At 42.7% G+C, this 144,179-nt stretch overlaps 2 protein-coding genes across 6 annotated transcripts in view; both read left to right on the top strand.

Annotated features, from left to right (window-relative positions):
* DGKB (diacylglycerol kinase beta) overlaps positions 1–4,232 on the top strand; it is a 366,542-nt gene extending 362,310 nt beyond the window's left edge. For both annotated transcript variants that reach the window (XM_072154389.1, XM_072154390.1), the window contains exon 25: positions 3,764–4,232. In XM_072154389.1, coding sequence (XP_072010490.1) covers positions 3,764–3,871 — 108 coding nt within the window. In that variant the 3' untranslated portion in view covers positions 3,872–4,232. The remainder of the gene's footprint in view (positions 1–3,763) is intronic.
* Positions 4,233–57,187: 52,955 nt separating this feature from the next.
* ETV1 (ETS variant transcription factor 1) lies at positions 57,188–110,737 on the top strand. 4 transcript variants are annotated; one of them, XM_072154385.1, is made up of 13 exons: positions 57,188–57,347; positions 57,819–57,940; positions 59,714–59,801; positions 60,188–60,235; positions 70,316–70,369; positions 88,936–89,065; positions 91,112–91,300; positions 93,538–93,785; positions 102,157–102,225; positions 102,333–102,401; positions 104,803–104,972; positions 106,123–106,224; positions 107,542–110,737. In XM_072154385.1, the coding sequence occupies exons 2-13, from the start codon at positions 57,896–57,898 to the stop codon at positions 107,761–107,763; spliced, it is 1,434 nt and encodes a 477-aa protein (XP_072010486.1). In that variant the 5' UTR covers positions 57,188–57,347; positions 57,819–57,895; the 3' UTR covers positions 107,764–110,737. The 4 variants fall into 4 exon arrangements, with proteins under 4 accessions (XP_072010486.1, XP_072010487.1, XP_072010488.1 ...); XM_072154386.1 differs by lacking the exon at positions 57,188–57,347 and adding an exon at positions 57,654–57,735; XM_072154387.1 differs by lacking the exons at positions 57,188–57,347; positions 57,819–57,940; positions 59,714–59,801; positions 60,188–60,235 and adding an exon at positions 60,379–60,763.
* Positions 110,738–144,179: the final 33,442 nt, after the last annotated feature.

Genomic DNA, 144,179 nt, shown 5'->3' with positions numbered 1-144,179 from the left:
ATCCAGTATGACGCATGGCTGCACCTACCTTAGTCCTTGCCCATTGGTTACCTACTGGTAACCTTTGAACCAGCTCCCAGCCAATCACCTGCTTCCGTGGCCTATTTAAGGTATATTCCCTCACAGGAAGGTGCCTGAGCAATAGGTTCCTAGTTTGATATTGTGATAGTGTTTCACTGTGCTGTGCTGCCTACCTTGATCTTGGTCTTTCTTTTCTTTGCTTATTCTTTCTTTGGTGTCTCTCTCCTCACCTCGCTCTGCTGTGTGAGGTCCAGAATTCTAAAAAGTTGGACTCCACAGATAGGAGAAGCCCCAAGGCTGTGTAAAGGTAGAACCACTGGAGAACCCTGTAATAGGGAAGAACTGTAAACTTAAAGAGAACCTGTCCAGGAAGATTTGGGACACTAAACCACCCACAGGTCATTATAGACTGGTGGTTTAGTGTCCCAAATCGCCCTGCATGAGTCTTCTCCATGGGCGCAAAAGTAACCCAAACATTAATACTCACCTCCATCCTCATATTGTGCATAGCCCATTGGCAGGGTCAGGCTCTTACCGATTGAGGTTGTGGCTCACTCACTTCAATTGTTTCAATAAAAAATAGGTTTGTTCTTAAGTTGAATTTGTATGTAAGTCGAAACTGTATATTTTATAATTGTAGATCCAGACAAAAAATTAGCAAAATTGTTTGCTGTAATTGGACCAAGGATTATCCATAAAGCTTCATTACAGACGCCTTACAGCTGATCATTGCAGCCCGGGACTATAGTAACATCCAGAGAGGTCACCAGAGGGTAGAGAGGTCCGTCTGTAACTAGGGGTCGTCTGTAAATCGGGTGTCCATAAGTAGGGGACTGTCTGTATTCTACATAATCCCTCCCGTTACAAGATCACGGGTGACGTTACCGATAAAAGAGCATCCAGGCTTCGAGTGATCAAATAAGGAACCAGATGAGAGGAGGAGGTTACTCAAGGGTGACCAAACTTTTTTCGGAGTCTAAATTGATTCAGTTCTGTGGATTATAACTCGGCTGCAATTTCAGGACATTTTTTTTTTTTTATCAAATATCTCGTCAAGAAAAATTGCCGATTCCCCAAAAATTTTTTAAAAATTCAATTTTCGCTCCTAATGGCTCTCGTGTGCGTGACATACCTTATTATTTAGTACATTTAATATATGGCACGGGGGGGGGGGGAAGATATTCATTCCACATTGCAAATGTCAGCTATGTACTTTGTAAGAAATATTTTTAGCGGCTCGTAATAGACCGGTGTTTCTGACCAGGGAAATGCGTTTTGTGTGGGGGGGCCGCGGCGCCGATGACAACTGATATTTAATGGATGATGAATCCTTAGTATTAGTCGTGGGGTCTTAAAGAAAAATGTCTCCCAAGACTTGAGTGAAACTTTCGGCATCGCCAGCCCCCAAGGCAACGCGTAACCTTTTTATTACGTAATTAGGGACATCGATTATCTTACAACAATGTATCTTAAAGTCACAAGGAAAATGCCACTTTGATAATCACTTTCAATTAGCTTTAAGCCAAGCGGGCGCCGCGAAAATGTCTTCCTTCTTTAATTTTGAATTAGGAAACGTCGTCGACATAATCTTTCCACCATGTGTATCATTTAAGGTAGTTTATGCTAAAATAAATCAAAAATAGTATCATTGTCCCCGGTGGATGGCGCAGTTATACAAGAGTGATATCATTAGCGGCTCATTAGCAGATTAGACAACGAGTTCATCTTTGGTGGCTTTTTCCCGTTGGCTGACCTTTCTCCGTCTTTATGGGTGTCTGTTAGATCTATGGTGGAGCAAAGGGAAGTGTAAGGTGCTACGAGATGGACAAAAAAATGAGAAGTCGCGAGGAGACAACTATTAACGTTTTAGTACTTCTGGTTCTTTTGTGAAACTCCTTTCTTCGGTCTATTTGGTTTTAATTTGGGTAAATTAGGCAATTTTCAAAATTAAAAAAAATACTGGATTTTATTTTATGGCTCTTGGTAACATATCGTTCTCGCCTGGTACTCAAATGTGGATCCAGGACCAAAAGAGTTCACATGATCTTCTTCATCATGAAGAGATAGGAATACATACACATATATATAAAAAATTTTAATTGTCAATGAATTTTTGAATGGGTCTCAGATCGGGTGTCAACTCACGCCCATGGGTATCCAAGGCAGTAATATAGTTTGCTTAGCCACAAGCTCAAATGAGGGTATATGAGGTCTTCAAGGGTTTGTTCACTGTTAGTAAATACTTGATATTGTTTGTGTAATGAATGTTAAATAACTTTTATATACTCAAGTATAAGCCCACCTCAGTATAAGCCGAGGCCTCTAATTTTACCTCAAATAACTGGGAAAACTTATTGACTCGAGCATAAGACTAGGGTGAGAAATGTATTGGTCACAGCCTCCCCCAGTAAAAAAAATGCCCTGCAGCAGCCCCCCTAGTAATGAAATTCCCTGCAGCATCCCCCCTGTAATGAAATGCCCTGCAGCAGCCCCCCTAGTAATGAAATGCCCTGCATCTGCCCCCCCTAGTAATGAAATGCCCAACAACAGCCCCCCTAGTAATGAAATGCCCTGCATCTGGCCCCCTAGTAATGAAATGCCCAACAGCAGCCCCCTAGTAATGAAATGCCCTGCAGCAGCCCCCTAGTAATGAAATGCCCTGCTGCAGCCCCCCTAGTAATGAAATGCCCTGCAGCAGCTCCCTAGTAATGAAATCCCCTACAGAAGCCCCCTAGTAATGAAATACCCTGCAGCAACCCCCCTAGTAATGAAATGCCCTGCATCTGCCCCCTAGTAATGAAATGCCCCGCAGCAGCCCCCCTAGTAATGGAATGCCCTGCAGCATCCTCCTGTAATGAAATGCCCTGCAGCAGCCCCCCTAGTAATGAAATGCCCTGCAGCAGCCCCCCAGTAATTAAATGCCTATTGCAGTCCCCCAATAATGAAATGCCAGATGCAGCCCCCTAATGAATTTCCCTGCAGCCCCTCTATGAATGAAATACCCTGTTCCCCCCTATAATTGAAATGCTCTGAAGTCCCCCTATTAATGAAATGCCCTGCAGCCCCCCTAAAGACATGCCCTTTAGCCCTCCACTATAGTCGGAATGTACCATTAAAGAATCATGGTTAAGGAGTGGACCTGGTCAACTTCTTTTCAGATTTGGGTACTGAACCAGAAACCTCACCCCCACTGGTAACACCCTTGATCGGTGCTGGCACCCTTTAAATGCCTCTGGCAAATAGAGTAAATGTCACCTCACCAATCGCAGGGGGTGGGAGGAACGCCGGGAGGGGGTCAAGTATAAGCCGACCCAAGTATAAGCCGAGACCCCTAATTTTACCACAAAACCTGGTAAAACCTATTTTTTATTTACTCGAGTATAAGCCGAGTTTGGGTTTTCAGCACATTTTTTTGTGCTGAGAAACTAGGCTTATACTCAAGTATATATGGTACTACAAAAATTTCTCAAAATCACGAGCAAACAAGCAGAGAGTTCTGCCTATACTGACGGGTGCACTCATCACTAATTGGGTCTCCAAAATGAGAAATTCATCAGTAAAACGTTTATTGAAATCATCTTGAGGCTACATTTAGAATAAGATCCCCTGGGGGAAGGGACTTCTATGAATCTCTTCATTTTTTTTTGGATTAATTTTTACTGTGTTTGGTTGGAAATCTATAAATTGTTAAAAAAAACCTTCTATAATAATGATTTTTTTTATACATTTTGTTTCTATTTAGATCAAAATTACCCACAAGAACCAAGCTCCAATGCTGATGGGACCGCCCCCGAGGAACAGCATCTTCACATCCTTCATCAAAGGGACAATGAGCAGGAACAAAGAGTGAACAATGTTGCATTTCTACATTCATTGGACACATTGGCCTCTTAACCTTTATTGCTAGGCTTAATAGTCGTCATTGGAATAATGGGCTTGCTTTTTTCTATTTTTTTTTTTTTTATTTTAACGTTAAATTATCGTTTTAATTTATTGTGCAGGTTTTTTTTCATGTCTGGCATGTGCAGTCAGTATTTATTTCTCTTGAGCAGCATTACGTCCCGTAATGTTTGCATGCACCTGAGTTACTATTATGCATCTGAATGCTGAGACCTCTTGTTTCCACGTTGCATCCTCAACAGGGAGAAGTAAAGATTATCCAATATTTTCGGGGGGAAATACTTCACTTTAGTATAGAATTAACATGAATTTGTACATATAGCTATGATAATTATTTTAATTTTTTTTTTAAATTATGATATTGTATTATTTACCAAGGGACGACCCAGTCTTCGAAAATTTGTTCCTTGTAGAGTAACCATCGTTTCAGATTATTTTTGATTTTCTGTATGTGTACGGAGTGTTGTGAACATTTTTCCAATATACTTCACTTCAATTCTTCAATTCTGCTTAGTTTGTAAAGAAACAGACAACAATGTTCCCCTTGGTGACAGTGTAACATCTCTGTTGCTATGATAAATCTGTCTACAGGATTGAAGACGGTTTTCTCTCTCCTCTCCTGTTGGTTACACAGCTATCTTCCTCGCTGTAGTATGCTATGAACAAGATTTTCATGATGTTTATGAAGTTCAAGAAGTTCATGATGTAAGTGAGGGGGTTAATCTTCCCTTCTCAGAGCTGTTTAACCAAACACAGAGAGATTAGATGTGAGCTGATGCAGCCTGCATAGACACACACTATAAAGCCTGGAATACGCATCTCTATGGTAGGGAGTAACTTGATTTTTTTTTTTTACAAACGAAGCCTAATTTGTTAATGAAGCATATTAGAAAATTGTTCACCACATGCCCCCATACACAATATAAAAAAAATTGTCTCAATTGATGGTTACAGTTTAAGGGTCCATCAACATTATATGGATGAGAGAATATAGGTCAGAGATGGAGACCTACATCTCACTTGGATTTTATTATATTATATACAAATTTGGATTTAGATGATTGCAATCAATCATCAAAGCTATGATATGAGTATAGAGCTAAGACTATAGACTGGGATAACCCTTTACAATTGATGTATAGTGAATGCAACAAATTATTTATTTTTAGGTGTCATATAAAGCTCAAAACCTGTGCTGCTATTGGACCCCACGTCCTCCCCCTATGATGTGCGCTTAGCAAAAAATACTGAATATAATGTTGCTTTAAAATAAAAAATCTACCTTGTAGCAGGACTTAAAGGGGAGTCGACATCTCCCAAATTACTGCACAAGTTCATACATCATTGTGTAGGGCACATTATAAGCTTGTGAAACTTGACTTTTCTATTTCCACGTTGTTTGTTTTTTTTTTTTTAGAAAATTCCATTTTTTATCTTTTGCAAATTAGGGGAGGAGCCAATCCTACTGGTGCAATTTTTCAATCTATACTCCTAATAAACACCAAGTACCTCCTTTTTACACAATGAGTGACATATCCCATAGAAAGAAGGGTAGAAACATTTGCAAAACAGGCATAAATGGCCCCACCCCTGGGGCACCGATCTGTTCAGTGACCAATCACTGGTAGTAATAATAATAATCATTCCCTTATTTGTATACCGCCTGCAGATTATGCAACGCTGCAAAGAGTTTGTCAAATCAGTCCCAATCTAATCAACCTACCAATATGTTTTGGAGTGTAGGAGGAAACCGGAGTCCCCGGAGAAAACCCACGCAAACACAGAGAGAACATACAAACTCTTTGCAGATGTTGACCTGGATGGGGCTTGAACCCAGGACCCCAGCACTGCATGGCTGTAGTGCTAACCACTGAGCCACCGTGCTGCAAGGCTGTAGTGGTAACCACTGAGCCACCGCGCTGCTAGGCTGTAGTGCTAACTACTGAACCACCGTGCTGCCCATAGATAGTAGTGTTATGTCCGGAAAGTTTATATAGCGCCCAATAAGATAAAATTCTTATTTAATAGTAAACTCCATTATTATCTACCCAATTTATAGTTTTATAACAGTTAAAGGTCATTTATTAAAAGTAAAATTTCAAACCTATTCCATAGACCTGGAAGTAAATGATAAAATTTGGGATATCTGCTGCTGCCACTAGAGGGAGCATAGGAGTTTGCTGCAGACTATGGTGTGATAGATTTTTATGCATATACAGTCTGCAGTCAGCTCCAGAGCTCCCTCTAGAGGCAGCTACTAGAAGACTTTATTTTTCTGTTTATGTCTTCATTGTAGATTCGAAAGCTCCATCCGCTCAAAGATATATTATGAAAGAATTAAGCACCTACTTTTACTAAAACAGTGGACCACCCCCTTTGATCCATCAGCTTTGTACTCGACTTATATATTTTTTTATTTTTCTGAACATCTATTATCACGTTAGGCATAAATAATTTGTGTAAATCCATACTGCGGCACAAATAACCAATCCGATCTTCAGAAAACCACTCGCTTAATAAAACCGTTTCCCGCCAAAGATTTACTGACTAAGATGTTTGCCGTAATGGGTTAATGCATAATTAATCAAGGGCATCGAATGAAATTCACAGCTGAAAAAAAAAAAAATGAAATAAATAAATTCCAGCACTTTTGATTACCTTGGCGAGTGCTCAGATTAGACGCCCGACGCATTAAGTAAACCTAAATAAATAGACTTCTGTTGCCGGGGAAGATACTGCCCCCTTTTATATGGATATCGAGCATTAATCTAGAAAATCCCTAATATTGGTATTTAATGTCTCAAGAAACACAAAATCGAGAAAAAATATTTGCATCGATGGTCCTATAACGACTACAAATCACTTACATGGAAAATAGACCCAAGTCCAAGAAATTGTTGAGCGTAAACTTAAAGGTGACCTGTCGAGGGGATTTAGGACACTAAACAACCCCCAAGTGTTTAGGCAAAGGGGCTTAATGTTCCAAAATGGCCTATATGACCACGGTATGTGGCACTTGCCCCGTAGTCGAGGGAAGACAGAGTATTACACCCCCACTCCGGTGCAAAGACACCGGATCTATGACACATGAGCGGGGAAGCCAATATATACTCACCGGGCTTCAATAGAGCACATCACAGGCACTGGCAGCACCTGAATCTGGCTCTAGATGGTACCCGATAACACCAGAACTTGGCTCCAGATAGTACCCGATAACACCAGAACTTGGCTCCAGATAGTACCCGATAACACCAGAACTTGGCTCCAGATAGTACCCGATAACACCAGAACCTGGCTCCAGATAGTACCCGATAACACCAGAACCTGGCTCCAGATAGTACCCAAGCCTGGCTCAAGATATTAACCGATAACACCAGAACTTGGCTCCAGATAGTACCCGATAACACCCAAGCCTGGCTCCAGATATTAACCGATAACACCAGAACCTGGCTCCAGATAGTACCCGATAACACCAGAACCTGGCTCCAGATAGTACCCGATAACACCAGAACCTGGCTCCAGATAGTACCCGATAGCACCAGAACCTGGGTCAAGATAGTACCCGATAACATCAGAACCTGGTTCCAGATAGTACCCGATAACATCAGAACCTGGCTCCAGATAGTACTTGATAACACCAGAACCTGGCTCCTGATAGTACCCGATAACACCAGAACCTGGCTCCAGATAGTACCAGATAACACCAGAACACCAGATGGGGACACCACTAGATTTTCGTTGACCTTTTTCGAAGCTCTGGAGATGTCCGAAGCCAGTTTGTAGAATTTTAGCCTTTACTTTGTAACAAAGTCTTATTTTCCACCTCCATATGGTCCCAAAATCTGTCAATGCTTTGAATCTGAACACAAGGTACCAGCAGTCAGAGTCTACGAATCCCAATCTGAGATTCTAGAAGACGTGAGATATTATCTATTAATAAAGGGGAAGAAAAAATAAGTAGGACATTGCAATTTTAGTCCTAATAAACTCCCCCTATTATTCCAAACCTGAGAATGGATTCTGAATCTGACTCGATAAGTAAAAAAAAGTCTAAAAATAAATAGTTTGGATATAATGTATTCTACTTAGACCCATCTAATGTGATGGTGAGAACCTTTAGTAGAATAGATTATATGGTGGTTTATCTGTTTATAGCTGGGGGACTCTTAGGACCAGGGGTGCACCAGCCATGATGCGAGTTGAGCTTCTTGCCTCAGGCAGCAGGACCTGCAGTAAGATGGGGGTAGCATTAGAGGCACAGTCACCTGCTATAAAGCAGGACCTTGCACCAAAATATAGTGTCTCTTTATACCTGATGTCAGCATGTGTGTGAGACACTGCATGTAGGGCTCCAGGCCCCTCAGGCTCATTTGCATACAGCCCTTCATCCTGGTGGTAGATGCCCTTTAACCTGATATATTACTTCTTGATGGGAGGCAAAGAAAGCCAAATTAGGAACCCTCGGATAATACCAATGATGTACTGCTCCATACCTAGTACAGGGCTCAAAGTATGGAGTATGGAAAAACATTTGTAGAATGAGCATCCAAGAAACAAGCTCCGCCCCAGAGGATCTCCTTTTATTAAATATTCAAGTGATAAATTTCCAAACCATAATTTTTTTACATTTTCCCCAAAGTGACTCTCGATTTGCTGTTCTGTTGTTGATACATTTTTAAGTAAACCATTACCACCACAACAACATTAGATATAGAAACAATAGAATCAATGCCTTAAACAATGGAAACATCCATTAATGCAATTTCCACCAAACCTTCCCTCTTTCCAAACCAGAATCCATTATTGCAAATTTTAGAAACTTTAAAAAAAAACATTTTTGGAGGATTTCTCTCTCCCTCTCTACTTTTCAAGCAGTTCATGCAAAAGAAATATACAATATTCTATGGAAAAATCCCAAATCAGATATTCTGCCTTAATCCAAAGATCTACCCTCATTCAGCTTGATTAAAGATGTTTATGTAAGTTATGATTCTAGTTAATGAGATAGTGTAATTCCTGCCACTGGGTAAAATGAGACCGTGGAGTTGTTGAAGTCGTTTACTTTGCGGCCACACGTAACATTTTGCACTTTTTTGAATTTCTGTAAATGTTTACAAAGCACATAAGTTAAAGAAACACCTAAGACGAAACTGATACAATGGGGCAGATTTAGTTATCCGGTCCATTCGCGGTCCAGCGGCGCCTTCTCTGCGGTGGATTCGGGTCTTCCGGCGATTCACTAAGGCAGTTCCTCCGACGTCCACCAGGTGTCGCTGCTGCGCTGAAGTCCGCCGAGGCCTGCCGGAGATCCTGATCCTATACTTGGTGAAGGTAAGTGCTTGTCCCGCGACACTTTTTTTTTTTTAAATGTGGCGGTTTTTCCGAATCCGTCGGGTTTTCGTCGTCCAATCGCGTGCGCCAAAATCCCGGGGCAATTCAGAAAAAATCGGAAATATTCGGGTAACATGTCGGGAAAACGCGAATCGGGCCCTTATTAAATGACCCCCAATGTGTCAAGCTTGGGGTGGGGTGGAGCATGACACAAGAATTTTCTATGGTATTCTACATATCCAGGAGTCATGCCCCGCCTCTTCCTGTTTTGTGCTTTGCCTATACATTGTATCAGATTTCCCTGGAGTGTTCCTTTAAGACAAAGTCTTGAATCAAACAAGGTAAATTGAGTTTTACCTTCCTTTTGTTGTGTATTCTATACAATGTGCATTCCACCTATTGTAATAACTGAGTTTCTAACCTATATCTTAATATGTGTGTACGCAATGTTTGTTACGCGTCGTCGATCTTATTTTTTAATGATGCAACATATCGAGGCAGTCGTCTTTTGTCGGAATTGTACAATGTGGTTGATTTATAGAACAAAAAAAATTTACGGAAAAATGACCATCATGTAAACATGGCGATTAGTGAACTGAATTTCTTTGTGCAGGCGTGATATCGTGTCGGCTATGTATATACACTGGTGATTCATGGAAAGGGGTCTGCAAGATGGGTAAAGAGGTGGACATAAAACATGGACATTGTGCAAGTAAATAGAGGGGTGAAAGAGCCCCCAAAGGGTAAATGTTCAAACTTGTCTTCATATCTCTGGAGACTTCCACAAGACCTTTGGTGAAGTCCAAACCTGTGACCACCACAAGTCAACACTTTTGGCAGGAGAAGGTCTAAAGGGTTGGCCACCATGGTCACACGTGAGTGTCTAAGAATAGGCCAAAAACATTTATTCCTTGAGAATCCATTAAGATGAGTCTTCAAATTGATTAGATGTGTCCTTGTGATATGTTCACCACAAATGGTCTTCATTTTAGAACATCCTAATTCCCTCAACTGGTTTGTTATTAACGTTGATTAATCTTGTACTTTACTTGTATCTTATTACCATCTTTTCAAAGGTATTTCCCAAAGTAATGATATTGATGACAAATTCATCAATATTAGATCTGTGCGATCTTGATACTTAAACCCTCACTGATCATCTGATCTTGAAAGTCCAACTAGTCCTTCGTCTAGTGTCAAAACCAGGAACTTCACCTTAGAGTAGAAGAGCTCCACTGCTGGCCGCCGGGTATGGTGGCGCATAAATTCCCACCCCGGTGTCATCTGATCTGATCAGAGTGGTTGGACCCCCGTCAATGTGGTATGGATGACTTATCCTATGACTAGGGATGAGTGGACCCAGACCCTCAATGTTCAAACAACTTGAACAACTTTGAGTCGAATAACTTCAGACAGAAATTTGGCACTTGGGCTCACCCCCACCAATAACACCCATGAAGCCACCAGCAGTGTCATGGGGACTCACGATCATAAGGAAAATGGTGCATGTGCCGCCGGCATTTATATGCTTTACCAATAGTATTTAAAGGGTAACACTTACGATCGGTACCAGAATCTATCATGGGTGTTATCAGTGGGTGTGAGCACTCAGGTTCCTTAACCCGAACCAAACTTGCAGTTTCGGTTTAGGATGCACCCTGAGACCTAAATGTGTCCACTCATCCTGACCTATGACTAAATTATCATGGAAAGCCCATATAATATGTATATAAAAGCTCTACTATAGCAAAAAAGAATTCTGCTAAAAAGTAACCCATTGGTGTGGTAAGATTTAGGATATGGATGTGCTCGATGGCTCAAGCACCTGACAAAGGAAGCTCTCCTTTAGCTCCTCCCCTCTGACTACAATACCTTAGTTGACATTGCATAATGCACACCAATAACTAGAACCAAGTTAAAGGAGCACAAGGTAAACACAAATTAAGTTATAAAATCTATAGAAAAACAGAAATTTGGAAAAAAGTTCTAAAATGAAGACGAAAATCGCTAAAAGTGACATTGCTAATAATGAAAATGTACATGAATGTGTGGAGGATGGGATCTGCGGCTGCAGCATTTGAGCAGTGACCAAGTTTGTAGTAGGACTTTACTGAACTATTGATGAAGTCCTGTAGTCTACACCTTGGGTATGATGGGAGTTGTAGGTACAAAAGGCCAAAGGTTGAAGAAAACTGACATGGCAAGGTGACCAGAGATGAAGCTTCATGGGAGAGCCTCACCAATTGTTGGGATGTCCTAAAAGTGGGATCTTTGTATGTTATTTTTGCTTATTTTATTGTTACAAATGAAAAATAAATAAAATACCGCACTTTCAATGATCTTCGCGTCCTGCTTTATACATTGATAGATTTCTTAACAAAAAAGAGAAACTTGAAACACAAATACCAGCGGAGACAAGAAAATCAGATTCTTGTACATAGGGGACAGTATTGTAGTAGTTATATTCCTGTACATAGGGGGCAGTATTATGGTAGTTATATTCCTGTACATAGGAGGCAGTATTATAGTAGTTATATTCCTGTACATAGGGGGCAGTATTATAGTAGTTATATTCTTGTACATAGGGGGCAGTATTATAGTAGTTATATTCTTGTACATAGGGGGCAGTATTATAGTAGTTATATTCCTGTACATAGGGGGCAGTATTATAGTAGTTATATTCTTGTACATAGGGGGCAGTATTATAGTAGTTATATTCTTGTACATAGGGGGCAGTATTATAGTAGTTATATTCTTGTACATAGGGGGCAGTAATATAGTAGTTATATTCTTGTACATAGGGGGCAGTATTATAGTAGTTATATTCCTGTACATAGGGGGCAGTATTATACTAGTTATATTTTTGTACATAGGGGCAGTATTATAGCAGTTATATTCCTGTACATAGGGGCAGTAATTTAGTAGTTATATTCTTGTACATAGGGGGCAGTATTATAGTAGTTATATTCTTGTACATAGGGGGCAGTATTATAGTAGTTATATTCCTGTACATAGGGGGCAGTATTATAGTAGTTATATTCTTGTACATAGGGGGCAGTATTATAGTAGTTATATTCTTGTACATAGGGGGCAGTATTATAGTAGTTATATTCTTGTACATAGGGGCAGTATTATAGTAGTTATATTCTTGTACATAGGGGGCAGTAATATAGTAGTTATATTCTTGTACATAGGGGGCAGTATTATAGTAGTTATATTCCTGTACATAGGGGGCAGTATTATAGTAGTTATATTCCTGTACATAGGAGGCAGTATTATAGTAGTTATATTCTTGTACATAGGGGGGCAGTATTATAGTAGTTATATTTTTGTACATAGGGGGCAGTATAATAGTAGTTATATCTTTGTACATAGGGGCAGTATTATAGTAGTTATATTCCTGTACATAGGGTCAGTATTACAGTAGTTATATTCTTGTACATAGGGGGCAGTATTATAGTAGTTATATTCTTGTACATAGGGCCAGTATTATAGTAGTTATAATCCTGTACATAAGGGGCAGTATTATAGTAGTTATTGTCTTGTACATAGAAAGCAGTATTATAGTAGTTATATTCTTGTACATAGGGGGCAGTATTATAGTAGTTATATTCTTGTACATAGGGGGCAGTATTATAGTAGTTATATTCTTGTACATAGGGGCAGTATTATAGTAGTTATATTCTTGTACATAGGGGGCAGTATTATAGTAGTTATATTCCTGTACATAGGGGGCAGTATTATAGTAGTTATATTCTTGTACATAGAAAGCAGTATTATAGTAGTTATATTCTTGTACATAGGGGGCAGTATTATAGTAGTTATATTCCTGTACATAGGGGGCAGTATTATAGTAGTTATATTCTTGTACATAGGGGGCAGTATTATAGTAGTTATATTCTTGTACATAGGGGGCAGTATTATAGTAGTTATATTCTTGTACATAGGGGCAGTATTATAGTAGTTATATTCTTGTACATAGGGGGCAGTAATATAGTAGTTATATTCTTGTACATAGGGGGCAGTATTATAGTAGTTATATTCCTGTACATAGGGGGCAGTATTATAGTAGTTATATTCCTGTACATAGGAGGCAGTATTATAGTAGTTATATTCTTGTACATAGGGGGGCAGTATTATAGTAGTTATATTTTTGTACATAGGGGGCAGTATAATAGTAGTTATATCTTTGTACATAGGGGCAGTATTATAGTAGTTATATTCCTGTACATAGGGTCAGTATTATAGTAGTTATATTCCTGTACATAGGGGACAGTATTATATTAGTTATATTCTTATACATATGAGGCAGTATTATAGTAGTTATATTCTTGTACATAGGGGGCAGTATTATAGTAGTTATATTCCTGTACATAGGGGGCAGTATTATAGTAGTTATATTCCTGTACATAGGGGGCATTATTATAGTAGTTATATTCTTGTACATAGAGGGCAGTATTATAGTAGTTATATTCTTGTACATAGGAGGCAGTATTATAGTAGTTATATTCTTGTACATAGGGGGCAGTATTATAGTAGTTATATTCTTGTACATAGGGGCAGTATTATAGTAGTTATATTCTTGTACATAGAGGGCAGCATTATAGTAGTTATATTCTTGTACATAGGGGGCAGTATTATAGTAGTTATATTCCTGTACATAGGAGGCAGTATTGTAGTAGTTATATTCTTGTACATAAGGGGCAGTATTATAGTAGTTATATTCTTGTACATAGGGGGCAGTATTATAGTAGTTATATTCTTGTACATAGGGGGCAGTATTATAGTAGTTATATTCTTGTACATAGGGGCAGTATTATAGTAGTTATATTCTTGTACATAGGGGGCAGTATTATAGTAGTTATATTCCTGTACATAGGAGGCAGTATTATAGTAGTTATATTCTTGTACATAAGGGGCAGTATTATAGTAGTTATATTCTTGTACATAGGGGGCAGTATTATAGTAGTTATATTCTTGTACATAGGGGCAGTATTATAGTAGTTATATTCTTGTACATAGGGGGCAGTATTATAGTAGTTATATTCCTGTACATAGGAGGCAGTATTAAAGTAGTTATATTCTTGTACATATGGGGCAGTATTATAGTAGTTATATTCTTGTACATAGGGGGCAGTATTATAGTAGTTATATTCTTGTACATAGGGGGCAGTATTATAGTAGTTATATTCTTGTACATAGGGGCAGTATTATAGTAGTTATATTCTTGTACATAGGGGGCAGTATTATAGTAGTTATATTCTTGTACATAGGGGCAGTATTATAGTAGTTATATTCTTGTACATAGGGGGCAGTATTATAGTAGTTATATTCTTGTACATAGGGGCAGTATTATAGTAGTTATATTCTTGTACATAGGGGCAGTATTATAGTAGTTATATTCCTGTACATAGGGGGGAGTATTATAGTAGTTATATTCTTGTACATGGGGGGAAGTATTATAGTAGTTATATTCTTGTACATAGGGGGCAGTATTATAGTAGTTATATTCTTGTACATAGGGGGCAGTATTATATTAGTTATATTCTTGTACATAGGGGGCAGTATTATAGTAGTTATATTCTTGTACATAGGGGGCAGTATTATAGTAGTTATATTCTTGTACATAGGGGGCAGTATTATAGTAGTTATATTCTTGTACATAGGGGCAGTATTATAGTAGTTATATTCTTGTACATAGGGGGCAGTATTATAGTAGTTATATTCCTGTACATAGGAGGCAGTATTAAAGTAGTTATATTCTTGTACATATGGGGCAGTATTATAGTAGTTATATTCTTGTACATAGGGGGCAGTATTATAGTAGTTATATTCTTGTACATAGGGGGCAGTATTATAGTAGTTATATTCCTGTACATAGGAGGCAGTATTAAAGTAGTTATATTCTTGTACATATGGGGCAGTATTATAGTAGTTATATTCTTGTACATAGGGGGCAGTATTATAGTAGTTATATTCTTGTACATAGGGGGCAGTATTATAGTAGTTATATTCTTGTACATAGGGGCAGTATTATAGTAGTTATATTCTTGTACATAGGGGGCAGTATTATAGTAGTTATATTCTTGTACATAGGGGCAGTATTATAGTAGTTATATTCTTGTACATAGGGGGCAGTATTATAGTAGTTATATTCTTGTACATGGGGGGAAGTATTATAGTAGTTATATTCTTGTACATAGGGGGCAGTATTATAGTAGTTATATTCTTGTACATAGGGGGCAGTATTATATTAGTTATATTCTTGTACATAGGGGGCAGTATTATAGTAGTTATATTCTTGTACATAGGGGGCAGTATTATAGTAGTTATATTCTTGTACATAGGGGGCAGTATTATATTAGTTATATTCTTGTACATAGGGGGCAGTATTATAGTAGTTATATTCTTGTACATAGGGGGCAGTATTATAGTAGTTATATTCTTGTACATAGGGGGCAGTATTATAGTAGTTATATCCTTGTACATAGGGGGCAGTATTATAGTAGTTATATTCTTGTACATAGGAGGCAGTATTATAGTAGTTATATTCTTGTACATAGGGGGCAGTATTATAGTAGTTATATTCCTGTACATAGGAGGCAGTATTAAAGTAGTTATATTCTTGTACATATGGGGCAGTATTATAGTAGTTATATTCTTGTACATAGGGGGCAGTATTATAGTAGTTATATTCTTGTACATAGGGGGCAGTATTATAGTAGTTATATTCTTGTACATAGGGGCAGTATTATAGTAGTTATATTCTTGTACATAGGGGGCAGTATTATAGTAGTTATATTCTTGTACATAGGGGCAGTATTATAGTAGTTATATTCTTGTACATAGGGGGCAGTATTATAGTAGTTATATTCTTGTACATGGGGGGAAGTATTATAGTAGTTATATTCTTGTACATAGGGGGCAGTATTATAGTAGTTATATTCTTGTACATAGGGGGCAGTATTATAGTCGTTATATTCTTGTACATAGGGGGCAGTATTATAGTAGTTATATTCTTGTACATAGGGGGCAGTATTATAGTAGTTATATTCTTGTACATAGGGGGCAGTATTATATTAGTTATATTCTTGTACATAGGGGGCAGTATTATAGTAGTTATATTCTTGTACATAGGGGGCAGTATTATAGTAGTTATATTCTTGTACATAGGGGGCAGTATTATAGTAGTTATATCCTTGTACATAGGGGGCAGTATTATAGTAGTTATATTCTTGTACATAGGGGGCAGTATTATAGTAGTTATATTCCTGTACATAGGGGGCAGTATTATAGTAGTTATATCCCTGTACATAGGGGGCAGTATTATAGTAGTTATATTCTTGTACATAGGGGCAGTATTATAGTAGTTATATTATCCCCTGATGACCTCTGTATACTTTCTGATGGGTCCTGGAGCTGCTGGAGCCATGATCTGTGTTGCCTTTTTATGTAACATTTGCTAAAAAAAAAATCCCTCTCTCCTGTGTTTTGTCCTTGTGAGACACTTTAGAAAAGTCGTTTATTTTGCAGCCGTATCTTTTTATGTATGAATTTCAGGAAATGACTGCAGAAAAATGAAATAATGATGAGGATGTACATGAGGACAGGGGCTGTGCATCTCCATCATGTATATAATAGGAGGCATCAGACTATTTTTGTGCGGGTGAAATGCACATTAGTAAAAACATCCAACATAAAGACTTAAAGACCTTATTAAAGGGTAGGGGCCTCGTGCTGAACAGGGATCGCGCTGGGACTATGTGACATTAGGCCTTTAACAACTGAAAATCAAAATGTAGGAGTCACAATATCTGGCTATGTGTTTCCACTATATAGTGTCATGGAGGGGTCTGTGCTGGAGGGGCTTGGCCGCCGCTATCCTGCTCCCGCTACTGCTGTTCTCGCTTGTGTTCCTCTGTGTTCTGGTCACATGATTTGTGCCACCACCAACCGGTGGCTTCTTTGCATTGTCTGCTCGGTCCGAACATGTTCCCTGCCAATCAGTGCACACTCATGGTTATTAAAGGCAATTTCTACCAGTGGCAGGTACCTGATTCCTGTGTTTCTAGCAAAGTAGTGTGTTACTAACCTAAGTGTGACCTCTGACCTAACTGCAGTTTTGGTTTATGAGCAGCCCTGACCTAAAGCTTGTATACTAAAATCCTAATGGCTGTACAAATGCATTGCAAATACAGACCCCAGACCATGCCCCTAATTTAAAAAAGACCCCAGATAAGTCACCTACAATAATACCGACCCCAGACCAGACCCCTAAAATAATACAGACCCCAGACCAGACCCCTAAACTAATATAGACCCCAGATCAGTCACTTAAATTAATACAGACCTCAGACCAGACCCCTAAATTAATACAGATACCAGACCCCTAAACTAATACATACCTCAGACCAGTCAATTATATTAATACAGAAACCAGACCAGAATCCTAAACTAATACAGACCCAAGACCAGTCAATTAAATGAATACAGAAACCAGACCCCTTAACTAATACAGACCCCAGACCCCTAAAATAATACAGACCCCAGAACAGTCAATTAAATTAATACAGACCCCAGACCAGTCAATTAAATTAACACAGAAAACCAGACCCCTAAACTAATACAGACCCTACACCAGACCCCTAAACTAACACAGACCCCACACCAGACCCCTAAACTAATACAGACCCCACACCAGACCCCTAAACTAATAAAGAGCCCACACCAGACCCCTAAACTAATACAGACCCCAGACCAGACCCCTAAACTAATACAGACCCCAGACCAGACCCCTAAACTAATACAGAGCCCAGACCAGACCCCTAGACTAATACAGACCCCAGACCAGACCGCTAAACTAATACAGACCCCAGACCAGACCCCTAAACTAATACAGACCCCTGACCAGACCCTTAAACTAATACAGACCCCTGACCAGACCCATAAACTAATACAGACCCCAGACCAGACTCCTAAACTAATACAGAGCCCAGACCAGATCCCTAAACTAATACAGACCCCTGACCAGACCCCTAAACTAATACAGAGCCCAGACCAGATCCCTAAACTAATACAGAGCCCAGACCAGACCCCTTAACTAATACAGACCCCAGACCAGACCCCTAAACTAATACAGACCTCAGACCAGACCCCTAAATTAAGACAGACCCCAGACCAGACCCCTAATCTAATACAGATCCCAGACCAGACCCCTAAAGTAATACAGACCCCAGACTAGACCCTTAAACTAATACAGACCCCAGACCGGACCCCTAAACTAATACAGACCCCAGACCAGACTCCTAAACTAATACAGAGCCCAGACCAGACCCCTAAACTAATACAGACCCCAGACCAGACTCCTAAACTAATACAGACCCCAGACCAGACCCCTAAATTAAGACAGACCCCAGACCAGACCCCTAATCTAATACAGATCCCAGACCAGACCCCTAAAGTAATACAGACCCCAGACTAGACCCTTAAACTAATACAGACCCCAGACCGGACCCCTAAACTAATACAGACCCCAGACCAGACTCCTAAACTAATACAGAGCCCAGACCAGACCCCTAATCTAATACAGATCCCAGACCAGACCCCTAAAGTAATACAGACCCCAGACTAGACCCTTAAACTAATACATACCCCAGACCGGACCCCTAAACTAATACAGACCCCAGACCAGACTCCTAAACTAATACAGAGCCCAGACCAGACCCCTAATCTAATACAGATCCCAGACCAGACCCCTAAAGTAATACAGACCCCAGACTAGACCCTTTAACTAATACAGACCCCAGACCGGACCCCTAAACTAATACAGACCCCAGACCAGACCCCTAAACTAATACAGACCCCCAGACCGGACCCCTAAACTAATACAGAGCCCAGACCAGACTACTAAACTAATACAGGACCCCAGACCAGATCCCTAAACTAATACAGACCCCAGACCGGACCCCTAAACTAATACAGAGCCCAGACCAGACCCCTAATCTAATACAGATCCCAGACCAGACCCCTAAAGTAATACAGACCCCAGACTAGACCCTTTAACTAATACAGACCCCAGACCGGACCCCTAAACTAATACAGACCCCAGACCAGACCCCTAAACTAATACAGACCCCCAGACCGGACCCCTAAACTAATACAGAGCCCAGACCAGACTACTAAACTAATACAGGACCCCAGACCAGACCCCCTAAACTAATACAGACCCAGACAAGACACCTATGGTAATACAGACCCCAGGTCCCTAAACTAATACAGACCCCAGACCAGACCCCTAAACTAATACAGACCCCAGACTAGACCCCTAAACTAATACAGACCCCAGACCAGACCCTTAAACACCTACGTATCTCAGACTTCAGTGAATACAAAGTTCAGACACACAAATTTAAATATCTAGACCCCATTATGATATTCCTTAAGAAAAAATACACTTCCAGACCCATGAAAAATGTGCCCCTCAGACAACCTTTATAAATACAAAAATTAGATAGTAGGCGCCCAAAATAAATACAGACCCCAGTCCATAGCGCAAGAGAACCCTAATTACTACAGCACCAAGGAGACTTGTCAGCTCTCTACAGAGATTCCGACTATTTCCAGGAATCTCCCACATATTGCAGGAAAGTCCTCCCGAAACACATGAACTTCCAAACACCTGACCCCACTCCTCCTCCCGGAGATTCCTGCTCCCATCATCCTCACATATAGATCTGCAGGGTTTTCATAGAAAGGAGCGTCCTCCATTGTTCCTGCCTGCGGTTATTACAGATGTGACTTTCTCACAGAACAATAACCCACTGTGCCCCATCACGGAGGCATCACTCCCCCAACAAAGGTAACGCTCAACCTCTAATTTTCCTGCAATCTACATCCACATGGAACTGCACTTTATTTGCTCATAGGGAGAGAAGGTTGAAAGGAAAAAAAAAAGATAAAGAGGAAAAAAAATAAAGAATAATAAGGATGTTATTGTGTCAAATAATATAATAATCAACAGATGTAGATAGATAGATAGATAGATAGATATGAGATAGATAGATAGATAGATAGATAGATAGATAGATAGATAGGAGATAGATAGATAGATAGATAGATAGATAGATAGATACATTCTTCTTTGTACATCTAGAGGCTGGAGGTTCCTCCATTCTTCTTTGTACATGTAGAGGCTGGAGGTTCCCACATTCTTCTTTCTACATCTAGAGGCTGGAGGTTCCCCCATTCTTCTTTATACATCTAGAGGCTGGAGGTCCCCCCATTCTTCTCTGTACATCTAGAGGCTGGAGGTTCCCCCATTCTTCATGTACATCTAGAGGCTGAAGGTTCCTCCATTCTTCATTGTACATCTAGAAGCTGGAGGTTCCCCCATTCTTCTCTGTACATCTAGAGGCTGGAGGTTCCCCCCATTCTTCTTTGTACATCTAGAGGCTGGTGGTCCCCCCATTCTTCATGTACATCTAGAGGCTGAAGGTTCCTCCATTCTTCATTGTACATCTAGAGGCTGGAGGTTCCCCCATTCTTCTCTGTACATCTAGAGGCTGGAGGTTCCCCCATTCTTCTTTGTACATCTAGAGGCTGGAGGTTCCCCCATTCTTCTTTGTACATCTAGAGGCTGGAGGTTCCCCCATTCTTCTTTGTACATCTAGAGGCTGGAGGTTCCCCCATTCTTCTTTGTACATCTAGAGGCTGGAGGTTCCCCCATTCTTCTTTATACATCTAGAGGCTGGAGGTTCCTCCATTCTTCTTTGTACATCTAGAGGCTGGAGGTTCCCCCCATTCTTCTTTGTACATCTAGAGGCTGGAGGTTCCTCCCATTCTTCTTTGTACATCTAGAGGCTGGAGGTTCCCCCCATTCTTCTTTGTACATCTAGAGGCTGGAGGTTCCTCCATTCTTCTCTGTACATCTAGAGGCTGGAGGTTCCCCCCATTCTTCTCTGTACATCTAGAGGCTGGAGGTTCCCCCCATTCTTCTCTGTACATCTAGAGGCTGGAGGTTCCCCCATTCTTCTCTGTACATCTAGAGGCTGGAGGTTCCCCCCATTCTCCTTTGTACATCTAGAGGCTGGAGGTTCCCCCATTCTTCTTTGTACATCTAGAGGCTGGAGGTTTCTCCATTCTTCTTTGTACATCTAGAGGCTGGAGGTTCCCCCATTCTTCTTTGTACATCTAGAGGCTGGAGGTTCCCCCATTCTTCTTTGTACATCTAGAGGCTGGAGGTTCCCTCCATTCTTCTTTATACATCTAGAGGCTGGAGGTTCCCCCATTCTTCTTTGTACATCTAGAGGCTGGAAGTTCCCCCATTCTTCATTGTACATCTAGAGGCTGGAGGTTCCCCCATTCTTCTTTGTACATCTAGAGGCTGGAGGTTTCTCCATTCTTCTTTGCACATCTAGAGGCTGGAGGTTCCCCCATTCTTCTTTGTACATCTAGAGGCTGGATGTTTCCCCATTCTTCTTTGTACATCTAGAGGCTGGAAGTTCCCCCATTCTTCTTTGTACATCTAGAGGCTGGAAGTTCCCCCATTCTTCATTGTACATCTAGAGGCTGGAGGTTCCCCCCATTCTTCTTTGTACATCTAGAGGCTGGAGGTTCCCCCATTCTTCTTTGCACATCTAGAGGCTGGATGTTTCCCCATTCTTCTTTGTACATCTAGAGGCTGGAGGTTCCCCCATTCTTCTTTGTACATCTAGAGGCTGGAGGTTTCCCCATTCTTCTTTGTACATCTAGTGGCTGGAGGTTCCTCCATTCTTCTTTGTACATCTAGAGGCTGGAGGTTCCCCCATTCTTCTTTGTACATCTAGAGGCTGGAGGTTCCCCCATTCTTCTTTGTACATCTAGAGGCTGGAGGTTCCCCCATTCTTCTTTATACATCTAGAGGCTGGAGGTTCCTCCATTCTTCTTTGTACATCTAGAGGCTGGAGGTTCCCCCCATTCTTCTTTGTACATCTAGAGGCTGGAGGTTCCTCCCATTCTTCTTTGTACATCTAGAGGCTGGAGGTTCCCCCCATTCTTCTTTGTACATCTAGAGGCTGGAGGTTCCTCCATTCTTCTCTGTACATCTAGAGGCTGGAGGTTCCCCCCATTCTTCTCTGTACATCTAGAGGCTGGAGGTTCCCCCCATTCTTCTCTGTACATCTAGAGGCTGGAGGTTCCCCCATTCTTCTCTGTACATCTAGAGGCTGGAGGTTCCCCCCATTCTCCTTTGTACATCTAGAGGCTGGAGGTTCCCCCATTCTTCTTTGTACATCTAGAGGCTGGAGGTTTCTCCATTCTTCTTTGTACATCTAGAGGCTGGAGGTTCCCCCATTCTTCTTTGTACATCTAGAGGCTGGAGGTTCCCCCATTCTTCTTTGTACATCTAGAGGCTGGAGGTTCCCTCCATTCTTCTTTATACATCTAGAGGCTGGAGGTTCCCCCATTCTTCTTTGTACATCTAGAGGCTGGAAGTTCCCCCATTCTTCATTGTACATCTAGAGGCTGGAGGTTCCCCCATTCTTCTTTGTACATCTAGAGGCTGGAGGTTTCTCCATTCTTCTTTGCACATCTAGAGGCTGGAGGTTCCCCCATTCTTCTTTGTACATCTAGAGGCTGGATGTTTCCCCATTCTTCTTTGTACATCTAGAGGCTGGAAGTTCCCCCATTCTTCTTTGTACATCTAGAGGCTGGAAGTTCCCCCATTCTTCATTGTACATCTAGAGGCTGGAGGTTCCCCCCATTCTTCTTTGTACATCTAGAGGCTGGAGGTTCCCCCATTCTTCTTTGCACATCTAGAGGCTGGATGTTTCCCCATTCTTCTTTGTACATCTAGAGGCTGGAGGTTCCCCCATTCTTCTTTGTACATCTAGAGGCTGGAGGTTTCCCCATTCTTCTTTGTACATCTAGTGGCTGGAGGTTCCTCCATTCTTCTTTGTACATCTAGAGGCTGGAGGTTCCCCCATTCTTCTTTATACATCTAGAGGCTGGAGGTTCCCCCATTCTTCTTTATACATCTAGAGGCTGGAGGTTCCTCCATTCTTCTCTGTACATCTAGAGGCTGGAGGTTCCCCCATTCTTCATTGTACATCTAGAGGTTGTGTTTCTACCAGGATCTCCTCTAGGATTGTCCAACCATCTTTCCATCAGACCTGAGCAGCTTCCCAGTTCCTGCTGAAGCTTTGCCTCTCCCCTAAGTATAATGTGGTCCTGCAGGATTTAACGTGGAGGTGTGGTCAATGGGGTGTCCCATGTTGGTGTTGGCTGTATTAGTTTCGGTCTCTTCTGAGCAGAGCCCCTTCTCCATATTCTTGCTGTGTCCCTAGGAGGGACTATAAGCTGGAGGACACAGTTTATAGTTGTAGACAGAATCTCCCCCTGAGCTGTGGATCTCTGTGGCTCCCCCTAAGTGACCCTGGGCCTCCTGTCTGAGCTGTCAGTGGGCATGTCTTGGTAGGTTTGCAGTAATGCCATAATCCTTCCAGTTACAAATTATGGATTGTGCTTCAGGAGATGTTCGGAGCCTCCTAACCCTGCTGTGCACTGTGCCACAACTTTATCCCTGAACTATCTGCTCTGTGCCTTGGTTTTCATTCTGCTTTTTGCAGAATGCATTCTGCATCTCAGTTATACTGGGAATACATCACATCTAGATCTTCTCTATTTACTAATGAGGAGACGCCTAAAGGGAATTGGACACTGGATTATATTTAAGGGAGTACAGGGGTTTCCAGTTCTGTGCACCGGTCCATAAAAAGGAGGTCCTGGAGCTGGAAAGAGTTCACAAAAATGATAAGGGGTATGGAGGGTCTCAGTTATGAGGAAAGATTAAAACAACTAGATTTATTTAGTCTGGAAAAGAGACGACTACGAGGGGACATGATTAATTTATATAAATATATGACTGGTCCATACAAAAAATATGGTGGTAAGTTGTTTCAGATTAAATCAAATCAAAAGATGAGGGGGGCACTGTCTCCACCTGGAGAAAACAAGGTTTAATCACCAGACGCGATAGGGATTTTTTGTTACTTTGAGAACTGAGATCTGTGGAATAGCCGAGCTCAGGCGCTGGTCACAGCAGGGACAGCAGAGAGCTCAGGCGCTGGTCACAGCAGGGACAGCAGAGAGCTCAGGGGCTGGTCACAGCAAGGACAGCAGAGAGCTCAGGCGCTGGTCACAGCAAGGACAGCAGAGAGCTCAGGCGCTGGTCACAGCAGGGACAGCAGAGAGCTCAGGCGCTGGTCACAGCAAGGACAGCAGAGAGCTTGAAGAAGGGTCTAGATGCCTTTTTACACCAAAATAACATTGATGGTTATGTGATATAGAATTGTTTCCCCTAAATCCCTTCCTCATCCAATCCCTTCCCTTCCTTGGTTGAACTTGATGGACATGTGTCTTTTTTCAACCGTATAAACTATGAAACTATGACTATATACACCATACACAGGTCTGATCTCTGTTGTATTGAATATAACATTTCAAAAAGTTCCTATCATTATATCTACACTGCACATTGCTTGATACTTTGTTTTTCTCACATAAATATCAATAAAATGTATGTAAGTTTTTGATTGTAACATTTAACATTAGGCTTTTGCAGCCCATTCTATAGCACATAATAGAGCCCCCCCCCTCCTGGTGTAGGACGCTGAGGAGCAGATCCCGGTGTTACCCTGGACCCGTCATTAATGATGGCAGCGCGGCTTCTATTTGTCAGTCTGAGGTTTTCTATCTGACATCGATAACAGTAGGCACACAGGGTAATGTTGTTTCATAAAAGGTTCTAGAACGTGACCACATATTACATTTCCTGTCCTTGTGGTGGCTCTCGGCTTTCAATGGCTTCATCAATCCAAAGGGAGAGTCTCTTAAGATTTCAAATGAGCGTCATCTTCTGGAGACTGTGAGAAGAGATGCCAGGGAAGAGTGCGGAGACAGACCCATTACTCAGCGCTCGTCCTCTACCGCTCCTCCGCCTTCCACCTTGTGGTTTAGGATGGGAGAACAATAAAACGGCTCAGGTGAGATGTCTGCAGAGGTGTAATGCAGTAGTGGGTGGTAGCCCGGAGCCCAAGACTTCTTCTGGGCCCATGGCCACCCAAACCACCCAACCAATTTATACTGAGAAGGACGTGCACCCATGAAATCCTTGTACATCTGTTCCTGCTCTCAACACACATGTTCAAGAGCCATTTTCTGACCTTTGAAGGTCCCCCTAAAGTCCTGAAATCACAGATTGAAAGCAGCAGAAGGGACACATCCTCCATTCTCGAAGAAGCTCTAGTTCCATATGTAGGAATTGAATTTCGGACTTACAATGGCTATAATATTTATACAGCCCAGGACCCATGGGGGTCTTACTCCACCCCTGGCGTAATATGAGGCCCCCAGGCCCAAGTGTAATACAGCAAACCAGAGCTTCTATGCTATTTATTAACTGAATTCTTCTAATAGGGTTTTTCTCCCCTCTACCCTTTAGATAGGCCATCAAAGGTGTCAGACATCCATTGCTGATCCTCATACGATCCTCATCAGGCTTGGTCTAAGTCATTACTGGACTCCAGAAGTCCATCAGAAGACAACCCAACTATGAGACTACTAGGGTCTAATTCCAAGAGTTATGGAGAGTGAACCTTCAGAATCACCTGGTGTAGCCAAGGAACCTTCGTTGGATACTGTTCAGAGATATGTCACTGGGGGTCGACACTACCCATGGGTTTACTACTTTACTACACATTGGATGGAACCAAAAGTAGATGCCTCCATTCAATAGTGACGGTTCCAATATGCTACAGGTGCAGCGTCCATTGAAGATTGTAATCTGTGGGGCGAACGCTGAACTTTCGTCGGGCTTCCCGAATATTTCCTATTTGCTCCGAATTGCCCCGGGATTTTGGCGCACGTGATTGGATTGTGTTGCATCGGCGCCGGCTTTCACACAACAGAAATCGGGGGCGTGGCCGTCGGACAACCCGACAGATTCGGAAAAACCGCAGAATTTGAAAAAAAGAATTTGTGTCGCAAGATCAGCACTTACATGCACCAGGACAAAGAAGGTGAACTCCGGCAGATGGTGGATATCGGGTGCACGACCTTAGTGAATCCCGGCAGACCCGAATCCTCGTCGGACAATGCACCATGGGATCGTGACTGGTCCAGGTAAGTAAATACAGTGCTCCTGTATGCCCCTGTATGTAGAAAATCGGCTATCAAAAAATTCTGTGAAGAACACTTTAAGCGGAGGGTTTTTGAGCCCCTTAAAGAAGATAAGGCAAAGATTCAGGTCAAAGACTAAAGGATAACATACTGAGCATTGAGGGCCAAAACTTCATATTCATATTCACCATAAAGGGGACCTTTTCCCACCAAATAAAAGGTGGATATGGAGTTGAGTATGGGCTAGCATCTCACACTCCTTCTGTGTGACACAAGTCCTAAGGTGAACTCCCCAGTTCTTACTGCCCCCCCTCTGTGTTCGGCTATGGTTGGCGGTGGCATAGGGAATGAATGGAGAAGTCGGGTTCATGTTTGACCTGCTGCTCTATTCATTTGTCACATATTGGTAGTAATGACCCAAAAATAGACTATAAGACCTTCATGGTCTCCTACAGCAATTACCACAGATATTCCCAAGCCTGGTTCCTCCAAAACTTTTACCCAACAATGAGAGAACAATGACTACAGCTTGAATTATAGTAACCCCCCTGATCCATTCTCTGCATGGAGACCCTCACCCCCAGGACACTGCGGACCTTGTATACATAGTCACCTCCCTTTCCCACACTTTGCTTATTTAAGGCTGATTCTTATCAAAATGCTCCTGGCTCTTACCATTGTCTCCAATATCTTTCACATCTTTAAAAAGCCAAACAGTTCTCCCGGCTGACACATGGGGCACATCTGGGGGGTGGACAGTGACCCTCAGACTACTCAATTATTTGTCTAGTAGATTGTTTACTCTTAAATCACAGGACTATATACCATGAACCTGGCCGCATGTCCATCTTTATCAAGGGTTTTGGGAGTGAATGGGAGGCCTGGTGGCCGGTGATGGGGTAAGATTTGTAGAATAAGATGCACTCTCATACCCCCGATTTATTCCGGCATTGCGGCCAAGTGTTGAGGATCCTGTGATCGCGGTTCTGCCTACCCCTACGGTGTGACCAGTCATGGTCAGCAGTACAGGGTCCCATTCCCTCTAGTTGTGTTGATGAAGTATAGACCTGGTCAGGGGCCTATGGAGGGTTTGGGGATGAACGGAGCAGCCTGGACATGCGCAACCGGCTCTGCATGGCACCTTGGGAGCAAAGAAGGGTCAGATGGAGGTAACTCAAGCCCCGTTCTCGTAACCTGTGTAAGTCTCATCACTGAGACCCCCACCGATAAGCAAGTTAGGCAAGTTAGAGCCTAACTTGTTTCAAAGGAAAACCCCTTTAAGCCATATAAATCTAGAACGCCAGTGTCACAAGGTACTAAATTCCAGACCCCAGCTATGGAATCTCTGCCCCAGCCACGGTAAAGGGGTTGGATACAGTCCTAAAAGAGAGTATCACATGCAAGATTTCTGGACAGTCATAGGATTCAGGCTGAATAATTGAAAGTTTATTCCCACAAAGACAAGTTTCTTATATGTCCTCAGGATAACAAAATAACACATTCTCTACTTCACTGTTATTAACAAAAATGCAGCATTTCAACCTGTCTCTATCAATCCTGCTGGACACAGTTGCCCCTAGACACGACCCGGTAACTTCTGACTTAGGGTCAGGTGGCCACCATGTTGGATGAGATGATGTAGATGAGATTTCTGTCTGTAGCCACGCCCCCTGCATGGAGCTCAGAGACACTCACTGATCACTTCCTGCCAGCACATGGTGAGGAGAGAGGAGCTGCAAACAACAAGCTACAAGGAGATGAGTGATCTGGGGGAAGGGGGAGGCAGGCACATGTCTGTGAGATGTAGCAGAGCTCCCAGTGTAACAGTGTAATGGTCTATCAGCCTCTGTGTAATACTCTTATGCATCTCTGATCTGTCTCATCTCTCTCTATGGGGGTCATTTACTAAGGGCCTGATTCGCATTTTCCCGACGTGTTACCCGAATATTTCAGATTTGCGCCGATTTCCCCTGAATTGCCCCGGGATTTCGGCGCACGTGATCGGATTGTGGCGCATCGGCGCCGGCATGCACACGACGGAAATTTGGGGCGTGGCCGTAAAAAAACCCGACGGATTCGAAAATACCGCCACATTTAAAAAAAAAAAAGTGTCGCTCGGCACGTGCTTACCTTCACCCACGATGGCTCGGTGAACTTCAGTGCATTCCAATGCTATTCAGCGCAGCAGCGACACCTAGTGGACGTCGGAGGAACTGCCTTAGTGAATGCCGGACCTGAATCCACCGCAGAGAACGCGCCGTTGGATCGCGAATGGACCGGGTAAGTAAATCTGCCCCACAGTGTCTGCTTAGAGAGTCCCCGCCCACACCCTGGGATGTTGTACTGAGCAGCCTAGGTACTGATAGGAGCTAAAACAGCAATGAAACTGAGTAACATTGTAAAGTAAGGGGGTAAAATGTCTTTATTGTGTTACCATCACTAGGGGATTGAAATGTGAGAATTTTCTTTTGTGGGAAAACCCCTTTAAAGGTGTTTCCAGGAATCTGGAAAGCCCCTATGGTAAGACTTTCCCACGCTCCAGCGCCCATTTCCTGCATTGCTCCAGTGTTTCGGGTTTTCAGGTCTTCACCCATCAGTAAGTTCTGGGGGGGCTTTGGGAACAACTGGATCCGATTCAGTCAATAATTGGCCGTCTCGTAGAAGGGGACACCAAAAGAAGAGACAACCCCTTGTCCAAACACACTACCAATTGGATGAAGCAGATGCTGCTGTCCCAATAACTGGAAAGATATGGGAATTGGGAGCTAAACTGGAGTAAGTATTAATTATTTTCTTTTCCCACCCTGGTCCCCTAGAGGTATTCTAGATTCCTGGAAAACCCCTTTAAGGACTGCAATTTCCAAAATGGAAAGCGTAAAAAAGCGTACCTGTCAGTAGCAATGTTACCACATTCAAGGCTTTGGGGCTATGGGAGCACTTGCCTAGCATGTACACTGGCTCGCCATCTAATTGGGACATTTGAAGGGTCCTGATCTAAGGGTCTTGTTGACTGGGGGTCGTAATAATAAGACCTTCACCAATCAGAGACCGACGCTCTATCCCTTTCAAAAAAACACAACCTGTAAGGTCAACAAATTTACTCGCAGCCTATGAAATTATAATAATTTGACCAGAACTTTATTAGAAATGTCAATAAAGCCTAAACACATAGAAGTATTTGATTTCTGTCTGTGTAAATATCTGTCAGCTCATATTAGACTCTGCGGAAATTTTCCATTGGGGTCAGATTGCACAATTGATATAAAAAGAGGAGAGGAATATAATGGAGCGGCTGTGGTGCGCGGCGTGTTCCCGTGCCCGGATTTTACGAGCAGCTGTTGTACAATCTCTCAGACTGTTATGCAATCCCACGGCGAGGACTGGAATTAATGTCATTATGACTATTACATCAGGGTGCGGGGCCACATCGCAGGACCAGGGGCCTACAGAGAAGCGACACTACCACCGCTGCTGCTGCGGCTCATGTGGGAGGAATTTCCGGCCCAAGCATCAGGCCATACATAACAGAATCAAGGGAGGAAACAATGTATCAGTATTATAACGCTGATCATACACTGATAGGGACAGATGGGAGGAAAAGTGCCATTAGGGAGAGGAGCAGACATCATTTACAGGGGAATAGCCGTGACTGGAACAGATCTGTTATCTCATTAGCATTGACATTATTAATTATTAGGATAATATTATTATTGCTATGACATTATTATTGATTGTTGTGTTATTATTGTAGCTGCACTTCTACCGTTATATTATTGTTTACTTCTTTTTTTTTTTCATACATATTTTATTTATTTATTTAGGGTCACTCATTTTTAACATTTTACATCAGAACTTGTAATAAAGTCAGTGGGAAAAGGTCTTGTAAAATAAAACTACCAAGCTACAGTAGATAGAAAGATGTTTTGCTGTGTACCAAATCTATGTCAAGCCTTGGCAAAGGTGCAGAGCCCTGTATCACCTTATATAAACTTCACCTGATTTTGGATTCTATTCTGGAGCGCTGCTTCTAGAATTATAACTGCCTTGCACTCCCTCCATGCCCTGCACTGGACTTTCTTTTTGTAGATAGATATGAGATAGATAGATAGATAGATAGATAGATAGATAGATAGATAGATATGAGATAGATAGGAGATAGATAGATAGATAGATAGGAGATAGATCGATAGATAGATAGATATGAGATAGATAGATAGATATGAGATAGATAGGAGATAGATAGATAGATAGATAGATAGATAGATAGATAGATAGATAGATAGATAGGAGATAGATAGATAGATAGATAGATAGGAGATAGATAGATAGATAGATATGAGATAGATAGATAGATAGGAGATAGATAGATAGATAGATAGATAGATAGGAGATAGATAGATAGGAGATAGATAGATAGATAGATAGATAGATAGATAGATAGATATGAGATAGATAGATAGATAGATAGATAGATAGATAGATATGAGATAGATAGATAGATAGATAGATAGATATGAGATAGATAGATAGATAGATAGAGATAGATAGATAGATATGAGATAGATAGAGATAGATAGATATGAGATAGATAGATAGATAGATATGAGATAGATAGATAGATAGATATGAGATAGATAGATAGATATGGGATAGATAGATAGATAGATAGATAGATAGGAGATAGATATGAGATAGATAGATAGATAGATAGATAGATAGATAGATAGATAGATAGATAGATAGGAGATAGATATGAGATAGATAGATAGATAGATAGATAGATAGATAGATAGATAGATAGATAGATACGTAGGGAAAGTCCAAAACAGCACATCAAAGAAACAGCAGTGGTGGGTGCAGGCACTCAGAACCAGGCTTTAGGTCCTCCAGAGGTAGGTATTTGAAAATAGGCAGCACTCCAAGGTATTCAGTGAAAAAGCGGTGTTCTTTATTCCAGCGACGTTTCGGCTCCAGGGAGCCGAAACGTCGCTGCTTATGTACTTTAATGTACTCTAACATGGAATAAAGAACACCGCTTTTTCACTGAATACCTTGGAGTGCTGCCTATTTTCAATTACCTAGATAGATATGAGATAGATATGAGATAGATATGAGATAGATAGATATGAGATAGATATGAGATAGATAGATAGATAGATAGATAGATATGAGATAGATATGAGATAGATAGATAGATAGATAGATATGAGATAGATAGATATGAGATAGATAGATAGATAGATAGATAGATATGAGATAGATGGATAGATAGATAGATAGATAGAAGAATAAAAAAAATTCCAAGCGGCACTGCTTAACACATCCTGGTGGGTGCACGCTCAAACGGGCAGGCTAGAGCCCACAGTCAATGCAAATAGAAAAATAAGGCGGCACTCCAATATTGTGGGAAAAATCAAGTGGTTTTTATTCCCAAGTTGCCAACTTGGGAATAAAAACCACTTGATTTTTCCCACAATATTGGAGTGCCGCCTTATTTTTCTATTTGCATAGATAGATAGATAGATAGATAGATATGAGATAGATATGAGATAGATATGAAATAGATATATAGGAGATAGATAGGAGATAAATAGATAGATATGAGATAGATAGATAGATAGATAGATATGAGATAGATAGATAGATAGATATGAGATAGATAGATAGATAGATAGATATGAGATAGATAGGAGATAGATAGATAGATAGATATGAGATAGATATGAGATAGATATGAGATAGATAGATAGACATCAGGTTCTGCTCCTCTTCTCTCCCTTATATATTTTAGATGTGATTTATTGTATCTTTATATTATTATACGATGTGTGACAACTATCCCCCCGCGATGTGACCCCCTCCCCCTCCATGTGATGACATAATGATGTCCTGCATTCGCTCCTCTAATGGCACTGCCTTGTATTAGGAGACATGGAGTAAACTGCTGTGTGACCCCGAGCAGATAAGTGGAATTACAATTTAATTAACTGCAAGTAGTTTTCTAGATTTAGTGAGTGAAAATAGAGCGAGAGGATGAGCTATTCTGAGACACAATTGTCCAGATGTATCACTCGTTTTTTTCTGTTGTTTTTTCGCCTTTTCATATTGTTGTGCTGTTTTTGGGCCAGTTTTGCAAATAAAGACCAAACTAGCCGTACAGCAAAAATACCCAGGTTTCCATCATTTATCCCTCCAATCCAGATGTTTTACTGCACCTAAAAATAATTCATCATTAGCCACTTTTCATTTAGGCGCAAAAACAGGTGCAAAAACACACCAGCCTGAAGGAGGCGTAAACTGAGTAGCAACACTGAGTTCCTGTGCAGAGCAGCTCATCCCCAGCAGCAGAGCTCAACAGTCACTACAGACACTGCCAGCAGCCTCTGTTTACAGTTCATGACCTTCTATTTACCAAACAATCTGCAAAAGCCTAAGCCCAGAGCAGGAGAGATGAGAAGTGTGTGGGAGCTGCAGAAAGGACAGAGAAGTGTCCTGTGTAGAAGGGTAGAAGAGAAGTGAGTGAGGGAGAGACAGTACAGAGAAGTGTCTCCGTTTAGCAGGATAGAAGAGAAGTGTGTGGGAGCTGCAGACAGGACAGAGAAGTCCCTGTGTAGCAGGATAGAAGAGAAGTGAGTGGGAGCTGCAGACAGGACAGAGAAGTGTCCCATGTAGCAGGATAGAAGAGAAGTGAGTGAGGGAGAGACAGTACAGAGAAGTGTCTCCGTTTAGCAGGATAGAAGAGAAGTGTGTGTGTGGGGGTGGGGGGGGGGGAGACAGGACAGAGAAGTGTCCCCCGTGTAGCAGGATAGAAGAGGAGTGAGTGGGAGCTGCAGACAGGACAGAGAAGTGCCTCCTTGTAGCAGGATAGAAGAGAAGTGAGTGGGAGTTGTAGACAGTACAGAGAAGTGCCCCGTGTAGGAGGATAGAGGAGAAGTGAGTGGGAGTTGTAGACAGTACAGATAAGTGTCCTGTGTACCAGGATAGAAGAGAAGTGTGTGGGAGCTGCAGACAGGACAGAGAAGTGTCCCCATGTAGCAGGATAGAAGAGAAGTGAGTGGGAGTTGTAGACAGTACAGATAAGTGTCCTGTGTACCAGGATAGAAGAGAAGTGAGTGGGAGCTGCAGCCAGGATAGAGAAGTGTCCCCGTGTAGCAGGATAGAAGAGAAGTGTATAGGATTTTGCAGACAGTACAGAGAAGTGTCCCCGTGTAGCAGGATGACCACACTGGTGCCTGAGGGGGATGTTGCCCAGAATTACAGGGGTGCAGCAGGAGACCAGCACTGGGGGATCCCCTCCAGGAGAAGCCACTGCTGAGGAGATCACTGGGTGCAGGGTGTCACACACCTGGGTGCTTCTGTGGGGGTCATTCTCATGCTGGGGTGTGGGAGAGAAGCAGAAAGGAGCTTGGAAGGGGGATTACATGTAAGAGCCCGAATCTAACATTGCGCCTAAAGTAAAGTGACTAGTAAGAGGCAGGAACTCAACTCATCACAGATGGATGTAACTTGTGATAATTGTGGCGCAACAGTGAGCCAGAAATAAGGCGCAAATAGTACACGTAACAGAGATACATGTGGCCCAATGTGTACAGCGCCCTATAACTGCCCTGTCATCTTTTATGCCCTTTTTCTCTTAAAGGGGTTTTGCAGTTTGACCACTCGATAGGACTCCTATATCTTTGGAAGAGGAGTGATACATATAACACTGGTGGTGCGCACCCGTTATACAGAGGAGCCATCACTGCTTCTTCACTAGAAAATCAGAGTCACTGCTTGAAGACGTATTCTATAGATAAGTCCTGAATATTAGGTTGGAGGGGGATCAAAAACCCAACAACCCCCCACGATCAGCTGTTTTCTGCAGATAATGAACATAAATTTGAACAGGAAGCAAATAGCGCCATTCTCTGTATAGTGGCCGAACTCAGTACCTGCAATTTATCTCATTAGAGGTGAACGATTCAGAGCTCTCAATTGATATTAAAGGAGTTTGTCTGGGATGGCATTTTTTTTAGGACTGCCCCCTGGTGGTTTCTAAACAGGAAAGACGCTGTGGTGGTCAGTAGTTTTTAAAGGAAACCTGTCATCAGGGACCTCATTTTCACTAAAGACAGATTGTAAAAGCCCATGACACCTGCAGTGCAAAAATGCCTCTCTGCAATTTCTAAGCATTTGCATTATTATATAATTGTGTGTTATAACTTTTGCATCCTGACAAAATCCTGGGGTAGTCATAGGGGCTGGACTTTGGTTTGGATGCATTTCAAAAGACAACATGTGACTTGTCTGAGCTGCAGGCTGCCTCCATCTTTGTGCTCCTGTACAGCTTGTCCCTCCCCCACTGATGTCAGCTCACCATGATGTGACCTCTGAGAAGGATCAGGAGGGAGGAGCTGTACAGGAGCACAAAGGTGGGGGCTGAGGGCTGAAAGCTGAGGAATGAGTAACAGACAAGTCACATGTTGTTTTTTTAAATGCATCCAAACCAAAGCCCAACCCCTGGGACTACCCCAGGATTTTGTCAGGATGCAAGAGTAAGTTATAACACACAATTATATTGTAATGCAAATGCTTAGAAAAGGCAGAGAGGCAGATGTGCACTGCAGGTGTAATGGGCTTTTACAATCTGTCTTTAGTGAAAATGAGGTCCCTGGTGACAGGTTCCCTTTAAGCAAACAAGCTCAGAGGAAATATAACCCATACACCGTGCTGAGCTTGTCTGGTTGGTTCTGAAAATTTACCGAGTATGGGCCAGGGATCCTGCGAACAGATCATAACTTGTCAGTTGTCGTCTGCCCATCAATCATCTGCTAATCAACAGTCAGTTATCATCTGTCATAAACTTTTATCCATCATTTGTTGGTCAGAATCTGTCCATCAGTTATCCGTAAATCTTCATTTGTCGGTGTCATCTGTCCATCAATCATCATCTGTCAATTGTCATCGAATCTTTTATCATCTGTCAATTATTATCTGCTCTTCAATCGTCATCTATCAATTTCCCTTTCTCCATAATCCGTCATTTCTTAATCATCAGTTTTGGTTTGTGATCTTCCGGCGGTTCGTCGTCTGTCAGTCTTCATTTGTCGGTTGTCATGTACAGATCAGTCATCATTGGTCATCAGTCGTCTGTCCATCATTTTGGGATATTCCCATTATAAATATTAATTCCCTTATTTATATAACGCTCACAGATAACATAGCGCTGCACAGATCAGTCCATCACTCACTGTCTATCACTTGTCATTTGCCCACCAATCATCATCTGTCACTAGAGATGAGTGGACCCGATGGTCAGGTTCGGCTTTCAGATTCGGTCGCCTGACCCGGACATATTGCTGGATTAGCAGATGAAGAGCCAATATGGCAAATTGAAACCTTTAGCAACACCCTCAGGCCAATCATAGCCATAGCTAGTTGCTCGTGGCGTCAATGATTAATCTATATAAATATATGAATGGTCCATACAACAAAAAAATATGGTGGAAAGTTGTTTCAGATTAAATCAATTAAAAAGACAAGGGGGCACTGTCCCCACCTGGCACTGAGATCTGTGGAATAGCCGAGCTCAGGCGCAGGTCACAGCAGGGACAGCAGAGAGCTCAGGCTCTGGTCACAGCAGGGACAGCAGAGAGCTCAGGCGCTGGTCACAGCAGGGACAGCAGAGAGCTCAGGTGCTGGTCACAGCAGGGACAGCCGAGAGCTCAGGCTCTGGTCACAGCAGGGACAGCAGAGAGCTCAGGCGCTGCTCACAGCAGGGACAGCAGAGAGCTCAGGCGCTGGTCACAGCAGGGACAGCAGAGAGCTCAGGCGCTGGTCACAGCAGGGACAGCAGAGAGCTCAGGCGCTGGTCACAGCAGGGACAGCAGAGAGCTCAGGCGCTGGTCACAGCAGGGACAGCAGAGAGCTCAGGCGCTGGTCACAGCAGGGACAGCAGAGAGCTCAGGAGCTGGTCACAGCAGAGACAGCAGAGAGCTCAGGCGCTGGTCACAGCAGGGACAGCAGAGAGCTCAGGCACTGGTCACAGCAGGGACAGCAGAGAGCTCAGGCGCTGGTCACAGCAGGGACAGCAGAGAGCTTCAAGAAGGGTCTAGATGCCTTTTTACACCTAAATAACATTGATGGTTATGTTATATAGGATTGTTTCCCCTAAATCCCTTCCTCATCCAATCCCTTCCCTTCCTCGGTTGAACTTGATGGACAAGTGTCTTTTTTCAACCGTATAAACTATGATACTTTGAATTTACTGGATTGGCCAATTTTGCAATATGTCCGGTCAGGAGAACGCACCCAACATCAGGTCTGCTCATTTCTATTTGTCAATCACCAATTGTTAGTGCTCATCCGCCCATCAATCATCATGACGGCCGCTTAGTGGAAGGTTTAGAGATGATGAAGGACAGAGAGAAGCAGGAAGGGGGCGCTACAGGGCGTTTCTATGCAAATCATCACAAGACTCCCGTAATCTGACAATCCGCCATCTCTCCTCCCCAGATTATTCCATAGTTTATTGCGTTGGCTGAACGTCTCCTCAGACTGATCCTGATTTCCTTCTAATGTTTCATAATGAAAACACGCTTAAAATAAGACATGAACATAGAAGAAATGTAATTACAGGAGCCACCGGTGAATCATCAGACACAGATGGCACGAAAACAGAGAGATGTGCCGGCCCGTAATTACATTCTAGTCAAACACCATGTACAATGGACGGCTAAGTTAATTATTAAAGGTGTGAATGGCGCCGATTGTAGATACATATTGATACAATGTCCAGGAGCAAGAATACCATACCATAGTGCTGGTGTCTATCAGCAGTGCACTATTATACAGGCAATTTTGGCGGTAGCCCCGGGGTCCAAGCCTTCTAGGGGTGCCATGGCCATCCTTCTCTCAATACACTTGTATACAAGAGCCATTTCAGGCCCTTTGAAGGTCCTCTAAAGTTCCAGAAACCAGAGATTGAAAGCAGCAGATGGGACACATCCTCCATTCCAGAAGAAGCTGATTCTTGTACCAGATGTAGGAAGTGATTCCGGACTTGTAGAGGCTATAAAATCTATCCTAGGTGTCTATAGTGAATGGAAGGCCAGAAATAAAGTAACAACTGACACTTTCATAGACAGGGAGTAGGAGGGAATAACACTGGAGTCAATGTTCAACAGGTTCAATCTCTGCCATAGCCGTATCTGATAATGAGACCCATACACCTCATTGTACGGGGTGGGGAGGGGGTCATTCAAGGGGTCCGCATACTAGGGATACATGCAGTTATATCACTTCCCATTATCAGTGTAAAGGTTTGTTAAAACTTCGCTGATTTCTTCCAAAAACAGCGCCAGATGTGTGCGGTGGTTAGATGTGGTATTGCACTGCCGCTCCATTTGTTTCTATAGAGATGAACATCTCTAACTCCTGGAGGAGGCAGAGGATGGAGGTAAATTTAGAGGGGGATTATGGGTTTCCAAGAAACTTTAGGTAATGGCAAAGGATAATTTATTTGTCTTCCTGGAGGCAAATGCTTTAAATGTTACTCAATGTTTTAGGTTTGAAATCTGTTACAGTGAAACAGAACTGCAGCTCTGCATGGAACAGAAAGATATTTTCCCAGTGGTTACATTGCTGGGAGCTGTTAGGTTACCTTGTGTATTCTGTTACACGGCAGCTGGGGGAACGACAATGGAAATGACATAAACTAGATGAGTCATGGATGGGAAGAGGGGCAGAGCGGCTGCACTATCATCTAACAATTTTCACACTTGGGCCAGAAGTATCGCTGTCCTGTGCTGAAGTGTAGTAGTTGTGGTAGAAGGGAGTTCCCCTTCTTCTTCCTGGCGCATGTAAGTGCATTGTCCGTGTATAATGCGCTGTGCGGGGAATCACTAAGATCATGCACCCGATATCCTGCATGTGTCTCTTCCCCGCTCAGGTCCCCGGAGTTCACCTTCTTCTTCCTGGTGCATGTAAGTGCATTGTCCGTGTATAATGCACTGTGCGGGGAGTCACTAAGATCCTGCGCCCGATATCCTGCATGTGTCGCTTCCCCGCTCAGGTCCCCGGAGTTCACCTTCTTCTTCCTGGTGCATGTAAGTGCATTCTCCGTGTATAATGCGCTGTGCGGGGAGTCACTAAGATCGTGCACCCGATATCCTGCATGTGCCGCTTCCCCGCTCAGGTCCCTGGAGTTCACCTTCTTCTTCCTGGTGCATGTAAGTGCATTGCCTTGCGACAAAATTAGAATTTTGAATCCTGAGCTCGGTCCGAATCCATCGGGTTGTCGGACGGCCACTCCCCCGGATTTGTGTCGCATGAAAGTCACTGGGATTGCGGCAAAATCCGATTGCGTGCGCCAAAAACCCCTGTTAAATGTGCCGCAAATAGTCGGGAAACCCGATGGAAATGCGGTCCGCGGACCCTTAGTTAATGTGCCCCATTATGTGTCAGTTGTCGTCATCTGTCGTTCTTTATCAGTATCTCCGTCAACTGAACATCAGAAGTCATTAATGTCCCATTGGTCTTCAGTTCATCATCTGCCCATTAATCACCTTCTATTCATCAGTCACCCCATCAATTATCATCTGTCAACTGTCACCAGGGCATTGTTCATCACCTGTCAATCATCATTTGGTGGTTGCAATCGCCCATCAATCATCATCTGTCATTTGTCATTTGCTCATTGTTCAATCGCTGTCACTCATCATTTATCAGTTTTCCTCTTAGACATCAACTATCATCTATAATCAGTTGTCTTCTGCCCATCAATCATCATCTGTCAATTGTTCGTCATCTACCATCATCATTTGTTGGTTGTCAACAGCCAATCACTATCTGTCACTTGTCTTTAATTTAATTAATGTCTTTTCATCATTAATCATCTTTTTTCATGTATCAATTGGCATCTGCCAATCATCCATCACCTGCTAATGACTATTTCTTGCTTGTATTCTGCCCATCAGTCATCACATTTCATTATTCACCTGCCCATTCTTCATCCTCTGTCATCATTTCTTGGTTGTGATCATCCTGTCAATCATTTGTCATCTGCCCATGAACCCTCATCAATTATCATCTGCCCAATTATCTATCAATCATCATTTATCAGTTGTCATCTCCCTGTCAATCAACATCAGTCATCAACCAATCATTGGTCATCATTGGTCTGCCCATTTGTCATCTTCTATTTGTCATCATTTGCCCATCAATAATCATCTGTCATTTGTCACTGGGACATTGTTCATCACCTGTCAATCATCATTTGGTGGTTTCATCCGGCCATCAATCATCATCTGTCCATTGTCATCTTCTCATTCTTCATTGGTTGTTCGTTGCTTTTTTTTGGTTGTCAATCATCATTTATCAGTTGTCATCTGCCCATCATAATAATAATTCTTTATTTATATAGCGCACACAGATGACGCAGCGCTGCACAGAGTTTTCCAAATCAATCCCTGTCCCCATGGGGCTCACAATCTAATCATCCTACCAGTATGTTTTGGAGTGTGGGAGGAAACCAGAGGACCTGGAGGAAACCCACAGAAACACGGAAAGAACATACAAACTCTTTGCAGATGTTGACCTGGGTGGGACTTGAACCCAGGTCCCCAGCAATGCAAGGCTGTAATTCTCAGCACTGAGCCACTGCTCTGCAAGGCTGTAGCGCTAACCACTGAGACACTGTGCTGCAAGGCTGTAATGCTCAGCACTGAGCCACCGTTCTGGCCATCAGTAGTCATATTATCCATTAATACTCATCTGTCAATCATCGTTTTGCTCCTCATTGTTAATTTACAAATTGAAGTAAACATTATAAATTGAGCAGGTTGCTATCACATGACCCTTGTCTTCTCTCCTCCTCATTGACCAGCTGGGCCGCTCCTCTCCATGGAGTAATCCATAGCTCTGTATATATATACCATATATTACTTATATGCAGTATTATTATCATGACATGACTTTTTGGGGTGGTACTTTGGCACAGCGGGGATGCGGGAGGGGGGACGTCACTCAGTAAATTACCCCTCATTACTCAGTGGTGAAGAAAAACATCAAATACACCAGAAACTCCCCAGATTCCACACTTCACCCGGATTTCACAACATCCATGTCACTGGCAGCCGAGGACCCGGATCCTGCCAGAACCACAACTTATTCTTAGACACTCGGCCGGGTGAACTGGGGTCACGGTACACACAAAGAATTTTTGTATTATGATCGTGTTGTGAATGTTGAATGTTTTCAATGTAGATTCTTTAAAAATGGCCTTTTACATTGTGGAATCTACACAAGGAACTGGCAAAACTGCATCGGGAAATCATTCGGGAAACATTTCATCTCCAAGTGCGTTTAGAAGTTGGTTAAAGGAGTTTTCCAGGGCAGTGATAAGAGAACAAAACCTCCACCTTGTGACTCCTTGCTGGACAGAGACTTCACCAGGTCCGAACTGCTGACCTTTCTGGACCAGTAGAAAAGTAGGTGCAAAAAACACAGGTATATAGGAGCACGCTGCCCCTAGAGCTAAAATGTAACAGTAGAGTCCAAGATGTGTGTTAAAGGCTTTATTTTTATTGACAGCGCGTTTCGAGGACGAATTGTCCCCTTCCTCAGGTCCAAAAACAACATACACTAAAAAACATCGGACAAAATAAAAGGTACAAAGAAAGGCATAAAATTGTGGTGGCGAATAGAAAAGTGAAACCAAATCAGAAATACATATGGGATATAAAAAATCACTCCAATATATACAAATTAACTTAGATAAAATACATAAATAATGGAGCAGATAAATAAAGGACCTGAATATATGCAATATTAGATGATACATAAGATTATGATATAGACCAATACTGGATACATCGAGTATTCAATAATGCAATTGAAAGGATTTGGGGTGTGTGAATCCCCTGGACCACCGCGGGAGGTGGTACCAGCCGACACCCGGGACCGGAGTCCAAGTAGCACCTGGTCTTCACCAGATCCCGCCGCAAAGCGACTTGGACTTGCTGCGGCAGGATACCACCAGGTCGTTCCACAGGTGCGACTAGCCCGCGGTGGCAGCCGAGGTCGAGGTACCTTAGCAGGAGACAGTCTCGTGGTCGGGTCCAGGCACAGGGTCAAGGCAGGCGGCAGAGTTGCAGGGTAAAGTCCAATCCGGGGTCAGCAACGGGAGATCCAGACAGAAGGGGACGGGAACACAGGAATACTCGCAAGGAAGCTTTCTCCTAGGCTGTGAGGCTCGAATATCCAGCAAGGGTCACAGGAAGGGGCAGAAACTTATAGCAGGCCAGCGCCAATTATTGGCGCGCTGGCCCTTTAAATCTTAGAGTGACGGCGCGTGCGCGCCCTAGGACACGGGGACGCGCGCACCGAGCTGCGGGAGTCAGAGAGGACATCGCGGGAGCCAGGGAAGGTCAGCGGGGCACGGGACCGGCAGCAGCAGCAGGAACACGGGTGCACCCGCGATCCGAGACAGCGATCACGGGAGCACCCGTGACAGCAATGTAATGCCATGTAGCTTCATGTGAATGTAATAGGCAGTAAAAAAATACAGTAAAAAAAATATATAAATATATATGTAAAAATATAAGTAATAGAATAAATATATGTGCAATGGGTATACAGTGATATGAGGGGAAAAAATATATATGATGGTGATGGTGATGGTAATGGTATGGTGGTGGGAGGGGTAGTCACATAAGGGAGAAGGGGGGGGTTAAAGAGATGTGGACATGAAAACTTGGTTACGAATCATACAGATTTACATGTTATTCTTCATCGGGTCCCATGCCCTATTGAAGTCGATGCAAAGTCACCGTGCCACTAAACTGGTCTTGATTGGGGCTACTTCTAGGGGTGTTGTCTAGATGGTCCCCTGGTATTCACCCTTCACAAGGATCTGCTCTTGGCTGCAAGGAAACCTCCAGGTCGCTACCTGCTGAGTTCCCCCAGGTCAATGACAGGTCAAGATACAATGGGGGAAATTCATTAGGACTGGCATTTTAAGTTTCGGCCACCGATGCTCCAGCACCCATATCAACTAAGAGACTCTTGCGGTGCGATCTCCACCAGTAAATTAAGCAGGTTGAAGTGATCACAACCCTGCCCACCCACCAAATGCCCTGACCCCATGCTAACAAATTGGTGTGCGGCCCGGATAAACAAAGAAACTGGTGTGGATTGGGTAACTTTCACGCCTTATCTGTCAGAAAGCTGAAGGAAAAGGCATAATAAATCTCCTCCATTGTGTGTGGCAACAAGTTTGTGAACAAACCGAGGTCAGAACTGGCCGGGTCTTCTGGTTGGTTAAAATAAAGACCAGGGCAGATGGTAAAGGGTTATTATTCATAAATCAAATGGGTTATACCAGTCCCCGAAACAAGGAAGCAAAGCGAGGTCAGGAAATGGACACATATGGACACATAGACAACTCTGATAGACCTTTGCTATTATTCTAGAAAAGTATTTGCTCATCAATTAAGGGAAAGGCTCCTTGCAAATGCCTGGGCTACTGGGGATATGCTCAGGCTGTAAGCAGGGTATGCTAGCAGATGAAAGGGCTCACCGGCTTCTCTAGTGAGGAGACTAATGGACCTGCTCAGGTTCATGATCCGGCATTGATGTGTTCATTGACATTCCTTGTTGGGCTTGAAGTGTCGGTGGTCAGAGGACTCAATGATGAGAAGCAAGTGATGTCACCCTACTGATTAGACCTCTTGGTCTTGTGACTTTTAGGCAGGGAGTGCTGGCCCACCACAAAGCTGGAGCTACAGGCCAAAGCCTGATTTGTGAAATTCTGGAAAAGCCCCCAATAATTTCGCCATCACATTGTTGTTATCCAGGGATCCAGCTGAGGGTTTGGTGGATGCCGGGGAGAAGAACAGCAGCACGTTGGCTCCCAATAGGGCGCTGCCCCTTAATAACATCCCATCTGCTTCTGATGGCGAGGGGTTAACACTTGTTCAGACTGTATTAACATCATTAATATGCATATTAATTGCTGAGACACTTTGTGTGGCTTTCATCGGGAGGAGAATGGAGCTGTCTGCCCACAGATGGAATGAAATAAATATAATGAAGTGTTCGCGTAACCAGTTCTCTCCTCGCAGCATGCCGGGGCATCTGTCCTCTGATCTTCTGATTTAGTTAGAAAGATTGGATGGGGGGAGGAGGAGAAGGAGGAGGAGGGAGAAGCTTCTCCAGCTTAGAAATGGATATTAAATTGGAACAACGTAGCACTTTACCGTTGGTGAGTCTATACAGTAACATGTAGCGCCGGTGCTTGGCTTTGTTACATTGTTACAAGTATTTGCTGACATTGTTTGGAGGTCAGGATGAATTTACTTTAATTTCTGTTCATTGAGTTTCCCGGTTCGGTGGTCTCCGACCTGTCACTCTCCATGTGCATGCAGACTACCACTCCCAATATGTACCATCAGACACAATATTAGATGTGAACCCACTGTGTCAGCCAATAGGTGTGAATTTTGACCACTCTAAGGGCATTGTCTTAGTGACCTTCATGGTTTCACCCTTGAGCTCCTATTTAGGAATCTGAACTTTGCTGTAGGGAGACCACCAGGTAATTATCTCTTGGGGTGTCCCTCATGTAGGTGATATCTTACCCGGGGCTAAAAGACATCAGTGGAAAGCACTAGTGTAAGGCAAAAGAATAGTCTGGTACAAGCCGAGGTCAGGGCAAGCAGAAAATGTAGGTGCACTTTCACATGAAAGGGTGGGCAGCAAACACAGTGGGGCTTATTTACTAAGAGTCTCGCGAGGGGCGCATTTCCGCCTGGTTTTCCGGGGATTGTGTCGCTGGGACAGGGATTCAGGAGATGATTGTGTCGTACACAATCGGATCTTGGCGCATCACCGCCGGCTTTCATGCAACAAAAATCGGGGGGCAGGCTGTCGGACAATCCGACAGATTCGTACAGAGCGCGGGATTTAACAGTAAAATTGTGTCGCAAGCCATGCACTTCCATGCACCAGGAAGAAGAAGGTGAACTCCGGGGACCTGAGTGGGGAAGCGACACATGCAGGATATCGGGCGCAAGATCTTAGTGACTCCCCGCACAGCGCATTATACACGGACAATGCACTTACATGCACCAGGAAGAAGAAGGTGAACCCCGGGGACCTGATCGGAGAAGCGACACATGCAGGATATCGGGGGCACGATCTTAGTGACTCCCCACACAGCGCATCATACACGGACAATGCACTTACATGCACCAGGAAGAAGAAGGTGAACTCCGGGGACCTGAGCGGGGGAGCGACACATGCAGGATATCGGGGCACGATCTTAGTGACTCCCCGCATAGGGCATTATACACGGACAATGCACTTACATGCACCAGGAAGAATAAGGTGAACTCCGGGGACCTGAGCGGGAAGCGACACATGCAGGATATCAGGTGCACGATCTTAGTGACTCCCCGCGCAGCACATTATACAAGGACAATGCACTCACATGCACCAGGAAGAAGAAGGTGAACTCCAGGGACCTGAGCGGGGAAGTGACACATGCAGGATATCGGAAGCACAATCTTAGTGACTCCTCGCACAGCGCATTATACACGGTCAATGCACTTACATGCACCAGGAAGAAGAAGGTGAACTCCGGGGACCTGAGCAGGGAAGTGACACATGCAGGATATCGGGCGCAGGATCTTAGTGACTCCCCGCACAGCGCATTATACACGGACAGTGCACTTACATGCACCAGGAAGAAGAAGGTGAACTCCGGGGACCTGAGCGGGGAAGTGACACATGCAGGAAATCGGGCACACGATCTTAGTGAATCATGGCAAAGTGCATTCTCGTCAGACACTCTGGATTGGGGAATGCGCAGGGATGGGTAAGTGCATGTGCCCCAGTATGTCAGAGGAAAGCTTGGGTCAACATTGGAGATCAGAACTTAGGATGGGTCAAGGATGAATAACAATAGCAAAGTCTTTTATCATTGGTTCGGCCTCACCTGGAATATTCCATCCAGTTCTGGGCTACTGTCCATAAAATGGATGCCCTGGAGGAGGAGAGGGAACAACCAAGAGCCACACAAATGATAAGGGGTATGGAGGGTCTGAGTTATGAGGAAAAATTAAAATAACTAGATTTCTGTAGTTTCAAAAAGAGACAATTAGGAGGGGACATGATTAATTTATATAAACATTTGAAAGGTCCATACAAAAAATATGGTGGAAAGTTGTTCCAGATGAAATTAAATCAAATGTTGAGGGGGCGCTGTCTCCGCCTGGAGAAAACAAGGCTTAATCACCAGAGGCGACAGGGTTTTTTTACTGTGAGAACCGTCAGTCTGTGGAATAGCCGAGCTCAGGCGCTGGTCACAGCAGGGACAGCAGAGAGCTTGAAGAAGGGTCTAAAAACCATTTTTCATCTAAATAACATTGATGGTTATGTTATATAGAATTGTTTCCCTTAAATCCCTTCCTCATCCAATCTCTTCCCTTGATGGACATGTGTCTTTTATCAACCGTATAATCTATGTAACTATGTAACTAAGTCAGGAAACAAACCTGGGAAACAGTCAGTATGTAGGGATGCTGAAACCTCTGCAGGAACCAGAGCACCATGGACCTTTATTAGTAAGCTGCGGTCAAATAACGCAGTACACACCCGGCTCCAGAAGAACTGGAGAGGTGAACATGAAGAGGTCATGCAGAGCCAGGATCACGTCGGTCAGGTGGTTGGACCCTCAACGATAAATGACTTATTTGCTATCCTATGGTTTGGTGCTAATGCATACATTTAAATCCATGCTCTTTCTTTGCTTAGGGGTCCATTGGATGGTCCTACTGTATAATTGGACATCTCTCTCTCTATATATATATATATATATATATATATATATATATATATACTTGAGGAAATTCCAAAACAGCACACAGAGGAAGGGGATAGGTGGGTGCATGCTCACTAAGACCGGGCTTCCAGATCTTCCAGATAGGAGATACGAGAGGTAAGCAGCATTACGAGACGTCAGATGTCAAAAAGTGAGCTTTTATTCCATGGAATAAAGAGAGAGAGAGAGAGAGAATATATATATATATTTTCAGAAAAAGTGGGTATTATGGGGTGGGGAACAAGGCAGGCCGCGGCAGAGAAACCCAAGTTTGATTTTTTATTCACCAGAGAACACCAGGTTTGGCAGAGCTTACTCTAGAATCCTGATGTCTTCACAAGTGACAGCAGATACACCATGATCACAAGTGGCAGCAGATACACCATGATCACAAGTGACAGCAGATACACCATGATCACAAGTGACAGCAGATACACCATGATCACAAGTGACAGCAGATACACCATGATCACAAGTGACAGCAGATACACCATGATCACAAGTGACAGCAGATACACCATGAGCACAAGTGACGGATGAAGTAGGAAACATTAGGTCAATGATGACTTGTGAGGCACAAAGCTCAACATGACACCTAATGTTACCCAGACTGCAGATACTGGGATAAAATACACAGCGCCATTGTTATTGCTGGTGCATTGGGCTCTAGGTTCCTCCTGGTCTACAGCATTGTCTCATGTGCTCCAAGCTTGTAGCCTATCCCCTAACCTAAATGATGAAGACATCAAAGCTATTGACTGGTCCCCATATCCCCCTGACCTAAATTCCATAGAGAACCCACAAATATCAATGTAACCAACCTCACCGAGTAGCATCACAGACAGTTGAGGAGATCACTGGTGTCCTTATCCAGGTGCCCTCAAGATCCGACAGATTACCACCAATTATGCTCTCACGAGGAGGAGAATAATGTGCAGCATCCATCTGTGTGATTTTATTTTGAGCCTATCGACTGATAATTTCCAAGCTTTGACTCCACAGCCGTTACATAACTACATCTTCAGATATGTCCTAGAACGTCCTGCTAGAAGATTGGTTTGTGATCTGGAGCACAGCCAGGAAATGTAGGACTAGTAAGGTTCATGAGGAGAAGTCTCATGCTGGTTATGGTGTTCATTTTCCACACTGAGAGCAATGGACTAATAAATGAACCGTCAGATGTCTATGTCCTTCTTCTCTCTTAAAGGGGTGATGAGAGAGAAAACTAAATAAAAAGCTGTATTGGTTTTCGCTGGATTCTTCTCAATGATATTATGATGTCTTCAGCCTAACATAAAGATACATTTTTCCCTAGACCAGTGATGGCAAACCTTTTAGACGCCGAGTGCCCAAACTACAACCAAAACCCATGTATTTTTCGCAGAGTGCAGATGCGGCAATTCAAGCCGTAACTTATTACTCCCTGCTCTGTCACAGGTTTAAATTGTATAGGCACCTGAGGACCCCAATACAGGAGTAGAAGTTTGGATTATCATTGTAGTTTCCTTCTAGGGTCCTGGGCTGCCTGGGACACTAAAGAGGCCTTGATTCCTGTCTGGCGAACTCTACACTGGGCTGATGGCAAGGGTGCCCATAGAGAGGGCTCTGAGTGCCATTTCTGGCACCCGTGCCATAGGTTCACCACCACTGCCCTAGACCTTGAGACACTTGTCCTGACGCGTTGGATAATGGAATTGTGGGCTCTTTGCAATCATCAGAAGTGCAAAATCTTTGCCCTGGAGGTAGGTTTACGTGTATATCACGGGTTCCACGAGGAGCCTCCATGGCAGGTTCTGGAAAAAAACTGCAGACAGGACTTTCTTTCATCCTGTAAAATATCCAATATCCTAAAACAAAAGTCCAACTTCCCTGACTGTAGGTAATCGGTTCCTTTGTGCAACATTGGTTTCCAACATTTTACGTATTGGGTGGAGGGTTCTATTCGTCGTGTGGCTTGGAGTATGACATTTATTAATGTATTATTACAGGCCATAGTGGAGAGGTGTCATTAGGACCTTCTAGAATTAGCTCAGAGCCTTGAGCGTTGTTGCACCAGCAGAGGAAGTGGAAACCAATTTGATTTTATCCATACGTAGAATATGTTCCATTATGTTTCTAATTTACCAACAAGTTTCCCCCCCAAAATGATTCTGCCTCGAAGTCAGCAGGGGACACAGGACACAGACCCTCCCATTTCTGGTCCTATACAAATTCCGCCTTTTGTTCCTGAGTGGACGGATCACAAAGAGTTTCCTGGGACCCTCAATAGCCCCAGAGCCGAGGTGTGAAGATAAACAGGAAACATCTCCTGCGAGGATCCCTACTACGAGGCTCTAGCTGGCCACTTTTTGGTTTTGCATGGAGCCATCTTCTGGGCTCCTTTGGCTATGATGATGAGGTCCTGAATGTGCTTCTATCCTTACTTCCTATGAGATTTAGGGCTCCTTGGACTTCGTTGCTTGAGGACCAGGGTGCAGCCGATATGTTGGGAACCTCTATAGCTACAATCTACTATAATATGATTAGAATCACTTTCCAGGCTGCAGCAGAATTTAGGGGTCCACATCTGCCCATTAAGTGCATAAAAAGATCACATATAATGTAATATAATATCATATATCATATAATATAAAATTATAAAGTTCCCCAATAGCCACAACACCGGTGCGGAGCCTAGAAGAGACCCAAGGACTCCGACTCAAATATCTACCGGAAATGAATCGGAATCTAGGATTTATTATCACGTTATACCCAAGTATTATCATTTTACCTTATTAGCATCATGAAAGTGATTAACCCCTAATAAAAACCTGTAATCCATGTAATATTCATTCATATTCCCATGTTCTGGATTTAGCACAATTCAAATTCTTCACAAATTTTTTTCAAAAATGTTGGCTTTTGGGAAATCTAAAACTTTTTGGATTTGTATCAAGCAAATCACTATAATCCAGGAGAAGCCAGACCTCCAGATCCATAAAATACGGTTTTCCATTAAATTTGGCTGGGGACCTCTAAGGGGCAGGAACACAACTTCCTAGAGTCATAATAACGAATCTGTGTCCGGCAAAGAGCGTGTCCTGCCGCTCCATTCCATAATTTGGGAGAGGTGGGAATTGGCGGGGCCTGGCTCAGCTATCAGTCTTTGGAAATTTTTGGACCCTTTCATACAATTGAATGGATTGGCCAGGACACATGAGGGATAACCTGTAATGTTGGTACAACCCCTTTAATAATGTTCTCTTGTATAAGAAACATATGGCTGATGTCATTCAAGAACAGCGGCAAAACTATCCAAAAGGCTGAAGTTTGTTCTAATAAAGCATATGGGGCTAAGCTGCAGTAACCCACACAACCTGCAGGGAGGTGCTATCGGTATGATTTAATAATGTGACATCCTGGTGGTATTACTGGCTGTGGTCAGGAACCTTGGAGAGGTAGCAGAGGACATCCTAATGTTATGTCTGGGGAAGTTTGTATTCTTGAGCAGGTAAATGGGGTCAAGCTGCAGTACCCTGCACAACCTGTAGAGAGGCGCTATTGGGGGCAAAGTTATAACTGGCTTTGGTAGAGAACCTTGGAGGTGTAGTAGGGGATTTCCTAACAACATGCCCGGGAAAGTTTGTGTCCTTGACCAGGACTGATGTAAATGGGGAGTTTAAGTCTCCCTCCTGCTGCTTACAATCTACGAGGAACGTGCGTTGCGGATACTGGTCACAGGATATACATTACATGCATCCAGATATGTTACTGTAAATTAATGGTACATGGCCTTGTAGTGATAGGGTTAGTGATAACAATAGCTGCCCCTTGGGTCCTTTTGGGCTAGAACCTGGATCACCATTAGCCAGTTTGCTATTGCCTTTACATCCTTTAGATGTGGTGTTGTGTGTTGAGGGTATATGGTACATGGCATGTAATAATAATAATAATAATTCCTTTATTTATATAGCACACAGATTACACAGCGCTGCACAGAGTTTGCCAAATCAGTCCCTGTCCCCAATGGGGCTCATAATCTAATCATCCTACCAGTATGTTTTGGAGTGTGGGAGGAAACCGGAGGACCCGGAGGAAACCCATGCAAACGCGGAGAGAACATACAAACTCTTTGCAGATGTTGACCCTGGGACATGAACCCAGGACCCCAGCGCTGCAAGGCTGTAATGCTAACCACTGAGCCACTGTGCTGCCATAAAGGGTTAATGCTCCCAGCAGCCGTCCTCTTACCCAATGTGGATTCTGGACTATGATTAACCAGTTGGTTACTGCCTTACATTTTCGCCTATGACTATGTGATTGTGTTGTCAAGTAGGTGGATATATTAAAGTAAATGGGGTCAAGCTGCGATACCCCGTACAGCCTGCAGGGAGGCGCTATCAGCATTGTTTTGCAGTGAGAGAGTCTGGGGGTACTACGGGCTGTGGCTCAGGACCTTGGAGGGGTAGCAGGGGATTTCTTAATGGCATGACTACCACTATACATCTAGTAATAGTTCTGCTCCTGTCTTTTACCTCATCAGCGAGAGATTCCTGTCCATAAAATGGCCACAAATGGAGGGTCATGTGATCTCTATCTGTCCATGAGCAATCACCCTGCCAGGACCTTACAATAGGCCCTACTATTATAAGGTCCTGGCAGGGTGATTGTGCATGGACAGTTAGAGATCACATGACCCTAAGAAGAAGGAGCAGAACTGATGTATAGTGGTAAATGACCTAATATTCTGCCCCCCTATACTTACACACATTACAAATAACATAAGGTAAAGTGGTCAACCCCTTTATAGGAAATCTACCATGAAAATCCATCCTGATAAACCAGGGACATTACTCATAGACCCAGGCACCGGGACTGTGCTATCTTATTATATTTGTTATCCATGGCCTCCGCCCCTTCTAAAATCAACTTTTAAAATTATCCTAATGAGTCGTTTCCAAAGCCCCTCTATGCTGCAGCTTCAAAGGCTGATACACTGTGTAGAGGCACATCCCCCTCCCATTTGGTGAGATTATATCAGCTAGAGGGTGGGTAAAATGCTGAGGGAGCAGAGGGAGGGATGGCAGGGTAACAGTCTGTGAAGCTAAGCACAGAGGGGCTCTGGTAATGCCCTTGAGGCTCATTAACATAATTATAAAAGTTGATTTTAGAAGTAAGCAGGCCAATCGGGTCTAAGCTGCAGTTCCCCACACGACCTGCAGAGGGGCGCTGTATCAGGCTGTTTCTGTAGTTTTGAGATCTTGGAGGAGACAATCAACAAGAACAGGACAGAACTTGTAATCTAATGTCCTTCTGTTTAGTGTTGAATCCTGAACTCTGAGATGTTATTATCTGCTCCTGGGCTCTATATTTGTACCCCCCTCCCTTTGCTTTGGTGACCTTTGGGCCCCTAGAAGCAGCAGGGCCCCGGTGTGTTCCCCCTGTTCTGCTTGTTGTACGTCCTGAGCTAATAATAATGTAACATTGTATCCAGTGTCACATGCTCTTCCTCTTGTGTAAGTAAATGTTTCCTTTCCCCCTCTCCTCCTCCTCCTCCTCCTCCTCGCTCTCTCTTTCAGAGCTCCGATAACTTTGGCTTGTTTTCCACCCCTTTGGTTCCATGTGACCCTTTGTGGAATTTTTGTGAATGAAGCTCTATGGCTGCGAGGGCCTGGAGGCAAATCTGGGCTGAGAGTCTATGAATAAACACATCAATCAGATTAGAAGAACGCGCGCTCCCATTGGCTGAGCCGCTCCGGCAGACTGGACGCCATCCAAACCCCGCCAGGGTTACCAGGGCAACCGATCCTGCTCAGGCCGCGCCAGACTCTCGCTCTGCAAACTGTTGCTCACGTTACAAGGAGCCTGGATACTTAATATCCCTCCAGAAAGCAGCCAGCGGCCCCGAAAAGGAGCCCAAATCTTCTGTATATATATGGCGCCAACCTACAGCGCAGCACAGAACACGTACAACAAGAACAAACTGTGTCAAACCGTACATCTAGATACAATATAACAGAAGGGGAGAGGCCCCGCCCCCAGCGCTGGCACATACAGGTCCATACATACAGTGTATACAGTATACAGCAAGATCCTTATCTCCGGGAATAGAATACGAGTAAATCAGAGTCAAGGAAATGTATCAATGAGAAAGCGGGAAATGTGCAGGGTTTACATATCGGCGAATCCGAACACTTATATTTAGGGGAGAGCGGGTACAATTTAATGTTAAAGTTACATATATATACAGTATATACATTATACTGCATTCATACACTCACCCATGCTTATACAGATACACATGATACGTACATAGACTTGTATCTCATAGGAATACGTATACATTAGTAACGCATAGGAATATGTATATATAGACACATGTACATTCATACACTCGCCCATATATATATACTGATACACATGATACATACATAGGCATGTAAATCATAGGAATACGTATATAGATATAGACAGACGTACATTCATACACTCACCCATATATATATACTGATACACATGATACATACATAGGCATGTAAATCATAGGAATACGTATATAGATATAGACAGACGTACATTCATACACTCACCCAGATATATACTAATACACATGATACATACATAGACATATAAATCATAGGAATACGTATATATATATATATATATATATATATATAGAGAGACACACGAGCATTCATACACTCACCCATGTTATACAGATACATATGATACATACATAGACTAGTAACACATAGGAATACGTATACATTAGTAACGCATAGGAATATGTATATATAGACACATGTACATTCATACACTCACCCATGTGTATATATATATATATATATATATATATATATATATATACTGATACACATGATACATACATAGACATGTAAATCATAGGAATACGTATATAGATATAGACAGACGTGCATTCATACACTCGCCCATATATATATACTGATACACATGATGCATACATAGACATGTAAATCATAGGAATACGTATATATATATAGACAGACGTACATTCATACACTCACCCAGATATATACTAATACACATGATACATACATAGACATGTAAATCATAGGAATACGTATATATAGATATAGACAGACGTACATTCATACACTCGCCCATATATATATATATATACTGATACACATGATACATACATAGACATGTAAATCATAGGAATACGTATATATAGATATAGACAGACGTACATTCATACACTCACCCAGATATATACTAATACACATGATACATACATAGACATGTAAATCATAGGAATACGTATATATATATATATATATATATATATATATATAGAGACACACGAGCATTCATACACTCACCCATGTTATACAGATACATAGGATACATACATAGACTAGTAACACATAGGAATACGTGTATATATATAGACACACGTTTCATACACTCACCCATATATATACTGATACACATAATACATACATAGACATTAAACACAATAGAATATGTATACACACATATACATACAGTGTACATACATTTATACTTACAGAAGTACATACATAATAGATAAACACAGGAACATAATTATATAGACACCCTTATAGTTTTCTTTCATACATACACAGAAATATATTGTTGACACACTTATACGCGACGTATAGAAACCACATAAACATATACATATGTACACAGAAATTAACTCATACCTGCATAAAACATTAGATACATAGACACATATACAATACAGTCATACACTGTAGCTTTACTTATACATATATACAAAAATAGATGTATGCAGACATTAACACGTACACAACACTATCTACATATAGAGATATATGAGCTGAAATGTATATGCATGCAAAAATAGACACATACATACATACACATAAATATGTGCTCACAACACATACAAAACACACACTGGGATACACAGAAACACTGTACAACACTTATATAATACATGTAAAAACCCAAATATAAATACATAGAGACATAAGAACACTCCACACATACTGTACATATACATTGATCATATGCACTCTAGAAGTCAAAGGTCAGAGGAAGTAGGGATCACACTGCCCCCTGCTGCCGGCTTTGGCTTCCAGTGTGTGATGTTAGGACATATACACATACAGGGGCAGCGCTGTTTATGGACACTGACAAGGGGCACATTTACTAAGGGCCATGCCCCAAGTTTATCATGCAAAGTCCAACAGAATTGTGTCACATGACCCATGTAAAAGGTGCACCAAGATACAGAGGTGCGCTCTGCTGGAGCAGTGCAGGGGGGGCAGATTCATGCAGAACCTGCTCCAGAAACCCTGAATCTGGCGCCCCCTGCACACTACACAGGACACTGCACATAGTACACACTGCACATAGCACACACTGCACATAGTACACACTGCACATAGCACACACTGCACATAGTACACACTGCACATAGTACACACCGCACTTAGTACACACGGCACATAGTACACACTGCACATAGTACACACTGCACACTACACAGGACACTGCACATAGTACACACTGCACACTACACAGGACACTGCACATAGTACACACTGCACATAGTACACACCGCACTTAGTACACACTGCACATAGTACACACTGCACATAGTACACACTGCACACTACACAGGACACTGCACATAGTACACACTGCACATAGTACACACTGCACACTACACAGGACACTGCACATAGTACACACTGCACACTACACAGGACACTGCACATAGCACACACTACACATAGTACACACTGCACATAGTACACACACTGCACATAGTACACACACTGCACATAGTACACACTGCACGTAGTACACACTACACATAGTACACACTGCACATAGTACACACACTGCACATAGTACACACACTGCACATAGTACACACTGCACGTAGTACACACTACACATAGTACACACTGCACATAGTACACACACTGCACATAGTACACACTGCACATAGTACACACTACACATAGTACACACCCTGCACATAGTACACAGGACACTGCACACACTACACATAGTACACACTGCACATAGTACACACACTGCACATAGTACATACTGCACATAGTACACACTGCACATAGTACACACACTGCACATAGTACACACTGCACATAGTACACACACTGCACATAGTACACACTGCACATAATACACAGGACACTGCACTATACACGCACTGCACATAGTACATACTGCACTATACACAGGACACTCCACATAGTACACACTGCACATAGTACACACTGCACTATACACAGGACACTGCACATAGTACACACTACACATAGTACACAGGACACTGCACATAGTAAACACTGCACTATACACAGGACACTGCACATAGTACACACTGCACATAGTACACACTGCACTATACACAGGACACTGCACATAGTACACACTGCACTATACACAGGACACTGCACATAGTACACACTGCACTATACACAGGACACTGCACATAGTACACACTGCACATAGTACACAGGACACTGCACATAGTACACAGGACACTGCACTATACACAGGACACTGCACATAGTACACACTGCACTATACACAGGACACTGCTTGGGCCCCGGGCTACCACCCAAACCGCCTATACTATAATCCACTACTGCCCAAAACATCTACAATGCATTCTGAATAGTGGACGCCCGCAGGTAATGATGGCTGACTATTGGCTGACAGAATGCCCCTCCCACTGGGTCTATATACGGCAGCATACATATGCAGCACATATATGACCCATATTGTATACATTCCCATAGACTTCTATGGGTCATAGGAAGGAAACAAGAAACTTAATAAACAAGAAAATTTTACAAAAAAAAATGGGTGCATGAGGCCTAAAAACTAAATTTGGGGTAAAAAAAAAAATTGCAGAAATCCATTAAATCCCTTTAATCTTTTATACTCCACCGCATGAACCTTAATAATCCTTCAGGAATCCTTGAACCCCCAAATAAAAGGTCACCTCAAAATGTGCTGCTACAATGTTACATTTTTTATTATCCTTGTTATTTATCAGTTCTAAGTTTATTTACAAAATACTCATTTATCAATTATTCTTTATTATATTTACAAATATATAATAAAACAATCATAATAATAATAATCTTTATTTACTGTATAAATCGCCACCATATTCCACAGCTATAAAAATATGTTATAGATTATATATAAATATATTGAGACTCTAAGAGTGCGTTCACACCCTCAGTTTTTAACATGCAATTTTTAAAGCCAAAAATATAAATGTAAAATATATATATATATATATATATATATATATATATATATATATATATAATATATTATATAAAAATATATAATATATAAAAATAAAAGATATATTAAAATGGTAAAATATATAAAATATAATATAAAAATATTAATTGTTATTAATCCATATTATTACCATTTTATCGGAATCATTCAACTCCAAAACCGCAATGCAAAAACCTGCAGGTGTGAATACATTGTATATTTCTAAGTGTCAGATTATCAGTTTATTTCTGGATTTTTTTTTTTCCATTACAATGTATCCCATGCAAACTCCCTAAACTCCCTGCACCCTCAGCACTTCTTCCAGTGCCACTTTCAGGGCCCGCTTAACCCCTCGCAGCCCGGCTGCCTCCTGTCTGTCTTTAGGGGCTTGTTTTTAGGAAGTTAATAGAAGTGGAGTAAAAACAAAAGCATTTCCGAATTTCACTGAGAGGGTGAGGAAAGGTCAGAGTGACAGATCCCCTGGGGGGCTAGAGGAGGGGGGGCAGCAGGGGCCATTGTTTTCCTTATCAGGGGGGTGGGAGGGAGAGAGAGAGGGAAAAGCTTGATTGACAGTCAGAAATCTGATCCTGTGAAAGAGACAGAGAGCAAATGGGAGGGAGAGATCGCTCGGTAGTTTGGATAGGAGGCCCCTGGAGGAGAAGCAGAGGAAAAACCACACAATCCAGCTCTGTCAGTGGAGCTTGCAGCCTGCACAGGGGGAAGTGCTGGGGAAATCATTCATGCTTTTCATTAAATTTGCAAGGAGTTTGCTACAAGCTGTGGCCATCAGGTGGGTCTTTTTGCACCAACTTTGTCTTTCCTGCATGCGATGCTCCAACCTGAAGGAGTCCAGAGGCAAGAAGAGCAGCATGAAGCCTCCTCTGACTCCCTGCAAACCCTGCACATCGCCATTACTAGTTGTGCACACGTTTGCAAATCAGTGATTCCCACTTGCAGCCCTTGGGGAGGGAGGCAGAGAGGAGGGGGAGGGGAGGTGTGCCCAGTGCCCACTACCTATGCCCACCATAGCCAGGTTGTATATAATTCTATGTGCCCTGTTGTTGTTGATTTCCCTTCTTCTTCTTCTTCTTCTCCCCCCTCCTCCAGCTGAAGCCACAGCCTCCCATGCAAATGCAGCTCAGTGCTGAGGAGGGATTTTATGAATGGGACTGTTGAAGGTTAATTAGCTATGCAAATGCAAGACTCTCATTCATGATTTTTTTTTTCTTTTCTTGCTAAAGCCATCTTGTTTCCCTTGCAGCTCAGATCCTGAGGAAATCACAAGATAAATGCAGACACTTTGTGACTTAAGAGTGGTGTAAATATAATCTCCCAAGGATGGATGGATTTTATGACCAGCAAGTGCCTTACATGGTTCCCAATGTGAGTGGCTTCAATGCACATGTTACTCTACAACTTTAGAAACTTCTTGCACTTCCTCCACTTTCCCTTTTTTATCCTTTTTTTAGTGACTTTGTACTTTTATATGTTCTCATCGGTTTCCTATGTGGCTACTTCATACCTGTTACTAATATTATCTATAATAAGACCCTCTGCATTTCTTTGCTATATTTCATAGATTAACACCCTCCGTACAATAGTGGTCAAGATTTAATGTAACAAAAAAGGGCATCAGTTATGAACAATAATGTCCTACCAGCAAGGGTTAATATATGTGACTGTTCCTAAATTGCTAAATCCGCCATAGGAAGTGTGTAGGAAGTAATGTATCCTAATATATAGCCCTGTGATTGAGTGTTGCAAAAGTCTATCTAAGGGGTTAATACGGTGCAACATTGTTGCACTTTTTAGAATTGTGAATACAGGGCTATAAAAGTCACAAAAATTGGTAAATACTGAGTATTATACATCGTTATACTTGTTAAAGTGTAAAAGTGTCCCTATAGTTATGTTTATATGTCACAAAGTAAGAGTATCCCCATAGTCATATTTATATGTCACCGTGTAAAAGTGTCCCCATGTTACAGAGGTTAATACAATGTAAAAGTGTCCCTATAGTTATGTTTATATGTCACAGTGTGAGTGTCCCCATAGTCCCCTATATACATGTTACAGAGGTTAATACAATGTAATAGTGACCCCATAGTCCTCTATATACATGCTACAGAGGTTAATACAATGCAAAAATGTCCCTATAGTGATCTGTATACATGTTACAGTGTAAAAGTGTCCCTATAGTTATGTTTATATGTCACAGTGTGAGTGTCCCCATAGTCATCTATATACATGTTACAGAGGTTAATACAATGTAAGCGTGTCCCCATAGTGATCTGTATACATGTTACAATGTTACAGAGGTTAATATAGTGTAACAGTACTCCACTGCTTATATTAATGGACACAATATTCCAAAAGTCACAACCAGAGGTTACTAAAGTTTTCCAGTGTCACGATATTTCCCTGTGTAGATGTTACAATATTGTAGAAACCACAATAGAAGGGTTATATGGCGTAACAGTGTTGTATCGTTTATATTAATGGATACAGTGTTGCAAAATCATAACCTGAAGGCAATAAAATACAATATTCCTCTGTATAGATGTGACAATGTTACAAGGAAACCTAGTGAGACAGTATTGTACTGCTTATTATAAAGGATACAATGTTGCAAAAGTCCCAACCAGAGGTCAGTACAGTGTTCCAGTATCACAATATGTATTGGTGTAGATATTACAGTAGTGTAGAAGTCAGTATATAAGGTTATTTTAGTGCAACAGACTTGTTTATATTAGTGGATACAATGTTGCAAAAGTTACAATAAGAGGGCAATGCAGTATAATATGTGTATTTATGTGACACAAAAGCCTCAATACAATGTTCCAGCATCACAATATTTCTCTGTATTGATGTGAGAGTGTTACAAAAGCCTCAATACAATGTTCCAGCATCACAATATTTCTCTGTATTGATGTCAAAGTGTTGCAAAAGCTTCAGTACAATGTTCCAGCATCACAATATTTCTGATCCCGGTGTAGCAGTAGCCCCCAGCAGGCTTCCCTCTGTATAGTAGGAGTCTATAATGTGGTTATTTGTGTCCCTATAGCTCGCTGAGTGTTTTAGCTGCTGCTTCTTCTTCTTCTTCACGCTGCTTTGAGCTGACTTGGTCTCAGACTCTCTGATTCTTGCTGTTTTTAGAATCAAAGTGGGACAATCTGCCATGAGAGAAGCACGAATAGCAGGAAAAGAAAGTTTTTAAATAGAGACCTGGCTCATGACTCAGAAGGTGAGAGCGCGGAGATGTGTGCAAAGCTTTGGGTTGGATTGTGTATATATATATATAGTCATTAATGGACTCTTCATGGCCCATTACATTGAATGTAACTTGACATTGTCGCTCTGTTATTGACTATTACATGATATCTGCTTGTGTGTAACCTGGGCTCGTCATGGTGCTTAGCCTCTATCCCTCGCATCACGTATCTATCTATTCCATGTATTACCAGTCACAGCCTGATCTACATCCATCATCCAACGGGATCAATATAGATTGTAACGCAGACCCTATAACTTCACCATAAAGCAACACAATGACCCGAAATGTTGAAATCTCTATAAATAATATGGGAAACGTATTGGATTGAAATGCAACTCTTGAACTTTTCTCTACAGAGCTCTTCCAAGATCTGAGCCAGTTGCAAGAGACGTGGCTTGCAGAAGGTAAGAAAAAAATAAAAAATAAAAACCCAAAATGCATGTAAACCCCCCCAGATCATGGATGGAGGGAGAGGAGGGAGTCTTGAACTTGCTGTCTTAATGTTCAGCCCAATTAATTGAGCTTTAAAAGAGCCACCTCATGTGTCATGCATACATTAGAGAGACTGATGAGTTTGTCTTTGGGGACTCAGGGGCTGCTCTACCCAGTGTCATCACAAATTACCAGGAGAAATTGCTTCCAGCTCACAATCACATCTGCTTTTGGCAAGAACTAATGCAGCAAGACTTGGAAGTTGGGAGCCTGTGTTCAGGTTTTTAATTGCAATTGATCAGGTTTATATCAGTGCACCTCCAGAGACTGTATACAGGGCTCGCTCTTGTCTTCTGAGCAGCACACATGACTCTTTGGTGTTCTGGAAGAGCAGCTTTCTGATGGCACAAATTGGTATCTCTGAGTTTAGGAGGACGGGATGCTTCAAGAATTGAGTGCCAGTGTCTTCTTCCCCCCTTGCGCACAGCATAGGACCCTAGGTGTGTATGGATGGGTTATGGGAAGCAGAATGTTACCTTGTATTTTACATATTTATATACAATTTTATACTTTTGTTATTGAATTTAATTGTCTATTTTATTTTTATTTTGTATTCTGTATTTTTATACTTTTTTTTTTGTTCCATTATTTCAGTTCCTAGACGTAAATTATCTCATGATTTATACTGCATATTACTATTATACTGGACTCTATAAATGGAACTTTATTCTAACTCCTGACTCTAATCAGTTTATTTTATCTTTATTTTATCTTTTTTGTTGCTTGGTATTTACATTGTCGTTTATCAGTTCTCATCATTAGGGATTTTACACACATTTTTGCTTTGGTAGTGTTATGCTTTATACTTTATGCTTTATGTTGTGTATTATACGAGAATAAGTCAACAGTCAACTGGTCCTTTTAGTTTGATAGTTGCTTTTTATTCTTTTTCTTGTTAAAGTTTTTAAAATTTTTTTTAGCAATTTCGTTATTTTCCTTATTAATTTGGCTACATTTTATTAAAAAATGACTCCTCCTCTAGAATATAAAATCTACTTGGAATAAATACTTGAAAAAATATTGATACTTATGTAGATGCAGTGTAACAACAATCGGGTGTCTCCTGTGTTAGAAGTAAAATCTTATGTATGTAAGTTTTTTCCTTTGCTATATATGAGTCACGCTTGTCCCATTATCAGATGATCTCCCTTAGTACGGGACGACTTGTCGAGCAGATGATTCAGAATTGGACTGTGAAGCGCCAGGTGTAGACGTTACCTGTTGGGACAAGTTTTTTTTCCTTTATTACAGACCTCGTGAATGTTTGTGTGTCTCGGAGGCTTTAGCTTTTCTATATCATTATTTTTATTACCTCTTGATGTGCTATTGTAACAATCCCTGCACCATACCTGGATATTATGTATCAGTTGATTTAGAATTCGGATAGTTCTACATGTAATAATCCCTGCATCATACCTGGATATTATGTATCAGTTGATTTAGAATTCGGATAGTTCTACATGTAACAATCCCTGCATCATACCTGGATATTATGTATCAGTTGATTTAGAATTCGGATAGTTCTACATGTAACAATCCCTGCATCATACCTGGATATTATGTATCAGTTGATTTAGAATTCGGAGAGTTCTACATGTAACAATCCCTGCATCACACCTGGATATTATGTATCAGTTGATTTAGAATTCGAATAGTTCTACATGTAACAATCCCTGCACCATACCTGGATATTATGTATCGGTTGATTTAGAATTCGGATAGTTCTACATGTAACAATCCCTGCACCATACCTGGATATTATGTATCAGTTGATTTAGAATTCGGATAGTTCTACATGTAACAATCCCTGCACCATACCTGGATATTATGTATCAGTTGATTTAGAATTCGGATAGTACTACATGTAACAATCCCTGCATCATACCTGGATATTATGTATCAGTTGATTTAGAATTCGGATAGTTCTACATGTAGTAATCTCTGCATCATACCTGGATATTATGTATCGGTTGATTTAGAATTTGGATAGTACTACACATGATGTGTATCGTTTTATGTTTTTTGCTGTTTTTGACCTTTTAGGCTAAACATTTGAGTTGCTCTTTTATTTATGTATTTAGATTTCCACTATGTTCTAAGGAAGAACAGATAACTTGTAGCATAGCTTGTACCATCTGGGTCCATAAAATTAGTAGTAGTGTGGACCTATGGCTCAGATAGGTCATCTCCATACATTGGCTCTGAAGGGTCAGTAGGACACCTTAAAGTTGCCCTATAATAAGATATGGGTGCCATGCCCAGTATTAAGTCAACAAGCTCAGTCATTGTTCGTATCCCCGTGCAGATACGTCTTTTATCGACCCTTCGTATCCTACGTAGAGTTAAACCTCTCTAATGTCATTAGGCTTCCACTCTCCGATACGGGAATATGATACATCCATATCCTGGTTAACCCATCCCCTGCCTTATAGATAGAGAAAAACATCTTAGGATTCCCATAGCTCAGATTTTTGCTTTAGATATCAAATTATCTGTTCATTTTTATACATTTCCATTGGATTCTCATGTGCACCAAAAACTTCCAAAATATCCACATAGGGTTATAGTGTATCTATAGTGTATCTATATTTAGTAATGACTTGCCTTTGTTCCTTTTTATTTTTTTAATACGTTATGAAAAAGTATCCCCAAAAGTTTCCAAAAAAATATTTGTGGTCAGTGAGAAATCGGCAATGGGGTTATTGATCACAAATCTGCATAGGATCCACAAATCAGTTCTCGTCTACGTAGGTTGTCCACTAGTACGGGTAGGGGGATTGACTTGGACTTGACTTGCCCCCCCCCCCCCCCGTATGGCCACTAAGTTTTTATAAAACCTTGTCATAAGGTAGAAGCGAGATAACAAAAATTTAACGTGACGGATTGACTCCAGGGTTTGCGGAGTTCGTGGTAAGTTTTCTCTTAGGGGCAAAAATATTTGTACCCCCTTGAGTATTGATCAACGTCTATAGTAATTATTGTTACCCCCCCCCCCCCCCCCGTTGAAGATATTATTAGGGTACAACTAAAACAGGAGCTAAAACAACGACAAAAAGTTTTTTAAATAGTTTTTAATAGTTTTAGTTTATTTGGAGTTTGAAAAAATTAAAAAATGTTGACCAATTCCTACCCGGCAGATTTGCCGTAATATTTGGGCTTCTAGTAATCCATGGACGAGGTGCAGAAATAACCAGATACATAAAATTCTTCAAAAATTGTCTATGGATTCATCATCCGGCATCTTGGGTTTCCCCAAGTCTGAGTCACGATGAGGGAGCGATGAAGATGAAGCCTCTTGAAGCTTCGTTCATCGTTGACGTAGATTATTTTTGGGTTGATTGTCGATGGATATTTATCAGCCAGTTGAGTCTTTGTGTTTTTTGTTTTGTTTGTATGTTTTCAGCTCATGGTTTACAGTAGACGAGAGATCTACAAGGTGTACAATGAGTCGGGTAAGTGGACAGTGGTCTACCACCTATGGTTCTTCAGCCGGTAAAGCTGGAGAGTCAGAATTAGGTTGCACGTGCGGTTTTTGATGTCGTTTTTGGCCACAATCGGGGCTTGGATTCTACAGGATTAAGAAATAAGGAAGGACTTAAATTTCTTCTTCCTGTCGGATCTATTTTTGGTTACAGTTCAAGAACAAGTTTCAAAAAGTGCTTTAAAAACTTTGCGTTTGTATCAAGCCTTGGGGCATATTCACACGCGGCAGATGTCTTCTGTCATTGAATATCCAACTCATACATCTAAATTAAGTTGTATCTTATATCTGTTCATGCAAATATTTGGGGAAAGTCTTGGACATTTTTGTAACTATACCCTTAGGGGGTCCTGACTGCCGGTCTATGGTGACCGGAATTTCCCAATCTTGTTATAGAATAGTAAGATTGATACTTCTGCCTGACCGGAGGCGTGTTGGGTGTCTCACTCATGCAGGTTTGTTACATTAGATCATTTGTTAGGTATTGTGGCTTGTATATATATATTGGTGACGGAACTTTCCTATGATAACGTCTATGGTTTGTAAAGCGATACGGAATTTGATGGCGCTAAATAAATAAGGATTATTATTATTATAACGTAACGTGCGGACCAATAGCGGAGGTCTCTGGCGTCTACCTCGTGCTTTCATGTCCCCACAATGGTGGTAACCATTCATAACCAGAATACCATGCGGCCCATCTAGACCTTCTATTACATTACCGTTTTCTTAGTTTTTTTGTATCTTATTTTATATATGTATTTTTTGTGGAATATGTATCTAATTGTAACAAAATGTATCTGTATATTAAGTATAATACATTAGGAGTTTATTCCCCCCTGTGCCATGATACTACTGACCACCTACCTCTATAGTAAGGGGAAATTAAAGTTTGACTAATATTAGTCAAATATGTTAGATATTTATTTTCCGATCTGGGTCAATTTTATGCAAGCGACTAAGTGCAGGTGGCCGTAAACCTAAATCTGGCCAAACACATTAGAATAGATGAACACTGTAGTGGGCCAACCATCTTCTATGTATGGATGAATACACTGTAGCGGGCCAACCATCTTCTATGTATGGATGAATACACTGTAGCGGGCCAACCATCTTCTATGTATGGATAAATACACTGTAGTGGGCCAACCATCTTCTATGTATGGATGAATACACTGTAGCGGGCCAACCATCTTCTATGTATGGATGAATACACTGTAGCGGGCCAACCATCTTCTATGTATGGATGAATACACTGTAGCGGGCCAACCATCTTCTATGTATGGAGGTGTCCGGAAGAGAAAGAACAACCAAGTGGAGGAATAATGTGGGTCGATCTCTGACAACTAAGATTGGGCATGTTGAAATCCTTCAGCCCCATCTCTCCCCAGGTCCTGACGGCCGACTTACACATAACTTGGTTGTCCATGTCCACGAAAGCGGCCAAATTTCCTAACGCTCTCTACTATGTATAAACCCAACATTACTAACTGTATTTAAAGGGAGTTACCCAATGCGGCCATTCCCTTTAAAAGAGAAGGAAGTCAAAGGAATCATTAGTCTCGACTAATCTTCTAGAATTATCCTCTAAACAACACAATGGAATCTTCTCTTACATAGTTAGAAGAAGCTACTGCTCCCTGTTATCAGCCGCTTCAGACTGATTAAATCTTCTACCGATAGCTGGCGGTGCACTCCAGGATTGCTACTTGACCCCAGATATACCCTAACACTATCAAAACTTTGGCTTTCTCTATTCAAAGTGGGGTTTACCCAATGTGGACATCCCCTTTAAGAAGTTAAAGTAGTATTAAGTTTCTGATAATCTTCTAGAATCTTCTAGAATTGGGCATTAAGCAACAAGACCTTTTCTTCTAACCCAAAGATAGCTTACACGGTAGATATTTAAAGGGGATGACTCCATGCGGACATCTTCTGTATAGTTAAAGGCACTTAGTCTTGGATGATCTTCTAGATTTGGGTACTGAAGACCTGTTCATCTTTTTGCTTGCATTATCCTCTGACCCAATGATAACTTACACTGTCTTTGTTTAAGGGGGTTGCCCAATGTAGACATCCCCTTTAAATTTAAGATTCAACATTTTTGAATTTTTTTAAAATAAACATTTGTCCAATTGTTGAAACAATCTTCTAGCTGTGGGATGTGTTCTCTAGTAACTCTATTGTGTTGTCTCTGTTATCTGATGAATAATTAGAAGCTACTGCTCCCTGTTATCAGCCCTTTACCATAGTTCATAGACTACAAGTGAACCCCCCAGGATCACTGTGATCCTATGATAACTCCATGAGTTTTCCGGGTGCCGCGGGGTCCCGGTTGGCCGTGTGGTGGGCGCACATGGCGGAGGGGGGACTTCTGCCTGTGTTTTTGTGAATGGAGGCAGATCTCCAGTCCTTGCTGCTTGTCTCATTCACTGGCAGAGAGAGTGACTCATACATCTTCTGTCTTCTCTGGCTGCAGGTCATTGTTACAGTGGAAGGAGCTGCTTTAATTAAAACCTTAACCCCTTCCTGGCCGCTTCCCTTTCTTGCTGGAGTTTTGGGTTTTTTAAGGGGCTGGAACAAGAGTGTAAAATACATTTTTTCCCCCCCAAGATGTCTCGTACTGAAAATCCCTGTTCTCTCGTCTCTTTGATTGTGTTGATTTTGGTGGAAAGCGTGACATCTTGGGGGTGGGTTGGAGCTGGCACGTCGATGTTAATCCAGCTCCCATCTCCACCTCCGCACCCGCTAATAATAAAGCGAAAACAGGCTTCCGATTCTATCTCCAAATAGCTATTAGCAGAGGATAATGTGAGCGTATGATGGAGAGGGGACTGTGCTGAGGATGCAGGTACCCCAGGGGCTGCGCTTACCTTCATTGACGTGAAAGGGGTGTAATGGGTTAATAGTCACGTTAACCTTTGTTACATCTGTATCCTTAGGTTGTTACATTGTATCCAGCGATTGATACTTTTAGAATCTTGTTGTTTAACCCTTGGTGACCAACAGTGAGTGAAGCCTGTGCGCAGTATAGTGGAGGCACCTGTGTCGGAGGCTGCTTTGGTGGTGTTTAGAGGCAAAGGTTAACCCTTTCTATTCCTGCTTACCTCGAAAGGAAATCTATTAACAAACTTCATGGTCATAAAATCATTAATGGGAGGGATAGAAAGAGTTCTCCGCACAATAGAAGGGGGTCCTAGGTTATAGACCCCTTTCTCACTTACACTGGCAAATAATATCTCGTTTAACCCTTCATGGTCAGCAGCGTTGGAGCTGGTACATGTTGTATGCTGCTTTGGTAGTGCTTGGAGACATCATTTCCATTGTTAACTATTTGCATTCCCATTTATTTTACTAAACAAACTTGGAGAAGTGAAAATCTTTTGGGTGGGAATCAGTCTAGTTATTTGCACAATACAAGGGGGGGTCTTGGGTCTCCTTATCAGATTCTGGTGGTCTGCCTGCATCCTATACTGTAGTCTTCCCTTTTTTGGGGGACAGCTTTATGGAGGTGATGTGGCTGCAGTACAGATTGATCATCATTTGCTGTACTAAATGCTGCATTTCCGACTTTGGCTCGGTATAAGAGCAACACCTGCTTAAAGGGGGTTCCCGGATCTCAGGCCTATGTCTGATAAGGGGTTTGATAAGGTATGGATGGTTGAGTTTTTATTTATCTGGTCCTCAGCCCTCAGTAATAAGCGTTGCTAGAGAGAGCCTGGCAGCCGCTTATCTCTGTTCAGTGCTTGGCTGGTGGAGATGATTGGGTGTAGTACTAGGAGAATTGGGGGGTCTTTGCCACATTGTATCTCGTGTATTATTGATGGAAGACCCTCTGAGTCGCTGCTGAGCCAAACCTACATCCCCATAGAATCCTAATGTCCCATTCACTACAACCATGAGATTCCCGCAGCCCTAATCTACTCCTCACAAAGTAACCATATAGTCACCTCTGACACAGAGGGGAGAGGAGAGAACATGTGGGGTGTAATGTCCCTTTAAGCTTCCCATAGAGAGGGGTTAATGGCTCTTCCGCTTTCTTCCTCCTTATTGTGATTGATGGCTCTGTAATCCGAGGATGATGGAGCTGAGAGCATTTGGCAGCATTAACTCCGTTTGTGCCATGGACCTACTAATGACTTGTTTGCATTGCTCCGATCTGTCAGTCACAGGCTCAGTGGCATTTCCCAAAAAACCTTCTGGATTAAAGATTCAGGGGAAACATTGTCCAACTTTACCACCTCCCCAAAATATAGTGCAAGGAACTTTCTTTTTCTTTCTTTCTGTCTATCTGTCTTTCTTTCTCTTTCTCGCTCTTTCTTTCTTTCTTTCTTTCTTTCTTTCTTTCTTTCTTTCTTTCTTTCTTTCTTTCTTTCTTTCTTTCTTTCTTTCTTTCTTTCTTTCTCTCTCTCTCTCTTTCTTTCTTTCTTTCTTTCTCGCTCTCTTTCTTTCTTTCTTTCTCGCTCTCTTTCTTTCTTTCTTTCTCGCTCTCTTTCTTTCTTTCTTTCTCTCTCTTTCTTTCTTTCTCGCTCTCTTTCTTTCTTTCTTTCTCGCTCTCTTTCTTTCTTTCTTTCTTTCTTTCTTTCTTTCTCGCTCTCTTTCTTTCTTTCTTTCTTTCTTTCTCGCTCTCTTTCTTTCTTTCTTTCTTTCTCGCTCTCTTTCTTTCTTTCTTTCTTTCTCGCTCTCTTTCTTTCTTTCTTTCTCGCTCTCTTTCTTTCTTTCTCTCTCTTTCTTTCTTTCTCGCTCTCTTTCTTTCTTTCTTTCTCGCTCTCTTTCTTTCTTTCTTTCTCGCTCTCTTTCTTTCTTTCTTTCTTTCTTTCTTTCTTTCTCTCTCGCTCTCTTTCTTTCTTTCTTTCTTTCTTTCTCGCTCTCTTTCTTTCTTTCTTTCTCGCTCTCTTTCTTTCTTTCTTTCTTTCTTTCTTTCTTTCTTTCTTTCTTTCTCACTCTCTTTCTCGCTTTCTTTCTCGCTTTCTTTCTTTCTCGCTCTCTTTCTTTCTTTCTTTCTTTCTCGCTCTCTTTCTTTCTTTCTTTCTTTCTTTCTTTCTCACTCTCTTTCTCGCTTTCTTTCTCGCTTTCTTTCTTTCTCGCTCTCTTTCTTTCTTTCTTTCTTTCTTTCTCGCTCTCTTTCTTTCTTTCTTTCTTTCTTTCTTTCTTTCTTTCTTTCTCGCTCTCTTTCTTTCTTTCTTTTCATCTACTCTTCTCTTTCCTCTCCACCTCCATCATTCTTTCTCTATCTTTTTCCATTCTCTTTACCCTTCTATCTTCCCTTTCGCACACTTTACCCCCCATCTTTTGGCCAGTCTCTACTCTGACCCCTCTTCTCCCTCTCTTATTCTACTGATGTTTCTACTCTTTACTGTCTCTGTATTTCTTTCCTACTCCTCTCTTTGGCCTCTCTTTTGTATTTTCCGTTGCTTGCATCCCCATCCTTCTCCCTCACTTTTCTTCTCTTTCTGCCCTCTTTTCTTTCTGTCCCCCTCTATAGTGTCTCTCTCATCCCTCCTTTTTACCCCTCTTTTTCCTATGTATTGCCCCTTCCCTGCTCTCTACCACAACCCTCTCCCCCTCTTGCTTCGTTCTTTCTCCTCCACATTTCCTCCCTCTCTCTCTCGCTCTTTTTTCCTTCCCTTTCTTCTTCTATCTTCTTCTCTCCCAGTGTCTATCTCTCTCCATGTTGGAACCAGCTGTAGCTCCTTCCTATCTACCCCAATCCACATTCTCTCTTTCTATCTATCTCTACCACATCCCCTCTTCCCCTCTGATGACAGTCAGTTTGTTACTGTATCTTTTCCTGTAGACTTTCTAGAAGTTTCTGGATCTCCTGGTAGTGCGTGTGTGGTGCGGTCTCCATCTGATGCCTCCATGGTGACATCTCATAGAGCTTGAAGCACAAACATTAGTAGCGTTAACGAGCGACACAATGACCCTTTATTTTACTGCCTAAATATACAGCGATTCTATCCGACAAAGCACAATGGCCTCCTATACACAGACCCACAATCAGACGATTCACCAGCGCCCGGGGCCTGTACATGGAGGTTACACTGCAGGGAAGAGTAAATGTCTGTGTGGGATGTTCTAGAGGAATCAGGTAAAAGGACAATTATTCAGTCCTATAACACAATGTAAGCATCGGACATGAGATGTGTCATAAACCAAAGTCATCCACATACCCTTCAATATTTGATAATGTTACAGGGAATAGGAAGAGTTTCCCCTTCACTCGCATTAAAGGGGGGTTCTGCTGTCACGGCTGGGGGGCCAGGGGCCCTGGTTCTCTGTGCTTTATATTATCTCTTATACATTGTAGATATTTGGGGTGGTTATTACATGTTGTGAATATTCAATCTATCTATCTCCTATCTATCTCTCTATCTGTCTCATATCTATCTCATATCTATCTCATATCTATCTCATATCTATCTCATATCTATCTCATATCTATCTATCTTATCTAGATCTATCAGTGTACTATATATCATAGTAATTTTACTTTCTTCCTTCTTTGCAGCTCAAGTGCCGGACAACGATGAGCAGTTTGTTCCAGACTACCAGGCTGATAACTGTGAGTAGTAGCTGCCTCCATTACTCTGCTATTATGAGTTTATCCTATAGAACAAACCTGCAGAATATTCTGTACAATCCACTGGCATAAACCTGGGTATAATGGAGGTCGGGGTTTTAGCTGTGGCTAATGGGTCACTATGTGCCTATGACCAGACGCAGCAGAGATGATATCTGTGTGAATGTACCTATAGGCGCTGTAGTGTTACACACGAATATACTGTACAGGTAATATCTGTGAGCCGTAGCAGGGAGTGATGGGGCAGAGGGCACCCAGCCATCGCCATTCATAAACTGAAGGCTTAAGGAGATTACATGGTTAATCGTATTATTACACTCCTTATATCTTTGTTACTAAAAATAGAAAGAGGAGAAGATGCCCTATAACAAATGTCAGCATGCCCCCGGCCGCTTGCCCCTCTCCTTCCTTCACGGCCGCCTGCCCAGCTCCTGCTCCCGGACGCCTGCCCCTCTCCTTCCCCACGGCCACCTGCCCCCTGGCCGCCTGCCCCTCTCTTCCCCACCCCCCACCCGGCCCTCTGCCCCTCTCCTTCCCGGCCGCCTGCCCCTCTCCTGCCCCCGGCTGCCTGTCCAGCTCCTGCCCCCCGGCCGCCTGCTCCTTTCCTGTCTCCCGGCCGACTGCCCAGCTCCTGCCCCCCGGCCGCTTGCCCCTCTCCTTCCTTCCCGGCCGACTGCCCAGCTCCTGCCCCCCGGCCGCTTGCCCCTCTCCTTCCTTCCCGGCCGCCTGCCCAGCTCCTGCTCCCGGACGCCTGCCCCTCTCCTTCCCCACGGCCACCTGCCCCCTGGCCGCCTGCCCCTCTCTTCCCCACCCCCCACCAGGCCCTCTGCCCCTCTCCTTCCCGGCTGCCTGTCCAGCTCCTGCCCCCCGGCCGCCTGCTCCTTTCCTGTCTCCCGGCCGACTGCCTAGCTCCTGCCCCCCGGCCGCTTGCCCCTCTCCTTCCTTCCCGGCCGACTGCCCAGCTCCTGCCCCCCGGCCGCTTGCCCCTCTCCTTCCTTCCCGGCCGCCTGCCCAGCTCCTGCTCCCGGACGCCTGCCCCTCTCCTTCCCCACGGCCACCTGCCCCCTGGCCGCCTGCCCCTCTCTTCCCCACCCCCCACCAGGCCCTCTGCCCCTCTCCTTCCCGGCTGCCTGTCCAGCTCCTGCCCCCCGGCCGCCTGCTCCTTTCCTGCCCCCCGGCCGCCTGCTCCCCTGGCCGCCTGCCCGGCTCATGCCCCCACCACCTGCCCGACTCATGCCCCCACCACCTGCCCGACTCATGCCCCCACCACCTGCCCGACTCATGCCCCCCGCCTCCTGCCCACCTTGTGCCCCCCCCACCTCCTGTCCAGCTCTTGCTCCTGCCCAGACCATGCCCCCCACCTCCTGCATCTTTGTGCAGTAGATGTGGTCTGTGAAGCCTGTAAACGATGGTCCCTGTGCCTGATGGAGCCTATGGCTGCTGATGTTGTCCAAGTGACACTTTGGGGTCTTACTCCTTGGTGTCTCTCCGTATCTCCTGCTCAGCTCATGCCCCCCACCACATGCCAGGCTCATGCCCCCCACCACCTGCCCGGCTCATGCCCCCCACCACCTGCCCGGCTCATGCCCCCCGCTTCTTGCCAGGCTCATGCCCTCCACCTCCTTCCCACCTTGTGCCCCCCACCTTCTGCTTCTGTGTGCAGTAGATGTGGTCTGTAAAGCCTGTGGCTGATGATGTTCTCCAAGTGACACTTTGGGGTCTTACTCCTTGGTGTCCCTCGTATCTCCTGGTCACTGACCGTAGACTACAATACATAAAGGTCACTGCAGTTCACTGGTGCAGAGTTCCTTGAAGGATTCTTGAAGGATATTTTTCCTTGCAGCCTGAGTGATGATTTTATGGCCGGGTTTTGTGGTTTTGCTTTATATTCGCATTAATCTTCAATGCGCCGCTATGAATTACTCTAATGACTTCAATTGTCATGCAACCTGAACAAAGTCCTTGTGGTTCCTGAGTATGTAGCAGAGCTGAGCTGGTTAGAGGTAGCAGAGCTGAGCTGGTTAGAGGTAGCAGAGCTGAGCTGGTTAGAGGCAGCAGAGCTGAGCTGGTTAGAGGCAGCAGAGCTGAGCTGGTTAGAGGTAGCAGAGCTGAGATGGTTAGAGGTAGCAGAGCTGAGATGGTTAGAGGTAGCAGAGCTGAGATGGTTAGAGGTAGCAGAGCTGAGATGGTTAGAGGTAGCAGAGCTGAGATGGTTAGAGGTAGCAGAGCTGAGATGGTTAGAGGTAGCAGAGCTGAGATGGTTAGAGGTAGCAGAGCTGAGATGGTTAGAGGTAGCAGAGCTGAGATGGTTAGAGGTAGCAGAGCTGAGATGGTTAGAGGCAGCAGAGCTGAGCTGGTCAGCCACATGCTGTAGAGCTAGATAGCTGCAGCAGGGGGGGTCTGGTCAGGTCTGATGCAGCAGAGGGGGTCTGGTGGGATGCCGCAGAGGGGGTCTGGTGGGATGCCGCAGAGGGGGTCTGGTGGGAGGCAGCAGAGGGGGTCTGGTGGGAGGCAGCAGAGGGGGTCTGGTGGGAGGCAGCAGAGGGGGTCTGGTGGGATGCCACAGAGGGGGTCTGGTGGGAGGCAGCAGAGGGGGTCTGGTGGGATGCAGCAGAGGGGGTCTGGTGGGATGCCGCAGAGGGGGTCTGGTGGGATGCCGCAGAGGGGGTCTGGTGGGAGGCAGAAGTGGGGGTCTGGTGGGATGCAGCAGAGGGGGTCTGGTGGGAGGCAGCAGAGGGGGTCAGCAGAGGCGTGTTTTTTCCTTATCCCATTTTGAAAAACTTTGCATATTTTCCCGGGTCTGATGCAGCAGAGCTAAGTTTTCAATCAGACTGAGCTCCCAGTACAGACATAGCAGAGCTGAGGTTGTCCTATGATCCACCTAAAGATGCAGGTTAAACATCACTGTATTTTTTAATCAATATTGTAAATGAAATGAGCAGCTGGACATAAAATCCTTACAGAACGCACAGATCCGACTACTACAGCAATGGACAGAGACCTGGCAAACCCTTCCAGGACCCAGGTCCCTTCCCCTCCCTGGACATGAGGTCTAGATAATGGAGTTTTCTTATTACACCAATCCTCTGTTCTATTGATGCTGAATGTATTGGTGTCAGTTTTATACTGTATCCCAGGTGTTCTACTTATGCACCAGGAGGCTCAGGATGAACAATCTTGAGTAATCTTCCTCTCACGATCGGAGAGTGTTGTGGTGAATGGACTTGTGATCTCGGTGACATCTTGAGGGTGTTGCCCTCTGCGAGTGCTAATAGAGTTTGCTTTATTCATGTCAAACACGGCTCTGCTGTGCGCTGTCTTTACTCTGCGCAATGTTAATATTTGTGGAGACAGTTAACGTTTGCTTGTGCTGCTTTGTGTACACTCGGAGATCTGGATCCACTATTAAAGGGGAAGTCCATTACTTACAGGCATAGATGGATACAATGTATCCATCACCTACTGTATACAGTAAGTGCACAGAGCATATTTATTGTGTACTGGAGAGAGAAAGAAACTTCCAGATCCTGCGTCTCTATTAAACCCCCAAACCCCCGGTGACATCATCAATGGGAAATCCTAGAAAAGAGAATTCCATATAAAGAAAAATATTCAATAACAAGTAAATAAATAAATAAACATGAATCTATGTTGATCACTGTGATCGCTGTGGTTGATCATTGGGGGGAGAGTTGCTCTCTGCAGGGTCCTAGTGACCTCCATATTATTGCACTTACAATGATGTGAAATGTAGAAGACTCCTAACAACGGAGGGGAATCTGATAAACTGCAGGAAAGAAATGAGCAAATCACAAGTTATGGAAACATTATCACATCCTCGCAGGTTGTAACCTCCTATAGGCTATAGGGAGCGGGTGTCACTGCCGATCCTGTGCATGAATATGCAGATGTATTCACCATGCACCTTACATTGACAGCACGGAGGTGCGTTACATGCAACTTCCTGGTGTGAATAAATACAAATTTACTTAAGAAACTGTTAAAGTATAAAAGAGCATCAGCCTCAAAACTTCTCTTACTACAAAGATTCCTTATAGATATTCTACTCTCAGAACAAGTGAACAGTCAACAATTATTACAATTCTTGTGATTTTAAGTATAACAATAAAATACAAGGTGATAAGTCCTGTAAATAGCAAACTGTGTAACTAACAAGTGCAGAGAGGAATATAACGACTATAATACTGCCCCCTATGTACAAGAATATAACTACTATAATACTGCCCCCTATGTACAAGAATATAGCTACTATAATACTGCTCCCTATGTACAAGAATATAACTACTATAATACTGCCCCCTATGTACAAGAATATAACTACTATAATACTGCTCCCCTATGTACATTATTATAACTACTATAATACTGCGCCCTATGTACAGGAATATAGCTACTATAATACTGCCCCCTATGTACAAGAATATAACTACTATAATACTGCCCCCTATGTACAGGAATATAACTAATATAATACTGCCCCCTATGTACAAGAATATAACTACTATAATACTGCCCCCTATGTACAAGAATATAACTACTATAATACTGTCCCCTATGTACAAGAATATAACTACTATAATACTGCCCCCTATGTACAAGAATATAACTACTATAATACTGCCCCCTATGTACAGGAATATAACTACTATAATACTGCCCCCTATGTACAAGAATATAACTACTATAATACTGCCCCCTATGTACAAGAATATAACTACTATAATACTGCCCCCTATGTACAAGAATATAACTACTATAATACTGCCCCCTATGTACAAGAATATAACTACTATAATACTGCCCCCTATGTACAAGAATATAACTACTATAATACTGCCCCCTATGTACAAGAATATAACTACTATAATACTGCCCCCTATGTACAAGAATATTACTACTATAATACTGCCCCCTATGTACAGGAATACAACTACTATAATACTGCTCCCTATGTACAGGAATATAGCTACTATAATACTGCCCCCTATGTACAGGAATATAACTACTATAATACTGCCCCCTATGTACAAGAATATAACTACTATAATACTGCCCCCTATGTACAGGAATATTACTACTATAATACTGCCCCCTATGTACAGGAATACAACTACTATAATACTGCTCCCTATGTACAGGAATATAGCTACTATAATACTGCCCCCTATGTACAAGAATATAACTACTATAATACTGCCCCCTATGTACAAGAATATAACTACTATAATACTGCCCCCTATGTACAAGAATATATCTACTATAATACTGCTCCCTATGTACAGGAATATAACTACTATAATACTGCCCTGCTAGTAGGGCTCAGTGTTCGCACTTGGTTGCGGTATTACTACTATTCTTCTGTAATCCTATTGTTTGTATTGATACATTCTTTTAATGAGTGGGTTGAATTGGGAATTTATTACAAAATATTTTGGGAGGGGATGATCTTCTTCTTCTTCTACTTTCTAACCTCCTCCTTGTATTTTATTATGAGGTGTCATCTGGTAACCCTTCTTCTCCATTACATAAAGGATCCTCTATCTGTTACATGAAGGAGTCGGGATCCTATAAAATAATTGTTCTGTTTATTGCGCACTTGTGCTCCTAAAATTTTCCATTCCTGACTGTGAATCTGGTTTCCTGGGGTTGGAGCGTGTAAGATTTCAGAGTGTGCGGCGGCTCCTGGCAGGGCTCGCGCTGTCACTTGTTGGCAGATTATACATAGAACATGGATATATGTGTAATTCATCCGCCTTATCATGTGTCAGAGCCCATTAACACTGCCCATATACTATCCTCAGAGTGGCACCAGCCGTATCTCACATCTCACCCGCCTCTAATTTATGGTCCGAATCGGCTGGGACTGGGGGCTTTACTATGTGGCGGTGTAAATAATTTATGTAGTTTGGCGCTTGTAGGATAAACTATATGACTGATGGCTGCAGCATAGATTACTGAGTTTACAAAAAAATTCTATATTTTTATGAAAACAGTGGCTGTGATTTTTTTTTTTTTTTAACTTTTTTTGTTTTTTAATTTCTTTCGGTTCATCACTCAACATTTTTTTCGCTCTTTTCTGAGCGCCTGCTCTCTTGCTGGCTTGCCCTCACTCACGCTCTCGCTTTTGACAGAACCTGCTCACCCTTTTTCTTGCTCCCCTGCCCTCACTAGCTCTCTTTCTCCTTCTCACGCTCTCTTGCTCCCCTGCCCTCCCTTGTACTCTCTGCCTTGCTCTCTTGCCCTCGCTTGCTCTCTTGCTCCCCTGCCCTCCCTTGTACTCTCTGCCTTGCTCTCTTGCCCTTGCTTGCTCTCTTGCTCTCTTGCCCTTGCTTGCTCTCTTGCTCTCCTGCCATTGCTTGCTCTCTTGCTCTCCTGCCATTGCTTGCTCTTTCTTGCTCTCCTGTCCTCGCTTGCTCTTTCTTGCTCTCCTGCCCTCACTTGCTCTTTCTTGCTCTCCTGCCCTCGCTTGCTCTTTCTTGCTCTCCTGCCCTCGCTTGCTCTTTCTTGCTCTCCTGCCCTCGCTTGCTCTTTCTTGCTCTCCTGCCCTCGCTTGCTCTTTCTTGCTCTCCTGCCCTCACTTGCTCTTTCTTGCTCTCCTGCCCTCACTTGCTCTTTCTTGCTCTCCTGCCCTCGCTTGCTCTTTCTTGCTCTCCTGCCCTCGCTTGCTCTTTCTTGCTCTCCTGCCCTCGCTTGCTCTTTCTTGCTCTCCTGCCCTCACTTGCTCTTTCTTGCTCTCCTGCCCTCACTTGCTCTTTCTTGCTCTCCTGCCCTCGCTTGCTCTCCTGCCCTCGCTTGCTCTTTCTTGCTCTCCTGCCCTCGCTTGCTCTTTCTTGCTCTCCTGCCCTCGCTTGCTCTTTCTTGCTCTCCTGCCCTCGCTTGCTCTTTCTTGCTCTCCTGCCCTCGCTCGCTCTTTCTTGCTCTCCTGCCCTCGCTCGCTCTTTCTTGCTCTCCTGCCCTCGCTCGCTCTTTCTTGCTCTCCTGCCCTCGCTCGCTCTTTCTTGCTCTCCTGCCCTCGCTCGCTCTTTCTTGCTCTCCTGCCCTCGCTCGCTCTTTCTTGCTCTCCTGCCCTCGCTCGCTCTTTCTTGCTCTCCTGCCCTCGCTCGCTCTTTCTTGCTCTCCGGCCCTCGCTCGCTCTTTCTTGCTCTCCGGCCCTCGCTCGCTCTTTCTTGCTCTCCTGCCCTCGCTCGCTCTTTCTTGCTCTCCTGCCCTCGCTCGCTCTTTCTTGCTCTCCTGCCCTCGCTCGCTCTTTCTTGCTCTCCTGCCCTCGCTCGCTCTTTCTTGCTCTCCTGCCCTCGCTCGCTCTTTCTTGCTCTCCGGCCCTCGCTCGCTCTTTCTTGCTCTCCGGCCCTCGCTCGCTCTTTCTTGCTCTCCGGCCCTCGCTCGCTCTTTCTTTCTCTCTGGCCCTCGCTCGCTCTTTCTTGCTCTCCGGCCCTCGCTCGCTCTTTCTTGCTCTCCTGCCCTCGCTCGCTCTTTCTTGCTCTCCGGCCCTCGCTCGCTCTTTCTTTCTCTCTGGCCCTCGCTCGCTCTTTCTTGCTCTCCGGCCCTCGCTCGCTCTTTCTTGCTCTCCTGCCCTCGCTCGCTCTTTCTTGCTCTCCGGCCCTCGCTCGCTCTTTCTTTCTCTCTGGCCCTCGCTTGCTCTTTCTTGCTCTCCTGCCCTCGCTCGCTCTTTCTTGCTCTCCTGCCCTCGCTCGCTCTTTCTTGCTCTCCTGCCCTCGCTCGCTCTTTCTTGCTCTCCGGCCCTCGCTCGCTCTTTCTTGCTCTCCGGCCCTCGCTCGCTCTTTCTTGCTCTCCGGCCCTCGCTCGCTCTTTCTTGCTCTCCTGCCCTCGCTCGCTCTTTCTTGCTCTCCTGCCCTCGCTCGCTCTTTCTTGCTCTCCGGCCCTCGCTCGCTCTTTCTTTCTCTCTGGCCCTCGCTCGCTCTTTCTTGCTCTCCGGCCCTCGCTCGCTCTTTCTTGCTCTCCGGCCCTCGCTCGCTCTTTCTTGCTCACCTGCCCTCGCTCGCTCTTTCTTGCTCACTTGCCCTCGCTCATGCTTTCTTTTTTGCCTTCCCTTGCTCGCCCTTTCTCTTGATCACCTACTCTCAACTGCCCTCACTCTCTCGCTTGCCTTCCCTTGCTCTTTCCCTTGCCCTTGATTAAGCTCTCTTGCTTGCCTTCCCTCTCTCTCTCGCCTACTCTTGACTGAACACTATTTCTGGATATCACTCTTTCTGTCCCTTGGCCTATAACTTTCTTGATCTTTCTCTGTAATGCTTCCTTGTACTCTTTTGCTCTTCTCCTGTATGTAGTCTTGTGCTCTCATCCTCTCTCTCTCGCGCTCTCTCTCTCTCGCTCCTGCTATATTGCTCTTTCTCCTGGCTTCCGCACACATGAGCGATCTTTTCTATTACAGATACTTACGGGTGAAATCTAACAAGGACCCGCGGGGTCGGGTTGCGGCAGGTTACTAACTACTTTTACCCTAGACAAAAAATACTGCTCACTTACAGAAAATCAATTAGGTAGTCTAGGATTTAACACCATCTCCTTCTCCTATCATTAGCCGGCTCACCTTTGCCCTTAACCAATTTTACAGCTGCAGCCTGAGCCAAATAAAGACCATCTGTCTCCTTCTGTCTTTTGTAATCTGCTGCTCCGCACTTGCTGCATATGGGAAGTGACAAAGGTAATATTTAAAGTGCACTTGTTGCCTGCACCCTGGAGGCCGCCATTCCCCCGGCCGGGGCCTTATTAAGCAACGCGCAGCCTGTCACACGCTGAACATGATGTCAGCGAGGCACGAGGCATCCAGTGCCTCATCTCAGCGACATCTTCTACAGCACTTTCATTCTTTGTCGTATATACATTTGTTATATTCTCTTATGTCAGATATAAATTTTTTTTAATTTTAGAATCCTTAATTTTAAAATATTAAAAAATACTAAAATATAATAATAAAAATGATATTACAAATAAATTATTTATAAACTAAATTAATTTATTTATATAAATTATAGCTTTTTTGTTACATTTTTAAACCTTTTAATTAATCTATGTCTTTTATTTATTTTTATCCAGTAATTTATTCTGGAATAGCTCATAATCTGGTTTAAATTTTGGTCAACAAAGTTCTCCCAATACAAGTTACCTCTTAACCCAATGATTATGAGAACAAGCTCTATGGAGCTGAGGGAAATTGATGGAAACGGCCGTCTGCTCCATTACTCTGACGGAGCGACGAGGGGACCGATGGAGGTACCTGGGACCCCCATCGGAATCCTTGTTTACATGATCTGTGGGGGTCTCATCACTGTTGTGTGTATGAACTTGTGTTCATGGGAAAATCCCGTTAAGTTGCCCATATGTAGACTTTTGTAATTTTATGAGGTCTTTTTTGGAGATGAATAAAGTAAATTTTATTGTATTAAATAAATTTCATGTAGATTTCATTTTTGGAACCTCCTACAACTTTCGCAACTCATCCCAACCTTTACCGTCTGCCTATACAATTGATTGATTTGTCTATGCGATTTGTCTGCCTTGAGTTATTACTGAATAATTTCAAGTATTGTCTAAGAATGGTCAGGCACCTCGGGTAGACCGAAGCCAAGTGTTTGTTTGGCCAATCGGTATTCCTTCCAATGAGCGGACCGAAAGTTTCTGTTCTTGTTCGGAGGCGCCAAGTGCTAGCTACTAGACGTTGCTGTTTGGCCAAGGGGACACCTCTGGCCAATCACAGCCATAGCTTGATGCTAGGGACATCAGTTACCCGGATTGGCTGTTCGGGAACCAATCCTGCAATATGTCCAGGTTGCACAGTGCACCCTCGAACCTGAACAGAAACTTTGGGTCCTCTCATCTCTACACGTGAATGCAGGACCTGGCTAAGCATGCATCTTGTCAGAACAAGGATAAGAGGGTTTGCTCCTTCCAGGTTTCTCTATCTTTCTCGAGCCACATCCTGGGGGTAAAAGTTATGGTGCCCCCATTCACATCAGATAGTAGATGGCAACTCCAGACGAAATTGGTGGACTTGGCCAACATTAATCTACTGTGTAAGGCTACCTTAACCCTAAGAAGTGTTGTCTAATCTTGACCTTTATTCGTAGTGTTAAAAAAGGTCTAATATTTATAGACCATAAACTAAACATCCTTGTAGAACATATAGAAATCTAGGCGATCATCTGCTCCAGACACCCTCCTCAATGGGGAGAGAGTTGCCTGTTATAACAGTGGTGTAATACTTTAGTTCTCCTGTAGTGGCTGCTGTAGGGAAACTATGCACTCTACTTACTCTCCAATGTGCTGATTGGTGGTTACAGCAGCCAATCCCGTGATACTTTACTTTAGAATAGTTTGCGTTGTCCTTTTAACCCTTAACCTACTCTTAAAAATATCCTATAGAATCCTATAAAATGATCCTATCTCACCTAATTTCCTAACTATTCTACCTGGGCTGCTCATGAGCCAACCAGAGTCTTGATGGTGAATTATAGCATCCTATGTGTGGGATTCTAATTTATTTTAATTAATTGCCTTCCTTTTTTTTTCGTTTCACAAAAAAACCTCGGCTCTTCTCAACTGCAGTAAAGAACCGATGTAAGAAGAGTCTGTAGATGTTTCTGATCCCCTTAAATATTAATACGTTGATTTATTTATAAGTGATTATTAGTAGAACAATCTGAAATGGAACAGATTAAATTTTTTATTTGGTGGTTTTGATATTTTTAGACGATCGAATGATTAATTACATTCACAGAACTTTGTGCTATTTTGCTTTTTTTTGCTTCTTGTGAAAGTTTACCACTTCTTGCACTAGTTAAGCTCAGGTCAATCATGTATTTTGTTTATTTATTTCATTTTTTTTTTTTTTACATTTTATTTAGGTTTTTTTTTTTTTGTAGCGTTCCAGTTTTTAATAGCAGTTTAGAAATGTTATCGCTAGATTTGTCACAGACATAATTCACATCTTTCTTCGGGCACAGTAAACAAGAAAAATGGTTTAATGGCTCCATAAAAGGCACTCTATGCTGATAGCTGAGATTAGGCCTTTCAGTAATGGATTTTGGCGTGGGGGAAGGGCACCGGTTTGGCAGAGGTAAATGTACTGGAAGACAATCTGAGAGAGCCTCTGATATATGTCAAGTGCTTTCAGTCTTGTTTTGTTGTACAGGAAGACGGGTTGAAAAATAAAAAAAATAAAAAAAAACTCTTGTGACACCATTGTCCTTATCTACACGCAGGTCGTCCCCTTTTGCTTCTGGAATTCGATCAGGTGCTATGTTATATACCGGCCCCGTTATCACTAAAGTAATTATTCCATAATCAGGGCCGGGCTGTAAAGCGCGGTGCTGCAAAGTTCATTGCGCAATAAAGTCAATTGATACGTCTTCTGGCATTCCGACATAGAGATGCACAAGGACGCGGTGTTTGTCGATGGGAGATGGATACATTTTTTCTGTGCGAGGATTCGGATGCTGGAATTAATTAATAAGATAATTAATTTAATTCATTAGATTTAAAAAAAAAAATTGAAAAATACGATTTTTAAAAAATATATGATAAAATGCATCTTAAAATACAATTAAAATAAAATAAAAATAAACCTGTTGCACGGATGTTTTAACAAAACTATGCGTGACTCGCGCAGCTGGAATTTTATAAATGGATTGAGCTGAAACCATTTATTTTGTTCGCGTCACTGCTTTGTTCCTTTTTGAGCAAAAGATTTTTAGTGAAATAAAAGTTCAAGGCTCCGATAAAGAATTACGTGCAGCTAAAGAATAATGTCTGAGAGGAATACTGAGAATTTGGTCTTCGTCAAGCTTAAGTTTACGGCAGCGGGATCACAGATTTCTAGGAAATCGGTAATGAGAAAGAAGAGAGCCGTGTGGTCATGTCCTTGTATGTTGGGATGTGATGTGACCACAACCTTCATGAGAAGCCAAGGGACACCAAGTATGGATTGAACCTTGTATCGGGCTCGGTTTTTGGGAAAGGTGCTGGAAAGGAGACTCCATTGCCAAACCTAAAAAATGACTCCTTCCTTTGTCCACCACTGGGTCGGACTCTCATAGTCCAGGAAGCTGATCTGTGGGACATTGTTTTCGTGGTCTTCTTCTTATAGGATAAATCTGATTTGGCCGTCCTAGTTGAGGGAACTGCGATAAATAAGATGTTTTCGCATGTTTTTTCTTTTTCCAAAGCTTTAGGAAAGGTGTGCAAAATCTTATGTGATTACTTTGTGGCTCAACAAAGAGCCTTGATGTACATAATGATGCTCATTTACTAAGGGTCCGAACGCCGCACTTTTGTCGGGTTTCCTGAATATTTCCTTTTTTTGCGCCAAATATTGGCGCACGCGAGAACAAAAATTTTGGGTTTTGGAGCACGCAATTAGATTGTGGCGCATCGGTGCCGGCTTGCATGCGACAGAAATCGGGGGCGTGGCCGTTGGACAACCCGACGGATTCCGACAAACCGCGGAATTTAAAGAAGGAAATGTGTCACAAGATGAAGCACTCACATGCACCGGGAAGAAGCAGGTGAACTCCAGAGGACCTCTGCGCAGAAGCGACGGATGCATGAACTTGGGCGCATGAATCGCGGCAGACCTGAATCCTCGTCGGACAACGCACCGCGGGATCGCGACTGGACCGGGTAAGCAAATCTGCCCCAATATGTTACCCGCCATTCCATTAATGGCGATAGTATTTATATTTTCCACATGTTTCCTATAAGGCATCGTCGTAAAGTGTTTTGTATTTCAAGGAACCAACTTTAAAGAACTATCCTCGGCTTTAGGATATACCATTGCTGTTACTCGTATTGTAATGGGTGTCCCATACAGACCTATGGATTTTGTTGTACCAGCCAAAACATTAAGGGTATCACTGCAGTTCAGCAATGAACTCTTAGGACTGGTGGCGGTGCCACCTTTGGGACCCACACAATATCAAGGCCATTAAACATCTTGACATAGTTTCGTTGTAAGGAATCTGATCCTGTCCGGGAAGGATAATTAGTGGTGGCTAGAGCTCCTCATATTTCCGATTACCAGACCTTGTGGGTGTAGCCTTAAGGCCGGTTCCACTTACTTATGGACAAAGCCGAGGGCCAGAGGGGGACTCCATCTTTGAGTTCTTTGCCACACATCAGGCATAGCGCAAATTATAACAGTTAACGATGCGGGACTCAAACCCGTTTGGGTCAGTGTTTGTACTGGTGAGGGTGAGCATTTGGGTTTGGGTACTTGACCTTTTAAGGATTACGCTTTCGGCCAAACTTGACGCATCGGAACCTGAACAGGTCTGCTCCTTCCTAATAACAATGTATCAGTTTTTCCTCGAATGTTTCCTGCAAAAGATTGACCTTCCGTTTTGCATCCATACAAGATAATTTGCCAACTTTTTAGGAGTTGGAACTCTCTTCCTATAGACTGGAACATTCTAGTGACATTTCGGGCAACTCCCTATATGATATATGTTGATAATCTTGATGCTACGGCCCCTTTTTAATGCTTAAAAGTTGAGAAGCCAACTTCATTGTCTCTGCTGAATGTCCTCACGTGACGAGGGCTACAGCTTCTTCTTGTGGTTGATCTTTGGATGGTCGGGCCTTGAATCTGCAGGACCGGCATAATGTAAGTTGTATTATCATCACTCGATCCTTACTCAGCATCTTAGACTAAGTGTTACTGTAGTATCCAGTGCTGAGTGCTCGGCTATCTCCAAACTTTAGACGATACAGCAGAGTCCAGAAGCATTAAAGATTTTTTACTTCTTACAACGTTCAAGCAGAATGTATATAGCAGGCAGCAGGCTGGAGCCGTGTTCAGCGAGGATAATTTAATTAGTGTTGATCATGACTCCAGATGATGGTGATTTGATAAGGAATAATTTAGTACTTAACAGGCTTTTACATGCACCAACTCCATGTGGGAAGGTAAAGCAAAAACGAATATCAAGCATATTAAGATTTTTTTTTCTCTTTTGTGCTTACTCTACTCTTTAGGCCTGTTTTTCTTTCGCAACATTTGTAGTTTCCAAAGAAATTAACTTTTCTAGGCTACTTTTCCCTTTATTTTTATTTTTTTTTTTTTATATATATTTTTTAAAATTTTAGTTTTTAAAGCTAATTTTTTTTTCTTTTTAAAAATGTATTTTATATATTTTTTTTTCAGTACATTTAATTATGTGATTTATTATTGCTTTTATTATTGTTGCTTTTAAGTAAGTTAATGGCACGGTGACTATGGGCTATTTGTTAACAATGGGCTAAATTTTTATTAAACATATATACTCGAGTATAAGCCTAGTTTTTCAGCACAAAAAATGTGGTGAAAACCCAAACTCGGCTTATACTCGAGTAAAAAAAAATATAGGTTTTGCCAAGTTTTTGTGTTAAAATAAGGGGCCTCGGCTTATACTTGGGTCGGCTTATACTCAAGTATATACAGTATTTATTAGGAATTTCTCTTGCATTTGTTCCTATTTTCTTGAATTTATTGTAATATTATTATTGTTATATATGTTATTATTGCTGAAGTTGTATAATGGCCTCATTCTTATATACTAGTTGTTTACTATGGGAAAATTGCAGACACCAATGACATCACTGAAGTGCAGGGAGGTCTTAGTTTCCTAATGATGTCATAATATAACTATTGATTCTGCTGTAAAGATGGCCGCCTCCTCTGTATATAGATTCAATTTAGTTTGTTTTTTTAGCCACAACATTTCATAGTTGATTTGTATCTGTATATTGTGTAAATGTAACACTTTTATAGTTTTAAATATACAACTACAATTACTAATTGCAATTTTTATATATATTTTTTTAATATTCATTTTAACTTGTTTTATATAATATTTTTTTTATCAAGTTGTAATTTTTTTTACCTTAAATTAGCCATAACATTTCCAGTGTTTCTATACTGATTGTCAATTGTTAAATATTTTTAAGATTTTTATTCTTTTAATAATTTAACTAAATCCATTCCTATTCAGATGTAAACAGGTCAAATCCCATAAGTTTTTCCTTTCACAAATATAAAAGCACAAAGTATCTATCTCCTATCTATCTATCTATCTATCTATCTATCTATCTATCTCATATCTATCTATCTATCTATCTATCTATCTCATATCTATCTATCTCTATCTATCTCTTTCTATCTATCTATCTATCTATCTATCTCTCTATGTAGTGTGTGTATGTTCTATGTAGTTTATGTCTTGCCTGTATAATCCATATGGGAATTCTTGCCACAGGAAATGAAATAATCTAATCGTCCTCTTTTGCTTTTCACTGACAGAATTGACTAAATGCATATGAATGGCTGATAATCTTAATTGATATTGAATTGAGCACACGGTGTAAGAACGCTGCCATTTAATGTTCAGACATCGCAGAGGATCAGCCGACCGATCCGTCTTCTCTCACCCGAAGCGCGCTGCCCCCCCCCCATATCCCAAAGTTCTGATTCTTTACCAGAATTTCTTTACTTTGTTCTAATACTAAAAATGTAACACTTTTTTTTTTATTTTGTTATTACGACTTCTAATAACATTGATATTTTTCATTTATTTTTTTAGGGCTGTCCCATTCCACAATTTACAAAATTTAAATTGGATTTTCTTGAATCAGGAAAACTTTTTTTTGTCTCGATACAAAATTTTACCAGAACAGGTCCATTTATATGGGAAACAGACCCCATGTGATTTCTGTGCCCCCACACCCTATACTGACTCTGCCGTACCGGCTCCCTATAAGCATCGGCAATGGGTGTCCGTATAAACTCCATAGACTTGGCACATGCTGCCATATTGGATATGTAGATACTTGTTCATAGGGGTCTTCCATGCACTGCCGTACAAGATGGCCGACTCCATGGAGCTACACTCTTTAAAGGGGTTGTCCAGAGGTTGAACACATGGCAGCTTTCTTCCAAAAAACGCCTCTACACCTGACCATGGTCTGTGCCGGCACTGCAGTTTAGCTGTCCAAAAATTGATTTTCATTGCAGTATCCAAGGTCAGGGGGGGAAGCTATTTGTGGAAGAAAGCAGCCCCCGGACAACCCCTTTAAGTATCTAGATGTTATTGAGTAAAAAATACGGTAATGCCCTTGTTCCAGCTCCCTGTTCCCACAGCACAACCCTGAGGTGCATGATTCACATGACTGGTGGAGCATAGAAGTGTCAGTAGTCATGTGACCCACAACGACCAATCAGTGATAAGGGGGTCAATGATTTTTTTGTAAAGGTCACATGTCCACCAAAACGTACCGAAAAACGTTTGGAAATCGGGGGATGTTGCTGTTGCCCTTCTCTTTTCCCTTCCGATGCCCTGGCCACCCAGGAGTGTTCCTAGAAAACTATACAATGCCTTTAACAATGGAGGCTCCTAACAAGATCACACATAACAGTATAGTCCAGCTTAAAGGTTCCCACAACCAGCAGATAATCCCTATCCCTTTATATGGGACTGTCAGACATGGCCGTGCTCTTGGATGGAGTGCACCAGGGTTAAAGCCGCCCCCGTATTAGTGCCCTCAAGCTCCTGACGTAACGTTATTATGTTATTAAGTGTCCAGTAAAGGATCTTAAAGCTTTAAAGCCCCATAGCTTGTAGGGTGACATCTCTTAACCTGACTCTCTTAAAGTGCACTCGTCACACTTAAAGGGGATGGTTTAACTTTGTGGATAAAGAATTTTTGTCATTTTGATTATTTTTGATTTATGTAGTTTTTTTTTTATTTAGGGGGCAGCCATATTCTATTATCTTTTCTGTATTGTCTGTACAGTCAGGGCAGAGAAGTGTTTCATCTTTGCAATAGTCTATAGGTCGAAAATTATTTGTATAGCGCCTACAGATTACGCAGCGCTGCATAGAGTTTGCCAGATCAGTCCCTGTCCCCAATGGGGCTCACAATCTAATCAACCTACCAGTATGTTTTGGAGTGTGGGAGGAAACCGGAGGACCCGGAGGAAACCCACACAAACACAGAGAGAACATACAAACTCTTTGCAGATGTTGACCCTGGGACATGAACCCATGAATCCAGCGCTGCAAGGCTGTAATGTTAACGGCTAAACCACAGTGCTTCAAGGCTGTAATGCTAACCACTGAGCCACCGTGCTGCCCCTCATCCAAACACCATATTGTCGGTTCAGGGGCTACATAAACTTTGTCTCTGATCTTTTGATTTACACCTGATCTACAACTTTTCAGATAAAACATTTGAACTCAATAGTTTTTTAAAAGGAAATTTTGTAGAACTTTTCAAAAGTATCATAGTTTATATAGTTGATAAGACACTTGTCCATCAAGTTTAACCAAGGAAGGGAAGGGATTGGATGAGGAAGGGATTTAGGGAAAACAATTCTATATAACATAACCATCAATGTTATTTAGATGTAAAAAGGCATCTAGACCCTTCTTGAAGCTCTCTGCTGTCCCTGCTGTGACCAGCGCCTGAGCTCTCTGCTGTCCCTGCTGTGACCTGCGCCTGAGCTCTCTGCTGTCCCTGCTGTGACCAGCGCCTGAGCTCTCTGCTGTCCCTGCTGTGACCAGCACCTGAGCTCTCTGCTGTCCCTGCTGTGACCAGCACCTGAGCTCTCTGTTGTCCCTGCTGTGACCAGCGCCTGAGCTCTCTGCTGTCCCTGCTGTGACCAGCGCCTGAGCTCTCTGCTGTCCCTGCTGTGACCAGCCCCTGAGCTCTCTGCTGTCCCTGCTGTGACCAGCGCCTGAGCTCTCTGCTGTCCCTGCAGTGACCAGCGCCTGAGCTCTCTACTGTCCCTGCTGTGACCAGCGCCTGAGCTCTCTGCTGTCCCTGCTGTGACCAGCGCCTGAGCTCTCTGCTGTCCCTGCTGTGACCAGCGCCTGAGCTCTCTACTGTCCCTGCTGTGACCAGCGCCTGAGCTCTCTGCTGTCCCTACTGTGACCAGCGCCTGAGCTCTGCTGTCCCTGCTGTGACCAGCGCCTGAGCTCTCTGCTGTCCCTGCTGTGACCAGCGCCTGAGCTCTCTGCTGTCCCTGCTGTGACCAGCGCCTGAGCTCTGCTGTCCCTGCTGTGACCAGCCCCTGAGCTCTCTGCTGTCCCTGCTGTGACCTGCGCCTGAGCTCTCTGCTGTCCCTGCTGTGACCAGCGCCTGAGCTCTCTGCTGTCCCTGCTGTGACCAGCGCCTGAGCTCTCTGCTGTCCCTGCTGTGACCAGCACCTGAGCTCGGCTATTCCACATATTGACAGTTCTCATAGTAAAAAAGCCCTGTCTCATGTTTTGTCTCATGTTTATGGGGTCCTTTGATATCTTGTGTTTACATAGGGCAGTAGGGTAGAGCTGTTATCAATTGCTCTATTGATATTGAGATGACTCTGTTAGCCTTGCCCCAGTCTGTTTGGCAAAGCTCAATGTGATCTGATGACGGAACCTTCTGCGGATGGAACCTCTAAACCTAGAATATATAGAACATATGTATAGATTTATTTTAATTTGACAGTATTCAACTGGGAATTAATGAAAATTTTACTTGTGAATTTTTTTTCTTAGTGGCTTTCCACGGTGTCCCGTTAAAAATTAAGAAAGAACCCCACAGCCCCTGCTCAGAACTGAACACCGCATGCAGCCAGGAGCAGCCGTTTAAGTTCAGCTATGGAGAAAAGTGCCTGTACAATGTCAGGTAAGACCCTCCGTATCATCACCCATCTTTAGACAGTTTATTTGTGCTGAAAAGGGGGAAATAATTGCAATTACTGCCCCAAAGTGTGTATAAATATATTTTCAAAAAATGCAAAAAAATTTTATTAAAAATTCTTATCATTTATATGTATATTTTTATATAAAAATCCTAAAACAAATGTAAATATATATATATATAATCAATAAAAATTTTTTTTAAAAATTTACAAAATAAAATGGGGAAAAAATGAAAAAATATTGAAAACCTTCTGTTAATTCTGGAGGATTTTTAGGAAGATCCCTATTCAAGCGCAGCTGGATAAATTCACAATTGCGGTGTAAATAATATTCGGACACCTTGGTAATAATTTACGGGTCTTTTCTATATGACGGCTGTGAGATTTATGGGGCTGTTTTGGGGCCTCTTGGCTTTCCGTTCCCTTTAGATGAAAAATAATGCTTTTCCGCAGAAGTGTTTACAGGGAGCTTTTTAACCTTTTGCTTTTTCCCCCCTTACTGTAATGCATTTTTGTTTAGCATAGAGCAGACAGGCTTTTAAAGTGATTTACATTGCGCTGCCTGTCCAGCTCGTGCGTCGCGGCTCGTAGGTTGGGTACATCGGCGGTCACATGACTCCCCTTCAGCTGCTATGTAAATATGTCTAATGTAACAAGGACATCTGCTACTTTATATCTTGTTTACAGAAGCTTCATTTTCCCGTTTTCCACCCTCCCCCTTAAAAAAAAAAAAAAAAATCCCCCTTGCCTTTAAACTGAATATCCCCCTGGCATATATATGAGTCTTTGAATCAGATCCATATTGAGAATAGTGATTAGTATCGTCGTAATAACTCGTCCCACAATATTCTGCTACTGTAACAACTAATTGTTTATCCTTGGCAGCAAGTGTTTAGTCTTCCTGCAGTGCCTCCGCAGGGGAAATGGAGAATAGCACCATTGATATTAAAGGGAATCTACCACCAGGATGAAGGATTGTAAACCAAGCACCCAGACATACTGCTGTGTGCCCCCTCTGGCAGGATCCGATCTACTTTTAGCTTCTTTTGCCTTGTTTATACAAAAGAAAGCTTTTAAAATTATGTAAATTAGCCTGCGGGGCTCCAGGCTGAATAGGTTTTAATGGAACCAGGAGCCCCTTAGGCTCATTTGCATAATTTTTAAAGTAATTTTTCTCTTAAAAACAAGGGCAAATGAAGCTAAAAGAAGAGAAGACCCTGCCAGAAGGGGCACACACCACCATGCAAGTTTACTTGTTTTACAATCCTTCAGCCTGGTGGTAGATTTCCTTTTAAAAGCAATTGGTTGACTGTGTAATCCATGGACATTCTGGTTCTTTCTTCGCATCAACTCAAACCATCTCCGTTCATAAGGGTCCTGAGATAAAGAGTTGCCTCTTAAAGGGGTTTTCCCGATCAATTAAAGCATTGACTGATCAACAGATATATTGGGGGGCTAAAACTCCAAGCCCCTGCCCATCAGCTAATAGTCGTAGCCTCCTGGGGCTTAAATAATAACAGTAATTGGAGTCAGAAGTCCAGCTCCCTTCTCTGTATAGTGGATGTTGCAAGACACTGCAGCTGAATTCCTATTAATTCACTTAGAGGCTCAACTGTAATTCCTTATGACGCATGCTGCCCAGAATTAGCGGGTTCCTAGGCTTCTAAAGTGTCGAACCCCAATAGATCTGAAATTGATGAACCTATTCCGTGATTAATGATTATCATTATGTTGAAAAACCCACTTCATGGCAACACTTACACCATTAACGGTAGTTTTGCTCTTCTCCTTCGTGGCTCCGGTGCCATATAGAATATTATGGGGTCCAATGGTTTTCCATTACGGCGGTTGGATAATCTCGACACACTCTGCATATGGGAATCTAACCACATAGTAATAAAAGTAGTAGTAAATGAAAATTAGATGTAATGCACTCCTTCCGCCACTGGGAGCACAGTTTTGTGGCACCCAAAATATTGTACTGTAATACTCGGTAAATTGGTACAACATGTTTATTCCTCCTCCTCTAGTGCCTATGATCAGAAACCACAAGTTGGAATGAGGCCCTCTAACCCCCCAACGCCCTCAAGCACTCCAGTGTCCCCTCTACATCATGCATCACCAAACACAGCACAGAATCCTAAAGCAGAACGTCTCTTTCCAACACATCTTCCGCCATCCCAGCCGATCCCAGACAGCACCTACACAATGGACCACAGGTAAGTCATCGCTTACAAAGAGGAAAGTCCATGTCTCAAGGGCGGGGGGGGGGGGGGGTCTTCATTAGGGGGAAGGGGATTCCCAACCAGAGCATCAGTCCAAGTGAGGTCACCCCTTTAAGGGAAAGTCCTTGTAACCTTGTTGTACTTTTGTAGTAATTATTAAGGATTTTTTTGTTACTCTTCAAACCGGTAATGGTATTAAATGGTTTTCCATGGCCAAAAATATTCATAATTATTCCATAAAATAAGGTCCACAGTTCCCTCTTCTCAGAAAACAGACAAACAGAGATTGGAACGGGCAGTGGACAGCGCCACCCTCTATGTACAGGCTGAACCAAGTCACTGCAGCTTAGATCACATTCACGTAAATGGGAACTGATCTGCAGTAACTTTACCTGACCACTACACGGAGAATGGAGCTGTCTGCTTCCTGTTCTTGTTCCATTAGATAATTCATGGGGGGTGCTGTTTGGACTCCCACCGGTCCTATTTTTAGGGTAGGTCATCAATATTTAGCTTGATCCCAGGTCTGTCCATGCACGGTGTTGAGAATCCAGGAATGTAAATCTGTGTCAAGGGCCGGGCTCTCATTGGTCTTCCCTTATCCCTATATTCTTCCACTAACATGGAAATTCCGAGTCGTATTTGCTCACGTTTTGCATAGCAAATGTTCCTAGCGCCGGGTAAAATGCTACTATCCCTCTCACTGATGGTGTTGTATCACCTTGGATAGACAAAGCTCGTGTCAATGTCGGGCTCGTAGCTAAAATCTCCGGGCCGGGTGGTCTCGTGATTTGTCACCGCCCCGCTATCCCTGTCCATAAATTTCCCTTCCGTTTGTTGACCTTCAGTGGAGAACACTGAGGAATCGCTTTGATTATCTCACATTGCACCTTTAAAATACAATCGCACAATTAACCTTTGACCCCGGAGCCTCGATGGCTTCATCCTGTCCTTTTGCAAAATGAATTTGTTTTATTTCATCTAATAAAAAAAAAGTTGGCTTCGTCAGTTAAGGAGTGTCTCCGGACCTGGCAAACGCTGGAGCAAAAATATGTGCCAACTGCTTTATGGATTTTTTTTTTTTTAGACCATAATATTTAAACTTTTTTTTAGGTATTTTTATTTATTTGGTCCGGAGACACTCCTTAACTTACGAAGCCAACTTTTTTTTCAAATTCAATGCAAATTTTTGGATACTTGCTGATTCTCACCTATCTACCCTTTAAAGGGGTTGTCCCAAGCTTGATCATTATCTACAGGAAAGGGGATCCCGATTTGGTCAACAGGGGTATGCCCCCCTCCCGATTTATTTATGAGAATGGGGGTCCTGTTCACTTCGTTATTGACATTGAATGGAGCAACCGATCACATTCTCAACCTCGCAACAACTTGTGGGAATTGTACCAATCCCAGTGATTGCTGGTGGTCCTACCTCAAGGACCCTCCCAGTGGAAAGGGGATTTTAATTTAAACTTGGAACCGCCCCTTAAACGGTCAGTGTTCAAAGATTGGCTGTTACTATTTTTATGTTTTTTGGCATACTTGGTAAAGAGAATGACACAGGAAGGTCAGTGTTGCATTGACCATGTGCATGAAATCGAAAAACAAAAACATTTTTAAACCTAGTGCTCTTAAAGGCCTAGAAATCCATGGTGGATGTCTTACAGAAATAGTCCCATTCCTGTCTATGGTTTGTGCTATTGAAGTTGGGTCCATTTAAACAAAACAATTCACCCCTAATGGAGAGGCGTGGCTCTGTTTTTAAATAAAGCGGCCATGTTTTTGAAGCCGCTACAGCACCTTTAAGGGAAATCTTTTAGTGATTTTCCAAGTGTAGTGTTGTTGTTTCTTGGCAATTATTTTGGCCCTTCTTAAAAAGAAGAATGAACTGTTCTGATGAGGATTTAAAGAGAAGTAGAACCCAGAAGCCGTGTTCTGAACATTGTCCACTGTCTTCTCCATATTTTAGTTTCTATGGTTAAAATAAGTCTATGCCATAAATCGATTTTGGAATTTTTTTCCCGTCTTCTAAAGGATAATATTGATAGCTTTTAGATCTTCTCGATCACACACTAAGATGTTCTCCTTTAATAGGGCTAATAAAATAATAAGATAAAAATTGGGGTCTCTAAATATTTTGTATCTTTTTTATGTTGGACTGAGCCGTTAGTTTTGTTTTTGTATTTTATTTAAAATGAATTTCGATTTTATTTTTTAAATTTGCCAACCAGGTTTCGCCGGCAACTCTCAGAACCTTGCAACTCGTTTCCACCGCTTCCTGCATTGCCAAGGGAAGGGCGACCTGTTTACCAACGGCAGATGTCCGAGCCGAGCATCCAGTTCCCTCCTCAAGGATTTAAACAAGAGTATCACGATCCAGTGTATGAACACAGCACTATGGTGGGCAATGCCCCCAGCCAGAACTTCCCTCCACCTCTTATGATAAAGCAGGAACCCAGAGATTTTGCTTATGACTCAGGTAAATATCTACATCTGAGTACAAGCTTTTATCTTTTGATGTATTTTTGTGACCTCTTTGCGACCTAGAAGATCCTCCAGTGGTCCAATCCCTACATCTTTATACATTTTTTATGTATAAGGTGTATAGGAATTACAGTTCTATTGAACAGCTGTGCATGAAGATGACTAAGTCTTTATTAAGTGTCTCTTAAGAGTTTATCTTACTAGTTTTGGACTTCCGATAAAAAGTTGTCATATCCTTGAAAACTTTTGGGTCACTTACAGTATCAGAGCAATGGGACAGTATGAAAGTTTATTTCAGGGGCTGAGATAAGCAAAGAGTGTCCGTGCCCTGTTCCCTTGTCACCACAGTTTTCGACTCCCGATAGGGCTGGATGGGCCAAAACTGTTGAGGGTCTCACTTGAGCCTGGTCACCCCACCTATTCTAAGTCACTGTGGCCCAACAGTTTTGTCCCAGCCAGTGGTGCCGGAGAGCAGAGGACTGGAATTGGAGGGTAATAACTTTATTTTTTTGCCTATCCCTGCCCCCTTGGGATTCCTAAAAAAAAACATTTAATAGAATATTGAGATCTTGGTACGAAAGAAAGGCAAACAGGAAACGTTGGATGTAGACCTTGACCGAAAAATGAATGATGTTGCCTACATGATGTGACTTCCCATTCTTCAGTTTTTCTCCCCAAAACAGTGGCACACTTGTCCACATTGTGTGTGATATTTCATCCAAGTGATCTTATTTCCTTCAATATTGTTGAGGTGCCTACCTCTAGATCAATGTTAGATGGAAGAGAAGAGGGTAACGAGGCCTGACCATACTCAAGCCAAACTATAATAATCAAAATCTCGATTTTTTTAAAATTTATTTTAGTTATAATGGGTGCCCCATTTTCAAGACCAAATATAAAAGGGGAAGTACAATTAACAAAAAAAAAGGGAAAAAAATACACAAAAATCAAAAATAATATAAAAAATACTTTCTCGGCAGCTCTAGCTTTCAGCAGGGATAAACACGTATCACTGAGATCGAGACTTACAGTAAGTGCTACTGTCTGGTTATTTGATTTGAGAATTGCGCAGTCTGGATTTACTCTTTATGCATTAGGAGAGAGGTCACGGGGACGCAGGCTGCATTTTAAACCCGTAATGGAAGTTCTGGAGATGGTCTTAAACCAATCACGTAGGTTTTAGCCATGACTGATGGATCTCCAGAGGGGGGGGGGGCTGCCTTTTGTAAGCGCCGTCTTACATGAATGGCCTTTGTATAGCTCAGAGCTCCATTCATAAAGTCAACGAGGAGGTTGGAAAAAAAATAAAAAATTCTCTGAGCAGTTCAATAATCTCGAGCTTGAAGGTTTAAAGTTCCATCAGCTGTTCCCCTTGCCAGATAACTTCCAGCAATGATTAATGCTCTCTGGCCGTGCCACTATGTTATATGACTCTATTTTATGGGCTCCGTGTGTACCGGATATGCACAGATGTAGAAAACGTGTTCTCAACTGTGAAATATTAAGAAAAAAAAACTCTGTTGTGAATTCCATTAAAAAAAAAAATCCTTTCGGGAAGCTGAGCCAATGCTGAGTGTAAATTTATTACAGCATTTTCATCTGAAACGTCCGTACACTTTCTGTAGAAAGTAGCTCATTCTAAATTCTTCTTTCATGGATAATTCGGATTCTGACGAGACAACATTTTTTAAAAATGCATCCGATATTTGCTGCAATTTTCTAAGCTCTAAGTTTTAATAGGTTAACCTTAATTTTTGTGAAATTCTGCCCAGGGGGTAGGGGGGTCTTCATAGGGTTTTTCTTCTGCTGACACTGTGTACAGGGGCAAAACTACAGTGGTAGTAGCCATAGCGGCTGCTATGGGGCCCACAATGTCAGGGGGCCCCAGAATCGAGGTTATTGGGTGTTTATATGCTGTATGTCTGTATATGGTATTGTATGTATGTGTGTATTGTATATATTGTTGTATGTATATATGGTGTATAAATACTGTGTGTGATTGTTACTCACATGACTCAGTATATGTATATTTTTAAGGGGGAAGGGGGGCCCCATTCAGAAGTCTGATATGGGGCCCGGCCTCTTCTAGTTACGCCCCTGACTGTGTATGAGCATGTTATTGGTGGAAGGCTAACACAGAGGTCCCTGTGTAGAAAAATGGTCCAACCGTTCTTTATACTTAGAGATAGACTCTAGATCATCATCCTTTAGAGAAGTTGGACCCCCCACTTTATGCACATATCCTGTAAATTTTCTACCTAAATGGGGGACCTAAGTTGCACCTGCACTCAAAAAGTTTCCTAGCCCATAGACAATATAGACAATGGGGGGCATTTATCAAAAAACTATGTTTCGCATTGATATTCCCTTGTGGCGGAAAATGTGTGTCCACCATTAGACTATGTACCTACCTACATCAGGTCCTTGTGGATCTCAGATAACTGCCATAAAAGGTGATAAATCGGTGAAGGCCATCAGGCCCCTTGCCCTAACTACCTTCCTTCAAAAAAGAAAAAAAAAACACAACATTTTCCAAAAATTAGGTAAAAAAGACCCATCCAACCCAAGATCGGCACCTCGTTTTAATGCAGTAAGAGGATGACCAATCCCTCCACCCCCCATGTTTCCCGTTGATAAGACCGCTCTTGGTTAAAGAGGTCATGCTGAGTTAGAAATAAATGAATTCATTTAAAAAAAAATGGTGGCATTTAAATTTGGCTCCGTTTTTGGAAAAAAAACGGTTATTTTTTCACCCTCCACTAATTTTGCACAACCCCTTCAAATAAAACTTTATAGGGTGTTAGATTTTTTTTTTTTTAAATCTACTTTTCCTTCTGCCTCCTCGACTTTAAGATTTTTTTTCCATGCATGGCCGCTATATATCAGCTCTCCGTATAAAGCCGTTTTTTTTTTTTTTTTTTTTAACATGGAATGCTCTCGGAGAAAAAGTCGGAATAATTTGACCTCGACGCTTGTTTTTATTTTTGTACTTGCTTTCATTTTCCCTTAATTAGTTTCTTGGCAGTCTCTTCCAGCTCCGCTCTTTCATTCTCAAGTAGCTCATAATAATTGTTTTTATTCAATATCTTTGAAAGCGATGCAAACACAACCCCAGCAAAGTTTAATTGTATTGTGTTTTTTTTATTTTTTTTTATTTTTTCTTCCTTTTCTTGGTAATAGTTTTTTTTTTTTTTTTTTTTTTTAACATTTTTTGCTATTTCACTTTAAATGTTTCAATCTTTCACTTGATATACAGGCAGTCCCCGGATAGGTTCTGTAGGTTTGTTCATAAGTTGAATTTGTATGTAAGTCGGAACTGTAAATTTTATAATTGTAACCCCAATCGGAAATTTTTTGGACTCTTCTGGATTTTAAAAATGTTGGGTTGTCATAAAAACCAGAATTAATAATAAAGCATCATTGCAGACACATGTGATAACTGTTACAGTTGATCATTGAAGTCTAAGGCTAAAGAATAGTAAATTACCAACATCCAGAGGTCCGTTTGTAACTAGGGGTCGTCTGTAAGTCGGATGTTCTTCGGTAGGGGACCCCCTGTATTTCCCAATACATTTTTTTATTAAACTAAATTTTTATCATTTTTTTAAAAAAATGTATTTGTTTTTAACTTGTTTCTTTAAAAAGATACAAAACAGATGTAGAAAATAATAAAAAAAATAACCAAAAATAAAAATGTGTAAAAATGTGCAATGAGCAAAAAAACGATTTTCAAAAGTTATTTATTTTGATCATTTACAAAAAAAATGAAAATTTATTTATTTTTATTTTAGAGTTTTTTAAAAAAAAAAAACTCTAAAATTTTATTTTATTTAAATTTAATTTCTTTTTGCTGTCAAGTTTTCACCGGTTTATTTTACATAAAGTCTAAAGAAATCAAATTCTACCCTAAAATGTGATTTCACGTTAATCCGTGCCCCACCCCAAACCCTTCCCCAATCGGATAAAGAATTGGAACCAGGATAGTCTGTGGGAATTGCATTTACTTTGCCTTAGTCCTGTCTTAATCACAGAGCGAGATACAATTAGTCTTCAGCGTTCTCTAATTGTTTGCTTTGAAGTCACCCTGTGTAACCGGTGCAAATAGTTTCTGTGTTTTGTATCAACATTTGGAAGAGTTTGAAACTGTAAATGCTAAATTCTCATTGATGTGACTGGTTATTAGATAAGGTAGAAATGGAAGCAGCCGGCAATTTAATTAGCCACTATTTTTCTGAGCAAGTCATTACTTTGATGAACCTCAGAGCAATGTTTATGGCTCCTAATTAACCATGTTAGTCATTTGATTGAATAATCACTTTAGAAATGTTTCTGCAATTTGATTAGGTCCTGACCCGCTCTCGGAGTCGTAAATTAACGGTTAGACCTTTCGAGAGTCTGCAGAAGGATTCTAAGGAATTTAATTTTTAAAGCTGGTGAATTCTCCGGAATCTTAAAAACCTGTTACCATTCCCCCTATCAGACCATTGAGGAGTCTCATGTATCATCTTAAAACAAAATCTACCGGTCCATATATTATGTGACCTGCCCACTGTACGCTATTCGCTTGAGCCCCCATTTGGGACTCCTGTTAAATCTCAAAATCCCAAAATTTCTCAATGGGGGTCATTTACTAAGGGCCCGATTCGTGTTTTTCCGACGGGTTATCCGAATATTTCCGATTTGCGTCGTTTTTCCCTGAATTGCCCCAGGATTTTGGCACACGCGATCGGATTGTAGCGCATCGGCGCCGGTGTGCACACGGCGGAAATCAAGGGGGCGTGGCCGTAAAAAAAAGCCGATGGATTCGGAAAAACCGCCGCATTTAAAAAATTCGCGTCCAGCCGCTGCACCCAGCGGAGGACGGTGAACTTCAGTGCAATCCGACGAACTTCAGCGCAGCAGCGACACCTAGTGGACATCGGAGGAACTGCCTTAGCGAATCCCGGCCGGACCCAAATCCTCCGCAGAGAACGCGCCGCTGGATCGCGAATGGACCGGGTAAGTAAATCTACCCCAATGTGTCAATTTATTACATGGACTCCCCATTGATTTTGACCCTTTTAGCTTGATCCCCACATTTAGGGCTCTATTAATTAGCTGAAAATAGCCGTACATGTCAATGCATTATAGAGACTGCCCATTGAGTCCTCCATTTAAACCTCTCAGAACCTAAAAGAGGAAAAAACAATAGACTTAAAGGGAACCTGTCACCCGGAATGTCACCTTTAGCTGGTGACAGGTTCCAATAGCCTCTGCTATGCTGATTTAAAAAAAAAGCCTTAGTCAGCATTCTGAATCATTTCAGTACTTTATAAAACTTTATTTCATATTACCTGGCTCCCTGGATGTAGGAGGGAAGCTGCAGCAGCCTGTTTGCCTGTGTCTTATTCTCCTCATACATTATTCCTCTTTTCTACACCAACCCCCTCCCTCCTCTGCCTGCTCAATGCACATGACCCTAAGAGGGGAGGGGGGTGGGAGCTGGATGAGTGTGAGACTGAAACATAGGCTCCTCCCTCCTTCCCGGGACTCTCCAAATGCTGCCGGCAGGGAGCCAGGTAATGTGAAATAAAGTTTTATAAAGTATTAAAATGGTTCACAATGCCGAGCATTTTTTAAATCGGCAAAGTACAGGCTATTCGATCCTAATTTTTCTATTACCACCATTTCTACGTAGTCATCGCCAAAAATGTTGACCGCCCATTATGCTTATTAGGCACTTTGGGGTCATGTGGGCAGTGCTAGGATTTCTGCTTTAACTTAGGACTGCCGATTCGACAGAGAATCTAATTAGCCAAAATCAATGTCACACATTACCTGGGAGTGACTACATTGTAATTAGTAGAGTGGCACCTGCTAAAGGAAACACAATGACTAAGGTGATGAAATGTCCTCTTTAAGTTTGTTACAACCACCAAGGTATCTGAGACGTTGGCTATTTCCCAGCTTTATAAGGCTGTTATTGTTAGAACGCTGGCTCAGTATTTACCTCGTGTAAACACGGTAATCTTCTGTAAGAACATCATATCCTCTGCTCAAGTCCAAATTTGCTCTACAAAAGTTTGGAGAAGGTTGCGGAAGAACAAAAGCGTGTTTGTGCCGGTGTCTCGGGGAAGAGGAGTAGACGTTCCTTATCCGTACCATAATCTTTGTTGAGGCCATCCTCAATGTCGACTAGGGAGCATACAGCCTAGGTGTTTCATCATCGCTGTGAGCTTCTAGGACCTAAAAAGACCTAGTGACCAGAATTAAAAAAAACAAATAGCAATTTAATGACCGTAATGAAGCTGTAAATAAACCCTATGGACTGTGGGGGGGTTCTTGGGCTCTCCGAGATGGATGTGTATTGTGAACCTTCTAGATAAAGATCTTAGTAGCCTCCTCATTGGGTTGTTTTCTAGTGGACTATATTTGTGTTAGAGCATTGGCCCACCTCTGGTCCTCTAGTGGGCCAATCCATCTTTTTGCTGCCCCCCCCCCCCCCGATGCCTTCTATTTCCATGCTTTTTGGGTCTTCCAGTGTTTCCTTTTAATAGCGACCCATCATTGCTATAGGAATTTATGCAGATCCTGGTGGAGAGGATTCAGGGAGCATTGGCATGAGTTGAATAAATTGAGTAGCATTAATTTTCTCTTGTAGCACTTTAAATTGGCAAAAAAAAACTTGTAAAAATTTCGCTTTTTAAGATGTTCGGAGAACCACTTCAAAGATTTAAGGCACCATTATTGCTCAGATCCTACTTTGTCCTTTAAGAGGTATTCCCCAATGTATGCCTTCTATGGAAGCTATCTTCTTATGTTTAGGCATAAAGGATCATACTCTCATTGTATAAAAAAAAAACTTTTTGTAAAATTAAAAACTTTTTAATTGTATGTCAAGATGTTTCTCAGTTTAAAAGCTTAATGTAACAATAGACTGTTAAGGTCTTGTCCTTTTATACAAAAATAGATCAAGAAAACAGACGTTTTTTGTGGTACCAGGCAGTCCCTGACTTAAAGGACATTTACTGCCAGGATGAAGGATTGTAAACCAAGCTCACTGACATACTAGTGTGCGCCCCCTCTGGCAGGATCTGCTCTTCTTTGAGCTTCTTATGTCCTGTTTTTTTTTTAAAGGGCTTTTAAAATTATGTAAATGAACCCGAGGGGCTCCGGGCTCAGGTGTTATGGAGCATGGAGCCCCTCAGGCTCATTTGCATAATTTTTACAGCCTTTTTTTTAAAAAAAAACAAGGGTATAAGAAACTTAAAGAAGAGCTGATCCTGCCAGAGGGGGCACACACCATTATGTCAGTGTGCTTGGTGATCAATCCTTCATCCTGGTGGTAGATGTCCTTTACGGAAGCCCGACTTGCAAACGACCCCTAGTTAGATACAGACCTCTCTGCCCTCTGTGACCTCTGGGGAAGATCTATGGATACTTTACCTTAGTCCCAGGCTGTGATTGTCAAACTCCAATTGTCACTGGGATGAAAACATTTTTTGTATAGAACTACAATTATAAATTATACCAGTTCTGACTTACATACAAATTCAACTTAACATTACTTAATTTAACTTAAAAATATATCCATATTCAAAATATGCAAAAGTGGGACCTAAAAATTGAACAAAAATATTCCTCCTATTATGTCACTTTTAATTTATGATTTAATAAGATGAACATTTTGACACCGCGGTTGGCATAAAGTTTTACTGCAAAAAAATAAAAAAAAATAGCTTAATTAATTAATTAAAGAAAAAGCTATAAAAATGATATAATAATTTACTGAAGTTTTGTATAATAAAATACGGTATACTAATTAATTCTAATTAAAAAAAAACTAAAGTTTCATTGTAAAAAGAATATATAAAAAAAATAAAAAGTTTCAATTAAAAAAAAAAAAATAAAAAAAAATAAACGTCATTGTTATTACACCGCACTTCAACGTTGCTTTAGATTGTGGCGATCACAAAATCCTTGTACATTCTTCAGATAATGTAATTAATCAGAATAGATCAGGCAAATGTGAATCGTGCTCGTTTAAAGGAGAAGGGGTTGGGGGGTTGGGGGGGGTTGACGAAGTGCTATTTAAAGTAAAGTGTGATTGCCAAAGGAGCTGACCTTTTGCAAGGTTGATTATGCCGAAAGTTTGAGATCAAGTGACTGTGTTAGATAAAATCAATGTTCTTCATATTCTCGTTTCATTTTGCCGTGCCACGTGCGCGTGTCTGGGAGAAGGCTAACCATGTGTTGACAGGTTTCCTCTCGTTGCGGCGCGTGTCCCTTTCTGTTACTCTTCTGTCTGCGCGCTGTCTCATTGATAACCCGCGCGCTTTCGATTCCAGACACTTCTTTGATTAGCATTGTCTTGTTTTCCCTTGCAGAAGTGCCTAGCTGCCATTCCATTTACATGAGGCAAGAAGCTTTCCTGGCACATCCCAACGGGACAGAAGGTATTTCATTCTTCAGCTGTTTTTATTTATACTTCGCGCCGTGACAACCACGTATCGCTTTCATCTCACGATTGACCTTTTCTAATCAGGTTTTTTTTTTTTTTAAGGTTGTATGTTCGAGAAGGGTCCTCGACAGTTCTTTGATGATACGTGTGTGGTCCCAGAGAAATTTGATGGTATGTGTTAAGAATATATTTACCGTATAAGCCGACCCGAGTATAAGCCGGGACCTCTAATTTCAACACAAAAAACTGGAAAAACCTATTAACTTGAGTATAAGCCGAGGGTGGGAAATGCATTGGTCACAGCCTCCCAGTATATAGCCAGCCAGCCCCTGTAGTATATAGCCTTCCCAGCCCCCTGCCGGCCCGGCCGGCGCACGACTGTAATGTCGCGGACCCGCTGCAAACATGGAGATGGAAGCGGAATGGTGAGTATTCAGGTTTTTTTTAATATAAAGCCGAGTATATACGAGTATATACGAGATATTCGAGTATATACATATATTTTTTTTTTTTTTTTTTTTTCCAAAATTGTAGTGTAACTGCCACATCACGCCCCAATAAACTGTATGGACACAAATGATTCTAACATGTGTAGTGGAAGTCTGCATTAATAAAAGACTACTACTCTGGCTGTTCCTCATGGGTGGGACCAAAGAGTGCGCTGTAAGATAGTGACAGAACATTTAGTAACCATAGTATGGTGGTAAAGCCTTAGAGGGGTTTTCCCAAGTTTGATATCCCTATACAATCTGGTTGGTAGGGTTTTGGGCCTTGTGATGCCTACTGACCACAAGGATAGGGTCCCTGGCAGGTTGAGAATGTGTCCTGCCACTCTATCCTCCAGAGATAGCCAGGCACAGTGTTTGGTTATCTGGGCAGGGCATTAAATGGAACAGCTGGCAATAAAGTCTCAGTGGTCAGAACCCCACCAATCAGATTTTTATCCCCTATCCCAGTGATGGCTAACCTATGGCACTGGTGCCAGAGGTGGCACTCGGAGCCCTTTCTGTGGGCACTCAGGCCATCACCAGAGATGACTCCAGGTATCTTCCTGCAGTCCCAGACAGTTCAGGACTTGCTGTGCACAGAGCTATTTTAAAGTTACAGCTCTACCTGGGACTATTTTCTGCTCTATTGGTGTCCCCCGGGGCTGGTATCAATGAAAACTGTTACAGAGAAGGGAGTATAAATCACAAATTAAATTTCTGTGTTGGCACTTTGCGAAAAATAAGTGGGTCTTTGTTGAAGTTTGGGCACTCGGTCTCTACAAGGTTCGCCATCACTGCCCTATCCCCATGGTTAAACGTTGGTCCTGCCAAAAGTAAGGGACAGCCACAAAGTTCACCCTGTTTTTGGCCTGTTTCAGACCAGTGGAGATGGGAAAGGTGAGTGCTCCTCAACCCACCCTTGTCCATAGTAATCTGATTGGTTTTGCTTCAAATCGGAACAGGAATAGGACCTACCCCAACGCTTGGTCACGGAGCGATGAGGTACATTGTGCTCACCACTCTAGGACCTTGCAAAATAGACCTCAATGTTGGCCGTAAGCTACCATTTTAGCGGTTAGCTTCCGGTTGGCATTTACGGTCATGAGCATGAGGCTGTAGCCAGTTAAAGGTTTTGTACAGATGACTCTATGTCTTGGGATGTCCAACATAATTAATCCCATTCCCATGCGAGCATTCAGTCTGCAAAATCAGGACCGTATGACTGCCATCTTTCCTAGACTGAGCACCGTCCCATGACCCGGACTCTTGACATCATGGTAGTACTTCTGAGCTGTAATCACGATTTTAGTACAAGACGGTAGTCATCAAAGATGGGAGTCTAGGTCCCCGCACTGTGTTCATGCCAGGAAATACGGCCGTCATTTGATATCTTTACAAACTGCCAACGTGAAGCCGCATGAACATTAAAGGTGTATGGTCACCCGTAGTCTCTGAACCAAGGACTTCTCTTTTAAGCGGAATTTGCTAATTCCACATGGGTGCCACCTTACCCTGCTCCGTGAGCAAAATCCTGGCATTATCACGAGCAGATTCCTATTTGCCCAAATCTGGTCTGCAGTTTACCTGATGAAGGAGGCCAGGGATGTAACTCCGTGCCCTGTCACTGCCTGACGAATGTGGTTTTGCATATTTATCATACAAATCATGGATAAGCAAAGAAAACATTCTGGGCTTTGGTGTCCTGAGCGTATATCATGTATATTATTATAGTCAACAACATCTGCAATACGACATTGCTGCCTCTGCCACACCCAGGACGGCAGCCAAAAGACGGCTGTGTTCCAGGTGGACGGACTATCCATTCTGTGAATGGACTGGCTAGATTGTATAACACTTTCCGAATTCAGAAATTTCTAGGGAATCGCTGTGTAACTAGAGGTCTGTGTGAAATGGCAACAAACTAAAAGAGCTAGGAACCTGAATTCTGCAGTTTATATCCAGACGCACTGCCCCTTTAAGAAGGTGCACTGTCCCTTTAAGAAGGTGCACTGTCTCTTCAAGAAGGTGTGCTGTCCCTTTAGTGTGTAAATGATACTTATCTTTATTATATTCTCATTGTGCAGGTGATATTAAACAGGAGCCTGGACTCTACCGTGAGGGGCCCACCTATCAGAGAAGAGGATCCCTCCAGCTATGGCAGTTTTTAGTTGCATTACTGGATGATCCGGCCAATTCTCATTTTATTGCCTGGACAGGCCGAGGCATGGAGTTCAAGCTCATTGAACCAGAAGAGGTAAGTGGTTATATCGAGAACATCGATGTGTTTGGTTGATATGTGTAACCAGCATCGCCATCACACTATTCAAGGATCCCAGATTTAAATGATACGACTAACAAATTACGGGTCTTATTTTGCTTTAAGAATTTACACTTGCTAAAATTTTACCTCCTTCTGACGGAGAGTCAAGTGAAATATCTTGTTCAGGATGAAAAAGTTACCTTTAGGTAGCATTGGTTAGACATAAGTAGCTTCCTAATTAGCCAGGAAGTAGTACATATGTAACCATCAGGAACAGAAAATCACCTTTAACTAGCCAACAATTGGTTATACATATGTAGCTTCCTAATTGGCCAGGGAGTAATACATATATAACCCACAGGAAGAGGAAGTTACCTTTAACTAGCCAACCATTGGTTAGACATATGTAGCTTCCTAATTAGACAGGAAGTAGTTCATATGTAACCCACAGGAAGAGGAAGTTACCTTTAACTAGCCAACCACTGGTTAGACATGTGCAGCTTTCTAATTAGAGAGGAGGTAGTACATATGTAACCATCAGGAAGAGAAAATCACCTTTAACTAGCCAACCATTGGTTAGACATATGTAGCTTCCTAATTAGCCAGGACGTAATACATATGTAACCCACAGGAAGAGGAAGTTACCTTTAACTAGCCATTGGTTAGACATATGTAGCTTCCTAATTAGCCAGGACGTAATACATATGTAACCCACAGGAAGAGGAAGTTACCTTTAACTAGCCATTGGTTAGACATATGTAGCTTCCTAATTAGACAGGAAGTAGTACATATGTAACCCACAGGAAGAGGAAGTTACCTTTAAGTAGCCAACCATTGGTTAGACATATGTAGCTTTCTAATTAGACAGGAAGTAGTACATATGTAACCCACAGGAAGAGGAAGTTACCTTTGATCAGCCATCTATTGGTTACTTATTTACTACTTATTGTAAATAAGTGGAGCAGTGGAGTGGAGTGGATCTGAGCTTAATGTCCCAATTAATTACAAGACCTTACACATCCGGATTGTTCAATCCTCTACATTCCATAGGTAAAATAGTTTAGAATTGCAAAAAGTGACGTGTAAACAAAAGGATTCTAATTCCATGGTTTGTGTGTTTTTGTTTTTTTTTTTGTCATGACAGGTAGCACGGCGATGGGGTATCCAAAAGAACCGACCCGCCATGAACTATGACAAGCTCAGTCGCTCACTGCGCTACTATTATGAGAAGGGAATTATGCAAAAGGTGGGATGTCATATTCATGTTTTACTATACAAAACTTAATCAGGTACCAGACAACTGCCCAAACACAACAGCATGTAGGCTTCTGGATTTGGTGGAGACCTGGCTAGGTATTCTCGCATACTGTTGGCTCAAATTAATTGTAGATGTTGTCCAATCTCCTGCCCCATACCATAAGGGTTATTATGCATTATTAACCTTATGTCCGTAGATACCAGAGGATATGAAGGGCAACTGTCACCATTTTTCACAAATACAGTTAGTGACAGGTTAACTTCAAGCTCTATTAACTAAATTCCACCCTTCTTTTAGATACAAATTGATTCACATCCCCATAAAATCAACTTTGTTATCTTACCTGGCTTCAGGGGGCATCTCCCTGATCACATGAAATGAATGGTGAGGAGGCATACAGCATGGGAAGGAGTAGATGGGAGGGGCCTGGCCAAGCATGCCCGGTAAGATAACAAAGTTGATTTTATAGGGATGTGAATCAATTTTCTCAACGTTCCAGCAAGGCACCATGTAAAACATTTGACACTGATTTTTCTACCTCTAATAGTAAGCAAACGGAGATGTATATGACTCTAGTTGAATATTGGCAGACAGTCCCTTGTTCCATACAGCAGCATGTCCTAGCAGTGAGACCTGTCAATCAGGAACAAGGAGGGAGGGCAGTACAAGTAAAATTTAAAATGCAGGACTCCATTAATATCATTGGACTCACATCAGGTGATCTGCATATAAGTTTACAAACTGTTTTGTAACATTGCAGCCAGGGAAAGGAACCATTTAGGGATAATTTCCAGTTTCCCTTTTAAGACGATCATCTTTTTGAGAAGCTCAAATTCTATCTCAAAGGACGATCCAATTTTAACCAAAAAATGCACCAAAATTGTGCCAAAATTGGAATATCACTCAGTCCGCCACATGCACTTTTGATAAAGCCTGATCCACTTTTCCTAATAAGCTGTTTTTAGTACTGGTCATCAAAGCCTCTACACGGTGTCTACATCATGTAGTAAATGTGGCACAATTCATATTAGACAGTTTTATGGTGCAAATTATACCACAATTTTGGCAAATTTTTAATATTCTCCAAAGCTTTAAAATTTGATAAAAATGTAACTCTAATTGTGACGGGTTCTCGGCTAATGAAGTATGGTTGCCATGGGTTGTTCTTCAAGCTGGTCGTCCATGTCACTTGATATCAATATGGTTTTGCTACATTTTTCCAAAAAAACTAAACTTTTTGTCATGGTTTTATGATCATTTATATGGATGATGATTCTAAATATAGTATTTCTCCATTTCCCCAAGGTCGCCGGAGAGAGATATGTGTACAAGTTCGTATGTGATCCAGAAGCCCTCTTCTCTATGGCCTTCCCAGACAATCAACGGCCGCTGTTGAAAACGGACATGGAGCGACACATTAACGAAGAGGATACAGTCCCACTGTCACATTTTGAGGAAAATATTCCCTACATGGCAGATGGAGGCTACTGTAACAGTCACCCATACAATGAAGGATATGTTTACTAACCTGGGAGGGGGCGGGGAAAAAAGACATTTCTATGACGACGATCATTTCAACTTTTCTTCGCAAGACCCAAGAAAAGCAAAATCCACCTTTTTTTATAAATATATAAATATATATATTTAGTAGATCATAAATGGGCTTTTCCTGTTGCATATCTCCTATGGTCTGCCATGGACAAAGCACTTTAATCGAGGGACGGGGATAAAACGATACTATGTATGTAACAGGACGATAACCGATGGATATATAATATTCATTATGCTCGGGAAGGGAAGCTCACGGTAATTCATTAATAAGTCACGACTGTGTTTCTTTTCTTCAGTTTTAAGATCTCATGGTATAGTGTACATTTTTTTTCTGGATACACAGAGTACAGGTAATTTTCGGGGTGTAAAAGGGTTTGTTAAAAATTTAAGCTTTTTTTCTTGGAATTTTTATTAGAACTTTTTGTACCTGAAACGGTGCAAGCATGAGCCAATTCCATTGACCGTTGACTCTTGTATATTTTTGGGTTTAAAGGGAACCTACCACCCCATATCTACCTATAAAGGTAGATCGGGTGGTAGGTACATCTGTAGGACGTGAGGATAGCCCATTATTGCCCCTGTATCTTTTGCTAACTTTTATTACTCAGATATGTAAATTTTCTTAAGCGGCTACTGAGGCATGGGGCTGAGGCTACACGGCGCAGCTACTCCACGCCCCAGTAGCCTCTTTGTTCCTACTTCCAAAAATCTTTGGCCCACAGCTCATCGTGGCTGAGTGCCCTCCTGCGAGAATCCTGCCGTCTGCGCATGCGCAGTGGCTTCGGCTTTGGGCATGCTGTTCTGCGCATGCACAGACGGCAGGATTCTCGCACAATGACAGTCAGCTACGAGGAGCTGCGCACCAAAGATTTTTGGTAGGAGGAACAGAGGCTACTGGGGCGTGGAGTAGCCCAGCCGTGTAGACTCAGCTCCAGCTACTATACGCCCCAGTAGCCGCTTTAGAAAATTTACATATCTGAGTAATAAAAGGTAGATATGGGGCGGTAGGTTCCCTTTAAGTTGCCTATTTTTGGACCTCCTTTGTGGAGCCTTTATTTACGAGTACATCTGATGAAGAGTGAAGATTTTCTTCAAGGTCTCACTAGGCCATGTACAATGTTATAGAGTAAACGTTTTATGCACGGGTTAGAGATATAGGCCAAGTTACCAAAGTGTCCAAATGTCCCATTCTGAGATTCCATCCTGTGTCATGTCTACGAATGGTTAGGATAGATTCTTTGCCAAATTGCCACCATTGATGTAAAGATGTTCCTAACATGGGCTTGGTGGTGATGGGCTTTGGCAATTCTGTACAAGTCAAAGAAATTTGTAGAGTTCACGATGCAGGTAGGTCACACAAAGTCACTTGGTACAATAGTCCTGAGGTCTTAGATTTTTTCTTGGTGACCAAGATGTTGATATTGGTGGCTCTTTGCACCCAATCAAGCAAGTCTTGTATCCCTAACTTGGTACAAGAGAGTTCAATTTATATCATGGATAGACCCAACCTTACCTCGTAAGTACTGAGGGTTTTGGTCTCCATTCCAAAATCGGTAAGGGTCTTCTTTGTTGCCATGTATAATCTCGACACCATCTTATACAGCAGATGGACCGGTTGAACACTCCATGAACCAAGACTACCCCTGCACCCTCTATAACTACACCCCTGCCTAAATTGAATTGATTGGAGTTGGAGCACCCAATAGTTACAAAACTAAGGAAATTGCTGCAGATATTTATCTTGTTTATCCAAAACTTATAAAACAGCTCAGTCTCTCCTCCTTTCTGATAGATCACACATGACAGAACCTTGAGAAGACCTAAAACATGTTTTTTTTTTAAATAAAAAAAGGTGCAAATTTTACAATTGTTTACATTTTTTTGTTTTACGTAACTTAAAAAAAGTCTGTTTTTATAAAGAAAATAATCACCCTATGAATTATTTTATTAATATACATTACCTGTACTCTGTGTAAGACACCGTTATGCTGTTTGGCTGCAAGAAGCATTCTTTGGACAAAAAAATTTAAAAAAAAATTGTCAAAAACAACAAAAAGTATGAAAAATAACCAATACACTAAATAGGTACTTTAGTAATTTTTAGACATGGTACCCCCCCCCCCCCATTAATATGCATTTATGCCTTTTACTGCTGTGTTCTGTTCATAACATGTATAAATACTAGAAGAAGTTGCTTCTGCTGCTGTATATTTTCTGTATCTTTGATGCTAGATTTACTCTTTACGGTAATTATAACGCATCGCTGTAACTACAGGTAGCATTTCAGGACAAAATAGATGACTCCAAATCATTTATTGCTTAGGACATAGCTTGTGCCGCAATGCAATCAGCTTTTGCGCATCAACATGGACTGGTAAGCATCTGCTTGCTGTCGGAGGAACTTTTTGTAACATGGGATCGGAGACTTGAATGGACTCTCGGGACTTGAGGAGGAAACCGATGGATCGACTGGTTCTACTGCCACTTACCTGGAGGATCTATGTAAATGAACAGAAATCAGATTGGGAGAAATTTCTATGGTTACATTTCTGACATTTTTTTTGTTTTTATTTTTAAGAAGACCTGTACAGAAAGAATATGTATTGAAAATTTATTGGAAACTTTATGGGTTTTGTGTGCGTGTGTGTTTCTTTCTTTTCATTTTTTTTTCCTTTTTTGTTTTCCTTTTTTTTTCTGGCTACAAAAAACTTCAAAAGTTTATGGTCCTTCTCACTCTCCACTGTTCTGATTTATTTTAACAATAATTTTTTTTTTTTTTACAAAAATATCTCCATTGTCACTGTGGAATGCAAGACTACAGACCGCGCAAAGGCTAATTCTGATGAATGTATTTGCGCTAATAAAAATTTTTAACCTGCACGTTGACCAATCCTATCGGGATGTGTGCAAAATTTACTAAAAACTTTGTCATTCAATTAAAAATACTGTATACAACATTTCTATGCAGTTCTAGATGATTTCTACTGGTGGGAGATATTAGACTCCATATTGGTGCCCCCTTAGCCACTAGATTGGTTTCATTTGTAGCTCTTCTGGAGCCTCCACACCGCTTCTCAAAATTAGGGTAGCCACTAGATTGGTTTCCTTTGTAGCTCTTCCGGAGCCTCCACACACCTTCTTAAAATTAGGGTAGCCACTAGATTGGTTTCATTTGTAGCTCTTCTGGAGCCTCCACACCGCATCTTAAAATTAGGGTAGCCACTAGATTGGTTTCATTTTTAACTCTTCTGGAGCCTCCACACACCTTCTTAAAATTAGGGTAGCCACTAGATTGGTCTCATTTGTAGCTCTTCTGGAGCCTCCATACCGCTTCTTAAAATTAGGGTAGCCACTAGATTGGTCTCATTTGCAGCTCTTCTGGAGCCTCCACACACCTTCTTAAAATTAGGGTAGCCACTAGATTGGTTTCCTTTGTAGCTCTTCCGGAGCCTCCACACACCTTCTTAAAATTAGGGTAGCCACTAGATTGGTTTCCTTTGTAGCTCTTCCGGAGCCTCCACACACCTTCTTAAAATTAGGGTAGCTACTAGATTGGTTTCCTTTGTAGCTCTTCCGGAGCCTCCACACACCTTCTTAAAATTAGGGTAGCCACTAGATTGGTTTCATTTGTAGCTCTTCTGGAGCCTCCACACACCTTCTTAAAATTAGGGTAGCCACTAGATTGGTTTCATTTGTAGCTCTTCTGGAGCCTCCACACCGCATCTTAAAATTAGGGTAGCCACTAGATTGGTTTCATTTTTAACTCTTCTGGAGCCTCCACACACCTTCTTAAAATTAGGGTAGCCCCTAGATTGGTCTCATTTGTAGCTCTTCTGGAGCCTCCATACCGCTTCTTAAAATTAGGGTAGCCACTAGATTGGTCTCATTTGCAGCTCTTCTGGAGCCTCCACACACCTTCTTAAAATTAGGGTAGCCACTAGATTGGTCTCATTTGTAGCTCTTCTGGAGCCTCCATACCGCTTCTTAAAATTAGGGTAGCCACTAGATTGGTCTCATTTGCAGCTCTTCTGGAGCCTCCACACACCTTCTTAAAATTAGGGTAGCCACTAGATTGGTTTCCTTTGTAGCTCTTCCGGAGCCTCCACACACCTTCTTAAAATTAGGGTAGCCACTAGATTGGTTTCCTTTGTAGCTCTTCCGGAGCCTCCACACACCTTCTTAAAATTAGGGTAGACATTGCCTAGTCTCAGAAGAGGTGCAAATAATTGTTGTGGTGATTTGGCCTCTACAATTGCCAAACATGTCCCAATATAGCATACTACATACCTACATCCCAAATGGGGCAAGGCCAAAACCAAAAATGTTCGTTGGCCGCTGTTCTTCCGAAGGCAATTATGGATGTTTTTTCATCTTATTTATGCATTCACAGGGTTTGGGGCTATTACTTCGATACTTTAGAGCCAATATATTATCACAAAGGGGGGTGTACCGTAGATCAGACCTAGTTGGAAGTCACCTTTTAAAACAAAGGCCATATTTACCCGACTAACAACTTTAAACCCTGACAATTGATAGTTAGGATTTAAACTTGAGAGGTTTGGAGGGTCCTATTGGTTGGGGGGAATCCTTAAGTTCCTCATCCATGTGAGAGACCACTCTAAAAAAAACTAAAAATTAATTATACTTGGAGGACCTGTATTGGGGCTCAGGAGTTTCACTTCAAGGAAAACAAAGCATTCAGGAGTCAATTGAACTGAACACTGACACTGTGCTGGATAGACATTTGGTTGTGTTTGGACGACCCAATAGTCAATCCTGTAAATTTGAGTAGAATCTGATGCAGAATGAAGTTTTTCTTGTTCGGCAATCTGAGTGGTGGCACTCATTTAAGAAAAGCTTTACAGTGTTGGATGCAAGATGTTGCAAGGTGTCCATATATCATTATTTTTAGATCCAGTCACAAATGGTTGGTGATAGTTTGGGTTAGCCCTGGGTGTGCGACTGTAGTACTGGCACAGAAATGGCAACATCTAATGGGAAAATGATGGTTTAACCTACAATTTGTCTCCATATAGAGATTGTTTGTTTACTTATTGTTGGACACCACTAGGGATGAGCGGACCTGGAGTGCAATGTTCAAGAACCAGAACACAGACTTCAGCTAGAAGTTTGGGTTCAGCGTTCAAGCTATCCGGTAACTCCTGACATTGGTGCTAGCAAAGATGCTTGTAGCATGCAAAGGGTTAGAACCTGCGATAGGGACCGGCACCAAAGAAAGAACAAAAGAACCAAACTTTTGTTGCAGGTTCCACTTATCACCAGACAACACATCATATAAGATAGACATCTCATGGTGTTACAAAATCACATTGGATTGAAAAGCTGCTCCTCTAAGGTGACCCAAATCTAGACACGTTTCCACTGACTTCAATGCTGAAGACACAGTTGTATCCTGATGTAACTCTTTCCTACTGTCATGTGTTCATCAAACTGGATAAATATCTATCCTGCCTAAAGATGACCATGGAACTCACCTAAAAAAAACTGGACCAAAATACACCAGAAAAAAATCTGCATGTCTCCAATAAAAATGGTTGACTTTCCGGTATGTAGCTGGACTGTACATCCCATGACTTGGCAGAACCTTCCTGCACTCGATTCCTTACTTCAGTTCTATAAACCTCCTAAACAAGATGAGCTGCCCTTAAAGGAGCCACCAACCAATTAACAGAAAAGAGATGTTGGTCCTTTGGGCAGAAATTTGTTTCGTAAATGCTCCAAGTAAAAATGAACAAAAATATGCTTACGTTTCATATGATCCCCTTCCTTGTTGGTCCAGGTGGTCCCTAGGTCCTTGTTGGTTTTTACTTCCTAGGGGGCAACACTCATAGGAAATACCTAGAGAGTGGTGTCTGCTTGTCAGGAACCACCAGAAAGTCAGTTCCAGCAGGGACCTTGATATCCTTGGTACAGGGACCTTGGTTCATGAATGTTTATGGACAGCACTTACAAGAAATGCCTTGGGACGCCCCCTCAGCCAATCACTTTCTAAGCTGGGTCACCATTGTGATGAGTAATTGGTTGAGTCACCAAGGAGCTGAGCAATAGCGTAACTCACCCAAAGGTGAATGTGAAAGAGTTGAGTGATTTGTAATAAAATGTTGACGACCTTATGAGCATTTTTTTACAAAAAGCTTTTCTTTAGAACATTCCCTAAAATCAGAAAGCTTCTATAAAGAGCTAAGTGTCTCCATGGTTACAGACTACAAATGAAACCATGTGTAGTCTGGTGCTGCAATCATGTGTCACTATTTTTTTTTTACCTGTCCTCTAATCTAAGTGGCAAAAGGAGTGGGGCAACTCCTAAATGCAGGATCAGATTACACATGGGACTGTTTGTGGTATGTAACCATGAAGACACATTGGGGCACATTTACCTACCTGTCCCGTTGCATCCGTCAATCCGGAATGTCCGACGAGGATTAGGAGCTGGCGCAATTCACTTATAGCATGCCCCCGATTTCTTGAATGTGTCGATTCCCCCTGCTCAGGTCCGCCGGAGTTCACCATCTTCTTCCCGGTGCATGTGAATGCTGATCTTGCGACACAATTTGAATTGTAAATTCCGCGGTTTGTCCGTCGGGTTGTCCAACGGCCATGACCCCCGATTTGTGTTGCATGCAAGCCGGCGCCGATGCACCACAATCCAATCGTGTGACAAAAACCCCTGTGCGATTCAGCGCAGAACAGAAATAGTCGGGAAACCCGACAGAATTGCGGTCCACGGACCCTTAGTAAATGTGCCCCATAGTTCTGCATTGGAGCTGCATACAAAACCCATGGGTACGCAAGGCTATTTACCAGGGTTTTTTTTTTTACTTAATGCATCAATAAAAATATAGAACACACCCTGTGGGTAAACTGATGCAGCACATAGCCTCCAAGGTCCTCCACTTCCACTCCAAGGTCCTCCAAGGTCCTCCACTCTTCAAATCTTCCCCTCTGAGAACTATGCAGATTACAAGAAAAAAACTCCGACCCTGCCAGTTCTCCGTGGAAAATCCATGAATTCACGAGGCTGCATGAAGTGAGATCTTTGTCAGTAACTTACGATGAAATTCAGTCTCGCACCTCGATCTCGATATAGCACTTGAATACCAATTGGAGGGAAATCAGTTGTGTGAATATGAATGAGGTCTCCGGTGACATCACAAATCTTTTAGTGACCTATATTGGACCCTGATGTGGTCGGCGTCTGGAAAACTTCCGTTATATTTTTTTTCTTTGGTTTGCTAATATGAATTGTGTAAGGTACAGTCAAGGTGCTCTCTAAGCTGTGGAGAGGCCGGAAAATGCTGTGGACAGTATCTCTTAAAGGGGAAGTCTCGGTAAAGGCAATGATGTCATATACGTAGGTTATGCTACTAAATTCCGACCTCTTTGGCCACTGCTGAAACTTAGGATCAGTAGTCAGTTGTACTCAGTAAGTAGATTAAAGGGATTGGCCACTCTTTTACATAAGTTGCTTATGTGTCTTTACTGCCTTAATAATAATCTCTGAATATTCATCAAGCGATTTAGCAGTCCTGGTACTTACTTTAGTGCTGTCTGCAAAGTCTCCGTGGATATTTGTTTATATGTCTGAGCTTTGATGAACAGGAGGAGCTGCAGCAGGAGATTATGACTCCATTAGGACAGACTGAAGGAGAGAGAAACAGGAAGCTGTATATATGCAGAGGGCAGCATGGGGAGAACAGGGAAAGGCTAAAGCTCTCACAGGAGGTAAAGACACAGGCATAAAAAAAGCTTGGAATTTTTTTTATTTCACACAACTCAATGGGGAACATTTATTTACCCGTCCCGTTGATACTGCCGATTCGGAATCTCAGACGATGATTTGGAGCTGCATCGATTCACTAAGATTGTGCGTCCAATTTCCTGCGTGTGTCGCTCCCCGCTCAGTTCACCATCTTCTTCCCGGTGCATGTAAATGCTGATCTTGCGACACAATTTAGAAAGTTAAATTCCGCGGTTTGTCCGAATCAGTCGGGTTGTCCGATGGCCACGCCCCCGATTTGTGTCACATGCAAGCCGGCGCCGAAGCGCCCCAATCTAATCACGTGCACCAAAAACCTGGGGCAATTCAGGGCAAATCGGAAAAAATTGTGAAACCCGACGGAAGTGCGTCCGGTGGACCCTTAGTAAATGGGCCCCAATGTATAGCATAAATAACGTGTTACCTATAGGCCAAGTGTATACAAATGTTGTGGGCTCTTCGGGCACAAGTAATGGTAGAACCTGCTCCATAATTTGCGGCTCAGAAACCACAACTGTGTTCAGGAGAACATAGAAATAAATCGGGGCTTGTGTTTTGCAGGATGTACAGTACTTTACATTGCTACCAGTTTGCTGTGTATATGATTTTTTGGTTGGTCTCGTTGTAACTGGGTTAGACGAACCTCTGCAGCGCTGGTCGATCTAGAGGGAAACAAGCATCGGGGTCTTCAGTCTTGAGTTCAGGGTCTATCGCACATTGGGAGCCCATAATGATCATCACGTGGGATTCCTCTACAGAAGATACAGTGACATCCGACCTGGTGCAGAATTCATCTGACAAATCTTATACCTAAAAGGGTGTGAGGATAATAAGGGATTCACCATTCGGGGGGCCATGAGAAGAGACTGTGGGCTGTGCCCTGCCCCCGCTGTCTCGGTGCCTGATTCATTTCACTTTAATGATCCTCAAAATGTAATGTTACAAGTTGCTTTTAACGAAATGTTACAATTTGCCGATTCCAAACATGAAGTTGTTATTATTTTAATTTACCTCTTCTACATTCCTAATGGTTTACATTGTTACAAAAACACAACGTTAAAAGCGATCACGCTCCGCGGCGGCACTTTATATAATTATCAGTCTCATTTACAAGTAATAGTGAACTTTCTACATGATGGAAATAAGAATCTCTTCCACAGGCTTCCAGGTAACTCATCTTTCCGTAGGAGAAACTCTTCTTACCGCTACACGTAACATCGGGCATTGCCTGACATCATTGGGCACCTTATAATGGAGACCAGTGGTAATGACCCAGACAGCGGCCAATGGGACCAGAGACAGAACAGAATGGTGGCTGCAATGACAGTGGTTTAGTATTGACATGTAATAGGTTTAACTTAAAGCTGTTGGACCCCTATACAAAATCTGTATCAAACCCCCTACTTATAAGTTGTTTTTTATCAAACTGGTATCATTGTATGAATGAAAAACATCTTATGAGGGTAGTATTATAGTAGTTATATTCCTGTACATAGGGGGCAGTATTATAGTAGTTATATTCTTGTACATAGGGGGCAGTATTATAGTAGTTATATTCTTGTACATAGGGAGCAGTATTATAGTAGTTATATTCATGTACATATGGGGCAGTATTATAGTAGTTATATTCTTGTACATAGGGGGCAGTATTATAGTAGTTATATTCCTGTACATAGGGGGCGGTATTATAGTAGTTATATTCCTGTACATAGGGAGCAGTATTATAGTAGTTATATTCCTGTACATAGGGGGCAGTATTATAGTAGTTATATTCTTGTACATAGGGGGCAGTATTATAGTAGTTATATTCCTGTACATAGGAGGCAGTATTATAGTAGTTATATTCTTGTACATAGGGGGCAGTATTATAGTAGTTATATTCCTGTACATAGGAGGCAGTATTATAGTAGTTATATTCTTGTACATAGGGGGCAGTATTATAGTAGTTATATTCCTGTACATAGGGGGCAGTATTATAGTAGTTATATTCTTGTACATAGGGGGCAGTATTATAGTAGTTATATTCTTGTACATAGGGGGCAGTATTATAGTAGTTATATTCTTGTACATAGGGGGCAGTATTAAAGTAGTTATATTCTTGTACATAGGGGGCAGTATTATAGTAGTTATATTCTTGTACATAGGGGGCAGTATTATAGTAGTTATATTCCTGTACATAGGGGGCAGTATTATAGTAGTTATATTTTTGTACATAGGGGGCGGTATTATAGCAGTTATATTCTTGTACATAGGGGGCAGTATTATAGTAGTTATATTCTTGTACATAGGGGGCAGTATTATAGTAGTTATATTCCTGTACATAGGGGGCAGTATTATAGTAGTTACATTCTTGTACATAGGGGGCAGTATTATAGTAGTTATATTCCTGTACATAGGGGGCAGTATTATAGTAGTTATAGTCTTGTACATAGGGGGCAGTATTATAGTAGTTATATTCCTGTACATAGGGGGTAGTATTATAGTAGTTATATTCTTGTACATAGGGGGCAGTATTATAGTAGTTATATTCTTGTACATAGGGGGCAGTATAATAGTAGTTATAGTCTTGTACATAGGGGGCAGTATTATAGTAGTTATAGTTTTGTACATAGGGGGCAGTATTATAGTAGTTATATTCCTGTACATAGGTGGCAGTATTATAGTAGTTATATTCCTGTACATAGGGGCAGTATTATAGTAGTTATATTCTTGTGCATAGGGGGCAGTATTATAGTAGTTATATTCCTGTACATAGGGGGCAGTATTATAGTAGTTATATCCTTGTACATAAGGGACAGTATTATAGTAGTTATATTCTTGTACATAGGGGGCAGTATTATAGTAGTTATATTCTTGTACATAGGGGACAGTATTATAGTAGTTATATTCTTGTACATAGGGGGCAGTATTATAGTAGTTATATTCCTGTACATAGGGGGCAGTATTATAGTAGTTATATTCTTGTACATAGGGGACAGTATTATAGTAGTTATATCCTTGTACATAGGGGCAGTATTATAGTAGTTATATTCCTGTACATAGGGGGCAGTATAATAGTAGTTATATTCTTGTACATAGGGGGCAGTATTATAGTAGTTATATTCTTGTACATAGAGAGCAGTATTATAGTAGTTATATTCTTGTACATAGGGGGCAGTATTATAGTAGTTATACTCCTGTACATAGGGGGCAGTATTATAGTAGTTATATTCCTGTGCATAGGGGGCAGTATTATAGTAGTTATATTCTTGTGCATAGGGGGCAGTATTATAGTAGTTATATTCCTGTACATAGGGAGCAGTATTATAGTAGTTATATTCTTGTACATAGGGGGCAGTATTATAGTAGTTATATTCCTGTACATAGAGGGAAGTATTATAGTAGTTATATTCTTGTACATAGGGGGCAGTATTATAGCAGTAATATTCCTGTACATAGGGGGCAGTATTATAGTAGTTATATTCCTGTACATAGGAGGCAGTATTATAGTAGTTATATTCCTGTACATAGGGGGCAGTATTATCGCAGTTATATTCTTGTACATAGGGGGCAGTATTATAGTAGTTATATTCTTGTACATAGGGGGCAGTATTATAGTAGTTATATTCTTGTACATAGGGAGCAGTATTATAGTAGTTATATTCCTGTACATAGGGGGCAGTATTATAGTAGTTATATTCTTGTACATAGGGGGCAGTATTATAGTAGTTATATTCCTGTACATAGGGGGCAGTATTATAGTAGTTATATTCCTGTACATAGGGGGCAGTATTATAGTAGTTATATTCTTGTACATAGGGGCAGTATTATAGTAGTTATATTCCTGTACATAGGGGGCAGTATTATAGTAGTTATATTCTTGTACATAGGGGGCAGCATTATAGTAGTTATATTCTTGTACATAGGGGGCAGTATTATAGTAGTTATATTCTTGTACATAGGGGCAGTATTATAGTAGTTATATTCCTGTACATAGGGGGCAGTATTATAGTAGTTATATTCTTGTACATAGGGGGCAGTATTATAGTAGTTATATTCTTGTACATAGGGGGCAGTATTATAGTAGTTTTACTCTTGTACATAGAAAGCAGTATTATAGTAGTTATATTCCTGTACATAGGGGGCAGTATTATAGTAGTTATATTCCTGTACATAGGGGACAGTATTATAATAGTTATATTCTTGTACATAGGGAGCAGTATTATAGTAGTTATACTCTTGTACATAGGGGCAGTATTATAGTAGTTATACTCTTGTACATAGGGAGCAGTATTATAGTAGTTATATTCTTGTACATAGGGAGCAGTATTATAGTAGTTATATTCTTGTACATAGGGGGCAGTATTATAGTAGTTATATTCCTGTACATAGGGGGCAGTATTATAGTAGTTATATTCTTGTACATAGGTGGCAGTATTGTAGTAGTTATATTCTTGTACATAGGGGGCAGTATTATAGTAGTTATACTTTTGTACATAGGGGGCAGTATTATAGTAGTTATATTCTTGTACATAGGGGGCAGTATTATAGTAGTTATATTTTTGTACATAGGGGGCAGTATTATAGTAGTTATATTCTTGTACATAGGGACAGTATTATAGTAGTTATATTCTTGTACATAGGGGGCAGTATTATAGTAGTTATATTCTTGTACATAGGGACAGTATTATAGTAGTTATATTCTTGTACATAGGGGGCAGTATTATAGTAGTTATATTCTTGTACATAGGGAGCAGTATTATAGTAGTTATACTCTTGTACATAGGGGCAGTATTATAGTAGTTATACTCTTGTACATAGGGAGCAGTATTATAGTAGTTATATTCCTGTACATAGGGGGCAGTATTATAGTAGTTATATTCCTGTACATAGAGGGCAGTATTATAGTAGTTATATTCTTGTACATAGGGGGCAGTATTATAGTAGTTATATTCTTGTACATAGGGGGCAGTATTATAGTAGTTATATTCCTGTACATAGGGGACAGTATTATAGTAGTTATATTCTTGTACATAGGGGGCAGTATTATAGTAGTTATATTCTTGTACATAGGGGGCAGTATTAAAGTAGTTATATTCTTGTACATAGGGGGCAGTATTATAGTAGTTATATTCTTGTACATAGGGTCAGTATTATAGTAGTTATATTCTTGTACATAGCGGGCAGTATTATAGTAGTTATATTCCTGTACATAGGGGGCAGTATTATAGTAGTTATATTCCTGTACATAGGGGACAGTATTATAATAGTTATATTCTTGTACATAGGGAGCAGTATTATAATAGTTATACTCTTGTACATAGGGGCAGTATTATAGAAGTTATATATCATTCAATATATATATATATATATATACAGGCAGTCCCCGGGTTACATACAAGATAGGGACTGTAGGTTTGTTCTTAAGTTGAATTTGTATGTAAGTCGAAACTGTATACTTTATAATTGTAGTTCCCGACAATTTTTTTTTTTGCCCCAGTGACAATTGGAGTTTCAATTTTTTTTTGCTGTAATTGACCAAGAATTATCAATAAAGCTTCATTGCAGACAATTTTAAGCTGATTATTGCAATCTGGGACTATTTTAAAGCATCCAGAGAGCTTCACCAGAGGTCACAGTGGGCAGAGGGGTCCGTCTGTAACTATGGGTTGTCTGTAAGTCGGGTGTCCTTAAGTAGGGGACCGCCTGTATATATATATATCATATGGTCAATATCACAATAGTCCATTTACATATCTACATATATTTATTAGTTTTTTTTCAATAAAAATCAGCAATTCCACATTTAGCTAAATACAATTTTTTCTTCTCTACAATTTGCTTCAGCCATTGGTGGGTGGTACTGAGAAGTTTAATATCATCCTGGATGACATATGAGGGGGATAACTCTTTACCTGAATATTTTGTAGTTATTAGAATATTATAATCCATGAATATGAATATAGGTAATGATGGAAGTTGCGCTTTAGAAGTTCTGTAAAGAGAAACACAATTCCTGCAAACATCCATTACATTTCCCTAAAAGTTACGGTTTTGTGAGTGAATCTCTTAACTTTTCCCTAATTCAGTCTTTGCTTCCCTCTGCTGGCTCCTCCATAACTTTTTTTATTCAGTGAGTAAAGTTTGTGCTACTCTTCCTTTTTGTCATTCTCCAGACTCTCACCTGATAATATCATTGATTACAGCAGATTTCTTATAATCCGCCATTAAAGGGGCTGAATATGTCAAATATTCTGCATTATCAGAAGGTCAATGAAACTTATTCAAAACGTCCTTTAAATGGCAGAGAAACTCCAGGGAGTTGGGCAAAAATTTGTTTAAATTTATGGATAAAATTTTTTTTTTTTTTTAATTATTTTTTCTCTTTCAATGAACAATATAATGTGTTAATGTAAAGACCTCCCCCCCGCCCCCCCTTTTCTTTTATTTTTCCAGTTTCAGAGCTGACAGAGGCCTGTTATCTGCAGGACAAACATTTACCTTCAAATGTCAGTACTAATTATTAGATATAATGTTCTGGGAAGCAGGAAAATAATTCCAATAACTCCACTTTTTATTAAAAAAATCTATTTGTTGTGAAATGGTGATAAAAAGTCAATTTGGACATTTTGAGGTTCTTTTATTCCACTACGGGGTTCACGCCAAAAAAATAATTATTTAAATAATTTGAAACATTTTGTGATAACTTAAACCTTTATGATTGTGTTGTTTATTTTTATTTACGTACTAAGAAAAGGAAAGGGCAGGGTTGGATTATAGGGTGGGCTCCAAGGGCACGTGCCCCAGGGCCCCAACCACTTTACTTATACAGGAGCCCCGACCGCAATGTCTGACAGTCAGCTCACAGCTGTGAGCTGAATGTCTCTGGCAGTGATGGACAGCGATGACACATGGGACTGGCATGGCGACTGGGACTTGTAGTCAGTTCTTCTGCCACTGTGCCAGCCAGGCTAATATGTGAGAAGAAGAAGGTTTAGAATATTATTGGGGGCTGCGCCTGATTTTCTCCACCTACCCTAATCTAACCATGGTAAGGGGGATTTAAACTTTTAGGTTTTTCTTTATTTTTTACAATTTTTACTGCAGCACTTAACTGCAGCACCATTGATGCTGTCTTTTGGTGGCAGGTGTTTGCTGCACAATGTAGCAAATACCAGCCATGTATGTAGAGGAATCAACCTGTGAGCCCTCTCCATACCCACGAAAATCTAAGAGACCATAAGTATACAGTCAGGGAGGCTGCACTGACACCTTCTTACCTGGAGCCTGTGTAAGAACCTGTACAGTCCAGTCCATGCTGTAGCATCATCCAGAAAGTCTGGTGCCGGAGATGGCGGCCCCTTTGTGGCCATCGTGAACTTTCTATTCAACTGTTGAGTAGAATTCTGGGAATTTTCTGAATAAGTAACAACTACAATTGGTTATAATGGTTGCGTTTTATATATTGTGTTCCAGGGACATAAAGAATGAAAAGTTATTGGAGTGCTTTTAGCTGCAATACCAGGTATGACCTGTGTACAATAGGGGCGCTCTATCTGGATGAAAAAAGTAGTCCATGTTTTTGAAATCTCATACGACTGTTTTAAAGTTGCATGTTGTTCCTTGCCGTTCCCCTAGTTGATACATCTATCACCTGCTGTCCTCACCTAGATCTCACCTTGCATTAGTAATTGAGCAGTTGATACATTTCCACCACCTATACGTCAATTAGCCGCTCATTTAATTGACGTACTTAACAACAATCTACGCGGCTTGTTTGGAGCTAATCGCTCGTGTCTGAAAGGCTGTGAACATCTCTGCTATTTATTAGGTCGTTGTTCATAGTCAAAGATTCTTGTTTCAATAATGATCAGGAGATCGCGGAGCCTAAAGGGGCTTATTACCCATAGGGCAAAGGTGCAGCGGCAGCACCCTCTATAGAAGCAGAGGCCCCCCCCCCTGCCCGACACAGAGAGATCTCAGAGGACAGTGACAGTAATAGTCTATGTCTGTGTCCAGTCCTATTATATGCCTCTCCTACATGTGCACAGAACTATACTACTACTCCTATCCTGTATATATGGGTACAGCACAGTACTACTACTCCTATCCTGTATATATGGGCACAGCACAGTACCACTACTCCTATCCTGTATATATGGGCACAGCACAGTACTACTACTCCTATCCTGTATATATGGGCACAGCACAGTACTACTACTCCTATCCTGTATATATGGGCACAGCACAGTACTACTACTCCTATCCTGTATATATGGGCACAGCACAGTACCACTACTCCTATCCTGTATATATGGCCACAGCACAGTACTACTACTCCTATCCTGTATATATGGGCACAGCACAGTACTACTACTCCTATCCTGTATATATGGACACAGCACAGTACTACTACTCCTATCCTGTATATATGGGTACAGCACAGTACTACTACTCCTATCCTGTATATAAGGGCACAGCACAGTACTACTACTCCTATCCTGTATATAAGGGCACAGCACAGTACCACTACTCCTATCCTGTATATATGGGCATAGCACAGTACTACTACTCCTATCCTGTATATATGGGTATAGCACAGTACTACTACTCCTACCCTGTATATATGTACACAGTACAGTACTTCTACTCCTATCCTGTATATATGGAACAGCACAGTACTACTACTCCTATCCTGTATATATGGGTACAGCACAGTACTACTACTCCTATCCTGTATATATAGACACAGCACAGTACTACTACTCCTATCCTGTATATATGTACACAGCACACTACTACTACTCCTATCCTGTATATATGGGCACAGCACAGTACTACTACTCCTACCCTGTATATATGGGCACAGCACAGTACTTCTACTCCTATCATGTATATATGGAACAGCACAGTACCACTACTCCTATCCTGTATATATGGGCATAGCACAGTACTACTACTCCTATCCTGTATATATGGGTATAGCACAGTACTACTACTCCTACCCTGTATATATGGCCACAGCACAGTACTACTACTCCTATCCTGTATATATGAGCACAGCACAGTACTACTACTCCTACCCTGTATATATGTACACAGTACAGTACTTCTACTCCTATCCTGTATATATGGAACAGCACAGTACTACTACTCCTATCCTGTATATATGGGCACAGCACAGTACTACTACTCCTATCCTGTATATATACGGGCAGAGCACAGTACTACTACTCCTATCCTGTATATATAGGCACAGCACAGTACTACTACTCCTACCCTGTATATATGGGCACAGCACAGTACTACTACTCCTATCCTGTATATATGGGCACAGCACAGTACTACTACTCCTATCCTGTATATATGGGCACGGTACTACCACTCCTATCCTGTATATATAGGCACAGCACAGTACTTCTACTCCTATCATGTATATATGGAACAGCACAGTACCACTACTCCTATCCTGTATATATGGGCATAGCACAGTACTACTACTCCTATCCTGTATATATGGGTATAGCACAGTACTACTACTCCTACCCTGTATATATAGGCACAGCACAGTACTACTACTCCTATCCTGTATATATGGGCATAGCACAGTACTACTACTCCTATCCTGTATATATGGGCACAGAACTATACTACTACTCCTATCCTGTATATACAGGTACAGCACAGTACTACTACTCCTATCCTGTATATACAGGTACAGCACAGTACTACTACTCCTATCCTGTATATATGGACACAGCACAGTACTACTACTCCTATCCTGTATATACAGGTACAGCACAGTACTACTACTCCTATCCTGTATATATGAACACTGAACAGTACTACTCCTCCTATCCTGTATATATGAGCACAGCACACTACTACTACTCCTATCCTGTATATAAGGATTCAGCACAGTACTACTACTCCTATCCTGTATATACATGAATACAGCACTGCTACTCCTCTCCTGTATATATATGAGCACAGCAAACTATTACCAGTCTTTTATTGTATACATGGGCACCAACACAGTACTACCCCTACCCTGTATATATGGCACAGAACAATACTACTACTCCTATCATGTGAGAACCATACTATTTTGTACGTCCATCTTTAGCTTTCATCACTGTTTGGACAAACTTGCAATAAAATTCATGTGATAACTGAGATCTAATCCCTGGTCTCTTATACACCTTCCTAATCCTGGTGCATCCTCACTGGGGTACAGCTACAGGTCAGGGGGCGATGAGGACCAATCCAGCAACTTTATTCCATTGTCATTGAACTGTGAAACAGCCCCAAATCCTCTTCCAAACATGACAGTTTCTTCAAGTTTTGGATCCAGTAGCCCCATGATTCTTCCAGAACCGATAGACCTTGTGATGAGTGGACTTGTTGAGTCCAATATTTTGCCTGGAGATCCACCTATTGGCTTTGGATTGGACTTCCTCTTGTATTCGTCCACCTGTAATGGCCCCTACCTGACGCCCACTTGATCTCCTTGGCTTAGAGACGACCACCGATGAGCTGGGAAACCTTTGGATTGGACTTCCTATTGTATTCTTCCACCTGTCATGGCTCCCACTTGATCTCCTTGGCTTGGAGACAACCATCAATGAGCTGGGAAACCTTTGGATTGGACTTCCTATTGTATTCTTCCATCTGTCATGGCTCCCACCTTACGCCGTTTGGCCATGTCCTTGGCTTGGAGACGACCATCGATGAGCTGGCCGATGCGGTTTCTCTTTACTTGGGAAATCTTCATGGCTGCCCCTCGATTTGACCCACTGACCTTTCACTTGGGCATCAACCTTACAAAACCGAGCTATTAGGGAATGTGATAATTTGTAATATACAAGATGAAAAGAACGTTCCACCACCAGGGCCGACAAAGTAACAATGACAAGAATCTGCATAAATCAGCACATACTAAATATTTGCAATTCACATTGATGCATGAGATGGCCCAGAGGATTGTCTACAAAATGATAGGAGCCTCACATCCAAAGCTGTGGTGCATGCTGGGATATGGAGACTGAAAGGGAAAAGTTCTAAACATTTGACCCTTGCTTTGGTCAGTTGTGGTGTAAAGGGTACAAATGATTTAGGAGCGCAGTGTGGGAATGAATGATTATTCAGGGAAGGGAAAAATATAGGTGCCCCGATATGTTCATATAGCAAACTGGTCCAGCCATGGGGGATCCAATCTATTCGTGGCTAAGCTGCAGGGTGACGTCCTGTCCACCTGCACCTGCACCAGACCACTGGATCGGTTCTTCAACAATGTCCTATTTATCCGGACTAAATCTGAACAACAGCTGAAGGAATTTCATAAGCGCTTTAATGGGTTCTATCCAGTAGTGGATAATAATATAGGTGGTGGCCTGGGGCCCAAGCCTTGTAGGGGGCCCATGTCCTCCCAAACTACCCACCAAATTTTATACTGAGAAGGACCTTCACCCCTAAAATCTTTGTACATCTGTTCCTGCTATCCATACAAATGTACACAAGAGCTATTATAGGACCTTTAAAGGTCCTCCAAAGGTCCTGAAACCGCAGATTGAAAGCAGCAGAAAGGACACATACTCCATTCCCCACGAAGCTGCTTCTAGTTACATAGTATCATAGTTTATACGGTTGAACAAAGACACATGTCCATCCAGTTCAACCAAGGAAGGGAAGAGATTGGATGAGGAAGGGATTTACAGGAAACAATTCTATATGACACAACCAGGGGCTATAATATTCCCAGGGCCCGGGGCCTTTGTCTTAATCCGCCCCTGATCCATGTACCATTGGGAATAAAATTGCCAGAGTGACCGTGATTCCTAGAAGTCATCTCCCCCAATACAAGAAGAGAGAACCATTCCCGCACTTCTGCACTACAAGTATCTGAAACATAGAAGTCTCTATGGGGCTCGGGTCCAGTCCTCCCCCTCCCCCACTGCTCCGCATGTTATTACCTATCCAGTGGGTAGAAGACTTAATGCTTAATATTGGAAGAAATCCCTTAAAGGGGTTGTCCCTTCTCGGTTATCTCTGTAAGCTCCATGGAGATGAACGGGAAAGCCCATGCAAGTGCGACCGGCTGCTCTGCTCAATTTGGGATGCGAGGAGGGTACATTGGACCCTCGTTCTCGTGATCCGTCACTGAGATCCCCACCGATCAGCAAGCTATCCTGTGGACAGGGCCTAATGTGCTTAGATGGGACAACCCCTTTAAGACTCTTTATATGGGAGGAGGGGGTCAAATCTTATCAGTGGAGCCACAAGGTCCCCGGTGTGGAGAGACCCCTGTGTGCTGCCCTGTTAGGAGGTGAAGGCAATGACTTAGCCCCTATTTATATCTTGTTTTTATGAATGGCCGGCAGAGCCCCCCGGGCAGCGCTGTGTACACACGTCCCCCCGTGTTTACTGCATAGAAGGTTCTGGAATCTTAATACACAGGACAGGTGCGGACACTATTCCTGGAGCAGCACACGGAGAGCCTGGAATGAGCGGATCGGAAGTGTCATGGGAAGCCACCAGGTGACGCTCAGGGGCTCAGGTTTCTGCCCGGGCTCAGATCTCCAGGGTCCTGCTGAACGGATACAGAACTTTCTGGAAGTTCTGAGAACTTTGTGTAATAGAAATGTTCTGCAGTTTCTCCCAATACACTTCAGATTTCATTCCAGTTTTCTGCTTGCTGACACTGAATGGGGCTAAATACCAGCACAGAGCTAATAATTAGCAGCAGAGGGTTTGCTACAATTGTATCCAGTCCAGGGAATTCCCTTTCAAGTTTCTCTATATTGATACAAGTTTGAAGGTAGAGAAGGATTTCTTACATAGAATGATCCAGACTGGATATTATTGTACCAAAACATCAGCTGTGAGAAGTATTGGATCATATTGAACACAGGTTTAAATTCTCCCTCCTGGGAAGTACAAAGAAAAGTAACAACAGAAGATACACAAAGGAATATCATAGCACTATGATACACACAGGGGATAATACACACAGTGATGTCACAGTACAGGGATAATACACACAGTGATGTCACAGTACAGGGGATAATACACACAGTGATGTCACAGTACAGGGATAATACACACAGTGATGTCACAGCACAGGGATAATACACACAGTGATGTCACAGTACAGGGATAATACACACAGCGATGTAACAGTACAGGGATAATACACACAGTGATGTCACAGCACAGGGATAATACACACAGTGATGTCACAGTACAGGGATAATACACACAGCGATGTCACAGTACAGGGATAATACACACAGTGATGTCACAGCACAGGGATAATACACACAGTGATGTCACAGTACAGGGATAATACACACAGCGATGTCAAAGTACAGGGATAATAAACACAGTGATGTCACAGTACAGAGATAATACACACAGTGATGTCACAGTACAGGGGATAATACACACAGTGATGTCACAGTACAGGGATAATACACACAGTGATGTCACAGTACAGAGATAATACACACAGTGATGTCCCAGTACAGGGGATAATACACACAGTGATGTCACAGTACAGGGATAATACACACAGTGATGTCCCAGTACAGAGATAATACACACAGTGATGTCACAGTACAGGGATAATACACACAGTGATGTCACAGTACAGAGATAATACACACAGTGATGTCACAGTACAGGGATAATACACACAGTGATGTCACAGTACAGGGATAATACACACAGTGATGTCACAGTAAAGGATAATCTACACAGTGATATCACAGTACAGAGATAATACACACAGTGATGTCACAGTACAGGGATAATACACACAGTGATGTCACAGTACAGGGATAATACACACGGTGATGTCACAGTACAGAGAGAATACACACAGTGATGTCACAGTACAAGGATAATACACACAGCGATGTCACAGTACAGGGATAATACACACAGTGATGTCACAGTACAGGGATAATACACACAGTGATGTCACAGTACAGGGATAATGCACACAGTGATGTCACAGTACAGGAATAATACACACAGTGATGTCACAGTACATGGATAATACACACAGTGATGTCACAGCACAGGGATAATACACACAGTGATGTCACAGTACAGGGATAATGCACAGTGATGTCACAGTACAGGGATAATACACACAGTGATGTCACAGTACAGGGGTAATACACACAGTGATGTCACATTACAGAGATAATACACACAGTGATGTCACAGTACAGGGGGTAATACACACAGTGATGTCACAGTACACGATAATACACACAGTGATGTCACAGTACAGAGATAATACACACAGTGATGTCACAGTACAGGGATAATACACACAGTGATGTCACAGTACAGAGATAATACACACAGTGATGTCACAGTACAGGGATAATACACACAGTGATGTCACAGTACAGGGGTAATACACACAGTGATGTCACAGTACAGGGATAATACACACAGTGATGTCACAGCACAGAGATAATACACACAGTGATGTCACAGTACAGGGATAATACACACAGTGATGTCACAGTACAGGGTTAATACACACAGTGATGTCACAGTACAGAGATAGTACACACAGTGATGTCACAGTACAGAGATAATACACACAGTGATGTCACAGTACAGGGATAATACACACAGTGATGTCACAGTACAGGGATAATACACAGTGATGTCACAGTACAGGGATAATACACACAGTGATGTCACAGTACAGAGATAATACACACAGCGATGTCACAGTACAGAGATAGTACACACAGTGATGTCACAGTACAGAGATAATACACACAGTGATGTCACAGTACAGGGATAATACACACAGTGATGTCACAGTACAGGGATAATACACAGTGATGTCACAGTACAGGGATAATACACACAGTGATGTCACAGTACAGAGATAATGCACACAGTGATGTCACAGTACAGGGATAATACACACAGTGATGTCACAGTACAGGGGTAATACACAAAGTGATGTCACAGTACAGGGATAATACACACAGTGATGTCACAGCACAGAGATAATACACACAGTGATGTCACAGTACAGGGATAATACACACAGTGATGTCACAGCACAGAGATAATACACACAGTGATGTCACAGTACAGAGATAATACACACAGTGATGTCACAGTACACGATAATACACACAGTGATGTCACAGTACAGAGATAATACACACAGTGATGTCACAGTACAGGATAATACACACAGTGATGTCGCAGTACTGCTATATTTAATTCTCTGGTTGTTACGCCTAGGACTCTCAGATTGGGAATGGTGTTTGCCGCTTCCTGTGGAGAAACGCTGAAACAAACAATTATAACAATGAAACGGCAAAATAAAAAACAAATGAAAGGCACAAGTGTCTCCTAATATCTTATACATAGTGATCCCCGCTCGCACTGTGAGACCCCTGGGATTTGTGTCTCGGGGCCACATAATCCTGCTAGAAGTTGATAGCGTTGTGTCTGTATCTTCTTGGCTTTACGTTGCGTTTGAAGCGAGCGCCGGGTCGCAGTTGTTATGTGTTTAACCCCTTATCACCCACACACTTCTCCTGGACTCTCTGAACACTCAGGGTTACAGATTTTTTTTGCCTCCCTCAACAGATGGTGGACAATCCGCCTGTAATACATCTGCAAACAACTGAGAGCGCAGCGCCATTGTTACAAATGTGTCTGCAGCAGGACCTGAGCCCCCGCGCACCGTTCCGCATTTACTGTACTCGTCATTAGCAGAAAACGCTCGTTTATTTAAGATGAATTATTTGCACGACGCATATCCGAATCTTCACAATAAATGGCGCTACGATGAAACGAAAGTCACCTGGAGGAGTTATTGTCTTATAGGAGTAGTAGTACTTTGCTGTGCCCATATATACAGGATAGGAGTAGTAGTACTGTGCTGTGCTCATATATACAGGATAGGAGTAGTAGTACTGTGCTGTGCCCATATATACAGGATAGGAGTAGTAGTAGTGTGCTGTGTACATATTTACAGGATAGGAGTAGTAGTGTTGTGCTGTGCCCATATATACAGGATAGGAGTAGTAGTACTGTGCTGTGCTCATATATACAGGATAGGAGTAGTAGTACTGTGCTGTGCCCATATATACAGGATAGGAGTAGTAGTACTGTGCTGTGCCCATATATACAGGATAGGAGTAGTAGTAGTGTGCTGTGTACATATATACAGGATAGGAGTAGTAGTACTGTGCTGTGGCCATATATACAGGATAGAAGTAGTAGTACTGTGCTGTGGCCATATATACAGGATAGGAGTAGTAGTACTGTGCTGTGCCCATATATACAGGATAGGAGTAGTAGTAATGTGCTGTGTACATATATACAGGATAGGAGTAGTAGTACTGTGCTGTGTCTATATATACAGGATAGGAGTAGTAGTACTGTGCTGTACCCATATATACAGGATAGGAGTAGTAGTACTGTGCTGTGCCCATATATACAGGATAGGAGTAGTAGTAATGTGCTGTGTACATATATACAGGATAGGAGTAGTAGTACTGTGCTGTGCTCATATATACAGGATAGGAGTAGTAGTACTGTGCTGTGCCCATATGTACAGGATAGGAGTAGTAGTACTGTGCTGTGCTCATATATACAGGATAGGAGTAGTAGTACTGTGCTGTGGCCATATATACAGGATAGGAGTAGTAGTACTGTGCTGTGCCCATATATACAGGATAGGAGTAGTAATACTGTGCTGTACCCATATATACAGGATAGGAGTAGTAGTACTGTGCTGTGCCCATGTATACAGGATAGGAGGAGTAGTACTGTGCTGTCTCCATATATACAGAATAGGAGTAGTAGTACTGTGCTGTGCCCATATATACAGGATAGGAGTAGTAGTACTGTGCTGTGCACATATATACAGGATAGGAGCAGTAGTACTGTGCTGTGCCCATATGTACAGGATAGGAGTAGTAGTACTGTGCTGTGCCCATATATACAGGATAGGAGTAGTAGCACTGTGCTGTGCCCATATGTACAGGATAGGAGTAGTAGTACTGTGCTGTGCCCATATATACAGGATAGGAGTAGTAGTACTGTGCTGTGCCCATATATACAGGATAGGAGTAGTAGTACTGTGCTGTGCCCATATGTACAGGATAGGAGTAGTAGTACTGTGCTATACCCATATATACAGGATAGGAGTAGTAGTACTGTGCTGTGCCCATATATACAGGATAGGAGTAGTAGTACTGTGCTGTGCTCTATATATAGCAGGTTGATCACTACAGTGTGAGTTATGAGCAGGGCGCTTGTTGGTTCTGGCTCTTCTTGGTTTCTCTATACATAACAGGGTTGTCTTAAAGGGGTTGGCAAAATTTTTAAAGACATCTTAAATTCACAGTGAATATCTGAATTATTGGCAAAGGTCCAAATGCTGGGATCCCACCAATTACAGAAACAGGGTCTCATTTCCAATTCTTTTAACTATAATTGAAAGTGAATTCAATCAAAGCTATTCACCTGATACACCCTTATGGAATACAGATACAAGGCACAAGAATAACATGTATAAAGAATTGCAGAAATTACTTCTAACCTTGAGTGTAATAATGTAATATACTCCAGCCGCATCCAAAGCTGCAGCAAATAGCGGTGCACATCTATACATGTTACAATTCACAAGCTTTATCCTATGTGTCAGACTGTGAATGCTCCATCTTCAGCAATGCATTACAGCCGAACACTCCATGTACTACACCAGTAGGTGGCAGCAGTGAGATATGAGGTCCTGATGGCTAAAAGATACAAAGATGTGAACATAAAAAAGTATCAAACAGCCGGACATGCAACGGATGGAAGGATCTAAGGTGATCCGACTAATATATACCTGGCTGCTACATGACCGGACAATGCACTAGCTGACCCATGGATATGTAGCACCCTCCATGTCCCTACTATAAAAGCATGAAGCTAACTATTCAATCGAAAAAAGAGTCAGAGAGAGATTAGAAATGGAAGTCTGATTAGTAGGGAGATGAGCAACAATTATGTTTTTAGAGGAATGGGCGGATTGTGGAAATAATTTTGAGATACGAGCGGCAGGAGCGTGAAAGTGACTGTATGTACAGTGCAAAGGAGAGGGTTATGGTGAGACCTCCAACCAAAAATGGAGAGGTCAGGGTCAGATAGATGGTGGAAAGACAAGAAGTTCAGTCTTAGAAAGATTAAGCTTCAAGTAGAGAGAGGACATCATGGTAGAGACAGTAGAGAGACAGTCACTAGTGTTCTGGATTTGAGTGCCTGTGAACATGGCATGGTTGTTGGTGCCAGAAGGGCTGGTCTGAGTATTTCAGAAACTGCTGATCTACTGGGATTTTCACGCACAACCATCTCTAGGGTTTACAGAGAATGGTCCGAAAAAGAAAAAACATCCAGTGAGCGGCAGTTCTGTGGGTGGAAATGCCTTGTTGATGCCAGAGGTCAGAGGAGAATAGGCAGACTGGTTCGAGCTGATAGAAAGGCAACAGTGACTCAAATCGCCACCCGTTACAACCAAGGTAGGCAGAAGAGCATCTCTGAACGCGCAGTACGTCCAACTCTGAGGCAGATGGGCTACAGCAGCAGAAGACCACACCGGGTGCCACTCCTTTCAGCTAAGAACAGGAAACTGAGGCTACAATTTGCACAAGCTCATCGAAATTGGACAGTAGAAGATTGGAAAAACGTTGCCTGGTCTGATGAGTCTCGATTTCTGCTGCGACATTCGGATGGTAGGGTCAGAATTTGGTACAACAACATGAAAGCATGGATCCATCCTGCCTTGTATCAGCGGCTCAGGCTGGTGGTGGTGGTGTCATGGATCCATCCTGCCTTGTATCAGCGGGTAAGGCTGGTGGTGGTGGTGTCATGGATCCATCCTGCCTTGTATCAGCGGCTCAGGCTGGTGGTGCTGGTGTCATGGATCCATCCTGCCTTGTATCAGCGGCTCAGGCTGGTGGTGGTGGTGTCATGGATCCATCCTGCCTTGTATCAGCGGCTCAGGCTGGTGGTGGTGGTGTCATGGATCCATCCTGCCTTGTATCAGCGGCTCAGGCTGGTGGTGGTGGTGTCATGGATCCATCCTGCCTTGTATCAGCGGGTCAGGCTGGTGCTGGTGGTGTCATGGTGTCTTTGGGCCCCTTGGTACAACGCCACAGCCTACCTGAGTATTGTTGCTGACCATGTCCATCCCTTTATGAGCACAATGTACCCTGTAACATCTGATGGCTACTTTCAGCAGGATAATGCGCCATGTCATAAAGCTGGAATCATCTCAGACTGGTTTCTTGAACATGACAATGAGGTCACTGGACACAAATGGCTCCACAGTCACCAGATCTCAATCCAATAGAGCATCTTTGGGATGTGGTGGAACGGGAGATTCGCATCATGGATGTGCAGCCGACAAATCTGCGGCAACTGTGTGATGCCATCATGTCAATATGGAGCAAAATCTCTGAGGAGCTTCCAGCACCTTGTTGTATCTATGCCACGAAGAATTGAGGCAGTTCTGAAGGCAAAAGGGGGTCCAACCCGTCACTAGCATGGTGGACCTAATAAAGTGGCCGGTGAGTGTATGTATCTGGACGTGAAATATCACTATTTAGCTAGTTTTATATCATTATGTGGAAAATGTATGTAAGCCGAGTTTTTCAGCACAAAAAAAACTGTGCTGAAAAACGTCCCCTCGGCTTATACACGAGTCAATATAAAAATTAAAAATACTTAAAAAATAATAACCTTATATACTCACCCTCCGGTGGCCCCGATGTGCAGCGCTGCTCCCCCGATGTCCGCGCGGCTCGTCTTCAGGCTTCCGCGCCGTCTTCTCTCTTCTGCTGCTGCGCGTCCAGGTGAAGAAAGAAGACGGGCGCGGAAGCCTGAAGACGAGCCGCGCGGACATCGGGGGAGAAGCGCTGCACATCGGGGCCACCGGAGGGTGAGTATATAAGGTTATTATTTTTAATGCAGTGCTGTATACTACTGGGGACAAGCTGTATACTACTGGGGACAAGCTGTATACTACTGGGGGCAGGCTGTATTCTACTGGGGGCAAGCTGTATACTACTGGGGGCTGTGCTGTATATTACTGGGGGCTTGCTGTATACTGCTGGGGGCAGGCTGTATACTACTGGGGGCTGTGCTGTATATTACTTGGGGCTGTGCTGTATACTACTGGGGGCTGGCTGTATACTACTGGGGGCAGGCTGTATACTACTGGGGGCAAGCTGTATACTGCTGGGGGCTGTGCTGTATACTACTTGGGGCTGTGCTGTATACTACTGGGGGCAAGCTTTATACTACTGGGGGCAGGCTGTATACTATTGGGGGCAGGCTGTATACTACTGGGGGCAGGCTCTATACTACTGGGGGCAAGCTGTATACTACTAGGGGCAAGCTGTATACTACTTGGGGCTGGCTGTATACTACTGGGGGCAGGCTGTATACTACTGGGGGCAAGCTGTATACTACTGGGGGCAGGCTGGCTGTATACTACTGGGGGCAGGCTGGCTGTATACTACTGGGGGCAAGCTGTATACTACTGGAGGCAGGCTGTATACCACTGGGGGCAGGCTGTATACTACTGGGGCAAGCTGTATACTACTGGAGGCAGGCTGTATACCACTGGGGGCAGGCTGTATACTACTGGGGGCTGTGCTGTATACTACTCGGGGCTGGCTGTATACTACTGGGGGCAAGCTGTATGCTACTGGGGGCAGTGCTGTATACTACTGGGGGCAGGCTGGCTGTATACTACTGGGGGCAGTGCTGTATACTACTGGGGGCAGGCTGGCTGTATACTACTGGGGGCAGTGCTGTATACTACTGGGGGCAGGCTGGCTGTATACTACTGGGGGCAGTGCTGTATACTACTGGGGGCAGGCTGGCTGTATACTACTGGGGGCAGGCTGGCTGTATACTACTGGGGGCAAGCTGTATACTACTGGGGGCTGTGCTGTATACCACTGGGGGCAGGCTGTATACTACTGAGGGCTGTGCTGTATACTACTGGGGGCAGTGCTGTATACTACTGGGGGCTGTGCCGTATACTACTGGGGGCAGGCTGTATACTACTGGGGGCTGTGCTGTATGCTACTAGGGGCTGCTGTATACTACTGGGGGCAGTGCTGTATACTACTGGGGGCAGGCTGTATACTACTGGGGGCAGTGCTGTATACTACTGGGGGCAGGCTGGCTGTATACTACTGGGGGCAAGCTGTATACTACTGGGGGCAGTGCTGTATACTACTGGGGGCAGTGCTGTATACTACTGGGGGCAGGCTGTATACTACTAGGGGCTGCTGTATACTACTGGGGGCAGTGCTGTATACTACTGGGGGCAGGCTGTATACTACTGGGGGCAGTGCTGTATACTACTGGGGGCAGGCTGGCTGTATACTACTGGGGGCAAGCTGTATACTACTGGGGGCAGGCTGTATACTACTGGGGGCAGGCTGGCTGTATACTACTGGGGGCAAGCTGTATACTACTGGGGGCAGGCTGTATACTACTGGGGGCAGGCTGTATACTACTGGGGGCTGTGCTGTATACTACTCGGGGCAGTGCTGTATACTGCTGGGGGCAAGCTGTATACTACTGGGGGCAGGCTGTATACTACTAGGGACAAGCTGTATACTACTGGGGGCAAGCTGTATACTACTGGGGGCAGGCTGTATACTACTGGAACAAGCTGTATACTACTGGGGGCAGTGCTGTATACTACTGGGGACAAGCTGTATACTACTGGGGGCAGTGCTGTATACTACTGGGGACAAGCTGTATACTACTGGGGGCAGTGCTGTATACTACTGGGGACAAGCTGTATACTACTGGGGACAAGCTGTATACTACTGGGGGCAGTGCTGTATACTACTGGGGGCAGTGCTGTATACTACTGGGGGCAAGCTGTATACTACTGGGGGCTGTGCTGTATACTACTGGGGGCTGTGCTGTATACTACTGGGGGCAGGCTGTATACTACTGGGGGCAGGCTGGCTGTATACTGCTGGGGGCTGTGCTGTATACTACTGTGGGCAGTGCTGTATACTACTGGGGGCAGTGCTGTATACTACTAGGGGCTGCTGTATACTACTGGGGGCAGTGCTGTATACTACTGGGGGCAGGCTGTATACTACTGGGGACTGGCTGTATACTACTGGGGGCAGTGCTGTATACTACTGGGGGCAGGCTGGCTGTATACTGCTGGGGGCTGTGCTGTATACCACTGGGGGCTGTGCTGTATACTACTGTGGGCAGTGCTGTATACTACTGGGGGCAGGCTGTATACTACTGGGGGCAGTGCTGTATACTACTAGGGGCTGCTGTATACTACTGGGGGCAGTGCTGTATACTACTGGGGGCAGGCTGTATACTACTGGGGACTGGCTGTATACTACTGGGGGCAGTGCTGTATACTACTGGGGGCTGTGCTGTATACTACTGGGGGCAGTGCTGTATACTACTGGGGGCAGGCTGTATACCACTGGGGGCAGGCTGTATACTACTGGGGGCAGGCTGTATACTGCTGGGGGCAGTGCTGTATACCACTGGGGGCAGGCTGTATACTACTGGGGGCAAGCTGTATACTACTGGGGGCAGGCTGTATACCACTGGGGGCAGGCTGTATACCACTGGGGGCAGGCTGTATAACACTGGGGGCAGGCTGTATACTACTGGGGGCAGGCTGGCTGTATACTACTGGGGGCAAGCTGTATACTACTGGGGGCAGTGCTGTATACTACTGGGGGCTGTGCTGTATACTACTGGGGGCAGTGCTGTATACTGCTGGGGCTGTGCTGTATACTACTGGGGGCCGTGCTGTATACTACTGGGGGCTGTGCCGTATACTACTGGGGGCAGGCTGTATACTACTGGGGGCTGTGCTGTATACTACTGGGGGCAGGCTGGCTGTATACTACTGGGGGCAAGCTGTATACTACTGGGGGCAGGCTGTATACCACTGGGGGCAGGCTGTATACTACTGGGGGCTGTGCTGTATACTACTGGGGGCAGTGCTGTATACTGCTGGGGGCAAGCTGTATACTACTGGGGGCTGTGCTGTATACTACTGGGGGCAGGCTGTATACTGCTGGGGGCTGTGCTGTATACTACTGGGGGCAGGCTGTATACTACTGGGGGCAGTGCTGTATACTACTAGGGGCTGCTGTATACTACTGGGGGCAGTGCTGTATACTACTGGGGGCAGGCTGGCTGTATACTAAATGGGGCAAGCTGTATAGTACTGGGGGCAGGCTGTATACCACTGGGGCCAGGCTGTATACTACTGGGGGCAGGCTGTATACTGCTGGGGGCAGGGTGTATACTACTGGGGGCAGGCTGTATACTAATGGGGGCAGGCTGGCTGTATACTACTGGGGGCAAGCTGTATACTACTGGGGGCAGGCTGTATACTACTGGGGGCAGGCTGGCTGTATACTACTGGGGGCAAGCTGTATACTACTGGGGGCTGTGCTGTATACCACTGGGGGCAGGCTGTATACTACTGGGGGCAGGCTGTATACTACTGGGGGCTGTGCTGTATACCACTGGGGGCAGTGCTATATACTACTGGGGGCTGTGCTGTATACTACTGGGGGCTGTGCTGTATACTACTGGGGGCAGTGCTGTATACTACTGGGGGCAGTGCTGTATACTACTGGGGGCTGTGCTGTATACTACTGGGGGCTGTGCTGTATACTACTGGGGGCTGTGCTGTATACCACTGGGGGCAAGCTGTATACTACTGGGGGCTGTGCTGTATACCACTGGGGGCAGGCTGTATACTACTGGGGGCAGGCTGGACTGGCTGTATACTATAGGGGGCTGGTTGGCTATATACTGGGGGGGTCTGTGACCAATGCATTTCCCACCCTCGACTTATACTCGAGTCAATAGGTTTTCCCAGTTTTTGGTGGTAAAATTAGGGGTCTTGGCTTATACTCGGTTGGCTTATACTTGAGTATATACGGTATCTAAACAATAGGGCACATTTACTTACCAATCCGGAGGAGATCCCAAAAGTGCATTGTCCGACGGGAATGCCCTGTGCCGCAATTTACTAAGATTGTACGTCCAATTTCCTGCATGTGTCGCTACCCCGCTCAGGTCCAACAGAGTTCACCATCTTCCTCCCGGTGCATGTAAGTGCCTGGGCTTGCGAAACTATTTTTAAATCCTGCGGATCGTCTGACGACCCTCCCCCCCCCTCCCCGATTTGTCTACTAAATACCTGTCCCAGTGGTGCGATCCCCGAAAACGGAGTCGGAAAACCCGATGGAAATGCGGCCGCAGGCCCCTTAGTAAATAAGCCCCATTGTGTCATATGCGGGGCCACCATTAGGAATTTAGGGCCCTTGACTGCCAAATTTTGTGGACACTCCCTAGCACCTTAGTTTCCTTTGTCTTTTGGTGTCGTAGTAGTTTAAGACTATGTTGCTCCCAGGGCTGTATAGATATTGTAGCCTCCCCAATGGTTAAATGATCCGATGAGCATAAAACAGTAATGCAACAAAATTCGTTAATTAGAGACATAACTAAACGTTTTGTATGAGGACAGTACCAAACCAATCTTACAACAAAGATACAGCACTGGAACCAAGTTACAATATATGTAAATCAAGAACCAAGATTGCTCGATAGATACAGGACCAGAACCAAGATCACTACATAAAAACAGTACCAGAATCAAGAAAACTGCATACACATGTTACCAGAACCAAGATTACTACTTATTTACAGGGCCAGTCCTAAGTTTACTGCATAGTCACTGCACCAAAAACAGACAGCCTTGTACTGCACCAGATGTATCACAGTGGGGGTCATTTCCTAAGGGCCCGAATCGCTTTTTTTCGTCGGGTCCCCCGAATTTTTCCGATTTGTGCAGAATTGCCCCGGGTTTTTGGCGCACGCAATTCATCCCAAATCATCCCATCTCTCCATCTTACTCTTTCTTGCAACATATTATTATCATTGTCTACACTTGCTATACATTCATCTCTTGTTTCTGGTTCCTTTCCCTCTCAGTGTCATACAGGGGTGCACTTTAAGAGCTTCAGTAGGGCGAGCCACCTGTAGCCTTCAAGTTCTGTTGTTCTCTGTTGGTCTCCTGGAGCCTGTTTATTTGTTAGAGTTTGGACCTTGTGGGGGATCCTCTTGTACTTTGGTGGGCACATCCAACCATTCTTACATAGGACAATATCTAGAACATCTACCACCAGACTACCTGACCATCTTACTAACCACCTAAGTATTAGGACTAGAAAAGGACCCTAACCTTAACCAAATAGGACCAGATTATTACATTCTTTAAGACCACCAAACGTGCCATAGGAACTGTCGTAGGGACTTAAAGGAAGCTCCGTGTAGGAAACAAAGTTGACTGTTACCTTAAAGAGAGTTTAAATCACTAGAATATGGATGTAAATCAAACAATCTACTGATGGAGCTTTCCTATAGGATGTCCCTGGTACTACAACTCCATCCCATTCGAGCCTGGTAACCATAAGAAGGGATACATCTCAGTGGAGAGATGCAACATACTATCTACCGACCCCCAACAATCTGAAGCTGAAGATCACGGTAGGAAGGTTATCAATGAATATTCTTTCCCTGCTGAACTATTCTAAGGCTCCAGCGATGGTTCTTACTATGAACCTCCAATTCCAATTTGCTTCTCCATCACATGTACCATCCCATCTCGCCGTGAGAAGATCTAAAGAAGGATGAAGGCGTGAAGGCTCGGAGCGAGTCCTTGATGCTCGGGTGATAATACACAAGTCCTGGACTATTCTCATCTACAGGACAATTTACCCAATGACTATTATCAGCCACGAGCGCAGATCTATTCCGGGCTGAAGGCAGATGACTAATCCTGGTTAAGGTCGGACACTCGGGGCTCGGTGTCAGTGTGATGTCATAAAGCCACCCAGCTGTGCTAGTGAAGGTGACCACCACAAGGTCTCAGTGACCTCTCCAGCCTCCGAGCGCTTGCTGAGAATTTAAGATTTTGAGTTGAAAGTGAAGAAAAAGCAGAACTGAAAAAAATGTAGATTGTAAATGTAACGTAAAATGAATATTGTGTAATGAAGAGTCATTACATTTTCGTTATACTTTCTATATGAATTAGTCACGGTTTCCTAGATCTCTGCTTGCTGTCATTCTATGAAAAGCTTAGTTGTTTAATTGCTGTAGATAAACACCATGTGATGTCACACAGGTGCAAGGCTCGTTATATCCCTGGACATATGATGTCACACAGGTGCACGGCTCATTATATTCCTGGTCATGTGATGTCACACAGGTGCTTGGCTCATTATTTCCCTGGTCATGTGATGTCACACAGGTGCTTGGCTCGTTATATCCCTGGTCATGTGATGTCACACAGGTGCACTGCCCGTTATATCCCTGGTCATGTGATGTCACACAGGTGCACGGCTCGTTTTATCCCTGGTCATGTGATGTCACACAGGTGCACGGCTCGTTATATCCGTGGTCATGTGATGTCACACAGGTGCACGGCTCGTTATATCCCTGGTCATGTGACATCACACAGGTGCATTACTCGTTATATCCCTGGTCATGTGACATCACACAGGTGCACGGCTCATTATATCCCTGGTCATGTGATGTCACACAGGTGCACGGCTCGTTTTATCCCTGGTCATGTGATGTCACACAGGTGCACGGCTCGTTATATCCGTGGTCATGTGATGTCACACAGGTGCACGGCTCGTTATATCCCTTGTCATGTGACATCACACAGGTGCATTACTCGTTATATCCCTGGTCATGTGACATCACACAGGTGCATTACTCGTTATATCCCTGGTCATGTGATGTCACACAGGTGCATGGCTCGTTATATCCCTGGTCATGTGACATCACACAGGTGCATTACTCGTTATATCCCTGGTCATGTGAGGTCACACAGGTGCATTACTCGTTACATATTCCTGGTCATGTGAGGTCACACAGGTGCATGGCTCCTTATATCCCTGGTCATGTAATGTTACACAGGTGCACTGCCCGTTATATCCCTGGTCATGTGATGTCACACAGGTGTACGGCTCCTTATATCCCTGGTCATGTGATGTCACACAGGTGCACGGCTCATTATATCCCTGGTCATGTGATGTCACACAGGTGCATGGCTCCTTATATCCATGGTCATGTGATGTCACACAGGTGCATGGCTCCTTATATCCATGGTCATGTGATGTCACACAGATGCAGTATTGTATTGCTATTTTTACGTTTAGGACACTGGTATGGGGCTTGTATTATTGAACATGGTAAACATTGAGCCGCGTAGAATCCTTACATAGATTATACATCATGTACATAAATATATATATGAAGGGATGATAGTTATTCTGTACAATATTGATGTCTGTTATACATTAGGTCAGGGACTATTTGGGATGTTTGATGGATGATTATCCAGATGCATGAAATACATAAAGTGCAGCCGCGATGTGATAAATAGCAGGTGTTACGTGTGAAGAAAGCTGTGAAATGAGATATTGAAGACGAGGGACGCTGCGGGTTATTGTTTGTCTTCTCAACTTTATGATGTTAAGTCAAATGAATTTAGCTTAAATCACTTGGATGAGAAATATCTTGGGGGGGGGGGGATTCATTCATCATGCACCAAATTTCTGATATGAAGAAAACGGTAAAAACCAGAAGGTGGAGAATAATATGTGACATCTTGCCACTTGGGTTGGACACTATACATCATGTGACTATAGAGCTATAGGGTCAGCAGGAATATGTGACACCTGTATACAACCAGCAGTGAAGCTTCTTCCTTATTCATCGGGGGAGATTTATCTAAAGAGTCGCTCGCTTTCCGACTAACTTTCGGTACAGACTCCGCCCTGGGACTAATATCTGTCTGGAGTACCAAAAAATTGTGCAGTAGTCGGAGAACGAGCTGAGCAGCTGCCCTGGGTGGGTTTCAGGGTGCCCTGGGTGGGTTTTATGCTGCCCCGGGTGGGTTTCAGGCTGCCCTGGGTGGGTTGCATGCTGTCCTGGGTGGGTTTCAGGCTGCCCTGGGTGGGTTTCAGGCTGCCCTGGGTGGGTTGCATGCTGCCCTGGGTGGGTTTCAGGTTGCCCTGGGTGGGTTTCAGGTTGCCCTGGGTGGGTTTCAGATTGCGTTGGGTGGGTTTCAGGTTGCCCTGGGTGGGTTTCAGGTTGCCCTGGGTGGGTTTCAGATTGCGTTGGGTGGGTTTCAGGCTGCCCTGGGTGGGTTGCATGCTGCCATGGGTGGGTTTCAGGTTGCCGTGGGTGGTTTTCCAGTTGCCCTGAGTGGGTTTCATGCTGCCGTGGGTGGTTTTCAGGCTGCCCTGGGTGGGTTGCATGCTGCCCTGGGTGGGTTTCAGGTTGCCCTGGGTGGGTTTCAGGCTGCCCTGGGTGGGTTTCAGGTTGCCCTGGGTGGGTTATAGGCTGCACTGGGTGGGTTTCAGTAAGCAGGCGAAGAATACTCACTTGCCCGACCCAACTGTACATCAGTAGTGCACACATTTCATTATGGTGATTTTGCCGATTGGATTAGTTAAACACTGGAAAACTGTGCAGAGTCCACCATAAAATT

Source organism: Engystomops pustulosus, chromosome 5, assembly GCF_040894005.1.
Source record: "Engystomops pustulosus chromosome 5, aEngPut4.maternal, whole genome shotgun sequence".
Classification (NCBI taxonomy): Eukaryota; Metazoa; Chordata; class Amphibia; order Anura; family Leptodactylidae; genus Engystomops; species Engystomops pustulosus.
Note: the sequence above shows the minus strand (reverse complement) of the source record. Positions and strands in the feature narration are given on the sequence as shown.

What these genes read in the sequence shown, in the direction of transcription:
- ETV1 (XM_072154385.1), top strand. Translation starts at nt 57,896, where the DNA reads ATGGATGGATTTTATGACCAGCAAGTGCCTTACATGGTTCCCAAT. An exon ending in ACCTACACAATGGACCACAG is followed by an intron (nt 91,301 to 93,537) that starts GTAAGTCATCGC and finishes TTTGCCAACCAG; the next exon opens with GTTTCGCCGGCAACTCTCAG. An exon ending in AGAAGGGAATTATGCAAAAG is followed by an intron (nt 106,225 to 107,541) that starts GTGGGATGTCAT and finishes CATTTCCCCAAG; the next exon opens with GTCGCCGGAGAGAGATATGT.